The sequence below is a fragment of the Carassius auratus genome, chromosome 21, assembly GCF_003368295.1.
Source record: "Carassius auratus strain Wakin chromosome 21, ASM336829v1, whole genome shotgun sequence".
NCBI classification, from domain to species: Eukaryota; Metazoa; Chordata; class Actinopteri; order Cypriniformes; family Cyprinidae; genus Carassius; species Carassius auratus.
This window is the reverse complement of record NC_039263.1, coordinates 20,046,831-20,191,009: the sequence shown is the minus strand read 5'-3', so window position 1 is coordinate 20,191,009 and position 144,179 is coordinate 20,046,831. Positions and strand designations below refer to the sequence as shown.

Below are 144,179 nucleotides of genomic sequence, written 5' to 3'. Positions count from 1 at the left end.
TGTTATTTTTGTTTCCTTTGAGCAAACAAAAAAAAAAAAAAGTATTCTCATAGCATTGCAAACCGGAAGTTGAGCCACTGATGTCACATGGATTGTTTTACCGATGTATTTACTACGTTTCTGGACCTGGGAACATTTCAGTTGCATTACTGTCTATGGAAGGTCAGAAAGCTCTCTGATTTCATCAAAAATATCTTAAATTGTGTTCTGAAGATGAACAAAGGTCTTACGGGTTTGGAACGACATGACGGTGAGTCATTAATGACATGATTTTCATTGTGGAGTGAACTAACCCATTCATTTTACATTTTATTTTAATCGCGACAGCTGTAAATATATTTTGTTTAATTATGCAGGTGCATTTTCTGCCCCATTATCTTGAATTTGTGGGGCATTTTGTTCATAATTTTTGTCACAAGTCCCTGTTCATTTTAATACATTTTTTAACTTGCCTTTATTTTTAACTTCCCTTTAATTTTTTTAAACATTTGGTTAGTTAGTCACAAAAATATTATATTTCAAATAAATTTAATCAAATAATCTTAAATATTTAAAATATATAGACTCGAGTAGGTTTTTAAAGAATTATAAACCAGCAAAACTCTTTTAACATTGATAATAATAATAATAAGTGTTTATTGAGCAGCATATGTTTGATTTCTTTGTCATATGTGTGTGTGTGTGTGTGTGTGTGTATGTGTATATATGTGTAAATATAAATTGCTGTTTATCGTTTAATTTTTTATTGCAAATTTTTATATAATAAATAATAATATATAATAATAATATAATAAATTCAGCTTTGGTGAGCAAAAGAAACTTCTTTCAAAGAAACATTAGAACATTGGCCATCTCCAAAGTTTGTCTAGTCTTTAGCACACATCTCTATCTTTGCATAATGTGATTTATCACAGTGCTAGCTGGTTTGGTTCACGACTATCATGACCTATGACCTTTCACCTCAACCTCTGACCCCAGAATGGTAATTCAAGATTCACCCACAACCCTCAGCTTTCTCTTGATCAGAGTTTGTTCAAGTTAAATTGCTTTCCGCAGTTCTGTCTTCTGTTGTTGTAGCTGCAGACTGATTGGAAAGGCTTTGAATATTTCTCTCTCAGCATGATGAAATTACCGGGGATGGAGGACGCAGCGCTAACGGTCCCCTCTCTGAGATATTTCTTTTTTTGATGTGTGTTGCGCCAGGTCTCTGCTGCAGATATGCTTCATCCCAAATTGTTTTTCAGTGTCGGCTCTTAAGTGGTGCGAGGTGGATTCCTAGCGCAGCTGTTTCGTGCTTTACTGTAAAGTGGGAGGGTTGAGATTGCTCCTTAATTCCTTCACCGTCGAGTTTCATTTGAATAGCCTATCTGCAATGAAAGCTTTATTGATTTCTTTATTTTCCTCTTGCACATTTTGTCTTTGTTGTTCTGTGTGGTAGTGGCTCCTCCACACATCCCCAGCCATCCGTCTCTCTCTTTCTATCTATCTCTCTGCATATGTACAAGTATATTAGAGGAACTCTGTAGTTCTTGTGTTTTATCAAATCTATCTGCTCAAAAAGTGCTCTGAGTCAGCGTTATACGAGACTGTAAGTGTGCTCTTATTTATACTAGTGTGTGTGGAGGTGTAGACATTGTGTGTGAGAGGGAAAATACATTGATTGAAGGAAAGAACAGTTTGAACTTATTACAGCCCCAGTGTCTGAAACACAAACGCTTTACAGCTCCGAAAGCCCCGAAGCACTGTAGACTATAACTATAAACTATAGAGAAAATACTGAATAGAAAATACATAAATAATGGGTGTTTACATTATGTGTTTGCTGTGTTTATTTACGTGTGTATATACAGTATACGTACACATATAGATATACGTTTATTACATATGTGACCCTGGACCACAAAACCAGTGGTAAGGGTCACATTTCTGAAAATTAGATTTATATAATCTGGAAGCTATTTATACATAAAAATAATAAATAAGCTTTTCATTGATGTATGGTTTGTTAGGATATTACAATATTTGGCTGAGATACAATGACAATCTGGAACATGAGGGTGAAAAAAAAAAGAAATATTGAGAAAATTGCTTTTAATGTCGTCCAAATGAAGTTCTTAGAAATGTATATTACAAAAAAATAAGATTTGATATATTTACCATAGGAAATTTACAAAATTATCTTATTTTTTGATCTTACTATCCTAATGATTTTTGGCATAAAAGAAAAATCTATAATTCTGATCCATACAATGTATCGTTGGCTATTACTACAAATATACCTGTGCTACTTATGACTGGTTTTATATTCCAGGGTTGCATATTTTTTGAATAAAAACATGTCGGTGTGATTAATCGTGATTAATCGATTTGAAAGCACTAATAAAAACGTAATTTTATTATCCATTACAAAAATATGATCATTACCAAAACTAACGTTGTACTTTTATTTATTTTTTTAATGGAAGTGTTTGTGTTTTCAACAGCGCCATATTATGAATCATGCTGCTCCAGTGAGATTGTCTGTGTAAATGGGCTCATAGAGCTGAAAATCTCTTTGGAACAGCAAAGGAATAAACCCAGATCGAACAAGAGAGAAGATGTGAAGATAGAAAACAAATTACGTAAGTGCAGTATAATGAAATAACATGCATATATCAAAAACCCAAAATTAACTGGGATTATTTTCTGTATGCACCAAGCTATACTTATAGTAAAATATAAGTGACACTTTTATTACATTTCATAAGGACATTTCCAGAAATAACCTCTGAATGTGAAGCAGGACAAGCACATCAACCTAGATATGATTCAAAGAAAATAACAAACTGCAAAGCTGACAGAAACACGGGAAGTCACACCTTCCTTTAGCTTTATTTTTACGTGTGCATGGCTTTGTATTATCGCACCCTATGGAGTGATCATATGTTCCCTACCATGGGGTTTCAAGAGAGAGAGCGTGAGAGACAGAAGGAGAGAAACACGCCTAATTTTGGCCGAAGATTAACAGTTTTTCTTTAGAAATAACTTGTTCACAGTTAGACCAGAAATATTAAAGAGATATTCCTGATTCAAGATAAGCTCAGTTAAAGACATGTTGATTAAATTCATTTGTAGAATTTAAACTGTAAAATTGTTTAAAACAATTTTGTTTACAGTCATTTGATGGTTTATGTAAATTACTGTGAACATACTGTTCACGCTTTGTGGCTATGCTTTTAAAACTGTGACTATATTAAGGTTTTCAAACTGACTTCCATTTCTAAGTCTCACTGTAACCCAGATTTTTGCTTAAAAAAAGAAACAAACAAAAAAGAAAAGGAAAGGAAAGCGAGTCAAACGAATTGAAGGTTAGATGTAATTGGTTATGTAAAATAAGGTTCACATTAGTGCTGTTAAACAATTAATCAGATTGTTTAAAAAAACATAATATATGTGTTTGTACTGTTTATTTATTATGTACATACAGCATATATTTAGAAAATATTTACATGTGTATATATTTATATTCATATAAAGTATATCATATATTATTATATATAATATATGAAGTAACAATTTTTTTCTTAAATATAAACATGCACGTGTATGTATTTATGAATACATAAATATACACAGTACACAAACATATATAATGTAAATAAAAAAAAAACTAAAAAAAATTGGATTTGATTAATCGCAATTAATCATTTGACAGCGCTAGTTCACATTTCTCCTTTTAAATTATCCAAAATTTCAATTCATTTTTTTATTAAAAATTATTTTTAGTGGTAACCAACAAACACTCTTAATGTACTGAACATGGAATATTACTTACATTTTAATTTCATGTTCTCAATAAATGCATGTAATTCTCTTATGTGTACTCACACGTGCTTAAAGTTTCCTTGTGAAATTTGAAAATAACACTGATTTAATCAAAGCGGAAGTAATCAAGTGAATCCTTTGATGCTTGGAGGTGGTTGGGAAGAAAGAGGTGAAGATTCGAGCTGGTGGGCTTTCACTCTTTCCTCTCATCCTCAATCCTCTCTCTCTCTCTCTCTTCCTCTGATTACATAATGCTGACGTTTTTGCCAAACTCTGTGTTATCATTTTTTAATGTGTCTCTCTGAGGCTAATCCGTAACGTGGCCCTGCTGAAACTTCACACCACAGTCTGACATGTCTCTAAATTTACCACAGAAAGGCTAGACAGTCCAAAATACATATTACATCTGCAGCTATTATGTGAGAGAGTGTCAGTGTATGAAAAAGACTTAATGTGGTTTGTGAATACCTTCACTCCTGTACTCCAGAGCATTGACTGCTTTATTAAAATGACTTCATGATGAGGCTTGCAGTGTGTGTTCTGCACAACAAGAGACAGCAAACATAATTGAAAAAGCAAGAAGTCTTTATGATATTCTAGTCTCTAGATGTGACTTGGTTCGCTATAGGATTTAAAAACAAAAAAAAAAAAATAAAACCTTTTTTAGTTATTATTTTCCATAATGGGAATGACACTGACATGTATTTGGTTAGTAAAACAGTGACAAGAGGTTATTTGTTCTAGGAAGTCAAGCTGGAAATTGCAACTCACATAAATGAGGTAAGACATCCAATAAAAATAATAACTATCATCATTATTATTATTATTATTATTATTATTATTATTATTATTATTATTATTATTATTATTATTATTATTATTATAAATTAAGTGTCTATTGGTGTGGTTGTTTGGGGTCAAATGATTCAGTCGACTAATTTTTTGATTTCCCAATTTTGCATGAATTCTTTCAATTTAAATTAAATTAAATGTTTATTCTTTCATCATCTCATACAATTTTCTTTACAGTTTTGCTCTAAGAGAGCAGTTAAAAAAAATATAGAGATTTTTTTTTTTAATCTCACCATCTATTATGACTTCTTACAATATAAATCTTTTTTAGAAAATGTGTTTTTATCATCTTGAATGTTCACTGTTCTGCAATTCTGTAAAATTCTTACACTTCTGGAAATTCATATGATTCCTTCCAATCTTTCCATCTTGAATAAATGTATTTTAAAGTTCTTACGCTTTTGCCATTTCTCACAATTGTTTACACTTTCACCATTTCATACAAAGTCTTGCGCTTATTACTTATTTTTATATTTCACATCTCATTAATAATTTTAATTTCAATTCAATTTAAATTATTTCATCATCTCATACAAAATGTTACACTTTGGCCATTTCACACAAATGTTTACACTTTCAGTATTTTGGACAAATTTTTACACTTTCGCCATTTCGTACAAATTCAATAACTTTTACCATTTTCATACAAATTATTACGCTTTCACCATTTTGCACAAATGTTAACACTTTTGACAGAGTTATTTTTGGAACTAGCAGGAGGCTATATATATTTTTTTAATCTATCTATATATATATATTTTTTTTTTTATTTATATATATATATATATATATATATATATATATATATATATATATATATATATATATTTTTTTTTTTTTTTTTTTAAGGTTACATTTTCATTTAAAAGAGACGAATCTGGACAATGAGTCTTTTGCATTCAAATTTGGTTGCTTAGGTTTAAATAATTCAGTCCACTGAACTGGGCTGCAGTAGTAGACTTCAGTATGGTGAGCCAGCTCGCTATATTGGAAATCATTGAGCGGTTTATTGAGGAATTATCTTAAGTTATCTTATAAGAAGGACTCACAGCCATTTGCCAGAGGTTGTGTAAGCATCTAGACAGTGGGAGGGTGGTGATTTACGAACTTAAACAGAAAATCCCATTTGTTATCAGACTTAGATTTGTAACCAACTCAGCAAAGCCGAGAGAATTGCTGAGCAAGTCAAACAGCAGGGCTATAAATACAATAGAAAATGACTCATCCCATCCGTCCCAGAGGGAAAACGTAAACTGGAACACCCAAGTGACAAACCACCAGAGTCAGTGTTGACACGAATCCCCGATTCCCTGTTTCTTTGCTTACAGTTATTATCAGTGCATTGATTTGTTTTGTTATGAAATATGTATTATATATTATATATATTATGTAATATATATTATGTAAGCAAAAACTTTTATTTTGGATGCGATTAATCGTTTGACAACACTACTTAAAAGCTTTTTACAGTAAATTATTGCTTAACTTAGATTAAGTATTATTATTATTATTATTATTATGCACTTAAGTTATTTTTTTGGTTATTATGTTTGATTTAGTTTAAGTTGTGTAAGTAATTGTTTGCTTTAAACTACTGCACAAAAGTTGAACAATGTATGAATTCACTTTTCAGAAAGTATTTTTAAAATTAATTTGTATAATATATTTAATGCTTGTACTTTATATCTAATAAAGAGGATGTTAAATAATGCAATAGTACAAATAAAATCAAAGGGTTCATATGATGCTTTTTTAAAGATCATTATTTTGTGTATTTGGTGTAACAGAATATGTTGACATGCTTTAATGCTCAAAAAACACATAATTTTTCAAATACTGTACAATTAATGTAGGTCCTCTATGCCCCGCCTCTCTCAAACGCATCGTTTTCTACAAAGTCCCTCCTTCCGAGAAGGACAGTCTTCTCTGATTGGCCAACAGACCCCAGTGCATTGAGATTGGCCGAACACCACAAGCACTCGTTGGAAATGTAACGCCCCTTCCATAATTGCGAGCTTCATCTTTCAAAATAAATGTAAAGACAGTTAATAAAGTCCTTATTTTTACCATCAGTTCAAGCTAGAAAGGGGAACAGAATCGGTTGACTGACACATGAAGCTTGTGTGTGTTTACAGTACACAAGCCATGGTTAAGACAGCTGACTCCACTGTGATGTCTCCCTCTCAAGATTCAAGATCATGCATACTCATAATCACACGACGTGCAAAACTAATAACAAAATATACTTACAGTAGCTGATATAGAAGCTCTTCTCCTCTCCTAGGTTCACCAAACGGTTATCCACAAAATGCGTTGCTGTTCTGTTGTAAGTAATCTTAAACATTCCTAAATGCATCTACTTTTGCAAGGCCAAATAAAGTGCTTTTGCTTTCGCCTAAATACACACAGCATCTCCCTGACATGACTGCTTTAACACTAACTGTGTTACTGAAACCACTTCTTCTTTCTTTGCGTGAACATTTAGGATACATAACGCAAATATCTCCACATAGTGATATATGTAGACATGTGGGGGCGTGTTTGAATGAGCCGTTTTAGGGGGGCGTGGCAGAGTCTTAACTTTGATAAAGAATATCTCTTTGGTTTTGAGACTAGTCTTTGCAACTTCACATTGTACAGCTTGTAACACTCCAAAGAGCAAGGGAGATTTGAAATCACATCATATGACCCCTTTAAACCTGCCTGAAATAGATTAAGCTTTTTTGGCTGAAGTTCTTCCATCTCTGTTTTCCAGTTGTTTATGTGTAAAGAGACAAAGCCAAGTGCTGCAATTTTGACTGAAATGTCCCAATCAGCTCTTTCTCTAGCCGTTTATTTGGGGAACCTCAGCTGACTCAGCTGTTTAACAGCTGCTGTATCAAACCACCCAGGACCATGATGACGTTGGTGGTCGCCAGAGGACTTTGAGACATCCAACGAACAGGGGTCAGTCTCTATGAACATTACTTAATTCTGTTCCTTGATAATGTCATGACAGAAAGCAATTGAGATGGTGGGGGGAAAAAAGAAAGCATTGCAGTTCTTTCTGCAACGAGAAGTGATGAATTCATGCATTAGTCAGAAAAGTGTCTGTGTTGTCCTGGACCGAGCTCTCATCTCTAATGGCTTATCTAACCAGGCAGCTGCCTGCTCACAACTATTTGAACAATGAACCTCCTGCAAGGGCTGCATAAATCAGCACAGCATCGCATGAATACATGCATGCGAACAAACCTGCAAACACCTGCAGGTTTACTGTGGAGGGCTGAGCTCGGACTTGATCAGAGGGGTTTTGAACGTGCTTGGACTGAAAATGAACTCTAAGGGCTTTGCTGATCAGAGAAGGACACTCTTCCACACTTTAGAGGTGCTTTGTTAGGTGTTTTAGTAGTGCTGGCTAGTAACGGATTACTTTTGTTGATATAATCTGGATTATGTTATCAGATTCCTTAAATTAAGTACTTTAGATAATTAATAATTAAGTAATTATATTATATTATGTTTAAAAATGCTCATAGTCAGATTGCAGATTCTTCTTCTAAATGTATCTTTCAAAATAACTTGCCACTTACATTAGACTAATAATTATGTTATTGCATACACTGACGATGCATATGAAAAACTATATATATTGGAAGTCTGGACAACAATATTTCAAACCTGGCAGACTTTGGCCATGTATTATCATATTTTCATGTTTATTAAAAATTGCAAAATTCACAAACTCTACAATATTTACTTGAAAGTTTTATGATACAGTTTTTTTTTTTTTTTTTACAGTTTTTTCATGAACCCCAGTTTGTAAAATCCTAATGTAAGGTAACACAATTTAATGAATTGATGTTATTGATAACAAAGACGGAAATATTTTCTTTCTCTGTTAAAAAATAAAATAAAAATTATGGTACACAATAATTCCATTCGAGTGTATGTGATAAATCAGTAATCTAAAAAGTAATCAAAAAGTAGTTTGACTACATTCCTTAAAGGGGGGGTGAAATGCTATTTCATGCATACTGAGTTTTTTACACTGTTAAAGAGTTGGATTTCCATGCTAAACATCGACAAAGTTTCAAAAATTAAGTTGTATGTTTGTAGGAGTATTTCTGTTCCAAAAAATACCGGTTTGTCACAAGTTTCGGAAAGTTTTTTTCGAGTATGGCTCTGTGTGACGTTAGATGGAGCGGAATTTCCTTATATGGGTCCTGAGGCACTTCTGCCAGAAGAGCGCGCGCTCCGTATAGCAGAGCACTGAGAGCACAACAGACTTCACTGATCAGAGCGAGAGCGTCGCGAAATATCACAAAAGATGTGTGTTTTTGGTTGCCAGGGCAAGACAACCCTGCACAGATTACCAAAAAAAAAAACAGCATTAAGGGACCAGTGGATGGAGTTTATTTTTACAGAGCATCAACGGAGTTGTGCAAGTGTTTTTGTTTGTTCCCTGAATTTCGAAGATGCTTGTTTTACAAACAAGGCCCAGTTTGACGACGGATTTTCGTATCGTTTATTTCTTAAGGATGATGCAGTCCCAACGAAAAGGGTCACGATCGTGTGTTGGAACGCAGGCGGTGAGTAAAACTGCTTCAAATATCTCTGCCTTCTTGTTAGTGTGTCCGCTTCCCATCGGAGACCCTGGTTCGAGCCCCGCTCGGAGCAAGTCGTTGCTGCTGCTGCTCTCGTTCAGTTTCAGCCTCGGGATCTGTTTCTGGATCATAAATAAACGGCTGAATCTGACTGTTAGCCATGGTTTGTTTTGGATGATGGTTTTTTCCTCAAGGTAATGTCACAGCTTTCAAACGCTCTCAACACAAAAGCTTACTCGCGCTCGTGATTCTTTAGCTCCGCCCACACGTCACGCCTCCAGTCAGTCGTGTTTTTCCGGGAAAAATCGGTACAGACTATCTTTCTCTTATGAATATAATAAAACTAAAGACTTTTTGGAGTTACGAAGGATGCAGTACTACTCTATAGGTACTCAAGATTAACAGGATATTGAGTGAAAACGAGCATTTCACCCCCCCTTTAACAAGGATTTCATCATGATTTAATACTTCTCTGTGAGAAAAAGCAATTTAATAAACACTTGATGTGAATTTCTCGCATTCCAGCACGAGGTCGGCGGGTAGCACCGGCTACAAAAGACAGTACAGGCTAATTTACTGGCTTAACGCTCGGGTAATCTTTTTAATCTTCATCGAATGCATTTATTCATCCCCCCACCCCAACGTTTTTTTATTATTATTCTAGCCCATGTAAACGTTAGCCTTTAATCCTTGTCTAAACAAGAGCCAGACTCACCGGCTTCCAGCTCAATCCTCTATCGAGCTTAACTGTAATCAAACCACCACAGATCATCACAATGAAAGCACGGTGGGCCGAAGAGTGCCACCATTACGCAATGCTCTTAGGTCACTAAAAACAAACTCCTAAATCTTTAGCTCATGTTGAATAACATAGTGCACATTCAGTCATGACAAAGATAATGGAATATATTGTGGTTATAACTGATATTCTAAAACATTAAAGGTGCTTTAATGGTGCAGGTCATTATGACAGCTGTCTTGGACTGAGCACGAATGTTAACCTATGTTATGGATGGCTTTGAAAAAATAGCACAGTTTGTTCCCTGAGCACAACTATACAATTATTAAAGCTGAAATCATGTGGTCATGTGATCTCAGCTAAGAGAAGTAAAAAGATTAATTTATACACATTTATTTATTTTATAAAATATGCAAGAAATAACTTATTTACTTTATTTGCATATTTATAATATATTCACTTATTTATTTACTTATTTTATTTCTATTTAAATAATTACAGGTTTGTTTATTTATTTAAAATAAAAATGTATTAATTAATTATACTTCCTTTTCAAGTACTTTAAGTAAACATTTACTTTATATATTTGTACTTATTTAAATACATAATACATTTTATTTATGATTTACTTTGTATTTAAATTATTGTTTTTTTACAGTATATATTTTAAAAATCCTCATTTTTCAAATACTTTAAGTAAGCATTATGTATTTATTTATTTGAAAAAGTTTTTGCTTACTTGCTCACTTGATTAATTAGTCAATATGTATTTATTTATTTAAAATAAAAAGTGTAATAAAAATAAGTAAATAAGTACTTATTAACGAATCCTTTCTTCTTATCCTTTTGTTTCAAGTCATTAATTTGAATTAATTTAGTTGAATAAAAAGTTAACATTTATTTTATTATTAATATTAATATTTATTTATTATAATTTTTTAAAAGTCAAATTAAAGTAATAAAATAATGAATTAACCTTTTTTTATTTGTACTTTCAGAGCTGCATGTTGTCTTGGGTGTGTACCATTATTTGGAGGGGGGGGGGGGCAGCAGTGTTGCAGATGTTGGCATGTCATTGAGGTTGACTTGGCACAGACCTGGAAACCCTGAACATGTATTTAATAGTGCAGTTTAGGTCACACTGAACAAGCAGTTCCTTTAGCTTTGTACTGATTCCAGCTAAATCCAGACAGATGCTGCAGCTGAAGTCCTCAACACGCAACACACAACACAACTCATTACTTACTCACCATTTAATTCAAACCTACAGCTCTTTGATTGCTTTAATTATTATGTGCAAGCATCTAATTATTATTTAATTTGCAGTGTTCATCCTTTGTCTTTTTCATTACATTTAAATTTCAAAAGAAGAAACTGAATTTAGCAGAGAAAGACTCGTTCCTGCTGTTCAGTTGAGCTCTTGTACAGTTCTGCTTCACGCTGGCTTCGAAATGATTTTGTTCAGCATGTTGTTACTATACTGTCAGCAAGAATTGTGCAAGAAATGTATTTTCTGGAGGTCACGTTGTAAAATACATTTATATTTTACTTCTTATGTATGTTAAACTAATTTATGCAATTAATATTATTTTTAATACTGGTAAAAATTGGTTTGAGTCTTTCTTTAAATCTCAAAAGGCATCTTGCGACAATAACCCGAAAGACCCTTATGTGAGCATTTAAAGCTTTCAATTTGACTCATGTTTTCCGAGATTAGGTCCCGGGGATTGACTTGCGGTCTTGAGCAGATGTGTAATCCTCTGGAGAGCTCAGACACATGAGGGAAATTAATAATCATCATCATGATATTTCACGAAAAAATAAAACCGCCAGCTGTGGGGAAGCTTTGTTAGGAAGCAACCAAATTATAGGATCACCGATGTGGTCAAAGACACCAAAACAAACCCCATGAAGCCCATGTGCTTATAAAGCTATAATCTCAGGGCACTTAAATCTCTGGATTATTTACTGTCACTCAGATGGGTTTCAATGTCACATGACCTGCTGGAAGTGATCTGCGAAATTGAATGGATGGCAATAGAGCAATAACTATTAACATTTCATTTTTGGATAGGGAAAGCAAAAACTAAATGAAAATACTAGAAAAGAGTTCATAACTGTTGAGAACCACGGTATAGGATTTTTTTTTTTTTGCCATTTGCAAAATATCAAGCTTTTCTGTTTTGTACTTTATGAGCAGTCCTTGTGGTGCATTTATCTCAGGACTATAAAAAGTCCCTTGAGGAAAGTTTATTACAGTGATTTAGTGGCTAAGACTCACTTTTTCTTTGATTTGTTGTACTTTAAGGAGCAAAATAGGCTTGATATTTCACGTAGAGGAAAAAATGAGCCGAAGATCCTGGTGTATATTTTCCCCGTGTGTGAAAAATGCTTATACGAACCTCATTGTTTTCCTGAGCATCCATCACTGCCACAAGCAGGAGCCGTGCTGTTATGCAGCCCTTTTACTAGCATTTGGCTCTGAATGGACTGGAAAATAAATCAATACCAGGCAAAATGGCCCAGCCAGCCCGGAGGGTATTCTGCAGGGTTTGCACTGCACCTCCATGCTGCTCCGCTCAGTCGCTGCTGTTACGACTGTCATGTTTAGCTCTGCAGCCACACATGATGCTGCATACAGCTACAGCTACAGCCCTATATGCTGTAAATTACTGCTATTGCATATCCAGATGGCAGAGTAATTAAGCATGTAAGTGTCAAAAATGGCTAAAAACAAGTTGAATGGTATACAGATTGGGCAGATGCTACACAAAAAGGGAAAAGAAAATGTGTTTTATGCAAAATTAGGAGTTCTCTTCATTTTTAAAGGTATATTGCACCCAAAAAAAAAGATTTAATTCAGTAATTTATGTCAAAAGTAGTCTAAGGAATGCCAATGGTGAATTTTTTAGTGATGAGTCTTTTTTTAATATAATGAAAATGAATACGAACCAGGGGTTGTCAAACAAGAAAAATAAATAAAGTAATTAATTAAATTATATTGAATATATTGATTTATATTTTTTATTTTGAAGGGTATTGTTCACCCAAAAATTCTAATTTAGGGGTTAATGCATTATGTCTGAGGAACGTATAATAACAATGGATGGCAACCGGGGGCTGTCAAGCAATTTGATGGGATGTGAAAACAATGTGAAAAATAGCTCAAATAAAATAAAAAAAATTTCTCCTCACCCGAAAAAGAATAGAAAATAAAAATCAAATTATTCATGTTATTATGTCCAAGAAATTTGAACTTTTAGTAATTAGGCAATTAGTCTTTTAAATATAATGAAAGTGGATGGGAACTGTAATGCGATGCAATGCTGTAATAATAATAATAATAATAATAATAATTAATAAATAAAATTGATTCCTTAAATAAATTAAAGTAACATGAGAAATTAAATGAAATAGCTATAAAATTGAACAAAATAAAATAAATAAATAAATAAATAAATAAATGACATTTACATGAGCTTTCCAAATCTTGCGAAATTCCTATTTTTTCCTAAGCTTTTTGATAGGTTTGTATGGAAAACTGACAGCAGTTTTGGTAATGTTTCACTTAAAATCGTGATGCAGTAACACATTGTGCACTCTCTCAGACGTGAGCGCTTGAGTTTAGACAACATGCTCTGATTGCCACACAGTTTTGATACAAACATGATTACTGAGCAAAGAGAAGATAATAGCTACGGCTGATTAAAATGATAAGTCTCTGAACCCCGTGAATCAGAGAAAGGAGGTGTGTTTTGACTGTAAGATGCTAGTCATAGATTCGTGTGTATTTCAGGCAGCTAGCGTGACGTCTCAGATGGAGACGCTGTGTTCTCCTGCCTCCAGGAGACTGGATATATTTTCACTGATTACTCTCTCTTGAAATTTCTCCCTCCTGCCGGCCTCTCAGGGACATCTCAATCCAACCCTTTTTTTATATTAGCAAGTATGATAGCCTGACAAGATTTTTAATGTTAGAGTCCTTTGTTTTTGGTGCTTGCTATTTTTACACATTAATGTGAGATGAGAAAATAGCTTCAGGATGAACAGGATCAGTTCTTTATGTCAGCTTCAGTATAATGTCGGTTTGTTAAGCTCTAAATTACACTTTTTAGCTCATAATGTTGACATCTGTCTGTCTGTCTGTCTGTCTATCTATCTATCTATCTATCTATCTATCTATCTATCTATCTATCTATCTATCTATCTATCTATCTATCTATCTATCTATCTATCTATCTATCTATCTATCTATCTATCTATCTATCTATCTATCTATCTATCTATCTATCTATCTATCTATCTATCTATCCTGTTACTGAAAGTGCTTGATCTGTTACGGTTAGTTCTTTTAATAAGGTAAACTTTGTCGATTTAGTAAGATTACTTTCTCTAGGTGACACAAACCCTAGAGAAGAGAAATTGATTATCACACTTGTAATATAATCAAAGTCTCTGTTCATCTCTCCAAATCGTTACACCTTTAGTTAACCTTGCACGTTAGCCATTTATCATGTGGATAACTGGAACTTCGTTAGAGCGTTAAAGGGGTGTGTGTGTGTGTGTGTGTGTGTGTAAGTACCTAACAAGGTGAAAGCTTGAAAAACTTTTTTTTTACCATAAACTAAATCAAAATCAAATGTTTGGACATAGTAGACCAAAATTATAATTCGTATGGTCCTAAACCTTTTGATGCAAAGCCTTCTGATTACATGCTTACAAATATCATTTGTTTATTATTTTTATTTATTTATTACATAAACAACAGTGTATTTGTTCTAAAATGTTGAAAATATTGCAAGAAAATAATAGTAAAAATAAAAAATAGTAATAAAAAAGGTATGAGGTGTTTCCAAACTTCAAACACAAGCTCCTTATTACGTTGATAAATGTATGATTAGCTTGTGCATGATGAGTCAGTTAATGAAAAACCCAGAGGGGATCACGTCCAAACCTCTGGTTCCTCCTGTGCTCTTTGGCCTGAGAGCAACTCTTGGCTGGAGGCCAGGTCTCACGGCGCTGGTCTTGATCGACTTATCTCTCTCCACAGACTTCATTATCAGAAGGAGATCAGGGGGCCAGGACTCTCTACATGACCTACGCAGAAGCTCGGAGAGCTGCATTTTACTGCTGAAGTCAGTAAAGCACATCTGCTGAGTGGGAAGCTTGTTAATAGTCTTGGTCCACTCTTGAACACTCAGTTTCCTTCAATCCAGGTTGCAGCATGTGTATCATAGCTACTGTAGAAATATTTAGTCAGGTATAACCAAAATGTGTTTGGTCTAATTCAAAAGTCTTTATTATATAACTTACTCAATTAAAGCCATTATTTTAATGCTTCAACCTGACTGCAACAGAAGTCATTTTATAGGGCAGAGGAGGTAGAAATAGCTCCTTTTGCAACCATTACTCACCCCTAATTGCTCCCAGACTGCTCATCTGAACTTTGTATTGAATGCAGTGGTCATTTTTTCTACTTTTGGCAGACACTTTTTATCAAAGCAGCTTTCACTGCATTCAAAGTATTCTATAATAATGTAAATAATATGATTATAATTCTAGTTCTGTTTAGAATAATAATAATAATAATAATAATAATAATAATATATATATATATATATATATATATATATATATATATATATATATATATATATATATATATATATATATATATAAATATATATATATATATATATATATATATATATATATATATATATATATATAATATGCAAATATGCATTTGATAATAAATTGATATATACACAAATATAATATAAAATAACAATTTACATATAAATAATAATATATATATACACACACACACAAATGTGACCCTGGACCACAAGAATTTCATAAATGAGCTTTGCATCAATGTATGGTTTGTTATGATCAGATAATATTTGGCCGAGATACAACAATTTGAATATCTGTAATCCGAGGGCGATATTTATTTATTTTTTTTAAATGAGAAAATCGCCTTTGGAATTGTCCAAATGAATTCTTAGCATTGCATTTTATTAATCAAAAATGAAGTTTAGATATATTTATTGTAAGAAATTTACTAAATATCTTCATGGAACATTATCTCTACTGAATATCCTAATGATTTTTTGCATAAAAGAATATTTTGACCCATACAGTGTTTTTTTTTTTTTACTATTGCTACAAATATACCCCAGTGACTTAAGCCTGGTTTTGTGGTCCAGGGTCACAAATGTCATGGTTCGGTACCTAATGGTCCACAGTGGTCAGTTTTTTGGAGAACAGGCTATTTGTTTTGCTAGCTCTGTTTGATTTGTTGAGTGGGGTTTCTAATCTTTAAACCTCAGAGGACAGAGCAGATTTCTTGGGCTTTATTGTGCTGCTTTGAAGTGCCTTTGGTCAGAACTTTTAATAACAAAATATGTTTGCTCCAGGTCTCGGGGACTCTACAGTGACTGAACTCGGTGAAGTGAGAAAAGGATGAGATGGATGAGGAGCACAGCACATGCTCTGGGGATAGACATGTTCTTTTGTTTACAGAAAATCTGTTTTTGCGACAATGGAACTACAAATCAAAGAGCTGAAAAATCGTTTAGGACTTTTGAAGATCTGGAAATGGATCCACGTGACCTCTTGATTGTGGAGTAACCTTGTGTCAGAGATGGGAGGAGGTTGAGCTTTTGCTCATCCATTGGAGCAAATTGCAGAAAATGAAGCAAAATCAATCAATACATGTCTATTGGACGAATGGCATTCAGAATTTACCTTGAACAGATGTAGCTTTTAGGAAAATGTCCTAAATTCACATAACGACATGGAAATAATAATAATAAAAAATGAAATTTATTTAATATTTTTTAGTTAATCTTTGTGAGTAAAAATAAATAAATTAATAAAAGTGCTGCAGTGACTCATTCAGAGGTTACAACATCCATTACCATTTTTATTTTGCATCAGCCCAGCTAACATTCTCATTAAGTTCTCATATCTTTTTTTTTTTTTTTTTTTTTTTTGCAATTACACAAATGTTTACTTTACAATGTTAACTTTACAGTTTTTTATTTTATTATTATTATTTTTTTTTCTGTAAACATGTTGGGAATGTTACTTTTGAATGCTCTCTAATTGTTCTGAAACAAGTAGTAAGCTGTAACATAAAAAAAAAAAAAAAAAAAAACATCTCACCATGAATCCATGAATGATGTATAAATAACATTTTTGTCCATTTAACATTATAAGAACATTATTGTAAACCACATAGCTTTGAACCAACATCCTATGATTTTTACTGGATTTTTTATCTTGCCAGAACATTAAAGGTCCCCTTCTTCGTGATCCCATGCTTTAAACTTTAGTTAGTGTGTAATATTGTTGTCAGAGTATAAATAATATCCGTAAAATTCTTAAGCTCAAAGTTCAATGCCAAGCGAGATATTTTATTTAACAGAATTTGCCTACAAAAAACGACCCATTTGGACTACATCCCTCTAGTTCCTGCAGGAATGATATCACTAAACATTTTTTTGACTAACCTCCGCCCACATCAATACACAAACAGGGGGCGTGGCCTTGTTGCGCTCCGAGTCCGATGTTAATGGACCACAACCAGTAGGTGTGTTTTATTAAGTTGGTGCGTTTAACAGTTTCTGTAACTTATTACACAAAGGGCAACGCTGTTTAGCTTTGTTAACTAGATGTTAGGGCTGTGCAAAAAAACGAAAGCGATTTTCATGCACATCTCGTCAGTAAAAAACACTCCTGTGGTTATAAGACATCTCCAGCACATGCTCCTGCTTCTCAAAACTAGTCCATTTCCATGAGGGCCGCATGCTCTAAGCTGCTGTCGAATCACAAAACAGGAACCACTGACCCAATCAGAACTCGTTACGTATTTCTGAAGGAGGGACTTTATAGAACAAGGAAGTCATCAGCCCCTTTTTTATGACAGTGAAAACAGCTGTTTACAGATAGGTGAATTGTGTGAAAAATACTGTGTTTTTACACCCGAAACATGAACACATGTTATAATGCACACTGTAAGCACAATCAAAGCTTCAAAAAAGTGCAAAAAACGGGACCTTTAATTAATGTTCTTTAGAAATCGTTCCCTGTTAACTAGGATTGGAGATGATGGAGATGATGACAAAATTTGTGCCCAACATGGCATTGTGACTATGATATTCCAATTTTTGCCATTAATTAAATCCGCAACTTGGATTAAATCATATTAAGTTATTCTAGTCTTAGAAAGCAATAAAATAAAAACTTGAGTGCCACAGCGAAATAAAAACTGCAATTCAATCCAACAAGCCACTTGGCAATCCTTGCATCATGAATCGTTAGGAACTGAAGGCTGATATCTCTCTGCTAATTTAGTTTCTGGCTCTGTTTCTCAGTAAAATACAGAGATATGAAAAGTGTAGCCACGCATTTCATAAGCAGAACAAATCTCCAGGAAGAAGCTAATGAGTCTGACATATAAAGGCAGTGATCACAGAAACATCTTTCCAGCTAATTAAGAGAGCCTGTATAAGGAGTGAACGCCTCACAGAGAGAAAAGAGAAAGCTCAGTATGGGAGATCAGAACAGCTTTCGCTTTTTGAAGAAGCTTCCAGAGTACGTCTGATGATCTGTTAGAACTGCATCAAGCTTTTCCCTCGATATCCTTTTAACCTCTCACACCTCGTTTAAACTGAGATTGCAACCAATGCAACAAAACTAGATAGCTTCCCATTACAATCAAGGTGCCTATTGATGGCTGCATTCTTGAATTGCATTGTTCACTTGCACCGTAGACATGCTGTTTGATGAGAAAGCACTATAGCGTATCTTTGGAGATACTAAAGCGCAGCCCTGGCATGGCAGAGGTCATGGAAGCTCTATTTTTGTCTTCTTTCAGAGCAGATAAAGCCTGTAATCTTGCTGTGATCACAGTCGGACTGCTGTGTTGCGAGCAGACAGGAGTGCATCATTTTAGATCAGCTCAGATGAGTGAGGATCAGGATGTGAACTTCAGTTGAAAAGCTTGGTTTATGTAACTGGACTTGTTCATATGGGACGTGTTTCTGAATGCTGCTGATGAACAAGGGTTGTTATCCATTTGTAAACATTAGTTAACTACATTAGTTAACTAAATTAGTTAACGTGCTAACCAGTGAAATGACTTCAAAAGAATTTATGCCAATCTCATTTAATAAAAAAAAAATTTTTTAATAAAAACTTGTTTTAGTCAACATTAGATAATGCAATCTCTAACATGAACATGAGCAGTTTTATTGGATAATGATATTATTTTATAGGTTAATAACTACAATATATATATATATATATATATATATGAAACACCTAAATTAATATTTTTTTTATTTAAATTAGTTGCAACATGCACTAAAATAACTAAAACTAACAAAACGTTGACAACTATGTAGACATATACAATATAGATATAGAACTCATAAAAAAGAAGAAAAACACAAAAAAATACTAAATAAAAATGTATTTAAAATAGTATTAAAAACACTATATCTCAGTAAAATAATACTTTCAAGATGAAGGCCTATTCATGCTCCAAAACATCATGATTTTAGATGAGTTTTTTTATTGTTATTGTTTATTTATTTATTTATTTATTCATTGTTCCTTTATTTATTTTTATTTATTTATTTTTGAAGGGGGGGGGGGGGTGCAGTAGAATTTTTATAATATGAGGAAAATACAACTGAAAGGGGATTTCTGTATTATTATTTTCATGTCATGTTACATTCATTTTTTATTTCTTAATTAACTTTCAAAGTCAAATTTTCATTGAATGTTCAGCATTCAAAATCTAATAATATCATTGTAATATTCACACCCTAATTTGCATCTGTTCTTCTTTCTTGCATTTATTTGCATATTGAATTGTGATTTGTTGCTTCCTTCTTCTCTTATTTGCTGGAAAGGATCCCATTGTTGTATTCTGAATTGCATGGAAGCATGTTGTACAGCATTTTATTTAAACAGACGTTTAACATCTAAAACTTGCTTGAAATTGAATACTATTGTTTTGCTGCCATGGACATATACTACTGTTTGCTTATTCAAATGCAGCTTTTCGGCTTAGGTGGTCAACTGAAGAGTTGCCCTCTTCTGTTCTACAAAAGCCCTTCATTCGTTTCAGTATTTCCCTCATATACCCTCTGTGTACACTCATCAGGACCCAGCTGCCCGGACCAGAGCCTCCCAGTGGGGCAGCAGACCAAACAGCCTCGGTCGGTGAGCAAACTGGTGTTCACAGCCAGAATGTCACCTTGAGAGCTGCTTTCATACTGTACTAGTATCCCTGCCTGAACGGAGATATCAGATATCTGAGATCTATTTATCTCGTTGGCCTCGTTTGAAAACCTAATTCATGTGTTCATGGTGGAAAAAAATGAAGAAAAACGAAATCTTTAAAAATAGAAGTACATCTGGAATTCTGTGATAAAGAAGAACATGTGTATTCTTGTTCAACATACATCAAAAAAAAAAGAAAAAGAAAAGAAAGAAGCTTTCTCTGGTATGTATCCAGTGTTACATAGGCCATTCCAATTATAATGTAGTATTTTTTTTGTCCTATAATGCATCAACAATTAGAATCATAAATAATAATAATATATTATTTAAAATAATCTCTAAAGTCTCCTTGAATAAAAAAGCCTACAATGTCTGCAAGGCCTGGGACAATGCCTGCATTCAAATATTCATACTTTCTTGCACTTTTGATTCAAACAAAATTTGTTCATATTTACAAAAACATTTACATTGGTCAGTGAAAATTGGGAAATCTTCTCTTTGTTCCTTTGTCAGTTAAATAAAAGTTAAAGAGAATGAACAAATCTCAGATTCTTGATTTTATTGCATTTTACAAAATGTCCCAACTTCTCTGGAAGTGGGGTAGTACAGTATTATTTCTAACATCTGCTCTATTCCCTCAAATTTATCACAATAAGCTTATAACTTGTCTCTGATTACTGTGAAGGTAAATGGAAATACATTACAAAATTCCAATACATTTTTTTTATTGTTATGAAAGAACAATTGTCTTTTCATAGGCTATAGTATTATGCTTAACATTTTAACCTCAAACAATTGCCTCCATAACCTCTGCGAGTTCAATAAACTTTAATAATGTGATTGGCTGGAGGAAGCAGCATAAATTGATCTCAAGGTCTTGACAGAGCCGTAATGAAATTCCGATATATACACAATCAGATAATAAATCCATACAGCACAAATCCATCTGGAGATAGTTTTTAATTCACTCCCGTTATCAATGCCACCTATCTACGATACACGGCCGTTATGAAATAATGCAATTACAGAAGTCACCTGACGCAGAAGATTACTGAGCGGCGGCATCCTCCATTACTCAAAGGTAACCTTCAGCTGTGCGGGTAACCAATAAATTAAGAGCTTGTGTTTATCTGTGCTGAGGGCTAACACTAATTCACTTTCTGCCAGCGGTTATTTACATTGACACAAATTCTGATGAGATGCTTGGGCATGCCAATAAATATTCATATTCTGAAGATAGTTAATCTATCTGTGTGAAACTTTCACAACACTTTTTACTTTAATAATGTGACACGTTTTGACTTAATTATAGATTTTAAGCTTAAAAGAATACTTTACGCTAAAGTTTTATTTTTGTCATTAATCAGTTACTCCCATGTTGTTCCAAACCTGTAAAAGATTTGTTCGTCTTCGGAGCACAATTCAAGATATTTTCAATGAAAACCGTGAGACTTGTGACTGTCCCATAGACTGCCAAGTAAAACTGTATTCTCGTCACTTCATAATGTTACGGATGAACCTCTGATGGCAGATGGACTATTCTGACAAAGCTTTTCATACTTTTCTGGAGCTTGACGGTGTATTTTACTTGGCAGTCTATGGGACAGACACAAGACTCCTGGTTTTCATCCAAAATTATGTTCTGAAGGCGAACAAAGCTTTTACAGGTTTATAAGTGATTAATGACAACATTTTCATTTTTGGAGTGGAGTATTCCTTTAAGATGAAAAGTAACTTTTGCAAACACAATCACAAATGCAAATGCTGTTGTGCCTTTTTGATCAGTATGGAGGTATCGAGGGTCCAAGGAAGATCATCAGAGAGATGGACACCAAGGAACTTGAAGCTATAATATATGCTATAATAATAATATACTATAGACTTCTGTATGTGTAGGCTGTACTAATATGAAAACATCAGGATTGTTTCATAACCACAGAGTATATACAGTACTTATGAAGAATGTTCTTTTGACCTTTTCCAAACCCACAGCTTGGTTTCTTAAATTACTTTTGGAATATAAAGAAATGCTGAATTGACATTTGCCACTGATTGAAATTCTAGCTGAACTGGTGTCAAGTGAAACCCTGCTGTTTTTGCTGACGTTTAGAAGGTTGGCTTGCCTGAACGGATGAGAATAATGTTTAAAATAAGGATTTACCAACAGCATAAATTCAATTTTAATAATGAATTCAACTGACGTTGTATTATAATATTTGCACTATTTAATTGACTCAGTATTGAATATTCTCTAGTAATTTAATCACCCTCATGTTGTTCCAAACCTGTTAATTCAAACTTAAAAAAAAAAAAAAAATTCCCTATCAAACTGAATTCAACCCATGACTTTCTTTCTTTCTTCATTGCCAGCTTATTGATTTTTTTTTTTTTTTTTTTTTACATTTTATTTACTTTAAAAAACCTGAATGTTAAGGCAAGGCGAGTTTATTTTCTGAACTTTTTCTGCTATTCTCTATGTCACGGACCGGTCCTCTTTATGGATTCATCTGTATTCTGCTTTGCATGGATTCCATTAAGAGCCATTTGGAATTCTGAATGTGCAGATTTGTCTTATGTCAAAGGTCTGTCGCCTCAGCTGGTTTTGTGTCACTGTTTCATCTCCTCTGTGAAGTAATACGTGAATCGGATTTACAGGAAAACTTCTGGCTGCCGTCAGCTGCTGGATTTGGAAGTATATCTTGTTAAATGATACAGTTTGGTACGGTATGTAGAGTTTTGTGGCTTGATGCTTGTGTTTTCATATTTAAAGGTAAAAGAGGGTATTTTGAATTTGTTATCAATGAAACCCTTACATATGAAGAGATTCATTGTAGCTCATACTTATTAGGCATACGGTAGTCTAATAATCCCCATTGTGGAGTGTGAATTATGAATCCAAACTGTGTGTAAGGTGTCCTGTTAATCAGAACCAACCGTGAGAGGGTTCTGTCTCAATTTATGAATACTTCATGACTGATAACTGCATCCGAGGGTAATGAATGGAAATCCTGACTATCCCAAAGAGATCATTTTTTCATTTCGCCACAAGAGTCACTGACATTCCGTCTCTGTTCCTTTCTCCAAATTTATATTTCATACTTTCCCACTGTCACTGTGTCACTCACTTCCTTTTTAATCTCTGTACACAGAAAGAAGAGAGAGGCTGAAGCAAGATGACCTCTAAACTAAGAAACTGTCATCTAGATTTCTGCAACACATTCAAACTGTTTCATTACGACATTTAATTTCAGTTTAATCTCAGTAAATCATTTTTAAAAGAGCATAAAGGCAACTTTATCACTGATTTATAGCTACAGCCTTTTAAAACAATTTTTGTTTTGTAATTTTAAGATTCTGGACAAAACAGGAAGTGTAGGTGACTTCTTTTAACTTGGTTTCTTCCACCTGTATTTCCTCCTTGCAGGTGTTTTTCAGGGCCTGTGGATGCCTACATTATATAGTTACTTTGTTTTCTACAAACAGACAAAATGGTTGTGGCTTTTCTAGTGTGAACTGGAATTTACAGTAATTATATGTGGAATAATCATGTATGGGTTCAGTTTTTGGACACAAAATAGAGGGTTCTACAAGGGAACGAAAACATACTGTAAGATCAGTATGTTCTTTTACTTTTGGCTGTGAAGAGATTTTAGAGGTTTTAGAGTCTGGACTATTTAGTGTTCACTGGGAGAGGATGGATTTCTTCTGTGTTGTTGTTAGTTGTTTGTGTAAAGCAGCAAAAATAGTGATAACAACTAATAACAAAGTATGTATTCAATGTCTCTAAACCACTACATTGTGTTTTGGATGACTTCGTATGTTGACAGTGGGTTGTTTGTAAGACTATTGAAGATCCCACTGTTGAAGTGGACTTGGTTAAAAATGGTTTAAAATAAGTTTTGTTGTTGTTATTGGCATCAATGTTTTCATAAAGAACCTTTCCCATTTATGCAACCCTTCCATTATACAAAAGGTTCTTCAGATTATTAAAATGTTAAAAAACACCCATGAGGTAAACCCAGTAAAACAAGGTAAAGTGTCTTGCTGCAAAACACAATTGCACACCTCTGCAAGGCATACAATTTAAGTCATCATTCATGTCTGTAGATGGTGAACTTAATAATGAATAAAACAAGCAAAAGTCAAAGATAAAAAAAAATAAAAAAAACTCGCTACAAAAAACACTCTGAAGCCTGGTGGTAAATGGCAATAGTTCTTTAATTGTTTTTCTCTCTATATTTTAAAGGTTTATTATTTACAAAGAAACAAAATCAAACAAAACATAATCAAAATCAAAATAATTTTTTGACAAACACAGTTTGTCTGCATATAGGTGTAAGAAAGTATACATTTATCTTTCTTTATTCAGGATCAAGTAACTAATTGTTCATGTATACAGTATTTATTGAATGATTTTTTCCCCCCAGTTTTTATTTTTGATTTTTTTTATTCTTTAAACCAAGCACTGGTGTACATGAACAAGCATAATGGAAAAAAAGAAATTGCTGAGATTAAGAAGAGCTTGAGGCCTGTTCTAGAATCTTCCGTCATTTGCATCACGTCATTGGACATATCAAACAGAATGATTTCACCTGAATCGTGGAGGCTGCAAACCAACTGTTTTAGTTTTCCCCCTTTATTTAAACGTCCCTCCTCCTTTTTCTTTTGCATTGTTCATTTCCCATCACATAAACACATGTATGATAAAAACAAATAAAAAACAAACATATGAAAATATGTGCTGGTTTTCTTAAACGCCTCCTCAGAAAGTGACAGCATTCACTTTTCCTAGTCTATTGTTGTATGAACGCCTCTCCTTCCCAATCCGGAATTCTTACAGTGTTTAAAGCTGAGAGGAAAAAGCACATTAACATGGGAAGCATTCCCCTCCGAAGGCAAGTACAGTATCAAAAAAAGCAGATACCCAGAGTACCGCTGACCATCCTATCTGTACACTAGTTTCTATACACTATAGCATAGCAGAAGTTAAGCGCTTTTTGTTGTATTGAACACACTGCTCCTCCCGTTAACCCCCCCTTTAGTTAACCCACTAAATGTTATGTGTTTCTCTCTCTCTTTAAACAGAAAGTGCAATTCACGATGAACGTTTGTTTGAAATGTTTCACTTTGGCCAGTTTCAGTTTCACACAACATCAGTGGCTATAAAGTTCCACACTCTTTTAACCAACGATCTATCATGCTTCCAGCCGATACTGATTTGTTCGCGAATCGATATACTGTTAATCCCACACGACGAGCAAATCCCGGCCTTTTGCTCCGACACATTTGGCCATTCCCATTGCTTTTTGTTCTCATCAGAAAACATTGAACATATACGTATACACTTGTTTACATACACGTGTGCGCGGATGAGTCGCACTCATAAAATGAACAGGATGAAACATGGCTATAGTTTAGGCACAAATACTTAAGAATGTCCTTTTCGTGAAATTTCAATGTTTCTGATACGCACAGAGAACGTCTAGGCAGACAATGAACAAAAAAACATAATCTCACAATACATTTAAACGTCAACGGTTTTTTAAATAGTTCCTTTTTTTTAAGTATTTGTGATAATGCATGCGTTTATGGTCGCTGTATTTGCACTGGTACAGTACTGACACAAGTGTTTTTTTTTTTTGTGTTTTTTTTTTTTGGTCTTTTTTTGAGTATTGTCATCTTTTAAACATTGTGCAAGGGGGCTTGGAGACTTTGCGCAGGTCAGAAGAGTTTATTGTTTTAACTTTTAATAGCGGTATTGAGAGAATAAATTAAAATAGATGGGATCAGTGTTGCTAGTTACCCATAATACAATCTGTGTTACCACCAATATGGATGACTGACATGCTATTTCAAAGTCTTAAGCCCCAAACTGGATGAATTGACGTACGGGAGAGATAAAAACCTTAATGCAAAGCAGCTTCTGTTTTTCTTTCTTTGAACGTCGATATTTGTTCATCTGTCCTTTATTGGACTCACATAGTTGCTCTTGAAAACATCCAGAATAGTTCTGCTGGCCGTTTTCATAATTGGGTTGTGTCTGCTGTGCCGTCGGTTTATGGATTTTTACGTTTCATATCTCAGACATTAAGGTTTATGTGTTTTGTAAATCTTGCAGAGATAAATGTTACGTTAGAATGTTTTTGACAGTTTTTAAATGCAAAAAATAAATAAAGGGAATGCATAACCAGAACATCTGCATCTATGCAATATTATGAAGTTGGAGTAGTGTGTACATCTATTAATACTGATCCATGTGAGAGAAAAAAAAAAACTAACAAAAACCCCCTATTTAATATGAAACCATTATACAACAAAATATCTATCGATGTATGCAGGCAGCAATATTCTAAAATGATGATGTAACAAAAAGCATTAAGCTTTGCTGCTGCTGCTGCTGCTGCTGCTGATGATGATGATGCATAACCCCCTCCCCCACCCTAGTGGTGTCATGCCACTATAATCACTCATATGCCTTTATCTTTGACCAGCATGATATTTTTGAATGCAGATATTGTCTTTACTACTACCTACAGTGTAATGCTACTATTTGCATTAAGGTTTTCTTATCTCTAATGAATGTTTCTGATGTTTGTTGTCACATATTACCATTTGAATATATATATTTATATATATATGCATATATAGGCATTACCCAGGCAGCTGACAGAGATAAGACATTGCCATGTTTGAGAAATGCACCACACATTACTTTTGTAAATACTAGTTCTACAAAACTATGTACAACACACATATAGGTAATCTTTATATCACAGTCTATTGCATAATGGTGATAATCTTTAGTTTTATAAATATTGTAAATGTACAGTCTTTAAGTGACATCTCATAATGTCCATCTCGTCTTATGACCACACATCCTTTGTAAAAAATAAATAAATAAAAATAAAAAAACAACAACAAAAACAATAGATTGGTTCCCTTTAAAGCACAAATGCTGTCTTGAAATGCAACGCAATTACTGCACAACACAAAGTATTGCAGAGATCGAAACTGCACCTTGATCTGATGCTCCGAGCATTTTCTGATATTTTTTTCTTCTCCAGCCGCTAAAAGTTTTTAGATGTGCTTTTTAAACATTTCAGTATTTCCCAGGTTTGATTTGCGCAAACATTTTCCACAGTGATGCCAAAAGCTGCTGAATGCTGGACTTGTTTTGTCATCTTTTCGTTGAGGACAAAAACGGTAACGAAAACACATTCAAAAGCATTCCAGTAACGAAAACGATAACGAAAATCCGAACCGTAAGGAAAAACATCAACAGAAAAGAACATCTTCTGACACGTTATAGTCAAATATGTTAGAGAGGAAGACTTGCGTTTATACTAAAGTTTTTTTTTTTCTTTTCCACATGGTCAATGCCAAATATTCTAGTTGGATTTGCACATATATGTATTTGTATAATATACATTCTTAAGTTGGAGGGGAAGTGTGTCTAAAATATAGTACAAGGAAATTCTGTACAGGATAGCTATGAGGTTATAATTTTTTCTCAGAGGAAGTTGGAGAAAAAAAAATACAAGTCTTTTCCCCATTTTTTTGTCTCTCTGTAAAAATCAATCAAAATATCTTTTAAAAAAATGAACATGGAAAAAAAGTAAAACGGGATCATAAATTCGATGCGAAACGCATCTTGTCTTGTTCCGTCTCTGTACTACTTAAGACTGCCGACTCTCTCCTGGAGCCTGTGGAATCCCTGTGCTGGGCACTAGAGGGCACCGCGCGAACCGGCGGTAATGCGCCCGATGACATCTGCCGGAAAAGGGCAACCCTCTGTGGAACGTTGGTGCGGATGCCACTTTGCAGAACGGCGCCTGGGGCCTGGACGCCTGCTGCGGATCCCATGGGTGGCTGAATGGAAGCGAGCGAATCGCCCGATGTAGGATGTGCCCGGGCAGCCAATGAGGTCTCATGGGGCAGTGACGGCTGCGAGGCAGAGAGGTGGCGTATGTCCTTGCTCAGACTGCCTGACTGGAGTGCCTGAGTGCTCTTGTGGACATCGCTCCTTTGAGGGGACGCCCCTTGTGATTGCTGTGGTTGTTGCGGTATGGAGGCAGGCGAGGGCTGCTGGGGTAAGGTTTGCTGTACAAGGGACAGTTGAGAGGCCGTCGGCGATCCATACTGGAATGTTCGGCTGGCTATAGGGGTTTGCACTGGGGGACTGCAAATGGATGTTGTGAACGAACAAGGGGACATTATGGCCCCCACCGGCTGCTGCAAGGGCGTAGGAGGATTTTGGGAAGAGGTGCTCAAGTTGCCATGAGAAACGCTTGGCGCCGAAAACGTGACGCCCTGTGAGGGAGGCACGCGGCCTGACGGGGTTATAGTGGCAGAGGTGCTGTAGCTTAGTGGGGCGGCCTGCTGCTGTAATTGGTTGTTCCCAAGAATAGCGATCGCTGTAGTGAACGGTGGCTGGGCGGGAGAGTTAATGATGGAGTTTCCAGACATCGGCGTGGAGTTCATCCCCGTGACCGACTGCTTCCGGTCCACCATCATCACCATCTCTCGGTCCTGTCGGATGATCTGCTTCAGCAGCTCGTTCTCCTGAGTGTTGAAGACGCCAGCGTTCAGATCCTTCTGGAATTTCTGGAGCAGGAGTGAGTTCTTCTTCCCTGTTTGGGGGGTGAAACCAGAACATAGTCAGTTTTTAGTCAGGGCTGAGCGGGTAACATATAGCCCAAATTGGGAAACAAAGGGTGTTGAACAGTGAGAGGAGAAGCACAAAGGTTTCACAAATGTAGAAAGGGGAGGCTAGTCACTCCTAAGTAGAGGGTTTGAAGTCAGACTGATGTTGGATTCAAAAACTGGAGGTGCTTACCTTATGGCTTTGCACTCAGTCTCAATGCACATTTGTTTTTCACTATCGCTAGAGCAAATACACACATTTTGAGTCTAATACATCACATTTTCCAAGCACACCATAGATACGGTACGAGTTTCATTACCCTGCTGAAGAACAAGTATCAAGTTTTTTCTTTTCTAATCTGGTTTGCTTGTCTTTATTGGTCTCCCTAGTCTGGTCGGGTTGGTCTGTTTGCTGGTTTTAGATCATCTTTGAGACCACAACAAGCTAAACTTAGCTGTGGACAAGCTTGGCCAGGCTAGGAGATGAGATATACCAGGTATGTCTAAGCTGTTTGTTTTCCAGCAGGATATCTAGTACTACTGTAGTAGGACAAACACACAGTTTCATTGCACTACACTGAGTAGTAGTAGGCCTTTACTATGAAATATAAAATATATGAATTAATAAGCAGCTAATGATCCTATAAGCCTCTTCTAGGATATTTTTGTGTATAAACTTAGTTGTAGTTGTTGTATTCACTACTGTTATTGTCTCTTCTCTTAAATAGTTAAAGTAGCTTCTTTTCTTTTTTTTTATTTGTCCATCTACCCTGTTAGCTAGGCTAAGCTATGTTTTTGTGTTAGTGTTTTACAATGGAGGACTAGGAGTGTCACTTTAAAAATAATTTTTAAAAAGACAAAAAAATCTAAAAAGAGTTAACAAAAATGTAAGAGTTAAAAAAATAAGTCAAAGTTAAATGTAACATTGAAAATAAATTACATTTAGCAGAAGGACAAAGAAAGGCAATTGGAAAATAAATAAAGCTAAGCAGTTTGCAAGTTTTTCAATTTAAAATATGCAAATATGTAAATGTCAATTTAAATATGTAAATATGAAATATAATTTATAGTTTGTTATATTTTAAACATGAATTTAAAATAACTATTTATTTTTCAATTTGAAAAGTTATTTATATTTTTATTTATACTGATTATGCCTTTTATTTTTTTTTTCTAATTTATTGATTTATTTATTTGTGAAATTCCTATTCCTCCATAGTCTACACAGAAGTAGAATCATTGATCAGTGCAGTTAACAGTCATCTATTTGAGGGTTACTGTGAAATAAATGCCAAAGTTTGAATCAGTGATAAAGAAAATGAACAGATTGATCTCCTAATGTTTGTAGAAAATGCTGTGGGATTATTATCAAATATGAATTCAACTTCACTCCAGTGTGCCAAATGGACTTAGATCTGCTTCTTTTACTCACGTCACAGTTTTGCTTCTATCATAAATGAGGGATGTATCGATTTTTCCATGAACCTCTACTATTACTGCCCTTTCATATACAATAGCTGAGCATAGCTCTATTGTTACATAAGATGACTGAGTAAGGCTCTTGTGAGCTGAAGGCATAAGGCAATAGGCTATCAATCTCTCAGTTGTAGCTGTAAGAGGGAATCAGGCAGGAGGCACAGTTTCATGACCCAGCTGCTGTGGGACATATCAACTTTTACAATCAAACTGTCTGCAGTGTTGAGCACAGAATCGTTATATATTTCATCATTAAGGAAAGACTATTACACAACTTTCTGATTAGAGAAAGAATGCAATTTTAGTCCGATTTTTTGTTGTTTATGGGAGCAAATGCTAATAGTTTTTCAGTGCATCATAACAGGAGGTCATTGAATCATTGTTGCATTATAAACGCTATTCTTCAAACTTTGCAAAAGTTTAATGAACAGTGAGTTAATGCTACTAGCCTTCATTTAATTTCATTTAATTTTTTAAACCATGTGTAAATTGTCACTACTACCTGTCAGGCACCGCTTAAATAGTGGTTCATTTCAGAAATCACTTGTCTTTGTGACAGCACTGCCATTTTGTAAAGTCTTCAATACATGCCAACTGAGCATTTTGCAATATGTTGAATTATTGTTTTTATTTAATTATTATTATTGCAATATTAGTTGCAATGCTTCAGTCATGGGATTCTGTTTATTCACTATTCATTTTTTTATTATTTTACTATGCTTTTTTTTTTTTTTTTTTTTGTAATGCTGTTATTTTTATAAATAATGTCATTTTGGAGTCATTTTTAAGTCTTTCTTGATTTTTATTTTATTATTTATTTTATTAATTTATTTTTTAATCCCTATATAAAAATAAATGGGAAAAATACTTCACAAACCAAAGATGGCTTCAAAGTATACAGGCACAGATGATTTAATGTGATATGAAAATAATGCTTTTCTTGTTAAAGCATATACTAAATAGCCAAAAGTATGCGGACATAAGCCATCAGCACCAGATGGATGATGGTTTAAATTAAAATAAGAACAATATGATCTGCTATTAAAAGCCTAATATAGTAGCGCAGGACAGTAACTGTCATAATGAATGAATTTAAATACTGTCTCCTAATAACTTACTGTAATGCGTATATTTTATTTAAGGCTGTTCTCAATAAGCAATTACGCAGAGTTTCGGCACTATTTCATTTGTTATTAGCTGAGGCAGAAAATGAAAGATATCATATGTCACTGAAGAAAGAAAGGAGGATGAACAAGTCTGGTCTCGACAGGACCGGTTATTCAGGGGGACGGGAATAACATGTACATAATCGCAGTAAGGACAAAGACCTCCCTGGAGACATCTCCGAGGTTTTACAGGCCTGTCGTATCCTTGCATATCCAAATATACACAATTTCCTTGTTTGCGGTGCGTATCGACTAGTCTGGGAGTTGTAAACAAGGCTGGGTGAGTTTTGAAGAGAGGCAGTCAGACCTGACATGCATTTTGGTGGGGGTTAAAATAGTGACTGATTTCCCCCTGATGTTTGCAACCCACCCTGAGAGAAATGGATGTATTCGTTCTCAGAAGGCAAAGGCCACGATGGGTAATCTACTGGCAGTCACAGTGAAATGAATCCAGATGAACACTGAAGAGACTACGGTCTACTTCTAAATGAACACGCATTGTATGTCTATAGACTTACGTGATGTCTGAAAAGAGGTTTGGAGGTATCGTGAATTCTGTGAATGAGGAGTTGACCAAAAACATGTTATTGACAGGACTCTAAAGGGCTGGTGGAGAAGAGGATCTAGACAAGCTCCTTCCAGGTTAAGTGATGAAATGTTCTGCTGGATATGTTTAAAGTGTAGACGTTTTCTGACACCCTTGCAGGAGCTTTGAATTGATACTGTATGTTATGTTTTATTGACCAAGTCTTGCCCTCAACCAAATCTACGGGGAATTTCTGCAGGGAATTACATAATCTTGGGTTGTACTAAACTAAGAATTTGGCTTGCAGTATAAGCCAAAAAATATTCAGACACTTCAGTCACATTTCAAAATGCATGAATATCATTGCATTACATAGCAAAATATGTATGTACAGTATGTAAATATATAATCTAATCAGCTTCTAAAACATAAACATTTGTAGGTCTCTGATGATGTTTAACCCTTTTAGGCTTAGAGAATATTGAATTAATATGTTTATTTCATTGTAGTTAATTAATCACATTAATAATGTTCAGTGCATATTTAATGCATTATATACAAAACCTATAGAAAAGTGTGAAAGGACACAGTGTATTAATATTTTTTCGTCAATTAATAAACAAACTATAAACAGATTAATTAAATATTCTCTATACAAAACAAATGACATAGAAAACAATTAATAACATTTCGAATTTAATAAAAAAAAACTATGTCAAATTAGATGAACGCATTTTTGATGTAATCGCAAAATGTATGCTATTTATTTTTTTTAAATTTTCATTATATTTCTAAAGCTGTGCAAGTTTAAATGTGCAATGCTTTAGATGCCGTCAGTTTCCAAATTGTGTCTCAGTGTTGTATTGTACATTCAGTTCATCTAACGGAATAAAAATGTAAACACTGTGCACAAATAATACATATGAAAATAAAGTTTTTCAGGTATAAGTCTCAGATGTTTTTCCTACAATTCCGCAGAAGTAAAAAAGTACTAATCAAAAGAATTTAATGAGACATTTTATTTCATATTATAACTTTAGCTTAATAGCAGACTTGGGTATTTTGTCTAATCTAACCAAAGTTTGAGATACCGTTGGGACCAGTGCTCAGTTTTAAGTAAAACTCTCAATTTTCTCTTAGTTTCATTGTTTTCTTTTCTTTTTTCGTAGGGAGTTTTGGCAAAAATATATTTCGAGACTGCCACAACATTTGATTGTGAGCAAGAAGACCTATTAAAAAAGACATTCTGAACATTGCTTTAGCATTGATCACACAGTAACCCACAGACTCTTTCAGAACAAAACCTATTACACGGGGCTTGTATGGAAAAACACACATCTCCACCGAAAGCTCTTAGACGTTCAGCAGAACGGAACATTCTATTTCACCTCTAAGCTTGACAGCCTCCGATGAGACACATTAGCCCTCTGCTGCATTCTTCTGGGGGCTGAATGGGGATTCTGGGCTTCATTTCTTTGTATCTGTGTCACTTAAGATGTCTAATAACCTGAAGTCTGCCTCCCATTCTCTAATGAATAAGTGGAACACAGTGAGCCGTGAATGAGGCACACCATTGAGCCCAAACACCTCGCCAGGTGGTCGCAAAGACGTTTGGACCACGGCTATAAATTGGCTGAAAGAAAGCTGCCTACTGTATATTTTAGCTTCTGTTGCTAACATGTAAAAAGTGTGTAAACTAGTTTGAGTTTAGTTTGAGAATCTGTGTATACTTAGTTTGAGAGGTAGGGATGTAACGGGTAAATACACAGTCAACCTGGAATAATCTGAGATTTTTAAAATGGTAATTTCCAGGCCTGCGTTAAGATGTTTAACTGGCCCTTTGCGAATGCAAAAGAGTGATACAAAATATCTAATTTTTATCGCAAATGACAAAGTCATGGAAATTCATTGTCTAATGGTGTGGGATATCTGTCTTTGAGAGATAGGTAGCTAAAATAAAATCAGCGGCAACGTTACAGATTTTATTTCATTTATCAGTAGTGTAACACTAGTTTATCTGTTTTTATCTGTTTTTGTTAAGTCACTTTTTGTGGGCTGCTCTTCTTTTTTTCTTTTGTTTCATAGTAAGCATTTTAGGTTACCATATTTATATAAAAAGTTTGTTTAAATTATATATATATTTTTAAGTTTTTGTCTTATTTTTAACTATCTCTGATTTTAAAGTCTGACATTGCTAATTTAATCTTGTATATTTATTAATGCATTAATATGTTACCCCTCTAGCTATCTTACTGTATCTTTATGTATAGATAAACATTTAAAGTAGCTTGACTGTAATACAGTAGCCAACATTTGAAGTGGATCAAAAAAAGTTAATCAAAGTTGTCCTAAGACACGGAGGTATTTTGGTTCTAGGACAACTTTGATGAAAGGTTTGGATCCACTTCAAATGTTGACTACTGTACTATAAATAGGCTTCCCAAGCTCATTTTAAAGCATCTGTCCCACCATTATTAAAGATACAGACAAATAAGAATTCAAACAGAATGAAACATTTTGTGTGTGTTTAGCAACATTCATCACAACAAGCAGCAGCGTTGTTATCATTATGATTATTTTCTTGCAGTAAAAACCTTAAGTGGAGCACATCTTTTGGAATTTCTAGAACCGATCAAATAGTATGCATGCATTGATTATTTTAAAGACAGTTACATAGGATAAATGCCCAAACAAGACATAAAAATTACTTTTCTTGATTTTAACAATAGCATGCAACCTTGTTTTTACTTACAATGGCGTTTTATTAGTTTGATTTAACCTTCGTTTTGAGGTCCACTGTGTGCACTGAACACATGCTGGCTGCCTTAAGCCTGTGGATCGTTTCAGATGTGAGGGGGGAAAATCTGGATCGTCATGAGGAATTTACCTGCTGCCTACTGGTCGGCCAGGACACTCTTGAAAACGAGATGAGCTCATCTCAAGAGGGGCTCCTGGTCAAATAATTTTTAAATAAAGATAGATACATCAATTGTACAGCATGTCATTCTGGTTAATGCATACTAACTTTAGTTTTCTCTTTTTTTGTCAAATTCTTTTGCTTAGGACAAGACAAGCATTTGCAGTCCAAAAAACAGTACATGGAGCACCAATCATGTCACGGTCCGTATTTTTCCCTTGTATGAGACAAGACCCCTTGTTTTAGTTGGACTTATGACAAAGCCAACGTTTCTGGAAGTGATGACAGCTTGCAGTGTCAATTTAGTCCAAGCCCGTTCTCCACATGAAAGGACAAATGCACGTCTTGGCTTTGTTTACAAACTGTGTGTGTACAGCTTTTGTGACAGGCGTTTAAAGGGTGCTAATGTCAATGCCACAAACAGAGATGGTGGTAGATATAATCCTAGTTTTGAATTTGGACAGCGTAATGCATACTGTCGTCTTACGGTTTCATTTAATTGAACTGAATTGAATTTGATTGGCCTGTTATTGACTGGTTGTGACGTGCATGTCACAATAGTGTGGGCATATTGATCCAAACCAATCCAATCCAACTTTTAGTGCAAGGCAAGTTAATAGCAACATGCCAGAATTGAGCAAATAAACACAAAAATAAAAAGAACCAAGGAAAAAGGTTTAAAAAATAACATTAGAACCTACAGTATATCTAACTTTTTGGATGCAGGCAAGCAGGTGCTAATTTTTTATTGAATCCCAATGACTGTATAATGGAACTTAAAAAGGGATATTGTTTTATATTTCTAGCATGTTTCATGCACTCAAGTGGTGAAATAATGCAGGGCTTCATGCTATATTAGTATACGTCATAACCGATTCATATGCTTAAAGGAGAAACATTTACTTTGCGTTTTCAGGTCACATCTTAAATTATCTTCTGGTTTTATCGTATGAACTGTGAAATCAAACGGTGCACAAAGACACAAGACACAGTTTATATTTTGTATCATATAATCATATCAACCCACCTTTTTAAAAGAAGTCCATATTTTGAAGCTATGTTTGGATGTGACCACTGAATTTAAGATGCATTTGTGCTTCACTTCAAATCTGCTCTGTCACAAACTAGTTTAATATTCCTATTGAATAAAAGATTCATGGAAATGTTGGGTGAAGAGTAACAAGGCTCATGCTCTAGAGTCTAGACCCTATACTGTAAACCGTCAATTGAATAGTACAAAAAAGTGGTGACAAGGTCATAGATCGAACCCATTGAATGGTGCAGAACATCAAACCGATGTTCTCCGAATGTTCAGAATGCATTAGTTCACATTTGAATTCCACACAATTCAAATTCATGATGGACGGTGGTCTGTATCGCAACAACGAGACAAAGACTAAAATATGCAGCATTACAGAACCTGATGTGTCTTAAGACAGCTTGAATAAAATCCCTTTTTTATTTTCCATTGTTCCTTTGAAACTGGTTGAAAGAGAAATCCTTCTTTTCAGTATTTCTATGAAGAGTGGTGTGAGTGATAATGGATTTGTGTTTAGTAGGGAAATAGTACATCAAGCCGACTGGTTTTAAAATAAAATAAGACTTTTTTAAAGCATAGTACAAAAATAATGCTAATTTTAGGACATGTTTTTATGGAAAAAAGAACATTCAGTTAAGGAGTCAATGTGCTGTCGTGAAAAATGAGGAGGATGTTTAAGGTGCTTCTTAGTTTTAAATGTAATATTTCAGATGGTAATGCTGTCATTTAATGAATGTTGAGGCGACTCATGCAAATTATGCACAAATAAACTCTACAAAAATAAACTTTAAATGCTGCTTTGGAACAATATGTTTTGTGAACAGAGTTGTTAAAATAAAGTGCTTAATACTTTACAATAAGGCTCAATTCATTAACATTAGTTAATACATTGGGTATCATGAACTTTAACTAATAAATTAATTCATAAACATCCCACTGCTAACACGTTGGGATTCAAATTACATTTATATAATCTCATATTTAGCAAAATTAGTACCATATTTTTCGGACTATAAGTCGTACCTGAGTATAAGTCGCATCAGTTCAAAAATACGTCATGATGAGGAAAAAAACATATATAAGTCGCACTGGACTATAAGTCGCATTTATTTAGACCCAAGAACCAAGAGAAAACATCACCATCTACAGCCGCGAGAGGGCGCTCTGTGTTTTCAGTGGTAGACTACAGGAGCACTGAGCAGCATAGAGCGCCCTCTCGTGGCTATAGATGGTAATGTTTTTTATTGGTTAATTTCTCTCGGTTCATGTCAAATTAATTTTGATAAATAAATCGCACCTGACTATAAGTCGCAGGACCTGCCAAACTATGAAAAAAAGTGCAACTTACTGTATAGTCCAGAAAATACGGTAAATGCTGTGTTAGATCATGGTACCCAATCTACTAACTAATGTTACAAATCGATCCTTATAAAATTATACGTACGTGTGTGCATTGAATTCATCTGAATTGAAAAGCCTGTTGTAATTAAAAAGAAAAGTAAATAAAAAGTAAATAAATATAATAAAGTAAGCACTTTAAACGAGCAGGGACTATACTAACATGTGAAGAACTGGTTCTAATTGATAGGTAATTATTTCAGCCCTTGCCCTTTAGTGCACCAGCTCAAACCCCCTCTAGGGGGCGCACTGCTGCGTCTAGGGGTCAAGGGAGGACGGGGTGGTGCTCATACCCAGGTGTGCGAGGTGGGGGAGTGGAACGGAGGCTCATGCTGGTGAGGGTTTGCCTCTATCCACCCTCCATGCGTCCATTTGGGGATGACATTAAACCAAAACCAACAGGGCAACCAGCCCCGGGCAGAACCGCTACATGCACTGACGCTTACGGACAGATTACCAATTCCTTAAAGATAGCATTTACAGTTAGTTCTAACGATTTATAATGGCTATAATCCAAACAAAACATTTAGAGAAAGAAAAAAAGAGAGAAAATAAGGTAGCATATACAGACATGTCATGCAACACAATGGTAGATGGTTGAGGTGCGATGAAGGACAGGACAAACCCGCAATAAACACACACAAGGTTCAGGCATTAGACTAGAAGAGAAGGCGAAGGTTGGGTTTCTGGTCTTACCGATGCGGTCCAAGCGGTCGATAGCCACTGTTTCGAAAGCACGGCGCATCATGGGATATTCCTCCAAGACTTCATTGAAATGGTCCACGGACAGTGAGAAAAGTCGGCAGTAGGTGTCAGCGCGGACACTAGCTGTGCGACGACCTTTCGTCAACAGGCAAATCTCTGTGGGGAACAGATAAATTACATGTTTTAGATAATGGAGGTAACTCGTTGGAGAAGGAAGCCGGTTGAGCATCTTCAATGCAAGCCAAAAATTATTAGCATAATTGCCTTGTGTAGCTTGGTCGGCGAGCTTTCCAATAATTTTTTTTTATAATCATGAAAAAAAGTTTGGACTCACCATGCATACTTCAGCACTAAATAGTGGATTATGAAGTATTTGTTTGTATCACCTAGTTAAAATAGTAGCAGTAGTAGTAGTTCATTTGTAAAAAATACTTAATTTGTAAATGCACATTGCTACTATTACTACTACTACTACTACTACTTCTACTAATTAGTGCTGTCAAACGATTGATTGTGATTAATCGCGTCCAAAAGAAAAGTTTTTGTTTACATAATATATGTGTATGTACTGTGTATATTTATTAAGCATTTATAAATACACACACATGCATGTATATATTAAAAAATATATGTTTATACATTTCATTTTTTGTGTATAATATAAATTATATTAATTCAAAATATATACTGTGTTTAATGTGTGTGCATTCATATATACATAATAAACAAAGTATAAACACATATATTATGCAAACAAAAACTTTAATAGTTTGAAAGCACTACTATTAATATCAATACATATATTGATTTATAGTTTAAAAAACAACAACTATTATTATTATTATTATTATTATTGCTATTGATAATAATAATAATAATTATAATAATAATAAGAATAATTTATTTGCTCAATTGATTGTTTCTTTTTTGTTAGTTTTTTATAATATAAATATAATTGCTTTATTTGTATAATAACAATAATATTTTATTAACAATTATATGTATTATTTAAAACAACAACAACCGAAATAATAATAATAATAATAATAATAATAATAATAATAATAATAATAATAATAAATTATTGTGATTGTTTATTATTATTATTATTATTATTATTATTATTATTATTATTATTATTATTAAATACAACATTGTTTATATTATTAAACAAATAATAATAATAATAATAATAATAATAATAATAATTATTATTATTATTATTATTATCATCTTTATTATTATTAATGATGTAAATATTTTGAAAATAAGCATTTTATTTTTACCTAAATACCAGAAACTGTGCCCCATCAATGATTGAGAAGTAAGTGTATCATTGAACAAAGTGCATATTCAAAGTGTCTCACAGAGAGATTTGTAATGAAGCTTGTTGTCAATGAACCTGAGCCGTCAGTGACAGTTTAATCTTGTCCACAGTCTGGTGTAATCTGTATTCGGGAAGAAAAGTCCTTAGTGCTAAGAGAAGTGCAAATGGCCCTGTCTTTCACCTTGAGATGTGTATGAGTACATACTCTATGTATGTCTGTAAACTGGAGTAAATAACATATGACTACTGATTTTGTGAATATATTTGCTGTAAATGTAGGACTGTTCATCCTGTGCTTCAAAATGACATGTTTGTAGCATTATTTTCAGAGTCTAGAGATGATACCCTTGACATTTTGTCCTGGACAGGAAAAATGCTGTGGAAAAAGTCTGTGTAGCCCGTGGGACATGCTAACAACACTCTCCAGCTGGGATTGGGAACAAGGCGTTCAAGTCTTTTAATGGAAAAGTGCCATCTCTCTTGCGTCATGCGGTACACTAAAAAGGTGAGGACGGCAAAAGTACTTTTTTTGCGAGCTGTTCTATTTCTAATTGGTTCATTAAGCTCAAATGTCACCATAATGCACATTTTCACAACCCAATAACAGCGACAGAAAAAGTCAAGAGAGATGGCGAGAGTCTGAAAGCAACAACATGATGAAACGTTGTGAAATATCAGATTCTTGTAGTAATTATCTTACTTTGCACGTCTGTGGCCGGCTGCCAGCGGTGGATGAGTGCCTGAACGAGTTAGCGCCTAAGCTAGCAAATGTGTGAAGGTGTCTCTCTCACCGTGACAAAAGAGTGTCCAATCAACCAGCCCTCCTCTTGGGCCTCTGCAAATGGAAATGACACTTGACCTCATAGCCTCGGAGGCCCGTCGGTTTGGCACGTATCCCAGCTGTGAGCTAACGGACGTGGTTTGCCTGATGTATCGTGATCAGCGCTTCACCTTAACTGGCCCTCACCTCACGACACACTGCCAGAACTTTAGTTTACTTACATGAATGCTTTGGATAATGCATGTTTTAAATAATAACAATAATAATAAAAAAATAATAATAACAATAACTATTTTTATTATTATCATCATTATTATTAAAGTTTTAAGGTGTGTGAATCAGTGCAAAGATTTCAGATCATTCCAAAAGTCATCATTATAATAAAAATTGTTATTTTTGTAGGTATTTATTAGTATTAAACTATAACAACAACAATAAATGCATTAATTGGAATAAAATAGCCTTTTAATTATTATTATTTATTAATTTCAATAATAATAATTATTATGATAAAAAACATAATAACATCATACTAATAGTCATCATTGTCATAATTGACCTACTTAACTATAGTCCTTATTATATTCATTTATATTTATTACAATTAATATCAATTATTTTTATTGTTCATTTGTCTTTATTATTATTATTATTATTATTATTATTATTATTATTATTATTATTATTATTATTAAAACTATTAGAACAGTTCATGGTATTAAAGTACAAGTATCAGTACAAATGTTTTGGATTTATAGATCCAGTTGCTTGGTTTTGTATTTAATTTAATAATAATAATAATAATAATAATAATAATAATAATAATAATACATATATTATTTAATTTATTTCTTATTATTAAAATTATTATATTTATAATGAATTGTTTTATTATAAATATTATAACATACTATTTAACTGAAATAAATAGTATTTAGTATTTAGCTAGAATTTGAATTTGAATTTATTTTGTATTAATTAATTGCTGATAGCTATATATGGCTATTTAGCTATTTTTAATCAGTCAATAAAAAAATAATAGCTTCTTTTTTCTGAATCTTTTAGTGTCAGCTTTAATTTTGGTCACGGAAAATTGCATGGTGGTCAAAAAATTACACTGAACGCAGTCTGACTTAATGCTGCTCTTTAACAAGTGTGTAAATTGGGTTGTCCTGCATGCTTTTGTTTGATCTCCATTTAATTTAGGACCAAGGTCAATGTGTGTTGAGTTTCTATCAGAAGGCAATGAGGAGGAAGAGATTTCCTGACACTGCCAGCAGCTTTGACACACGTTCGCCCCCGTGTACAAACGCACACATGCCAGCAGCATTCCTGCTACGGGCCAAAATACCAGTAGCAGATGGTTTTCTACTGGAGCAGGTGGCTGGCATCACAGTGCACCCATGCTAGAGCAGGCACAACCTTCATGAATCGTGAGAAAATAGATTTAATTTCAATTTTTGTTCCTACAATCTTGCAGCTTAGGTAACACTGAAGAACATGTGACATCAAGGTCATTCGTGACATCATCTCTGAATTATAAAGCACTGTGTGGCTGTTCTCAGAGTTAATAGCTTGTGGTTTGTACTGTTCACGTCAGTTTGATTTTGGTCCATCAGTACGAAATGATGCACTTGCAGGAATTGCATCGCTCTGGTTAGGGTTAATGTTTGTATTTTTTATTTGATTGTGTTGTAATTGTGCTTTAAACCATGAATGAATCTGACAGAAACAGAGGAAACGATCTGAGTTTTGAACTGACCTCCAAAGTAGGATCCGTCGGTGAGTTTCAGCTCTTTGCTGAACTTGGTAATGACGCTGGCCACTCCATGCTGAATGAAGTACATCTTTTTACCCACGGTCCCCTCGCGAATGATGTAATCGTTAGGCTGGAAGACTTCGAACTTTAGCTTACTCAGCATACCCGTCACAAAGTTAGGGTCTGCGTTTGCAAACAGTGGCATGGTGGCCACCAGCTTACGACAGTTAAAGTTCACAATTTCCTGTGGGACAAAACAAGGAAAAACGATGAACAAACATCCAACAGTAAAGAAAGAGAAATGCATTTATGTTTGTGATGTTTCGCGTTTTTGTAGAACAATCTAAAATGTGTAATATAAACATTTTATTTATTTATTTATTTATTTATTTATTTATTTATTTATTTATTTATTTATTTATTTATTTATTTATTATTTTAAAATATTTGCTATGCATGTATTATCTATAATTGAAATTGTGTAATTTTTATTATTGATTTTAATTGATTTTAAGTTTTTTTATAACAAAGAATTTGTCGCTTAATTTTGCCTTCACAATTTCCTGTGAGACAAAAACAGAAAGAATACATAACATTCTCTATACACATAGAATAGGAAATAAATAAATCACATTTAAGATAGCATTTTTATTTTTTTGTATTAATATAAAGATGCAATATTAACAAAAACAAAACATTAATATAATATAATAATAACATAAATATAAATGTACAAATGTGAAACATTTTATATATTTAAAATGAATATATATACTGTAACAATCAAAAAAGGTGTAATATAAATAAAACATGTATTTATTTTTGTATTCATTCAATATATGTATTTTAATGGTTTTTGCTTTCTGATAATATTTTATATGAATCTCAATATTTATATCTGAAATTATATGAAGGGTGTTTTCTTTTCTTTTTTATCACACTGAGGGTTAATTTCATATCCACAATTTTCTATGGAACAAGAGAAAGAGAAAATTTTAAATATGTATGTATGTATTTATTTATTTTTAAAACAGCCAAGAAAGGTATCATATAAACAAATAATTAAAAAGTGTTTTTTCTGACAACATTTTTACGCATGTCTTAAATTATATATAATCACAATGTTGCTTCACTTTTAACTCTCAGCAAAAACAAATATGTTTAATGTGAATGTTTAATATACATATTTTTAGTAGGGCTGGGCGATGTTAAAATGTCTTTCTAAACTACAGATTTAAAAGGTTTTTTTTTTTTTTTTTTACTTTGTGCTTAGCTCTCCTCTGCGCCAGCCTCTATAGTCTTCCACTGCATTGCAGTGAGCTTATTTTATAGTGCACATACAGTCAGTGTCAAGCTCACTTCAGCCATTAACTGAAAGCCTGATGCACACAATCTTCAGTCTTTCTTGTCTCCATGCTCCTGGGGTGAAGGATGTGTTTGTTTGGTGTGGCTTGGGTGTGAAGAATACATTTGCACTGAGCTTTAAATCATGGCATAGTCAGAAAAGCGCCAGGAAGATTCAGACTGCAATCACACAGGAGGAATAATGAGTTTGATGGCCACGTCCAAACCTTTACCTCCACTAGGGAGACAAGCTGGAGACTTTATCTATTTAAAGCTGGTTTGTCACAAGGCGGTGCATGTAAAAATAGCAGCCCTGACCAACCGAGGGAAAGAGAGAGATAGATGGAGGAGGGAGAGATGATGCTGCCGGGAGTTAAAGGTGTTTTGGGGATGAAGCCAGCTGTCAATGTTATCTCTGATTTTTGCTGTGTCATAATAGACACTCACGCTGTCTGCTCATTCACGATGACACGAGTGCTGCATTCTTGCTTGTCTTGATACACTTCCAATGCATATATATATATATGTCTAGTGCATGATAATTTGTACTTGCAGAATATCTAGATGACCTTTAATATTTACCAAAATGTGATGTATACTGTACAATAGAGCACATTATGTTGGGCATTGTATCCCACAATGCAATGTGCTTGACCTTTTCATTTTTATTGTATAGTGGATTTCAACTATGCAGCATTTATTTATTTTATTTTATTTTTTTACTTTTTTAAATTTATATATATATATATATATATATATATATATATATATATATATATATATATATATATATATATATATATATATATATATATATATATATATATATATATATATATATTTACGGTGCCTTTATGTTATATTATGGTGCCTTCTGACAATACTGAAGACGTATCTCAATATTTATTTTAAAAGTGGCCATTTTTATCACAATTTATAAGACAATTAAGGCATTTAAGACAATATTTTTTATTATTGTGCAAAACAACCTAGAACTGTGCATTGTTTTTGTTTGAATATATATCCCAGTACTTATTTATTGAAACATTTATTAATATTATATTCATAATTTTCTGTTGGGCAAAACAGAAAGAAAGCACAATTGACAATTGAACAGTAATACGTAAAAGGTAATGTATTTTCGACAATATGTTTTAATGTTATGCAACACAAGAAAGGTATAATTCATATTTATGCTTAATATTATACAAAGCATTCTGGAAAACACATTTGTAACATTATGCAAAACAAACTAGAATTTATTTATATATTATTTATTAACAGTATTTAATATGTATCTAATTATGTATATATGAATTTTTGACTTTTTTTCACAGCATTGAGCATTGCTTTCGTGTCATACTGATTTCATTTTAATGGCTTATTTTCATATATTCAATTCACCACGCTGGGTGTTTTGTGTTGTATTCATGGGATATAATTCTTAGACTTATATAATTTAATGTTAGTATGGAATTCATTACTTCAATCAGATGTATAGTAGATGTTAATCTTCATTACGGCATCATAAAAACATAAAATACTTAATTTTTCTATAAGAAAATCTGTGTTATGACAGCTGTCAGCTGTGGATGTTGAGGGGCTGATATCAGATTTTTATAACTCAGTCTAATATAACCTACCAATAACCCATCACAGCGTTACTGATGCAGATGAGTAAATCTGCCATAAGCGGTTACTTAAAGAACTGTACGTGGCATTGAAATAATAACAAAGTAGTGAAGATCTAAGATAAGATGTTTCCTTTCATATCCAAATGAAAGCGATTATGTGTCCAGACAGGGAGATTATCCTGGATCAGCACTTCTTTTCCGAGATGCTTAGGTTGAAATGTACCCGTGGCTGGGTCAGCACTAGTATGAGGTAGTTGTGTCTCACCTCTTTGAGCGGGTCGTTGAGCTCGTTAAGGATGCTGTCCTCATCGAAGATCTTCCCCTGGTAGCGATGTTCATAGTAATCGTGGATTTTCTGCCGCATGTCAGCCGGCAGCTTGTGGAAGGACATGTACTGCTCCACTTGCTTGTACTGTAAGAGAAAGAAAAAAAGAAGCTGGAACTGATGCAAGCAAGAAAGAATCTTAGGAAATTACATCACAGTTGGTTCTCCTAGATTGCAATTTAATTAAATGGAGGGCAAATGGAGACTGTTTCTTGTCAGATTGTACATTATGATGAGCCTGGTGCAATTTTGAGCAGAATATGCAACATATTTCACTGGTTACATTTGACAGGACTGGGTGTTTTGACCTCAGTGACACAACATTGCACACCACGGGAGTTAGTCTCCTGCTTCTTAAAAAACAAACAAACAAACAAACACAGTTATTTATTTTTACTAATAAATGCAAACACATTTTCTTTACAAATTATTTGCTGAAAATATTATTTTTATTATTATTGTTAATTATTTTGATCATAATTTTGAATTATTCAACAAGGACATTAATCAAAAATAACAGCGATGAGAATATAATAATGAAATATATTCATGCTAAATATTTCTATTTTAAATAAAATGCTGTTGTTGATCTGAAGGATCAACTGTGGTAATGATGCAGGGGGGGGGGGGGTCAGCTTTGCATCACAGGAATAAAATAACATTTTAAAATATATTCAAATAGAAAGTTATTTTAAATAGTAATAATATTTACTATTTAATATTAGTATTTTCATGCTGTTTGATCAACTAAGTGCAGCCTTTTTACATTTGAAGGGTAGTGCAAGTGTGCTAAATGACTAAATGCAAGTCTTCCATCCAAGACAGAGTTGTTTTGCTATTATTGTTTCATCTGTTTCTATATTTACGTCCCCCAAGGAATTGCTCCTTAAATGAAACACAACTCAGAACTTTTACCTGAGCTATGAAAGAGCAAGCTTGAGCAATGCAATGCCCCTCTGTGTAGGCGTTTGATGAAATGATCTTTTTAATTGTGGCATGATTTGGTGATGAGTCTTCCAGATGAACCCTGTGTAAACACATCCACACGCACACAGGGAATGGTGCTGGGTCATTGTCTGTGGGCAGGTGGTGCGTGCGGATGAACACTTCCTGTCTGCCAACTCAGCGGATGACGTCAGAGCAGGAATGTCTAATCCAGCACCTGCTCCCTGTTACCTATCTCTGGTTACACATAAACTCAATTACGTTTGCTTTCTGTAGCTACACAGACTGCCCGCTCCATACCGTCACAGGAAATTATCCCAAGACAGTCTATATCTGTCCCAGAGCAATCTATTTTTAAACTTATTTATTGATTGACTTACATATCTATATCAGCTCTCTTGTTCATGATTAATCAATGAATGCTGTTAGATATATGAACTCCATGTCTGTACGAGTTGTTTTATCTAATCTCTATAAGTGTACTTTTAAGATTGATTAAAGGTGTCCTATTATGCTTTTTCACTTTTTCAACTTTAGTTAGTCTGTAATGTTGCTGTTTGAGCATTAAAAAGATCTTTTCAAAAACTACAACGAACGACTCTTTATTAGGACCTGGTTAAGCTGCACCAGAGAGGGCAACGAGTGTTATCACTGTGTCGGAGACATGCTAGTTTCCCAAGGCAGACGAGCTTAGAGTAGTTACAATCATCATCAAGTTTAAACATGCTCAAATTTATTTGATTTTGATGCAATATTTAAACTGAAACTGGAAGCAGGCGGCTATGGTAAGGGCTGTGACATTTCCCAATCAGGCGCAGAGTGGAGCTAATTACAACACACGATGGCCCAGCTAACCAATCACAGCACATTTCGTATTTCAGAAGGCGGGCCTTTACTTGATATAGGAACTATTCGAGCTGTTCATGCCAGACTAGGTTGAGAGGTGTTGTAATAATGTCAAATACTTAAAATGAGAACCTGTATGACACCACATGTCATACTCTCTATTTGTAAAAAGAAGCATGTTGAGGTTTTATAAAATTATAGTAAAACTAAAATTTTGAAATATTATTTCAATAATAAAAAAAAACTGTTTACTATTTTTATTTATTATAAAATGCAGAACGAATTCCGCCAGTCTTCGGTGTCACATTCTCCTTCAGAAATCATCCTAATATGCTGATTTGCTGCTCAAGTAGCATTTTTTATTAATGTTGGAGACAGTTGTCCTGCCTAATATTTTTGTGAAACGTGAAAACAAATACTGTACATCACTGATGATGATGTATCTTTCACCTAATATAATATTAAATAAAAAATCTATATTTTATTTAATATTAATATATAAATAAAATGAATAATTATTCATAAGAAAATATAAAAATGTAATGAATATTAATATAACTAAAATTGTATTATTAGTAGTAGTAGTAGTAGTATTTTTATTATTACTACTACTTGATGACTAGAAAGTTTAAAAGAACAGCATTTGAAATATAATTATTCTGTAAAATCTCAAAAAATAATTTTTACTATTAATTTACATCTACTGTTAATTTTTACAGTATTAACAATGTCTTCAATATTTTTTATAAATGTTATGCTGAATAAAAGTGTAAAATTCTTTGAAAATAAATAAATAAAAATAAATACATAAATCTTACAACTTTTGACAGTAGTATATTTTCTCAATAACATGAACCAAAAAAAATAATAATAATAATATTATCTCAATTTGGGTAAAAACATCTCCATGATCAGAAATCATTTATTTCAGTTCATTAATCACATTTGATATGGAAGGTAAGATTGAATGGATTGCAATGCAGGACAGATTAACAGTGCGTGATCTGACAAATGTAGTATCCCTTTCACAGATGGAAAATGTAAGAAAAGCAGTGTTTTTCATTTTAGCCAATGCTAACAATTTATTTTCTTAGAAATCTGAGCAGCACCGTTGCAAAAAGTTGGTGTAAGTTGGTGCCCGTAAGTACTGTAAACATGTAGGATACAGCACTTTTAATGTTTATTTCCATAATCAGATTGTTTTACATGGAAAACAGTTATGTGATGGCAGTGAGTGGGAAATGCAGAAGCACAGAAACAGAATAGAAACAGGACAGAACAGACGACCATGTGATCCTTCATCAGTGTGGGTGAAACTGCTTGGAAGGACAATTCAAGCACCAAGCAATTAGACTAATGTTCCAAAACCTCCCCGTCTCACTCTGGTGCATCTGCGGCGGGGAGATGGCTAGACCCACGGCTACTTACAGTCCCGACAGGAAGTCTTTATCATTGTCTCTTAGACAGAGGCCTTGAGAATTTAAGAGCTGATGTCTTCAGGCTGTGGGACACTAAGATGGTACAGACTGCTTTAGCTTGACCATGCTGATTTTAGAATACGTCCCTGAGGAGACGTTGTGTCTCATATATGAAGACTGGAGTGCTAGAACACAACGGGATGGAATCACTAACAGTGGTATTTTCAGTGCCAAAACATTAATTTCCTTACGATCCTTACCAGACACTTGTAATCCATTTTTACCATGTGCTAAAATAGTTTTGAAGTGTAAGTCTTTAAATAGGGAAGTCACATTTAATTGAATAATGCTTTGGACAATAGAGCTTATATTAAAGGTATTGGAAAATGTAAATGTAAATACAGAAATGCATTGCCATTTTACATATTGCATTGTCATTTTGCATATTACATTCCAAACTGAATATTGCTACCCATATGCTTCCATATAAAGGAGCTTCACAATGTTAAAATTCAAATCCATCCATTATTGAGCTCCAGTCAGTTCAGTGTTGGTGCAGCTCAGTTCAATAACTGTGCGCATGGACTGTTGATAAATGAGGGCCCTGCTAGTTGGCTGGACTAGTTAATGTTGTGCCATAATTTGCATAATTCAGGCAATGGAATTCAATGCTAAAACAATGCAAATAAATTTGCACACAATTTATTCCTAGTGAATCCCCCACATTATGTTTCTAATCTGGACGAGTCAGAGAGAGTGCTGAATATTCATAAAATGAGTAAGAGTGACCTGTGGTCAGTCAGTCGGTGGCGTTGCTAGTGCTATCAACTTCTTGTAGAGATACAGTGAGTCACTGGGCATCAGGGCGAATGCTCTGATATGGGCTTCCTTTCTGAGATACTGTGACTGTGTTTATTTTCACACACATATACTTTAGACTAGTGTGCATGAGAAGTCCTCCATAGTGTACATTTTCAAAACTAGTTGAGATGCTTGGGCAGCAGCTTACCAGGAAGAAGACTCTTACATTTCTCAAAAGGAGGACACTTTGTAGGATACAGTGAAGACGGGATACAAACTTAAATAATCTCAAACCTGTATAAGCAGTGACAGAAATGTTTCCAAAATTACTCCATTATGGGGCTCATATTAAAATCAGTTTCTTGTGGCATTTTAACCTTTCTATAAAGGCAACTCTACTAACCCTTTTAAATGTTTATGTCCCCTTATTATTTTTTTTTAATTATTCAATAAATGCAATTACAGTAGAAAGATGGGACTATTGCAGGGCACCTAGATAAATAATGTTATAATATTAATGTTATGCATAAAAACAAATGCAAAATATTTTGAATATGAAATGAAACTGCCAGTAGGTGGCAACAAGTCACTAGCTGGGTTTCCATTAGAGATTTGCATAAAAATGTTGGATTATTTTATAAATATCAATAAAAAAATGGTTGATATGTGACTGTCGTGATAAGTCATGGCGACAGATATTGGTAGGTCTATGTTTGTTGCAGCCACAGCTCTAGTCATCATTTTTTTATTCGAAAGAGATGTATGTATGTAAGATATGTATGTATCTTTAGTGAAGGACCACGGAGAGTTGCTTCTGGGACGCTTCTAAAACGTGCTGGTGACTAAACCAGCAGTGACTAAAGTGGCTGCAGTCGGTTCTGGGTGCTGAGTTGCTGAGTCAGAGTCGTAATCTGCCGCAGACGTGTGTCGTGTAAATAAGGGGTATGATATAGCCCAAAATAATATATTTTTCGAATTGCCTGAAAAAACACCTCATGCGAGCATAAAAGTGTTTTTTTTTTCGACATATGGGAGTTTTTGCAAAAATATACGCAAACCTACCAACATCAATTGCCGTGTCTTATCGCGAAAGGAATAAATTCTGTTTCATCAACAACCTTGGTTAATGGAAACTGTGTAATTTTGCAATCGTTTTTTTTAAACCAACATTTTCATAAAATATTGCAAAAGCCGCACCATGGCCCATTTCAGAAGTGGCTCTCCGTGCTGCTTCACAAAAGATACCTGCCTACGTATCCTTTCAAGCCTAGTGTGGTGGCTGCAATATACGTAAACCTACCAACATCGGTCGTCATGACTTACCATGAAAGGAAAAATTACATTTTAGTCACATAACATCAGTTAAAGGAAATGCTGTCATTTGGCAACATTTTTTTATATATATATTTAAAAAATACCACTTAATATTAGTTAAATCTGAGCCCATAGTTTAAATCTATTTATTTAGTAATTATATACCATTGGATAAAGTATAAAATAGTTATGATTTTAATAGGAGGAAAAATTAGTAGGCTGTGCAGGTAGTTGGACATAGCATATAAAAAAAGCCTAAAACTGGACAGATGGCCACCCTACACTTACACAAACACATATTGAAACTTTGGAAAAACACGAGCTGGAGGCCAAAAACTCCAGAATCTCATCCATTTTAATCAGAGTCTGCTTACATAGACACACACACACACATATTCAGGAAGTGGAATCAGGGGATCAGCCTGTTTGGTTTAACGGATTTTCACAGCCTGGTGACGACAGCACCTGTGAATAAACATCATCTTACCCACTGCAGGCCAGTGAAGCCGCGGTAAAACGGCGGGTAGCAACGAAAATGAGGGTGAAAACAAAAAACGATGTCACTTCTTGTTCTACATTGATTACAAATGTAGTGTGTCTGTCAGAGGATGATAAGGCCTGTTTTCAAGACTGTGTTTGCAGTGCGTTGATTTGCGCTGAACTCACAAAGTAATAATTTTTAGTTGGTGGGAGGTGCAGAGGCTTTTAAAGGAGCAGTCCTGAGGTGGTGAGATGCCACAGAGAAGTCAAGCTGTTTTGGGCATGTGGCTTAAAGCACAAACATCATTGGTACTGCCAGAGCAGATAAACTCACTTCATCCTGAAGGGATTTCATAAAGCTTGCTTACATGGACTTCATGATTCCCACTGAGGTAATGCTGAAATGTTTCAGCCGTCTGTGTGAATGACAGCTGGCGTCCTTTTAGTGTCAGCAGCATGTTTATATCTCCACTTCAAAAAGGCCATTGATGATTTACCAGCCTATTCCTGCACGTGCCAGTGTTCCTGAATTTGACATTTTTTGCATAATCCTTTTCTTTCTTTTTGCTTTCCTTCCTTCTTTCCTTCCCTGGCTCCACCCCCCTTATTTATTTTCCTGTCCATTTTTCCTGTCCCTTCTTTCTCCTTTTGTGTTTTTTCCCATTTATTTTCATATTCCTTCCTTCCTTCCTTTTCATTCCCTCTTCCTCTCCTCTCCTCTCCTCTCCTCTCCTCTCCTCTCCTCTCCTCTCCTCTCCTCTCCTCTCCTCTCCTCTCCTCTCCTGCCACCTTATTCTTTTTCTTGTCACATTCATTTGTTCATTTTCAAACTGTGATCTTTCAGTTTCACATTTCCATCACTTTCATCTTTCAGTCTTCCTTCCTTCCTTCATTCCATTTCCCCTTCCTGTTGTGCTTTTCCTTTTCCTTGCATTTAGATTCTTTCTTTCTTTCTTTCTTTCTTTCTTTCTTTCTTTCTTTCTTTCTTTCTTTCTTTCTTTCTTTCTTTTTTAATTTTCCATTTCCTATTCTCTTCTATTCCTTTTCCTAAGGTTTTCCTCTCCTTTTCACTACCTTTTATTTTCCATTTACTTTCCTCTTCTTTCCTTCCTATTATTACCTTTCACTATCTGCTGGTTTCTTTTCTTTGTGTTAATACTAGGCTTGTTCAGATTTTTCCTCTCCACTACGTCTTGTGCGAAAACACAGAAAGCTAATCCATGTTCAGGTTTATTATCAGCGTGGGAACAGAAATGCTTTGGCAAGATTAGGTTTGTTTATCACCACTCTCTCTTTTTTCCATTTCTTCTCGCAGAAGCGGTCATCACATTAAAGTTGTGCTGGGCTCTGGCAGGGTTATATTAGATGTCAGAAACAATCCGCCCAGCCTGTCTGCATCTCTCCTGCGTCTCAGCTGCTTGTGGCTGCCCCTCAAAGTGAAGCGATAACACAACTACCCAAAAAGTGCTTTGTTCCACCAAATTGCAAAGTCACCTGGTTGGGGAGGATAGACTCCCCTACAGATCTCCCAATTTTGCCACAAGGGAAGATTAGAATAGGCAAGATGATTTGAGGTCACAATGTTTTTTGTATTAACATTTTATACAGTATATATATATATATATATTAGTGCTGTCAAAATTAGCGCGTTAACGCATTCGATTAATTTGAAATATTTAACGCGTTAAAAAAAAATAACGCAATTAACGCGGTTGCAGTTTTTTTTATTTCCAGTTGTGGCCTATGTGTGTTCAACGTGCAAAGAAATATGGATAAGACCAAGGAAGGACTTTTAGACGGAAAGTTTCAGTATAAAACTCCGGATTACTCTTCAGTCTGCCACAAGAAACATTACTCTTCATTTAGTCTGCCACAAGAAACAGCAACATTAAAATCATGAACTCAAATGTCATTGTTTAAAAAAAAAAAAAACAATGACTGTAACAGTGCGTAAATCAGACCTTTCTATAACGCTAACGTTAATAAGCTTAAACGAAAATAACCAAATAATTGTGTAGCGGAGTATTTTTTGTACACAGTGCCGCGAACTGTCAATCACTCCTGTACGCGTGCATCACTGTCCTCCTCGCAGCTGCAGCAACTTGCGCACTCTCTCTTCATCAAGCTTTAACACAAAAAGGGGACAAAAAGATCATATTGTCTTTGTGCATAGGCTATAGATTAATTAGATAAATGAATATCTAAATTTGTGCCTTGCCGTCTACGGTATTTTTTAGAACTTAGAAAAAAGATGCTGCAGCCAATGAACAGCCAGCGGGGGCTGCAGGACGACTCAACCTCCGCAGACAGTTTTTAATGTTTATCAGACAATAAATACTCAAGATTTTGCTTTAGTATAACTCACAACGAGTTTCACACACCTTCTCCGGCCACGTTGAGTTGTTGTCACTTAACAGTGGGAAAAGCGACACATGCGCTATTCACTTGTGTAACTTAAGGGTGAATGGGTAATGTAGTTTCTGCTCTGGGTGGGATGAATTAGGAAGCTTGCATTGTGAAGGGCGCTCTGAAAATCGGCAGTGCAGGTAAAAGATTAAAACCTCTTTTAAAACAGATGTCCAAATGAGCGTACCGCTTACAAGCACGTTCTGGGCGCATGGAGAGGTGGCGGTAAGCTCAAGAGCTATATTTGGAAGTGGCGGTACAGGTGCATACCAGCCCACTTAAAGCACTGGCAATGACTATACTTTGGAATTTTTTTGCAGTCCACTTAGAATTCAACATGGAAATCATTTTTGTTTTTTATTGGCATTGATTGTTTTGAAATTCAAATGGTACTTACATGCCTGTGTTTTTATTTCTGTAATAAATATGGCTTTCAAGCCAACAGTTAATTTGGAGGATATTGATGGTTTATTGCAGGTATGTTGTTTACATGAGAAAATCTGTGTTACAAGTTAAACAAAAATTCCAATAAACAATCATATTTTGAATTTAAATAGTTTTTTTGTCTTGAGTTTACATTAATTATTTACATTTTACATTTACATATCCAAAAAGTTTCAGTCTTTTAATTGCGATTAATCGCGATTAATCGCGATTAATTGTAAAAAATTGTGCGATTAATTAGTTAAATTTTTTTAATCGATTGACAGCACTAATATATATATATATATATATATATATATATATATATATATATATATATATATATATATATATATATATATATATATATGAAGAGTTCAGATGCAAAAGCCTCTAAGTGCCATCTGAAATTTGCATCTAAAATTAGGATTTTTATTAAGCTCCTATGCATAGGTTGAGTCGTTTTACTTTAATGGCAATGTGCAGGTCCTTTTCCAGACTATTAAAGTCAAATAACTGAACATAAATATAGAAACCTGATAAAAATCCAAATTTTAGATGGAAATTTCAGATGGCACTTAGAGGCTTTTGCATCTGAACTCTTCATATATATATATATATATATATATATATATATATATATATATATATATATATATATATATATATATAATTTAGCAATAATAAAATATTTATTTTGCATAAAAATCCATGTTAAGAGTTATTTATTTAATATAATGTGCAATATAAATGTCCCTATTTAGCATTCTCCTCACGTCATGATCATACAATTAAAACAACCTTTCCTTTTTTGCACAGCAACAACAAATTTCAGATGCTTTTCTATTTTTTCAAGGAAAACACTGACAACATCAATGCCGTGAATTATCACCTACGTCAACACTGTCAGTCATGACCAAAGTCACAAGATATATCTCACACAAACTGACATATAAAAGGCTGTTGATGTGGCAGTCTGTTTTGATTTTCAAGCTCGGGGGCACTGAAGAATCTGACAAGCAGCAATCATAAGGAAGGACAGAAAAACAGGTGTGCACCTGGCTTTAGATGTCTTGTAGCATCCTACAAACAATCCACTTGTTTAACCTTTGCAATCAATCACACAACAACATGTATTCGTAAAGCATTACAAAACAGGACTGCTGATATGACCAGGGATTCTAGCTGTTTATGCCGTTTTGAAGATGATCCTCACTTCATTCTCCTGCTGTGGAATGCTCTGTAAATGCCAGGAAAAATGGCTGTGTTTATACCTAAACTGCTATCAGAAGTGACATCAGGTGAATAAGGTGAACGTTGACCTCACATCAGAGAAACTTCTCCTTGAAGCGCTCTCCTGCCGATCTTCTTTGATCTTGCACTTTGAAGGAACTCTCTGCTCAGCACACAAGCACATGCCGTGGATGCTCTCTGGGTCTGATCTCATCCCTTTGCCGGTTTGATCTGCTGATCATAAGAGATCTGATATTGCAAAGCCACAGATGAGCGGACTGATGAGTGATGAGGACGCTGGTGCATGGTTATCTTCCATTAGTTGGCTTTCTTTTTGCTTGTCTTTGCAAAGGGAACAGCAGATAGGATCGGCGATGAGTCAGACAGTGCAAGAGAGATTCAGAAAATAAATATTTAAGATCTCTCATAAAACCAGTGATTGCAGCAGTTACTACTACTATTATTAGTATTATTAGGGGCCAAGCACCTATTGTATCCATTAGCGTAATTTTTTTCTTCAGCCGCAAGTCTATGACAGCCATTTGCGGAAAAGTTGCATAATTTGGCACACTGATAGAGGACAGTCCCAACATTAACTATAGCAAATTTAAAGTTTCTAACGCCAAAATTTCTATATTTTTATGCTAATAACTTTTGAACTCTAAGCCAGAAAATGACAATTATTTTTTCCTCTGAATCCTTGGCTCATGCCAAGTCGAATTAACCCCAAAATTTAAGGTTTAGTTTTTTCGCCATTTTCAATTTTTCGGAAAACCTACTTTTTATTCAAACTCGTCCAAGACGATTTACGGTTAGTCCGATTTTCATGGAAATTGGCACAGATCATCTTCAGACAAAGCTAGCAAAATTTATTGAATTCAAATTGATCCGTCCACAAATTTGTGAACAAATTTGACAAAAAGACGCAAAAGTGCATGTGAGGTTATATTTCGGCAACGGTGAGGCATATTGATACCAAACTTGGTGTGTTATAATAACCATGACCTGAGACTACCTGCGGTGTTTCGACGCAGCGCCACCTAGTGGTCAGGAGATATAAAAAATGCATATTTTTGCTTATAACTTCTGAATGGTTTGGCCAAAAATCACACAACTTGTTTCTTTATATTCAGTGAGTCATGTTGAGTCAAAACGGTATCCAGATTTCCTGTGTCAGCCATTTTAGGCGTCGGCCATTTTGAATTATGTTTTAAAATGCTGCATTTTTTGAACGTATTATCATATCGCTATGAAAATAATTACAAAAATATTCGGCCCCATGGCCTGAAGGTACTCAAAAAGTTTGGTGGCAGCGCCACCTTGTGGTCAAGAGTTATAATGAAATATTGAAAAAATGCTAATAACTTTTCAATTTATTAGACTATTGAAATGTAAATGGTCTCCCTATATTCTTTGGGTCATGCCGAGAACATCGATACCAATTATGCCAAAATTGGCCATACTTCCTGATCAATCATTGGTCCGATTTTCACCAATATCGAGTGAGATATTCTAGAGACTGTGCTGACAAAATGTTATGGATTTTGTGTTGATAGACAAATCCATTTTCACATACTACAGCAACAAATTTGAGGCATGATGCTAAAATGGCACTTGTAGCTGTAGCTCTGCAATGCTTTGGCATATTGACACCAAACTTAGTGTGTGTCAGTGTCACTCACACAGAACACACCATAGCAATTTGATAACAGCGCCACCTCTTGGCCACACTTGATAAACCAATAAATCATGCTACGAGAGGTTGTATTTATCATTTTTTTTTCGCCATTTTGATTACAATCATCCTAAAATTGCTGTAATTGCTCATTGTTGCATTTGGTGTGATGCTCCATGCCAAGCTTACCTCCTCAATTTGCCGGTGGAGTGCTTGGCCCCGTAATTGCTGCTTGCAGCTATATTTATTATTATTATTACTACTACGATTAACAAAATTTATATTGTTGCTGTTTTCTAATTTCTCAATTTATTTAATATGGTACAGTAATTATTATTATAAAAATATGGCAATTATCATTTCTATTAATGCATTTATTAATAATTTTGTAACATGATAACAATGTATTTTAATAATAATAAAAATTATTATTATTATTATTATTATTATTATTATTATCAAAATTTCAATCTCCCATACAGAGTTAAACTTTTATAAAGTTACAATATTATGTTAGGTTATTATAATTTATAATTTAATATTATTACGGTAATTAATATTAATATTATTAGGCAACAAATACATTAATAATAATAATAATATATATATATATATATATATATATTAATAACATTGTAGTTCAATATAATATTGTATTTTCTGTATTTTAATAATAATATCATCATCAACAACATTTATTATTAATACTATTTTTTTTAAATAAATCTAAGACTTTTAGATTTTTTTTTTAAATTTTACCTGTAGTTCTTTAATTACCATGCAGAGCTTTAGCTTTCAAATAGCTTGCTCTATAAAAGGCTAGTTAAGCTATTAAGCAGCCTGGTTGGGACATCAGCACACCAGTACCCAAATAAGACATACTGCATGCTGGCATTCAGCGATGCTGTTCTTCTTTGGCAGTGTGGGCCAGTGACATTGGCTTTGTCATTTGACCTCCGCTGTTTATATATAGTGACCACTGAAAGGCCCGTTCAATATGAATGCCATTTGCAGATCTCTGGGCAGGGGAGCCGTATCTAATATCCATTTGCAATGGAGCCAGATTTTAATTGGCATTATGGCAGGATGAAACCACAGCGGTGACATTGCGATGCTAAATGGAAGAGGAACGTGTGTCTCGTTTGTGTCGAACGCTACACGGCCACCGCAAGGTCAAAAAATCATATTTAAATTGGAGATAAGAGTCCATGCTGGGACAGGCGGAGAGATGTAAATTCACCAAAGCCCTCTGTCTGTTTCAGACCGCTGTGTCATTGTCACGATGAAGGTGACACCGGCTACGTGCGCAACTCAGATAAGCCTGTGCACGGCGGCCATGACAGGGAAATTGATGGTACGCATGAGCCATGGATGTGTGCAGCACCCTGTTATCCAGAGTCAAGGAATCTCATTAGTTTGGAAATCTCACACTTTGTTCTGCTAAAGGGTTTCAGCTAAATGGGTTTGCCAATCAAGAAGATGTAAGGGCTGGCTGTAATGAGAAAATGCAACTTTATGAATGCAAGTAAAAACTAAATGCAAAAATATCTCTGGATAATGTTTGGATCGTATTTCGGAATGTGTACTGTATATGCTACTACAATCAATTTAGAGGATGCTGACATTTAATTGGTTGTTTATCAAATATTTTATTTCTAAAGGCAGCTTATAGTGCACTTGATAAAGAAATCCAAACTTTATTTATTTATATACATATATATTTTGGAATTCCTAAGTTTATGCGTATGCATTAAATTGATTTTGTCAAAAAAATAGCAATTGTATGTAAAACAAATTTTGCACCGGGGTTGCTCATAACTGTTTCATAACTGTCAGTTGTCAGTGTTTCATTTAAGCTTTGTCTCCGGTCATAGGAGAAATTGAAACTGAAACAAAAGAGAAATTATTTGATATACAGTTAGAGTTAAAATTTGAAAGCCACAATACCAAATATTTGGGGTATTTTTAATGTGTTTGAAAGTCTCTTACCAAGGCTTCATTTATTTAGTGAATACAGTACAGTGAAATACAGTAAACTCAGAAATATTGTGAAATATTATTACAAGTTGAAATAACTGTTTTATATCAAAAAATATTTTTTAATGTAATTTAATTCTGTGAGGTAATGCTAAATTTTCAGCATCATTACTCCAGTCTTCAGTGTCACATGATCCTTCAAAAATAATTCTAATATGCTGATTTGCTTCTAAAAACATTTCTTATTATTGAAGGTGTTCATATTTTAGCATGTAATTGAAATTTATATTTTTTATACTTTTATAATTAATTAACATAACGCATCTTAATTTAATTTAATTTAATTTAATTTAATTTAATTTAATTTAATTTAATTTAATTTAATTTAATTTAATTTAATTTAATTTAATTTAATTTAATTTAATTTAAAAAATAACCCAAACTTTTGAACAATTTGTATGTGGATAGTATAGATAGCTCAAATCTTGGTCCTTGAAGAATTTAATGAAAACTGTGTATATTTTGATTGCTTAGAAACCTCAGCCTTAAGCTATCTTTTACACATTTAGAAGTGGGCTCTTTTTCTAAAGGAACATCTGAGAAACCTAAGAAAAATCTAAATTTTCTCTCTATTGAACATCTTGTTCACCATTTGTGATATATGGTGTGTATTCAAACCTTTTACTGGTGGTACACAATCAGAAAAAAAGCACTTTTAAATATTTTAACTGTGTCAGTACCTTTTAAAATGTACAGATTTATTAATAGACATGGTGCAAATATTTCATATATATTATATATTTTTGAGGATACTGCCCCGTGATAAGCTTACTAAAAGGTACAATCTTTTTCTGACAGTGTTGTGTATGTTTTCTTTTTCATTGAGTCTGTGCCAGCTCCCTGGAGCACAATCCCATTCTCTCTGTTTCAATCGTGTCTTTCCACTTATCCACTGTAATAGCATTAAATGGAGATCCTGATGGCTCATGTTGGCATGACGTTGTGTGTGTGTTGTGACGTTAACCCAGCTCACTGAGGTCAGGTTTGTCATCCAACCGAAGGCCACATGAGATAAACCCCCCCTCTCTAATGGGACAAAGCAGCTCTGCCTCCCCTATGCATGCTTTGGCCCGGAGAGAGACTTTCTGTCGTTCACTTGGAATAAATCCTCTTTGAAAGTACAGGGATATAATGATCCACTAACAGTACAACAAGCCCTCAAAGACAAGACCAATCCGTCCTCTCATGGTTTCTCAGGAAGGAAGTGGCATGCTGTTTAGAGGAAGTGAAATCGATACACAGTGGCATCTCCGAGTTGATGACTTAAGTATCAAAATCCTCGATTGAGCTTAGTAATGAACTACACAACTGAGGTCAGAGAACTGCAGGAATGTGTCAAGCAGAGACAGCATTGGTTCAGAAACCTGTGCAGGTGAGATGTTAGATGTGTCTCTGCTGCTATTGCTACAGGTATATGTTGTTTACAAGTGTGAGTGACAATACAATGTGAGAAAATACAGAGCAGAATGTGTGGGAGAAACTACAAATGTGAAGTTTGTTTACTATTGAACTTATGCTAGACTTTAAAATCTAGACTTGATTAAAAATTATAATAATAATAATAATAATAATAATAATAATAATAATAATAATAATAATAATAATAAAGATGTTATAGTAAAAATAATGCTTAAATTTATTATTAAATAATTTATTATTATTTAGTAACACAATTAAAACAACATGAATCTAATGTTAATAAGTCATTCATATTCTTGGTTACTACTATTATTATTATTGTTATCATTATTATTTATCCCTAGATCTTAATAATAATAATAATAATAATAATAATAATAATAATAATAATAATAATAATAATAATAATAATAATAGTAACAAAGACTGTGAATTACAAATTAACATTTAATAATTATATTATTATTATTATTATTGTTGTTGTTATTGTTGGTGTTGTTGTTGTTGTTGTTGTTACTACAACAATTCCCCCAGTTCTAAAAAATAATAATAATAACTAATTAATACTATTTAATATCCCTTTATTCATATTATTCATATTATTATTGTTATTATTATTGTTGTCGTTGCTGCCGTTGTTGTTGTTAATAATAATAATAATAATAATAAATAATAAAGCACAATATTTTGTAATAATAAAAAAAATATTTATTTCTAATAAGGAATCAATTTTCATGAGTATTCAATAATAATAATAATAGAAATAATAATAATAATACAAAAGAAGATTTTAATAATTTGTCAAATAATGGAATTAATATTTTTATAACAACAACAATTTAATATTAATAGTAAGTCATATTCTTGTTTATTCAAAAAATATGGATGCCTATTAATAATTATCAATAAAATAATTGTGAAATATCATTTTCGATTATTGTTATATCAGTTATTAATTTATGTTTGTAATACACAGTTGCAATCATACTACCGGTAAATAGCTCATTTTGGTCATACCGCTCATCCAAACATATCCAATAACTTTAGCCCTGTAGATGTAGATAAACCTGTACATGTTGTCTGAAGCATGAGACCCATGTAACAGAGGTAGAGCTTCTTTGACGTGAGATCAATATTGATGTCATTCTTGAATGATTGATGAGCAATGAGCTTATAATGTGATACATGATGATGACACACAGATTACTACGCTGTTGAGATATAGTACCATCACATGCACGTCCAGCGAAGGCATGGTGGTGTAAATATCAAAATAACCTGAATACCTGCAAACAAAGCAGCCAGGTGAATGAAACCAATGAGGCTGCGCTTACCTTCTCCTGGTACTGTCGTCGAGATGAGTCCAGAGACTGGATGAGGGCTGTGGCGTGACCCACGAACATGGCGTAACAGGTGGCGCCCACAATCATGCTTAGCATGGTGATCCAAAGGTCCGACATGCTGACGGGCGCTCTGGCTCCGTACCCGATGCACAACATGTGACTCATGGCCTTAAATAGGGCGTAAGAGTACTGCTTTCCCCAGGAGTCGTTCTAAGAGAGCGAAAGAGACAGAGATGAGATGATGACACAGAAAGAAAGAGTCAGCAATAGAAAAGCAGGTGGAGTGAATTTAACATGTACGCTTGCAGGCAAAATATTCAGTGTATCAGTGAGTCTGCATACAGCGTCCTGCCAACTTGACCTTCATGCATGGCAAACTATCTCTCTCCATGCTTCTTCCCTGTATTCTCTGTGTTCTATTGTCTGTATTCCTTCTTCTCTGTATTTCCTCCTTTATTTCTATTGTATTTCCTATTTTCTTTTTTTTTTTGTAATCCAACCGTCTTTTCTTTTCTTTGTCCAGTGAACTTTTACATGGTTAAAGTTATTTGTATCACTATTTTGCCTTACAACTAAACAAAAAACAACCAATATTATATATATATGCTGTATATATATATATATATATATATATATATATATATATATATATATATATATATATATATATATATATATATATATATATATTAGAAATGTATATAGTTTTATGTATTTTAATTGTATTATGAACTTGTAATTTATCTCTCTCTATCTCTCTTTTTCTAATATTTATTCATTTATATTTATTTATATATGTGTTGATGATTTCTAAATGGGTTTGTTGTATTTGTGTTGGAAAAAATATATTAATAGTAACAGTAAATATATATATATATATATATATATATATATATATATATATATATATATATATATATATATATATATATATATATAATTTTTTTTTTTTTTTTTTTTTTTTACTTTTTTGAAGATTTTTTTTATTATACAAATTTTTTTTTCACCTTTTTTGTTTCTTTGAGCAAATACTCCATCTCTACACCATCTTTTTAGTCTCTGTGTCATTTGCAGTAGGGTGCTAAAAGAAGTGATGGCTTTGGTGTCTGCTAATCAACTTGGATTACTTCCATTAGCTGCCTTCAGTTGATGTACGGCTCTGTGGATCCCTCATGCTGAACGAGAAAAGAAGAGGAAGGACACTTTCAGTCCTCTCACAGGCTATTAGCGCAGCTGATTTTAATGGAGAACTGTGCGAATAGAAAGAGACAAACTGTACTGCAGATGTACTGCAGCGTGTCTGACCCTACTCACAATCAATACATCAGCTCATGAAAACAAGGCTGAAATTTTCCCAGCAGTTTTTGTTGATACTGTTATTTGCAGGCTTTTTTATTTTTATTTTATTTATATATTATATTATATTATATTATATTATATTATATTATATTATATTATATTATATTATATTATATTATATTATATTATATTATATTATATTATATTATATTATATTATATTATGTTATGTTATGTCCAAATAATAGTATAATAAAAAATAATCTTAGTTATTTAGAAAAATAGGATTAGTTATTTCTCTGTTGAAAGCACTATCTTTTAAGACTTGAAATAGAATGTGTTGAAATAGAATGTGGTTTAATATGTTTTCCTTTTTTTTAAATAAAAATAAGCTATTTCTCATTTCATTTGCTTGTAAAATCAGATGAATTTTCTTCTCTGACTTATTTTATACCCAGAAGCTATTTTGAGTTTGCTCTGTCACTCCTCAATGTCAGCATTACTCACAGACATTAGTTAACTGAGAACACGGACTAAAACAAGACCCATATGACTTCCGATGGCCTCAGCTCCTCGTGTTTATGTGAAGCTTGCTGGAGGGATGTGAGGATGTGACAGTGTTCATGTTCATGGATGGAGTCTGGAATGGAATTGCTGACTGTTTGAATCTCTTCCTGCTCATTTTGAAGAGGAAAAAGTGCTGAGGAAGCTGACAAATGCTCGTTGAAGCCGTTCTTAAACCTGCGTAGCGCTGCCTGCCAACCCACAGGGCTATTAAACGCTAGCCGGGACGCTAGTATCACACACGCTAGTTGAGTTGGTGCGCCTGTCAGAATAACTTCAGGAAAGTGCTCCTGATGTGCTCGCTTTCTCTCTCTATGATTGTATTAACTGCAATACTGAGTCACCTATTACTGCCAAATCTAATCTCTATGCTGATTGCATGATTGCAAAAGTGCATCAAATTAGATATTCCCTATAGCAATCAATGCTGAAATGACATCAAGAATTATGCTGTCATTGCACATCATTCTATGTTTGCTGGAAAAATAAATGTCAGTGGTTGCCAGGGCGAGTATTTTGTTAACATATTTTGTGTTGTGATATGATGTTATTTAGGTGTTCTAAATGGTAGCTAGGGCATTGCTAGGGCCTTGCAGGGTGATTGGTTTTCTGGATGGTTGCTACATAATTTCTACGGTGTTCTGAGTGGTTGCTTGAGTGTTGCTAAGTGGTTGATATAGTTTTCTGGGTGGTAGCTACAGAACTGCTCAAGAAACTAGGGGTTGCAAAGGGGCAGAAAATTACCAGTTAATTTCCAGAAACATTGCAAATTTGTCAAAAAAAAAAAAAAAGAACAAATGAAGAAAATTTTTTCTGAATTTTACCATATATTTTCTGCAACTTTGCAACCATAGTTCTGAGTGGGTGGCATTTTACAGTGTTGCAATGGGGTTGCTATTGTGTTCTGAGTGGTTGTTAGGCCGTTGCTAGGTCACTGATAGTTATTTATGGGTGGTTGCCACAGCATTGCTATGGTGTTCCCATGTTGTTGGTAGGTTGTTCTGGGTAGAACTTTTAGGGTGCAGTTATGAGGTTGCTAGGGTGTTCTGATGGATTGCTAGGGTGTTTTGGGTGCATAATTGCATGGGTGTTGCAATGTGGTTTCTAAAGTGTTATGAGTGGTAAGGTGTTGATAAGGTTTTCTGGTTGGGTTCTTATTATCTTAAGTCAAAACCAAGTTTTATTCTGATCCGGTCCTTAGATATGGCTCAGGTTTTGAGTCTATGTGAGATTTTCACCTGTTTGGTTGTCCACCAGGGAAAAACAAATTGCATGACAAATCAGGTGTTTACAAGCTGGAAAGTTTGTTTTAGCTATTCATTGTGTAAAATTACCCGTTTTCTGTAAATAGCATGTCATGCTTAGTGTCAACTGCAAATATTTAAATGATTAAACCTTTCCAGAAAAGAATCTGGTTTGTAAATGTGCGTTTATGTGTGTAAAACCCAAAGGATCTTCTTCTGTAGTTTCTGATGACCAGATGTCAAGAGAAGGGATCCATCCCAGTCAGACTCACTCCAGAAACACCTACAATCTCTCATCCTCTGCACTCAGACACTGTTTTAACTAACACTTCATACCAGCGTATTTGATAGCTGTGGGTCCTTAAGTGGTCTGCAGATGATTAGAAGAGCCCACTTGGGAAATGTGTTGATTGGCTGATAATCTGTGTGTATGTTACAGTATGTGTCATACCCAGACAGCACCACGTAGAACATCGTAGAAAGAGACGGTATACAAAAGCAACTACACACCAGGTGTTTACGTGTGCCTATGTATTGCTTGAGTCATACTGTAAAGCTCAACTAATCCGTATAATAGCCTTAGATATCCACGAGCAAGTAATCCAACATAAATCGCTAAAACTTGTAAACATGCACATGGCTTTGTACATATACAGTACACAATGTTCAAATTATTTCAGAATTTAAAGTTGTTGGCAACAGTCTATATATTAGTAACTCATAGTTTAGCTTATAGCAATTTACTGACATAAAGTAGCTAACTGCATTAGCTTTATTAGCTATATTATATTAAGGGGGCACTCAGAACAATAAATAAATAAGGCATGAGAGGCAGTGTGTTATCATGATTTTACCATGGTTAAGTTATTATTAAGGGATATCAAATTATTTCAAAGTAATATAGTTAGCCTAGTAATAGCTAAGCTAATGGTTCTGTTATGTTTAGCTAGTTGCTCCAGCACTGTTGACACATACACTTTTCCTTTCACAAATTTGTGCTATTCTTTGTGTGGAAACTTCTTTCACCTGTACAACAATGAAAATCAAAATGACGTCACAAACCTGTGAAGTTCTTTCTCCAGCGTATCAGAGCCGTAACCCTCGAGTAACTGTGAACGTGTGGCCGCTTTCCTCACCCTGGTGTGACTCTCTCGAGTCAGAAGTGACCAGACATGCAGTAATTGAAATTCAATCCAATTCCACCATTCCAGCTAATCACACGCTACGTTACCAGCCCCAGTGTGTCAGAAAAGGGTAATCAGGAGCTCGAATAAACCACCTCCACCTGAAGAGACATTTGCATCCGAGCAAGCAGTACGCTCTTGCCCTTTTTTATCTTCTGGTATCTGGTTTCTCCCTCTATCTCCTTCTACCTTTTTTAACCAATCTGTTTTTCTTCTTCCTTCACCTTTCCTCTTCTCTCCCAAATGTAATTCTCCAGATGGATGTCAGCTGAGCTATCTAAAGTGACAAGTGAGATAAAACAAAAGGCCAAGCAAACGTCTCAACAGGCCTCTTGAGAATTAAAAGCAATCTTTTACTGGCTCCCAAAAAGATCCCTGTTTTATGCCTTACATCTGGTAATTAATTACTATAACAAGGAGACTTTATTAAATAAAACTGTGAGCTATTGATTCGGCAGAATCTCAGGAGGCAAAGCAAAACTGAAGGAAATCAAAAGGACCAATGCCTGTTACACACAGTTTAAGCTTTTTCAACATTATCTGAGGTGGTCGATAACCACAGAAACGTTTTGACTAGTATCACAATTTCACAATTTACACAATTTCAAAACACAAACCTGTAAATCATAACCAGGTATGCTGTTTGAAATTTTGTAAATTTTGGTCAAAGCATTTTTTTGCTGGTTGACAAAACAGTTTTCTGTGGTAACTGACAAAGATACTATTGATAGAACTTAACGTAAATCAATTTAAAATAATTTTTAATAAATCAAATCATGTTTCCGTTATCTAATGGTGCGTTCAAGTCATCTCGTATAGATCGCATTTATGAGTTGAATGTACATGAACGCCACCACAATATCGTAAATACCAGTGGGGAGCTTGGGATTTTCTTTAAGCCCCGATCTGTACGAGTTGGGGGCGTGTCAATGATTAACATGCTGGAATACACAATACTTAAAGGTATTTGGCTGTGATATTGTCAGGCTTTTCTATTTACAGTGCAGTAAGTTAATCGACGATGCATAATATGATGGTATTATAATATAACAATGCAACTTGTAACAATAAAGTTGGCAGTGACTTCATAAATTAATTTAAAACAATTGAAAAACAAAGTATACCTAATGCACATTTCTTTGTTATTCATTTTCTATAACAAGAGTTTAAGAACATCGCTGTATTTTTGTGTAATTAATTAAGAGAAAGTACCCCGCCATCTTGCTCCGACTAAAGTGACTTGAACGCACATGCCGTCATAAGCACGACTTCCCATCTCTTGCGTATGAACTTCCCAGGAGGACTTGAACGCACCATAAGTCAGGGAGTTGCTAAACTCTTAAAAAGGGTTTAAACATCATGATTAAGATTTCCAAACATCTGGCCATGCATATTCTGGTTCCTTGAGTATATGACAAAAATACAAAACTACTGTACGTTTTCCCATTTGTTTAGGACTATATACTTTTCATAAACCTGAGAGAATTAATGATTTCTTACTCCTCCTAATTTGTTTTTTTGCATTATCTACTCTCATAATCTCTCAGAAAATGACTCCTCGTTATGATCGTCTCTTTATAATTGCCTTTATAAATGCAGTCTTTTGCTCATAATGGAAATACTGTGCAGTATATACTGATTACAGCCTCTTAGTTTTTACCAGCCTGTTATTTAAGTAGTATGTGAAACAAAGTAGTATGCATTGATAAATGATTGACAGTAGTATGTTATACCTGAAATAAAAGCTGGTCTTCTTTGTATTTCCTGGTTTGCGTAAAAACCTCTCAGCAGTCCAATCAAATAATGAGTCAAAATGGTAAACAATGGCTGATATTTCTGTATTGTACGGTATTTTACCAGTTGTAGTTGTAGCTTTACAAGATTCGATAATGCAAAATTGCCATTATCTACTAAAAACTATGAAGAAATCTTTATTTTGAATAAAGTGAAAGGCAACATTTTAATTTACTCAATGTTGTTAAATAACAAAAAAACGGAAACTGAAATAATATTAACGTAACAAAATTAAACTACTAAAAGGATTGAAAATATTATTAAAATTATAACAGTACCTCAATTATGCAAAAATAACGCTGACATACTGTGCCCAGTATGCACTGTAAAAATAGTAATTAGTGTACTATTAAAACAAAGCTTTGCTGTAATATTTACCATAAAATGCAAGTGAAAAACAGCGCCCCCCTCCCAAGCCCACCTGCAGAAAAAAAGTACCACTACTCTAGACATGGGCCATTTATATGCATTTAGGACAAAAACATGACTGAGAATATGGGAGGATACCAACAGGAGCTTATAGTGTACATTATGCCATGCATTGTGGGTGAGAAGTTTAAGCAGGAAGATAATGAGTCAGGTAGTAGTGCTTCTTATTATAAATAAGCTGGAAATCACCTTTGTTCTACTGGGCTTTTCTCCTCTGATGAGCTACTATGCAATAAAAATTCAAATGGGGTACAGTTTTTTCCTAACACACACACACTAACATAAAGGCCCCACACATCCATATCTCTGCTTCTTTCCGTTTTATCTCTTTTCACTAGCCACAAGTTTCAAAGCTTTTCCAGAAAACAGGGGTCATTTAGAGAGTATGGTAAAGATGTTCTTCTTAATTCAGTATTACAAAAGATCAAGAGCCATATGCGGGAGATAAGAGGACTTAAGGAAGTTGTGGGCTGCATGATATTACTGGAATTAATACATATTATAGGCTTTTGCTCTCGTCAGAGGGGTCAGATGGGTTTCTTTTTGTGTGCTTGTGCATATGGAACAGAATAGAAAAATGTGCACTCATATTTCATTGTGAATTTGTATGTTTTTGTGAATCTATTCATAAGTCTTTATACCAGTAACATTTTCCCCATTTATTGTCTCCATAGGCTCCAAGATAAATCAGGACATTGCAGCATTTTGTTGGTATGGAAAAACATTTGAAAACCGAAGAAAAAGACAAAAAGTATGAGCTAGTGTGCATAAATTATTTTATGAGGGAATGAACTAGGCAACGAATGTTTGGACAATGCTATTTTCACTGAATCGTTCTCCGTGTCACTTTGTTATATCAGTAACTGACTTTTTTCTTTTTTTTTTTTTTTTTTTTAGGTAATCACTGAATCATTTGCAGAACTGATTCATTCAATACACTGATTCATTCATGACCAACACAAGGGACTGCCTTAATGAGTGATTCATTGAATTCAGTTACTCAGCTTATTCATTCAAAAACACTAATTCATTCACAACCAAAACTAATGATTGCCTTACAGTGAGTGATTCACTGAATCATTTACTTAACAGATTCTATCAGATGACTGAATCATTCATTTATGACCAAATCAAATGACTCTCTTAAAGCGTGACCACATTTATCATTATTTTGTGAATTTTTGCTGGTAAAATCTCATTTTAATATAAATCCAGTGTGAAATTCATGTGAGGGAGAACGATTTCCCTATGCAGATTTCGCCATTTGTTTTTCGCAATGTCGGTTAGGCGAATTTATTGCTTTGGTCAAAAAATAAATAAAATAAACAACTCTTTGGTTTGAAAATTACTTATTTACTAGCTTGCTTCAAGCAGTGCCTTATTTACTTCTTCTAGCACGTTTTATGGTGGATTGTGTTACTTATTTATGGAACATAATTACTGTTTACGGTCTGCCGCTGGTTCTGTCCCCAAGAAAAGTTTGGGAAAAGAGGAGAGAAAGAGCGAGTATCAATATCGGTGTTGCATTTTCCAGATGGAGAGAGCTTCGCGACAAACTTCAACAAGAAAGAGATTCCGATCTTGCTTGTGTTTACTCGACAGGTGAGTTGTTTTGATTTGTTTCTTTACAGAAAACGTATGCTATAATAACGGTCAACAAGATTAGTATTATGGGGTATACATGGCAAATGCTGGGCATCGTGTCTGATCCATAGTCTGATCGCGTCTTTGCATTGACTTTGTATGTAATCTACTCGCGCAAATCGTTGAACTCGCATTTACTATGTATGCCCAATTATTGTGTTAGAAGACAACAAATCCCATCATTCCAAGATCATTCTTAGCGTCATCAAACCCCGCGATTGTTTTGGTAGTGGACCCTCTAGTGGCAGGTCCTACAACCTGTACCTTTAATTATTCATTCAAACCATTTGTGTATAATAAAATCATTTATTCAGAGTTGATAGTGTCATTTGCAATGCTTCATGGGAGTTAGTAGCAGTTACTGAGCTGCTATTGCCGTTTCCATGGTAACAAGAACTTCTCTGATTGGTGGATCTCCTATAAGGATTGTGGGTGGTTTTATTGTGAACTGGGAATTTGGAAATAAACCATAATTTTTACCAAAAACTTAAAAAGTAACGTTGAAATCACACTTGAGGCTACAGCAGCATATATTTGCTTGGAGCTCATGGCAGGTCTGTCTTTAAAAGGTTTATACATTATTGCTGAAAAATCCATTTCTCTATAGAGAAACTAAATTGGATAAACCTAACTGGTGCGCTACATTCCAGTCTGTGGGGCTTTTACAGGGTTTGTTATCATGTCTGGTGATTACAGTGAAAGACCAGTGGCCTGTTACTCAGCACACATAAACCTGTCCCATATAGCAGCTCTTAGATTGATCGCTCACACCTAGCCTACGTAATTATGTCACCTTTAACACCAAAACAAACCATCCAATCCACAGACACACAGAGAGCCCTCTGGGATGTGTGTGTTGTTATGCATCTGTGGTTATTTATAGCAGAGGCAATAGTCACGATTTTGTGCAACGGTAACAAATGAGATGCCCTTATTGTTTAGATTGGCATTTGGAATAATGGTTCAAATGAGAGAAATACGGCCAGAGCCAATGAAACCGAAGATAAAAAATACAAAACAAGAGCTGATTACAACTGTGCTCTGAGAGGCCAGTGGGCTTTAAGTGTCCCTACTACACCAACCTTATGTCTTAACATGAGGTAAGTGTTCTCTGAAGGTGTGTAGAAAATGTTTTTATATCCCCCTCCCTCTCTTTCCATCTCTCACGCTCTCACACCCACACAACCCCGGTTACTATCCAGCTATTCAAGCGTGAACCAATCAGGTGACAGCAGACAGCGTGTGCTCGGAGAGCGGTATGAGATCATATGTAATCCGTCCCTGAGGTAAAACTACACACACATTATACTACTGTACATCCAGGAGAAAACAACAACAACAACAGCAAAAAAAAAAAAAAAGAAATATACATATTTATACATAAATTATATATTACACAAGATATAATTTTTTATATATTCAGAACAAACAAATAACAGTATATACACGTGCACACACACATACACACACACACACACATGCATACATATATATATATATATATATATATATATATATATATATATATATAATATAATATTAATAATTGTTTTATTTGTTGTCTTTTTTGTCACATTTTTAAACATTTTACAAAATAATATTTCATTTCATTTCATATGTGTTTTTATCATTTTATCATTTATGGATAATCTGGGACCTGAAAGAAGCATTTCGAATAGAGCATTTAGAATAGAGGGTTTAAATATAAAACTATATAAATTTGTGAATAAGTGAATATAGAGTTTAAAAATGAAAGCAATATGCAAGTTTATGAAATTACATTTTTAAATGAGATCTGGTGATTTGAGGCAACAACAACAACAACAAAAAAGTCTTAATGACCCAATATATACATATAAAAATTTATTTTTCATATTAAAAATTTTAGGTAATTTTTACCTTTAAATAAACTTTCATTAAATTCTAAACTTTTTTTAAATATTACACAAAAAGTTTTATTCAGATGATACAACTCTTTTTTATTTGATTTGATTTTGCATATATATTGTGAATATAGAGTTTCAATTTAAAAATGTTTTGATTTGAGGCAACTAAGTAGGGAAGTTGTGGCCTAGTGGTTAGAGAGTTTGACTCCTAACCCTAGGGTTGTGGGTTTGAGTCTCGGACCGGCAATACCTTGACTTAGGTGCCCTTGAGCAAGGCACTGAATGCCCAACTGATCCCTGGGTGCTGCAGCATAAATGGCTGCCCACTGCTCTGGGTGTGTGTTCACAGTGTGTGTGTGTGTTCACTGCTGTGTGTGTGCACTTTGGATGGGTTAAATGCAGAGCATGAATTCTGAGTATGGGTCATATTACTTGGCTGTATGTCACTTTCAACTATCAAGCAGAGTTGTATGGAAATTAGCACAAAAAAAAAAAGTTCCTTGAGACCTAGAAGTGTTTAGGACCTTTTTGGAGGTGCTTTACTGTCCTGATGTTGATAGAACTTGATAGAACTCATGATCTGGATAAAATCTTTAAATGTGAAAAGTATCATTTCTGCACCACTGGTGACATCAAATTAAATTGCAATCCCAACTGGATTTTCCAAACCCTCCGACCATTTTCTAGGGCTTTCATGAGTTGTATTCAGATGATTTATTACAGGCATCCATGGGAATGCTGAGGATTATTTAATGTACAGAAGATCAAATGAAGCATCTCATTAATGTTTGGCAGCAGTAGTGCGGACAGTAATGCAAAATTCATGAACGAGTCACATGTTCAGAGGAACTCTGCGTGCAACACATCATTCAATTAAAAACTCATTTATTATGTATTATGTGGAAAACAATTATAGTTATTGATGTTTCCTCTTTGCACTGTGTTTTTGCAGAGGGCTTGTGTTAGAAATGTGATTTATGGACAATGTTTCCCACAAAACCTTTGTTGGTTTGGCTGCTGCTAGCGCTGGTTCATAATCACTCTTTCACTTCCTTTATGCAAAAAAACTTTTGTGAATAGCTCAAGTGAATAAACTCTTAGCATAATTATCTTTTTTTAATTATAATTATCATAAATTAACTTTGAGTGTGTTCGAAATGAGCATCAATTACATAAAGAGTGGCAACATTGTTTGTTTTGCTCTTAAAGAAAATGTTTTAATGTATTTTTAAGATGTATTAAAACATTAACAGAGGTTTTAATATGATTTAATATGACACTGTCAGTGACATTCAACTGTTAAAGCTGTTCAACTGCCATATTATACTCGCCATATATATTTGGTTATACAGAACATAATGTAACATATTTTATATATAGTTGTGCTGTTTGATGTTTTTGTACCCCCACCCCCCAATTATTTTCCTATGAATTTAATGCATCCTTGATAATCAAAAATACTTTGAATAAATATTAATAAAATCGATCTTACTGATCTCATATGTATATACTGTATACTGTACTTTCAAAAAGTTATTACACTTAATTTATTATGGATTAATATTAATATTTTTTTAATATTACATACTTCAAATAGGTTAAACTTACATTATCAAATATCCTATTCTGATGATAACATTCTCTGTGATTTTAAATGATTTAACTGATTTTATTGATTTTGAATTAGCTACATCTGTCATTTCTTTCAGACTTTTTTATGGACATTTGTGCTCCAGAAGATCCATTTTGACCCAGAAGAGATGGGCATAAATCTCTATAAAAATGCATATAGCCATTTTAGAGTCAGGTAAGTACAAATTACTATAAGGTGTCAAAAAATACCTAATAGTCCCAAAAATATACATTTTATGAAGTTAAATTCACACATATATATTTAAAAAAAAAATATATGCACTTTCGAACCATTGAACTTTGAAAAAAATGATCACTTTTTCATCTGAAAGTGACATTATTATGCAAGTAGAAATTTATTTATTTAGTTTGAAAAACTTTCAGAAGCTGTTTTGTTTTATATATATATATATATATATATATATATATATATATATATATATATATATATATATATATAGATCAAATACAATACGGTTTTATTTTAGTTGAAAAATCTTAAGCTATGGCTGTTTTATAAAATTATTATTCTTCGGGTCCAAACAGACCCGGGATATGTATATAGTATACAGATTCTTAATGCACTTCGACAGTTACATAACATTATAGGTGGACTTATAGGGAAAACAATGATACTATGAGAGTGGAATATAACCCATCTTGTACCATTTCTGTCAAATAATGAGATACTGTGATTTAAAGTTACATTCACTTGGTTTGGATCCTGCTGAGGGAGGCATGTTGAGATCCCCAGACGTTCCTTCAACTCTAACCTCTGTGATGGCTAAATTAACCCGACAGCCTGGCCGGTAACACAGTCAGTGTCGCCTCCTGTCTGCTCCGGCTCAATGTCCCAATTAGCACTCCCCCGCCAGGGCATTATATCCTCTTCTTCACTTCACCTGCCTAAACCCTGAATTACTGAGCAGCAGGGCCACCGCCTCCCTCTGGGACCCCCATCCGTGCTCGGGGAAAAGACAGCACCAGGAATCTTTGCTCATTTTTCATCTGCATTGATTTTGTTGGGAGGAGAAAGTGGTGCAGAGGTAAACAGGGAGGTCATTGATTCAAAGTCACACAAAGACGCCGAGGGAAGGAGGGGGGAGGAAAACGCACCTAGACTAAGAAGGTACATAAAAATGGATGTGTACAGAAAAGTAAAACAAAACACTTTCCCTGGCTTTTGATTTTCTGTTTGCTTCTGTTATGATTTTCTGGTTGTGGCATTTATCTGAACCAGGCCCAGGGGAATGAGACAGATGGAAAATCACGATGCAGTCTTGATATAATTTACAGAATGGAGGAGGTGGTGCATCTCTATCAATTTAGAAACCCCTCGCTGAGGAAATGTGGCATCAAAACACCTGCAGAATTGATGACTCAATAACAAAAGCTCATTTTAAGAGAATGAACCCTGGCACAAATGACTGTTTTACAATATTAAAGTGATCTGCGTTCAGTAGTCGTGCTAGACGTGCATGTTTGTAGGCGACTGACATTTCAAGAGACAAGTTATGATAGAATGAACATATTAACACAAGCTCAAAGTTTGAAAACATGTTTCACTGTCCTTATTTTACATTTGTTGACAATAGTGGCATAGAAATTAGAATGTTTTCATTGTAAATACTGATTACAGAAGTGTGATTATGCAAAGCCAAGTTTGGGATCAGAAAGATGTATTGATTGTTAAATACTTTTATTGCGCAAGGATGCATTACATTGATCAAAAGAGACGCAAAAATGTAGATTTCACATAAATGAAACTTTTCATGAAGATTTTTTTTTTTATTATTATTATTTTTATAATAATAAGGAAAGCTTCTTGGGTAGTAAGTCAGCATATTAAAATGATTTTTGTAGGATGATGTGGCACTGAAGATTGTTCATTACAGGAATAAATTATATTTAAAAATATATTCCATGAGAAAATAGCTATTTTAAATTTGTAATATTATTTCACATTATTACTTATTTTTTATTCATATTGTATATATATATATATATATATATATATATATATATATATATATATATATATATATATATATATAATTTTTTTAACAGTATTTTTGATTAAATAAATACAATTAACATATACATTACATTATATTACATTTCCAAACATCATTTGTGGCTCCACAGCATAAAACATGAAGATAAGTATCAACACACTCAGTGTGCGTCATTTGATTTTCATTTTGTTGCATTAGTCATAAAACATCTAGCGTTTTGCTGAAGTGAAAAATAAATGCCCACATCAACTTTTTCACTTGCAAGCACACTGTAATTATGACTTCTAGGCTTGTAAATAGAACTTCCCAGAAGGATGTGGAGGCGGCATTCAAACTATTTTAACTGATTTGGAACAGCCTTCCTTTTTTTTTTTTTTTATGCTGTCTAGATAGGCAACTCACTAGGTTTTGTAACAGATCTCAAGTGTTTATGTACTGCAATTAGTTCTCAATCTCTGGTTAAAAAAAAAAAAAAAAAAAAAAGAAACCTGAGGCTAGAATGTTAAATCAGAGCCACAAGGGGCAATATCAACCTCTTATCACATCAAACTGCAGTGAAACGCCACAAGCGTTTGACCCCTTCTTTAGCTTTAGAAAGCTTTAGAAAGACAAGACTATGTTTTGAAGTGCATTCTTAAGTTTAGAATTGAAAATACAAAACCATATTTGAGGCACAGTAAGGTCACTTCATGTAAGCATTAAAGCTAAAACAAAGGACTTAGCTTAGCTTTGTTAGCTTAGCTTTGTTTTCTTGGATGTTGCTGTATGCATAATTACCAACTGTTTCTTCTGAGATGAAGAGGGAAAATTACATGAAACGTTTCTGAGGTAAAACAGACGGAGCTAAGGCTTCTCAAGCATCTTTAATTTGTCAGAAATGTCATGTTCAGCGTAGCCAGAGGTTTCGCAACATTTCAAAACACGACTATCAACGTTTCCCGGTAAGGCCCTCCAGAGCCGAGGGGTCTGCAGTATCATATAAAGCACCTCAAAGTTAGATTGAGCTCCCTTGCACCTAGAGGGGATACGGTTGCGTAACTGCCAACAGCCATATCTCCCCACCACCACCAAGACTGTTATCTAATGTGATGCCAAGCTAACAAGCTCAGATGAAAATGCTGAGAAATTTGCACATGCCCATTACAGGCCGTCTGCTAAACTCTGCGCACACTTTCAAAGTGAATGCATAATTTTTGTTAGCGGGAAATCAGAGAAATCTGACTTCCTAAAACAAGTGTGACACAGTTGGCCTTGAACTAAAAAAGCTTAATGCTCTTACCAGCACTGCAATTTGACCTGGAATTTGAGTTGAACTCATTTGAAAAAGCTGGAAGAAGAAAAAAATTATCTTGGCATTTTAACATCCATTTAGCACCAACATGATGTGCGGTGAAAAACTACAGCAAGCCATCTGTCCTGATTAGCTGAACAGCTCTCGTATGATAAAGGTCAAGTGTAAAATGTTCTGCCCAGTGCCTCTTGGATTTTAACAGTAATGGGACGGGCAAGTCCAAAATCTTCATAAGCTAGGGTTGTTTAATTTCCTTTTTGATTTCGTAAAACATTAGACTAAGTGGTGAGATTATTGCTGCAATCATGCTTTGTAAGTAGGTTCAGATGATTATTCATGACTTTGTCAAACATATTAAAGTTTCAGAATAGAAGAACTTTTGATTGTCTAGATGAACTAGGCACTTATTATTTCACATATACAAATCAAAACATAAACCACATTATACTACCATTTAAAGATCTTGGGTCCATATGGTTTAATGCTTGTGTTCACCAAGGCTGTATTTATTTGATCAAAATACAGAAAATAAAAACTGTAATATTGTAAAATGTTATTACAAAATTTAGTTTTCAAAATAGTTTTCTATTTTAATATATTTTAATATGTAATTTTGTATTGTAAATTATTCATTCTAATTTGCTGATTACCTGCTCAATTTAAATTCTCAATGTTTTTCTTTTTCACAAGCTTTTTGATAAATATAAAACTCAAAATTAACATTTGTGATTTTGAGGGATTATTTGATGTTTTTTTTTATTTTTCAAAAAAAAAAAAAAAATAAGTCTCCTTTACTGTCATTTTTGATCAAATCAAAGGCTATTTGCTGAATTTAAAAAACAAAATAATAATAATTAGAAAAACAAAAATCTTATTTACCCCAGATTTTAATGAAAGCATATTTAATTCTGCCTGTGAAATATCTGGTTTATTTGTTACTAATTCCCTCTTCTTTTTTTTTTAAACTGGCAAACTAATTTAATGATTAGATTTTCCTCAAGCACTCAGAACTTCAACACAGGTTAAGACATGATTTTGGTCCCTCTTTAAAAACATCCCTGACCCCTAAAAAGCTATGATGCAAAGGCAATCTGATTGGAGCTTACAATTTTCACAAGTGCTTCCCAGGTTTGTATGCATTATACATTAGACAGTCAGATGAACAGCTAGATAACAACCTTTACACATACTTCAGTTTGATATGCCATTTTATTATTACCAATGTTAGCAGGTGCTCTCTTTGTTCTTCTGTATTTCAAAGAAGGTGAATTTATGTAATGATTAAGAATTTTGCTGTCATAACCAACAAATTCTCTCTTGGATCTGTAATAGTTGCCATAGAAACAAATAATCTCTAAGTCCATATGTGAACGTTTCAGGATCTGAGTTGTCATCTTGTAAGTACGGTAATTCTGCCGCTATGTGAATGTGGCATATATATTTACTGTCATTATTAAGTTTCTTAATGAGGAACAGTTAAACATTTAGAGAATATTTTCACTAAATCATTTTCTTGTCCACCGATCAAATTATCTTTTTGACCTGAACCAATGTGCAGTTCAAAATAAAACCAGAAAATGGTTCTGAAAGAGTAATGAAAAGTTTTGAATACTTACAACCATACCGTTTAGCGACACCCAGCAATCAGGAGGGAAGTCTTGCAGGAGAGGCACCAGAAACTGCAGGCATCCGTCCCAGTGACACAGCAACAACATCATGCCAATCAGGTTAAAGATTCTTACCACTGCACTCGCCAGGTCATACGTCATGTGAAAAATCTGAAGGAGGAACACAAGGAGAGAAAAAGATCAATGGTTTTATTAAAAAACCTTCACAGGATGGCATTTTGTTGAATAACAAATTCATTATCTTCACCCAAAAATGAAAATTCTTTCATTAATTACTCATCCTCAAGTTGTTCCGAACCCGTAAAATGTTTTTGATGAATTCCAAGAGGTTTCTGACCCTGCATAGACAGCAATTACATGCTTCATGGTACTTTTGTGAATGCGTGTCGAATGACACAGAAGAGAAGTTGTTATTTTTGTTTTCTTTTCTTACAAAAAGTATTCTCGTAGCTTCATAAAATTACGGTTGAACCACTGATGTCACATGGACTATTTTAACAGTGTCCTTACTACCTTTCTGGGCCTTGAACGTGGTAGAAAGCTCTGGGATTTCATCAAAAATGTCTTAATTTGTCTTCCGAAGATGAATGAATGTCTTACAGGTTTGGAATGATATGAAGGAGAGTAATCAATTACAAAATTTTGGGGTGAACTATCCCTTGAAGAAAATAGTATGTTATGTGACACTGACGAGTGAAGTAATGGCTGCTGAAAATTCTGCTTTGCCATCACATGATTAAATTACATCTCAAAATATATTAAAATTGTAATAATATCTCACAATATTACCATTTTACCTGCATTTCTGATCATATAAATGCAGCCTTGGGGAGCATTACATACTTATTTCTAACCTTCTAACCTTACCATCTTACCAACTATAAACTAAAGGATATTGTACTGCATATATGTTTATGTATTTGTGTTATTTTATTTCCCATCCCACATGCCCATGCCAATGTATTGAACTGCATTTTGTTTTTTGTTTTTTTGTACGTATAACATGCACTGATGGATCATGCACAATAAAATCAGTGACATTTATGAAGAACGTAAATTGGCCACATTTTGATTTCATTTTGTCTATTACAACTGTCTATAAGACTGAAAAGCTACAAGATATGCCTTGTAGTCTGTTTCCTGCTCTAATGTCCCTTGTTCTTAATAAGCAGTGTTATGTTGTTTCAGAACATGTTCTAAAATTCCCAGTATTTCTCAACTTGCTTTGACGAGGTTCCAGAATTCACATTAGACATTGAGTGGAAACTCACCATGATGTCACATCATATAAAAGTCCCTAAAATTTCTTTACAACCAATCTTTCCTGCTGAGAAGGCAAATCTTTTAAACTAGACCAAACCAAAACCAGTTTAGACCTTTTAAAACAACAACTGCAGTGGCCCAACGACAAGCAAAATAATTACACTACAAAAAAAAAAAACTTTTGTTTTTGCCCCCATTTTTCATGAGCTAAACTAAAAGATCTAAGACTTTTTTTTTTTCAAAAGGCCTATTTAACTCAAATATTGTTGACAAATCTGTCTAAATCTGTGTTCGTAAGCACTTCTCCTTTGCCGAGATAATTCATTCCTCCTCACAGATGTGACATATCAAGATGCTGATTACACAGTATGATTATTGCACAGGTGTGCCTTGGGCTGGCCACAATAAAAGGCCACTCTAAAATTTGCAGTTTTACTGTATTGGGGGTACTGTATCAGCAAACCGCTCACCCACACAATGCCATACACATTGTCTGCCATCTGCCATCTGCCCTGTACAGTGAAAACCGGGATTCATCCATGAAGAGAACACCTCTCCAAAGTGCCAGATGCCATCGAATGTGAGCATTTGTCCATTCAAGTTAGTTATGATGACAAAACTGTGAAAACTGTATATCACTGTGTGATTAAACTCCACATTTTAGAGTGGTATTTTGAAGTGGCCAGCCTAAGGCACACCTGTACAATAATCATGCTGTCTAATCAGCATCTTGCCACACATGTGAGGTGGATGGATTACCTTGGCGAAGGAGAAGTGCTCACTAACACAGATTTAGACAAATTTGTGAGCAATATTTGAGAGAAATAGGCCCTTTGTTTACATAGAAAAAGTCTTAGATCTTTGAGTTCAGCTCATGAAAAATGGAGGCAAAAATAAAAGTGTTGTATCTATAATTTTGTTCAGTGTAACCTGACATAGGCCAAATGGGAAACTTGACAATACATATGATCCAAAGTGTGGTTTACCAGGTTTGAACAAACATTGGGCCAAATATTAAAAATGTACCATATTACCAAGTGACAGATGATTTTGCACCTAAATAAACTTTGGTGTCAGTGGTTCCAAAAAGAACCTTCAACATCCATGGAATCCTTTCATTTGTCCTTTGTTTAAAAAGGTTCTTTTAAGAACTGCTCACTGAAAGGTTGTTAGGGGAACCAGAAAATGGTTGTTCTATGGAATTCACTCTTCAAAATAAAGGTTCTTTATTAGCATTGATGGTTCCACGAATAACTATAAACATACATGCAATCTTACATTATCCAAAAGGTTTTCAATAATGGAAAATGTTTCTTTAGTTTATTCAAATGTATTTTACACTAAGAAAATAATAGTTCTTTTAAGAACTTTTTACTAAAAGGTTCTTTTGAAACCTTTATAACCTTTAACATAAAAAGAGATTCTTCTCCCTTTCAAAAGCAAACTTATTGTGCTATCCTAAGTATGCACAATTTTATGGTAAGTTGTTTTTTTCATAATTTGCATTTAGCATTGTAAGAGCAGAGCTGCTACTTGTTTTGGTCACGACCCACCCATTGAGGACGGTGTTTTAGAGGTTTCATTGAGAATGCCGCCCACAGGCTTTTATGTATAACATTAGGTGCTCTTACACACGATTGCAAGAGTCCTGGTCTGTCTTAGTGAACACTTGGGATATTTGCATGTGTTTTCAGCCAAGGTAGATTTGGTTTATGTTTCACAAGAGCGATACAGCCAAGAGCCAAGAGAAGGAGAGGAAAGGAGAGGTAAGAGGGAGATACAAAAGAGGGGACATGGCCTGAAATTATATGAGATTACATATAAACAGGGCAGATGATTGGTCATATGCAAACTACATTGTGCGCTGGCACAACAGAGACTCGGAAGGCTTTGAATTCCTAAAAAATCAATTCAGGCTTGGCAAGACAGAAGCAGGTGGCAATTTCAAATGGAGTGTAATAATGCAGAGAAATGGATAAGGGGTTAGATGAAGAGTGTGTCTTTCTGCGAAAGATATACACATGAATTCTTGTTTTGTTTTGCTGTTTATTTGGTGTAGTCGACTGAAAGAGACTGTGGTTGTTATATAATTCACAGTGTCTCTTTTTACATTTAGACTTACAACAACTTTTGTGTTTATGTATTAATTAGACGCTTGGTGAATCAGGATTTCTGGCCTGTAAAAGGTGTAAAATGTATGGCAGTACTTGATTTTATCCATCGGGAATTGAATAAATTGTAGAAAGTGGTTCAAAAATAAGAGAAATTTGTCTTTGATAAAGATAAACCTTTTTTTTCCTATTTGTATTAACATGCACAAAAGACCAGAGATGTGTATTAAACAAGTACTAAATAATGATTCTGATTAACCCAGGCTCATTAAAAAAAACGTGCATGTGGCAACATTTTTGCAAAATTATGTGAAATTAAAAAATATGAATCTGGCAACACTATTTATTTGGTTGTTGTACATACGAATTGCAGCAGTGTTAAATGTTTAGGCTCTAGGCTCTATTCTATTTGAAAATAAAACCAACTACCCTAAACCTTACTTAAAGTGTTAATAAAAGCAAACATGAGATTAAAAAAACAATGCATTTGCTTAAGCAACCATGCCATTTTAGCTTGTTTCTAGAAGTCTTTATCAGAACTTGTTTTACGAAGCCAAGTACTTTGCATCATATGTAATGATCAGCTACCAGGTGAGCTACAAAGCATTTTACTACACCAGAAAAGCTATAGATATAGAGCTGGTTATGTGATGCAGACATTAAAATATATTTGTTTGCGAATCATGCATTGTAAATTGTTTTGAAATAAACATAATGTAGATTTGTGCATAGAAAAGTATTTTTTAATCGATAATCTGCCCCAAAATCATAATTTGTGAGAAAAGTTATTGGTGTTTTACTGCCACAAGAGATAATTTCGGCTGGAAAGTACAGTAAATTATATGTATAGGTAAACTGTTGCGAAAATGTAGATAGAGAGCAATTTTCATTTCATACTGACTTTTTACATCATTGCTACTATGACATATTTTGACGTTACAATTATGGAGGAAACTCCAAACACTTTTAACATCAACTCCTATAGCTTGATAACTATAATTGATCAGTTTCATCCAACATGAATAAAGAGACAGATCCTGCTGGTTAATCAGACAAGTTCATGTTATCGCACAGTGTGCTCGTCCATCGTTAGCGAACGACATGGGATAAAAAGTTTCAATGGCACTGGCTCTGAACAAAGCCGATGTTCTCTCCTCAATGCTACCATGGGCACCCTTCTCTAATTCAACCATCCTTCATTTGCATTAAAAGCCCATTAACTCCACACACCACTCAGTTTCTTTTCTATCCGGGCCAGTTATTTCATTATACAGTCCTGGCTGGAGAAACTCAATACATTACCCCCCAAAAAAGATCTCTACTAATGTTTTCCCCAGCTACAGTGGTCACTGGTTTTGCATGATAAACCCTGAATTGCGGTGGATATTTCCCCTGCCAAATTAAGGCAGGATTTGAAGCTGAAGGTAATTGTTATCTATTTTAAAGTCGATGGGTTTGCTCTTGCACTCCACATGCGGCTGGAATTACTAAGGTGTAAATTTGATGGTGTTTTAATGGCTGCTTATGGTATGGGCCTGAAAGCTGCGGTTAAGGGTTAAGTTCATTTTATGCTCCACAAAACCCACAGTGTGATGTGGTGACCTTTTGTAGTCTCACACTATTTTAGAGTTACTGCAAAGAAGCTGAGGCGTCATTGTGAGTTAACAGAACAGACTGCCGAAACTGTCTCTGCAAATTTATCTCTGAGTTTGTCACTTGTAATGTGATCCAAAAGTATTTCTTTATGAAATACAGAGGATGTTGAATTTCTTTTTATCATGCATTTTGCTATGAAGAGAACAGATGTTTTAAATAAAAATGACCGTAGTTAGTTTCTTAAATGTCCCTTATTTGTGAATAGTTTAATCAAAATGTAACTTTCTCCATATCTTGTCTAGTAAGCAAGGTTATGTGGATGGGAAAATCCTGCTCTAACATAATTTCTTGGCTGCATCCAAAAACTGGAGAAAAAAAACTGCCTTCAGAGGACATATTCCAAGGTACAGTAAGAAGGCATCAAGGTGAGTCCGAATCTAAAGTTAGATTCACTTCCTGTCTCATGAGATACCTTCTTCTGACTGATTGTTGAAGGTAACATAGATATATCCTTTGCTGCCTTTAATATCTCACAATCCTACATTAAAATATATATATATATATATATATATATATATATATATATATATATATATATATATATATATATATATATATATATATATATATAAATAAGTAGATTTACTTTAAGTTTTTGCACACATAAATTTTAAGTAAAATTTAAGTATTGAATTAAGTAAAATCTACTTAACTAAGTTAGGTACATTTAGCAAAGGAATTGAGCAAATTTAACATGGCCAGTTAGAGTTTGATGAGTAATATCAATCTAGTTATTTTTATAAATTTGCAATCATCAAGTACATTACCCTAAGTTACAGTTTAGCACTGGAAAACAACCATGCTATCAAAGCATGTGGTTTATTTGCATACATGTAAGTAAGCAAGTAGATAGCTTGTAATCCTTTGAAGATAATATGTCCAGTCAATGTAATTATTACCCAAATGAACAGACCTCGATACTTGGTACACCAGACACAATGACGGTAACAATCAACGGATAGTGTTTGAGTATAAATGGGTCATTTTGAGTAGAAAATTAACTCCAGAAATCACAAAACAGTAAGTTACTAAACCTAACGACAAAATCAACCATAAAACAATGTAAATACAACTCAAAAACATTGCAAATTTAATTTCCACAAGCTTAAATTGATTAGTAATATAGAATTTACTTTATATTTTAAATCCTTGTCTGAACTTATTTAATGCAGAAATTACATTTGTTTTTATGTACATTTTATCAGTGTATGTGTTCCATTCCATGATGATTAATATATATATATATATATATATATATATATATATATATATATATATATATATATGGCATCTGAAAGTTGCATTTGGTGGTCAGTTTTTGTGTAAATGTATATTTCAGAAAAATATTTATGCACTTTTGATGTTATTTCTAGTGAGAGATTAGTATGAAAGTAATTAAATTTTAATTTAGTTATCAACAAAACTAATTTTATTGTTGATCATTTAACTGTTACGCTGTCTCAGAAGCCTGTCCTAAATCAGTTTCATGAAGTGCTTTTGTGTAAAAAAGCTACCTACAGTACAATGTCACATAGCAGCTGATAAGGCAGCAAGACAGCTGCCTACTGTATGTTTTCAGATGCAGCCCTTGTTGTTTTACTCTGTAATACTCATATGGATTACATTATGGAAGTTAAATGTGTTTTGAATGTAGCTCCAAAGTGAAGTGTGTAGTATTTTTTTCCCATCCCATTTGTGGGTTGATTGCTTGCTTTGTGTTACTTTCAAAACATTGCTTTAAGCAGTTCTGACCAGCAACAGTGTCTCAGCCAATGGCATGAGTTTGAGGTGTGGCTATCTCTTAATTTACCAATAGCAGATGGATGTTTTTTTTTTTTTTAATGATTCCGTTTTGACATAGAAATAACATACTTCACCTTTCAGTTTTTGTGAAAAAATGACACAGAATATGGCTTCCGAACAAATCCTGTGGCACCTCCTGATTTTAAGCTGTTACAGTCTCTGAGCTGTGAGGTTTAGAATATTGTCAAAACGCATTAACCTTCAAATTGGCCTGAGGAAATGGCTGTATCTTACATACACATGACTAGCATTTTATCTATATTGGTTTTCCTAGGCTTGCAAATACACCTTATGGGACTCACACGCAATATCAGAAAGTGCTGACATGAAAGACCCTCAATGCCAATTAATCAATCCAATCTGTGATCAGTATCCACAAACAGACCCAGACACAAGGTTTCTTTGGCTAGGATTATGGCTATGGCTATAACTATCATGCCTCACATAAGTATGCAAAACAGACACGAATGTTTAGCCAATGCATTGCAAGTGTCTTGTTAAACAACTCTTGCACTACTCTAGCGGTAACAAAACTCAATACTCAAGGGTGGGATAGAGTTGCAAGATAGAAAAGCAAAAGTGTTGTTATTCAGGTAGCTAGCTATAAACATGTTGACAATGTACTGTAGCTAACTTGCTCCATTATCTTACCTGACATAGAAAATTGGCTGTATAAGTAAGTTGTTCATGATAATGTCTGTAGCAGTGGCAATGCAATCCATACTTGTTTGCTTAAGAATTTTCTGACTCATTTTGGAAAGCAATTTCCAGATTGGGAGATAGATGTGTCTTCGCTCACATACTTGTATACAAAAATGTCATACAAAATGTCCAAGTTTCAGTCATACAGTGGTTGGAGGTGATTCGCCATTGGAGAGTTACTGAGATCTCAAAGCCCATTCTACCCTTGAACAAAGCAATTAACCCAAGGTTGCTGCAATGGGACCATTTCCGCGATTGTTTCCTGTAAGTCACATTGGATAAAAGAGTTAGCTAAATTGTATTAGCAATTTCACCATACAGAATAATCAAATAATAGCTTGAGGACCTTATTTGGGAGTTTACAAATAATACATGTTACATGTTTTCCTTCAGGTCTTTTAACTTTAACATACAACAGCAATGTGTAGAGGTGAAGCACTATGGGAATGCTAACCAACAACACTCAATTGATGTTCAAGGTTACTGGTGGAAGGGCACACAGCACTTAAAAGTTCAGACCACCAGCTTCAGATAACCCCTACCAGGCACTGCAACGGACACAGATCGAACAGATGAGCCAGCCCCAAGGCATTCTGCATTATTGTCCACTAGGGGCAAATCATACTGTACATCTGCAAGGTATTACTTTTGTCTTCTCGACATGCTGCATGTTTTGAGGAATTCATTTGACTGTTCAAACCCCTAAACCTAAGTCTGAGCAACATTAATAGTGATTTTTGCATTACAAAAAGTAAAAGAAAGAATACAGACATATCATGAGCTGTTTTAGACCAAGGGTTGCAACCCCAGTTTGAAAACGCCTTTAGTTTCTTAATTCTAGTTTTTCTAGCTATTTCTTAGCATTTACTCATATAACTGTAAATGTAAGACGTGATCAATGTTTCTTTAAAAAAAAAAAAATAAATAAATAAATAATAATAATAATCTTTGTGAGAAACTGTAGAGCAGCAGATGAACAAGCTAAACTGAGTAGGAGTAATATACATACAAAAAAGAAAATAGTTTACAATGCTAATAAGTAGGCAATAGAAAGATGGGCAGCTGAGTCAAGCAGAGAGTTCGGTGAATGCCAGAGAAAGCCTCAGGCACTCTACGCTCACTTATTATCAATTATTTTCCAACTCGGTCTCCTTCTCAAACTAGTTTGTTTATCTTTCTGTTCTCCTCTCAGTAATGTTTGGAGGCAGATTCCTCTAGTTGGTGATTTGATTTTGAATCAGTAGCATCCCTTTGAGATGGTGTTGTCTCTTCTGGATGTATAACCCCCAGTGGGTTTGTAAGTTGTCTTCCATTGTGCCCCAGTGCCTCATGGGAAGTAAGATCAGGCTTATTAGAGCAGTGCATCCCAAGGCCAAGGTCTCCCAGAGGAATACAAATTGATGCATGTAAACACACACACACACACATATAATATATAATATATATATATATATAATTTGTCTTTTATTTTCTTCCTTTCTTTTGCTTACTTATGTACAATAACAATAAAAAAATTCCATAGGGAACCAAGGACAGATGCACTCATACGTAAAGAAATTATCCCAAAAAATATGGTAAAACACTGATGTTGTGTCACTTATTATAGTAGCTTACAACATAGTTTTGAGAGGCTCGTGCTGTGGATTAAACTAGAACCACAGCAGGAACATCTACATTTGTTCCATGGTAAACTATTGTTAATAATGTAATGTCATTTAATTTACAGTATATAGTGATATATGTGTTGTAGAAGCATTAGGAACATTTGTGTTCACTGATACTGAGGATTTCATTTGTAATTGCTTTCAGATTACGCTTTTTTTCTGATTCAGTAACTGTGATAAGTGTTTGCCTGGATTTTGATTTGCATTTTGTGCAGTTTAATTATGTTACTGTGTAATTTAACAGTTTGTATGAAGGAAAAGCATATAAAATGGCTTTGCAAGGTCACAGTTTATTCTAGTCCATATTAAAAAAAAAATTTAAAAAGAAAAGAAAAATCTAATCAGTTTATGAATGTATTTTCATCACAAGTTGTACAACCTATTACCAGCTCTATATGCATTTTTATCTCACATTTGCTTTTGTTAACATCATCGGTTAGTTTTAGCGTAGGTTCTACAGTATGTTACTTTCAAATATAACATGGCATTAGCTTTTCCGCACTACTAACCAGACATTCAATTTCCAAACCGCCGCGATATGTACAATAACCAAAGTAATAAAACATGGTAAAACTGTTCAGTAACTACGAATGTGTCGCAAAACGTGCAAGAAGCACCATAATATAATGTTTACCCAAAGTGCCTGGGTTGCACATTTTACTGAAAATCTTGCTGACTGCAGCAATCTCTCATTCATTCCCATGCAAACCTAATGAACTGCAATTCTGCAGGAAACGCTGCTCAAACTTCATACTTTCTCTTGTTTTCCTCTCTATTCGTCTTCTCGACCTCTTTCTGTATCTTCAAGCTCTTTCTTTCTCTCCTCCCACTGCTGTCTCTGGGAATGGCTCGGGCAACAGCAGTGATACAGTAGAGGCTTCTGTAACTCTATTAATCTGCCTGTGTGAGAGATACTGTAGCGGTGTACAGTGCGCCAGGGCTAAAATTAGCCCACGGCTGTGAGGCCTGATGTTTCACAGCGCCCTGACCCATCACCATTCCAGCACTATCTCACATGCACGCATGCTTAGTACACTCACACACTGCTAAAACACACATATCATCACAAACTGTACGTGTAGTAACATATATAAAAATAAACACACTCACACAGATGGAAATCCTGAGTACAAAATTAACTTTCTAAACATCAAATGCAAGTAACAATGGACTGTAATGACAATTTAACTAGTCATTTTTAATGTTTTGTAATAGGTGCAGATTTACTGAGATACAGAAACCTTGTCTATGAGGCTGCAATCCCAGAATGCATTGTGACAAGGGCAGTGATCATTTTAATTTAAGCATGCATTGCATTATTAGCATTTACCATAAGGGGCATTATAGTGAAAATATGTTCAGATACGTTCATGGTGGTGCAAAATCTGAAGAAAATCTTGCTGAGAAAACAAGTTAAAGCTAGACATTTTATATACAGAGTTAAAATTAATCAACTTTAAACACAATTTAACTGCCCTGCGGCAAGGTCAGTGATAATTTTCATGTGTCATAATATAGTGCAAGTATGTATTGCATTATTAGCATAAACATTCTTCTTAAATGGTCAGCTACTGTCGTGGTGGAGCAAAATCTTGCTGAAATAACTAGTTAAAGTTAGATAATGTTGACTTGTTTAAAGTTTACAGTATCTACCTGAATAGCATTAAGCTTAATGGCACAGACATATGAATCTAACTCTATCACCGTTTGAGAATTGAGACTGTGTATGTACAGTAGGCTACTACAAGGACATGCGCTTGCAGTATATTAGCTAAGCATTTACATACTTGTGTGTAAAGTATGCACTCTATAGTTACAAACCTACAGTATGTTGCACATAGTTAGAAAAGCACAGTGCTAACCTCATACACTGACACAAAATTCTAATAGACTCGCTTTCTTTCAATACAAACACACATACACAGATGGAAGCTAACAACATCTAAGGGTTTAATAGCTCATTTAGGACCCAGAAAAGACATGAAAAGGGGAAAAAGAAACATGATTTACAGGAAGATACACATTAGCCTATTAGCATTGCTAATGTTTCACAGTTCTGGAGGGATGAGAGACCATGACAACCGCCTGGGTGCTATTCATCAACTAAACATTAGTGAAAAAAGAAACAGTGGTGGAAAGGAGGAGATTATGGGGACAGTTATCATAACTATGATCAAAACAACTTTAGCTTTTCAAACATTCCACTTTAGCGTTGGAGCCTAACCAGGTTCTGGCAGACAAGAGACTATGATTTTAATATAACTCTGATGTAGTAAACGTGCTCAGTAGCTCACCTGGTATAGCATTACATTTTCAATGCGGAGTGCTGAGGTAATAAATGTGCATAAACCACAGGCATGTTTTTCCCCAGTGAGCCTGGGTTGCAATATAAATATCACAAGACAAGGAGAGGTATAAAGAGATTTGTGGGTGATAAAGATAAAGAGACATTCCGATTGTCTCAATCAGATTTGCGTATGTGAATCTCTAATCCTCATTACAGAGTTTATTAATCAGTTCCTGAGTGGGGTTCACAGTATGCTAACAGAATTAGCTTCATCATTATTACAGCTCTGTTAAAGACATTGCATTCATGCATAGTTCACAGTTTAAACATGTCTTATATGTATCTAATCCAGTACTGCATTCTGACATGGCTTCTGTCGTTGTAATTTGACATTGTGTATGTGTATATCCTCTATTAAAAGTTATCAAGGATTAACAGGGTTTAATTTGCTGGGATTAAAATCCACAATTGAACACAAGGTAAGCCACCAAACCCCCAACTGCTCCCCGGGTGCTGTAGCATAAATGGCTGCCCACTGCTCCAGGTGTGTGTTCACTGCTGTGTGTGTGCACTTTGGATGGGTTAAATGCATAGCATGAATTCTGAGTATGGGTCACCATACTTGGCTGTATGTCATGTCACTTTCAAATCATTCTAATATGCAGATCATTTGTATTAATGCTAATCTTTAATTAACAATGGGAATCTCGAAATAATGTACTACACAGTACAATACTGGTGGTATAACATCATGTTGATGTGTTCGGCATTATGCAGCCATGTTTTGCTTACCGATTTCAGGCTAAGATGCATCTTGTTTAAGAATCTTTAAACACCCTAACAAGCTAAATGAAGTGGAAGGGCTTTGCACAGAAGAGGAAATGTGACTCACTGCGTTTGCTTTGAGGGGTTTTCACTGTTCTAGAGGAAGAGGGCTTTTTACAGTGTGCCTGGCAAACAGCCGCATGGAAATGACATCAGCCTCTCTGCACTCAGTGAGGGCCTGTGAACCGGACCCCCGTGGGGTGACAGAGAATGGGCCAGAACTTTGAGCGCAGCCTCACCGGCTGTCATTAAACCTTCTGATTCAACCCATTATGGAGCCATTTAGCACTTTCACATCCTACTCACACTGACCTGACAGTCTAAAACAGAGGAGGGCCGATGGGTAGCCTGCTGTCAGTGAAATATGTGTGAAAATTTATTTTTGAAAAAAAGCACAGATAAGGGGTTTATCAGAGAGAGGGAGAATGGTGATGAAAGTATAGATTCATATATATGTATATATATATATATATATATATATATATATATATATATATATATATATATATATATATATATATATATATATATGTTTTGTAATCTTAAACCAATATTAAAATTAATAGCCATTTGTCATACATTAAAAAGTGTTATTATTGTGCACATTAAAATATTAGGTTATTCTAGTAAACCAAAATTAAATTAAAATTATTGAAAAATGATGTTAATTAAAGTAAATGTTAAATGAAATAAAACATTAAAAAATGTATTTTATTTCAAGGCAACACTTCTCATTTTTACTCAGTTTAACTTTAAGTACTAAAATAACAAAAATTTAAAATAAAAATAAAAACTATATAGACATTTAGACAACAATGTTAAGGTGAGTAAATTATGCAGAATTTCCATTTTTCGCCTGAACTGTCCCTCTTATAGGAATGCAACTCCAAGTTATTAAGCATGAACACGCAGAAAAGAAATAAAAGCAAACTGTACAGTTTACTTAGCTCAGACCTAGTAAATGTCTTCGACCTGTTCAGACTGTGTGACCTAACAGCTTTCTCTGATGAGCCCCTTATTTACCGACTTAAGACATTATTAATTCAAGTCAAGGTTCCGATCAATAAAAACATTCCTTGGGTCGCTGCCGCATGTGTGTGTGCAGAGGATTTGGCAACTCAACCCTGTCGGCTATGTTTTACCTCAGAGTACAAAAACATCTGACACTTCGATTACTGAAGTTCAAAAGCTTTGTGAAGAGAAGGCAGCTGATCCAAAAGTCATCTTGCTACAGCGTCTTTCACCAATTGATAAATGCATTTTCTTTCTTCTGAAACACAGAGAAGGTCTGTAAAAGTTCAGGGGTTGTCAGCGCATCAGGATTCAGTGCGCTGAAATCTGGCACGTCTTGCTGAATTCTAATGTATCAGATGAGTGTGAGGGGAAGAGGCCAGAGAGATTTATTTTCTTTGATAAGATGTGGGATATTTAGAAAGCCTACTTGTAAAAATCACATTCAGCCATAATCTGGCTTCTGCATTCATTTAAGAATGGAGGAAATAAACAACAAACATGTTCACTCACGTGTCTGTCCATCTGTCGAGCATTTCAAGCTTGTTTTCTCACTGATGTGACATTCGGATGCTTGTTACTTGGAATTAGATAAAATGTCTTTATCCTATAAAATCTTTTCAACTCTAATGAGAGTAAATCACATGGACAGACATCATTCTTTAATCTTCTATCCATTAGTGGGTTTTTCTGTAAGCCACAACATGATGTTGGTGATTTATGAAAAAAGATTTACTGTTTTATTCTTTTATATTATATAACTAAAATAAAAACTGGATGTTACAACATATATAGTATCTAACTTGTTTGGAAACAGTCATTAGTGGTTTTAATACTTAGCAACTGCATAGCAATGTAAGGGTTAGGGTTAGGGTTATAACCTGAAAACACTTACAAATCAATGTTGCAATACCTTAGCAACCACCCAGAGCACCCTACCAACTGCATAGCAATGCTCTTTTACCACCTAAAAACACCAACAAAACAATGTAGCAATACCTTAGCAAACACCTGAAAACAACGACAAAACAATGCAATATTGCCTTAGCAATTGCATAGCTATGCTCTAGCAACCACCTAACATTGTAGCCAACCAGAATAACCTTGACACCATATATCAATGCCCAAACAACCATCCTGAATTCCCTAGCAACTGCATATTAATGTGGTTAAACCACCAGAACACACACACACACACACACACACACACAAATTATGTGACGTGGATCCCCTAGTTACCAGAACACCATAGCAACCACTTGGGCCACCCTAGCAACTGCATACCAATACCCTCGCAACAACCTAGAAATGTAACCAACTGGTATAACCTAGCAGTCATATTGCCCTAACAACCATACTCAAATCCTAAGCATCTGCACAGTAATGGTCTTGTAACACCAATAACACATAAGAAACCATGTAGCAATGCCTTAGCAACCACCCAGAATGTCCTAGCAACTGCATAGCAATAATATAGGTAATATAGGATTGTGTGACTGGAGCAATGCTGCAAAAAATCCAAGCTTTGATTGTTTTCATAATAAACTGTCACAAGTGAATATTAAATTATTTTGTGGGATAATTTAATATATTCTAAATAAACTACAAACATAAAATTATATGCATTTATTTTGTCCTTACATTCTTTCTTGTAACTCCTCCCTCTCAGTGACATAGCTGACAGAACGGCTCATTATGCAGCTCATGCAGGCCTTTGTCTTCTCAGGTGTAAATCACAATGATATTCATGGTATTCACGCCTACTCGCATTTGACTTTTACAAACAGAAAGTGTCTTAGAAAATTTCAATCAATATATTGTTTTCTGTAAGCTAGTAAACAAGATGATTTTCACATCATTTAGAAAGAAAAATTCTAGGCAAGAAGCTCCAGTTCTCAAAAACAATGTTCTTTGTGTTTAATGGCCTTATTCAAGTGATTTAACATTTTTAGTTTTTCACTAACCACGCATAAACATTGTTTTCTCAAAAACACAATCATGTACATACATGCTGCTCACATATTATTATAGCCCAGTTTCTGCTGATTACAGTGAGATTAGACTTTAGCCATTTAGATGTTTATAAGCAACTGAAAAAAAACACCCTTAGACCTCAGAGTGTTAACAACCACCCTAAATACATTAGGAACTGCATAGTAATGCCCTAAAATCATGCATAACACTTGAAGAATAATGTGATGTCCTAGTTAGCAGAAGACCATATCAACCATTTGGACAACCCTAGCTACTGCATAACTGTGCTCTAGCAACCACTTAACAATGTAACCAACATGTATAACCTAATAACCATATAGCAATGCCCTCACAACCATTCTGAACTGTCTAGAAACTGTATAGAAATAGTAGCAATGCCCTAGCAACAACCCGGAACTCCCTTGCAACTACATAGCAATGCCTTAGTGAGTTCCCCTAGAAAACCCTAGCACCCATTTTGACCTCCCTAGTAACAGCATATCAATGTCTTAGCAACCATCCTGAACCCCCTAGCAACTGTATTGTAACCATATGTCTATGTAGCAATGCCCTAGCAACCAGAACACTATAACAACCACCCAAAAGCCCTAGGAACCACTTAGAACACATCAGCAGCTGCTAGCAATGTATGAAGCTGTCACACCTTAGCAACCTCAAAGCAATCATCCACAGCACTGTACTGTAGCATCAAGGCCGTGACTTTTGCTTCCTCAAATGTAAAAGTCTAGATTCCTTCTGATATTTCTACGGTTCGTGTCAGTACTATGGAGGAACACAGGCTCTCATGAGAGGCATAAAACACATGCTGAGTGTGGTGCAGTGGTCTGGAATGAGTGTTGCTGTGGATTAGAAATGAGTTAGGATCTTTGCTGGCTGATCTCTCCATCTTCACATGCCCTAAGTGGCACATCCTCCCTGCGTGCCGCAGCTCGGTCTGGGCTGGGCTGGGCCGGTCTGGGCTGCAGTGGGTCTATTTTAGTCTCAGAAGCGTGATAACCTCAACTCCTCTGCTCTTTTAATCTGAGGTCTGAACAAGACGCAGAGCAGCTCTCTTAATTCACTTCTGGCTTCTCCTCACCATCTCGTCTGTTAGTCAAAACGGTGCACAACACTGACAAAAAGTACAAAGATCCTTACGGCAACCATATTGTAAGCATATTGTAAGCATTATATTTTTTATATATGCGTCCCCCCCCCCTTCACATATATATATGTGTGTATATTTATTATGTATTATGTAAATACACACACATACAGTATATATTTTACAAATATTAACATGCATATATATTCATATATTTTATTTTATATATCATATATAAATATATTTAATATATAAACATAACATATTTATTTAAAAGGCACCTATTATGCCCCTATTTACAATAATTAATATTGGTATTGGGTGTCCTCAGAATGTGTCTGTAAAGTTTCAGTCCAAAATACCCAATAGATCATTTATTTTAACAGCTGGACAATGTCATTTTGGGGTAGTGTCTAAAAAAAGAGCTGTTTTTGAGTGTATCACTTTAAATGCAAATGAGCTGCATGTTCCCACCCATTCTCTAGAAGAGGGGCTCGTGTATATGTCCCTCTGCATTGCATATCTACAATAATAAACAGCCGGTAGAAGCAACATAACTGAGAATGAGAGAACCAATGTTCAGCCGTACGTATGGGAAGCCAAATGCACTGAAAGTGAGAAAAAAAACAGCACAATGTTAGTTCTCACACCGTGCTGACCTGTCATCATCATGGACAAATTGACTGAGCTGCAATACAACACAAATATCATGCTAACGGCACAAACTAATCTCACAAGCGCAGAGCTGATCGGTTAAAAATACTTAATGTATGCACACAGATTGGTTAAAACACTAAACACTATAGCGACATGACATTCATGAAGGAGTCTGGAGTGATACAGCTTACAACTGCTGAGGGCGGAAACTATAGCAATGCAGAGCTGTCAATCAACCCCCGTGGCCAGGTCCTATGCAATGTGACGTCACACTGCATGAGAATTGAAATGGCAGCCCTAGTGAGACTGACTTGGTTTAAAGGGGATTAAAAAAATGAGTGTGTGGATTTTTATCACTGTAGAGTGGTTGTGTTCACACACTGCCAACACAAATTTATGCCCAAATGTAAAAGTGGATTTTGCATAATAGGTGCCCTTTAAATATATACATGCATGTGTTTGGATTAATCACATCCAAAATAAAAGTTTAATATATTTGTGTGCAATGTGCACATTTATTATGTAAAATACAGACACATACAGCATATATTTTGAAAATATTTATACTTACATGTATATATTTATATTCATATAAATTATATTATATAAAAAATCGTGTTAATTGAATACAGATTCACAGAATTTTGCTATATAAACAGTTTGTGTATGTATAACAAATCATTTATTATATACCGTATATTTACATTTAGTTTGATTCCATTTACTTAATCTTCATATTCAGTCATTCATTCAGTCATTTTTTATTTTATAAATGTATTTTATTTTATTTTGTGAGCAAAAGGACCATGTTTTAAAAGTATTTAGAGGCAATTTTAATTTTATAATGATTTTCGAAGGAGAAAATTAAAACAGATACTTTACAAGCCTATTAATAATAACATGAGACAAAAGTCATATGTTGCTTTAGTAGCTTGCTTTGTGTGTTATTTTAAAACCATCCTCATGTGGAAGGTTTCTAAAACAAACACTGAAACCTATCATGCCCAAGGCCTCATATTTCAATGTTAAACAGAGCTTATTTATGGTCTGAGGATAGAGGCAATCGATTCTTGGATGTAACACAAGAACATGGAACAAAACAACAACACAATCAAGCTAGCTTCTGTTTAAACAGCATTTCTCATATGTACACTCATTAGCAGCAAACAAACTTTCATTAAAAAAAATGGTTTAAAGAACATAAATTCCATGCATATCTTTCCTTTTTAATATATTATTAATTTATCTGATTTCTCTGAGCTCTACTCAGTTCATTTTTTATAAGTGTAACATTAAACTAGGTAGGTCTTGTTCAAGCTTCCCGCTTTCATTGATGTATCATTCTGTACATCCTCAGTATGAACAATAATATCCATTAAAAATGCAGCTACGGGAAAACCGGATCGATTATATTCTTTCATATACTGCAAGTCCAATGCATTGGCCACAATATAGTGCATGAAATATTTCGTTGCCAATATTTGAAATGATTAGCAGTGTTTCTGAAAGCAAAGAAAAATCTAGCAAAATGCACACTGGGAACAGATGTTAAGAAGTTCTATGAACTAGTAGTCGAACAATATATTTGATAAACACTGAAAATCAGTATTTTTTTTTTTTCAGTCTTCTTTACCAGTAAAATATATTTGAAAATCAGACTTGTTTTCAGATAGCAGATCTTGAAATGAGTTTTCTTCCAAAGTGCCCATATTAAAGAGAGAGACTAAGAAAAAGACACTTATTGCCTGTTATTTCCATCTGGCAACATCACTACGATAGCCACAACCTAAAAAGCCGCCAAGACACCATCCACTATCCCTAATTATAGAGCCTAAATTACCAGAGTTAAATTATTGATCAGTGCCACAGATAATGGTTGTGTCAGATAGTTGATCTCCCATGATTCAAATGCCAAACTCTTGATCCCAGACAACATCGCTCAGCACATCTGTGATCATTCACACAAATGAACATCTCATGTGGGTCTGAATGGGAAATTCATTCCCTTCGGCACTCTGGGATCCTTAGTTCCAAACATAACGGTGTACAATGTTTGATGTAAAATGATGACCTGGCACAGTCATCTTACAGGTTTGACATTTCAGTAAGTACATATATTCAATTATTTATATCATTGGACATTTGAAAACAGGAGACAGATACAAGTTAACCACAGGATGTTATCTTAAAGGAGGAAGCAGAAACTTAGTGTTCCTTATCAAATAAAAACCATACATATTTTCATTATTTATTATCAAATGTACGATGATCTAAACATTGTTTACATATAATTTTTGTATTTAAAATATATTAACTAAATCATTACATTAAATTTGATTTTTTTTTGCACTCTAATATATTTGTAAAAATGTATGTATACATGTATACATATATCTCTATATAATTTTTTCATTCTATAAATATATATATATATATATATATATATATATATATATATTAGAATGTATCATTAAATATGCATAAATAAAAATATGCATAAATACAAAAATTATATTTATAATTACTTTTTTTAAAGTGAAATTAACTATTAATAATTGAAAAACGATATTACCTGTATTAAAAAAAAAATCTGACATTGCAACACTATGCTATATCATAAAAGTACAATATGTTCAATAAAGACATAAAGATTGACAGTAAGATATTGCTGTCAAACAAACTTTTAGAGGCCTAATCACATTAAACTGAATCAGAACCATCATATAGTGAATATTTGGTATAGTGACATATGATTGATAGTCAGAGAATATGGGCTGAATATACTGTATATATAAATCCTTCAGCTGCTGTGAGATCTGAGTGACTGTCTAATGTTTCAGTGATGCTCCATCTCAAACAGATGTCTGTAACAGACTAAAAATGTTGCTCCGCTCTGTTCTTATGTTTTTTTACTGTCCTCATAGCTAAAAAAAGCATCTGAGACTACCAGAGCTGTCTGATCTCTTAGTATAATCAAGTCTATGATCAAGAAACTTTTTTTTTTTTTTGCAGCACAATCGACGCAGAGCATCCAGGCTCAAAGGTTTCTGACACAATCATGTCAAAGCACAGCAACTCTGAGAGCAAGACAATAAAATCCCAGCTGCGACATTCAAAGAAAGAACGAGACTGAAATTTTGATTAGTTAGATGTTGGGCGGTCAGTGTAGTTTTACAACTAACTAATCCATTCTGAGATTTAAAGAAAGAAGCTACTTCATTAACCTCTAACACTGTCACTAATCTAAAGGAACATATTTAGCCATGCTGGCTTACTCATTCCAATGGGACCACTGCGCTGCAGACACACACAGAGAGAGAGAGAGAGAGAGAGAGAAAATGCATGCAGATATCTCACACACATACACACTGTACTGTTCCAATGACAGATTGGTCGCCGTGTAAAACCAGCAGAGAACCTAAAAGAACATTGATTTAAAAACGGCTGACATCTCTCTCTCTCTCTCTCTGGTGTCTCTGGACCAGTACTGTTCCCACTTCCAGATTTAAAAGGATTCCTGATCCCATGTGACGTCTATATCTTCAGAATTTCAAACACACAGACTGTGCAAAACAAGTTACTGGTAATCCTTTATGTGCTCATCTTGTAAATATGTTCTTTCAGAATCCGATGGCCATGTGGATAAGGGAAAATTATATTATCCAATAATATCGCATCCTCAGATATTTTCATCCAATCAAATCAAGCCCCGCCTTACGTGATTTCCCGCTTGAATATCCTATTTAACTTACAAGTAATATTATTTTATGCTTATCAAGGCTGCATTTATTTGATCATTGAAATCTTTTGTAACAGTTTGTAACATTTCTTTACTGTCGCTTTTGTACAATTCAGTGCGCCATTGCTGATTAAAGGTCTTCATATATTTATTAACATAACTGAGTTGTTGTTTTGTTTTGTCTCTCTCTCTTTCACTCTCAATCTGAACTCAACTGTGGATCTATACAGCAATGGAGTGGAGCTTAAACAGATCCTCACTCTACTGGCTGAGCATGATGTGTATTTGCCAAAGGTTGGCTGAGAGAGCAAGGCAACCAGTCAGTGGAGCGATAAAAAGAGAAAGAGAGAGAGAGAGCTGATGAAAAAAGAGTTGCAGCAGTGGCTACAGGGATAGTGTGTCCTGAAGAGAATGTCAGTTCATTAGGAAGTAGTCCTGTGTGCTTCTGTCCACTGTTGAAGGTCATCTGCCAAATGAGTAAATGAAATATAGAGTGATGGGAACAGATAGAGAGAAAAAGGAGGGTGGATAGAGAGACTTGGCAGCAATTTGGCAATGCTCATGTGTACTGAGACTGCAGTCTGGACGGATTAGGACATGATAGAGAGAGAGAACGAGGCAGAAAGATCATGGAAGAGGATCTGCAGTGGTGAGGTTAGAGAAATCTGGGCTGGTTTAGCAAGATTTTGATGAGAAAAAGTTCAGGTTTTATTGGGATCTCTGGTATTTGATTGTAGAATGTATTGTCTTGGCAAACCTGAGAATAGTTTGAGACATTGGGATGGCTTCTGAAACTCTAAATATGCATGTTAGATTCCTAGGGCCTTTACGCACTGTGAGAAAGAGGAGAGACAGAAAAATTCAGTAAAAGTCTTCATTTGCTTTCCATTTCATTGCCGTCTAGACACTATGCACATATCTTAAGAGCTTTTTATAACAAATAAGTCACAGATAATTATTAATGGCTCAGTCTGAACTTGTGTTAAATCACTAAATTAGCAAGAGCACTTACTCGCTGCACCTTCAGTTTTTTTTTTTTTTTAAGTGTTAGTACATTTATATAATACTATGTTTTTTGCTTAGTATAAAGATCCATGTAAGCCCATTTCTGCCACTGATTAATAAGAAAAAAAATAGTAATTGCAACTTTTTTTCACACAATTCTGAGAATATACTGTAAACTCACAATTCTGAGAACTTATCAGTCCTTTTCCCCCCTCATAACTGGATTTTATAACTCGCAATTGTGAGAAAAAAAAGTCAGAATTGTGAAACAAAAACTTGTCCCGTTTAAACTGTCTTGTTTAGTTTTAACATTTTAGAGTAAAAGTGGAACTTAATGAAGGACTAAATGACTCCTAAGAGCTGCTTTTTATAACAAATCAATCATAAAGGATTCATGAATGATTCAGTCTTGAACTCATGATATGTAATTCACTAAATCAGTAGAAGCACCTATACTCGATGAACAGCCAATTCGTAGTTTTTTTTATTGTATTTTATTATTATTTTTATTATTGGCTTTTCTTTTCATAAAAAAATGTAATTGAGGATGTACTCAAATAATAATATTACTGAAATTAAACTTGTTTTTTTTTATCTTTATGGTGTCTGCTTTAGTTAATAGTTTCAAAATGTAAGCGGAACTGAATGAAAGAATCAAAGACTCTTAAGAGCCAGTTCTTTATAACAAATCAATCACAAATGATTCATGAATGTTTTGAAGTTTTCAGTTTTGAACTCATTTTGTTTAACTCACTAATTCAGTATGAGCTCTAATTCACCGAAATGCCTTTTTAATAAATAAATAAATATATTTTCAAAAAAGTATTATATTATTTGTTTAATATATAGTTCAGGCTAGGTAAGTTCTTGAGGATAAACTCAAGTACAAAGAAACTTGTTATTGGAATGAAACATGTTTTTCTTGATTATTTGTGTTTGTGGCATTTTCTTTAGTTAATCTTTTTAGAGTGGAAGCGGAACGTAGCAGCAAATGATTTTTACAATTTCCCAAGATCTGTCAATTCTTGTCTGGACGACACTCGCGCACAGTTGAGCCATGAAAGAGAAATGCACAAACATGAAAGAGGGTGAAGAAAGAGGCTTAATTTCTCCTGAGAGTGTAACACCGCAAAGACTTCTTAAAGGAGGATTGGAATTTTCTACCCTCTTTCTCTGAAGAGCATCTGTTCTGTTTTGAGTGTCACTCTCTCTATCGCATGTCATGCTGCATTACTTAACAGTTCTTGGTCTCGGTGCAAAAATCTAGCAGAGATATTAAACTGGGGGTTTTCATAACCATGCATAAGAATCATTTCCCCTTGGGCTTCCTTTTCTAACGCAACCATCTATGTCATCATCACCAACCCATTACCATCACGATCACAATGAAAGTGTGATCGATTCAGCTTCAGTACTTGAGGTATGAAAATACACTATTGTATAAAACCTCCTTTACTCATTGTGACATCTTCAGGATTTGAGTGGATTTCCACTGACGACGGTGTAATTTTTCACATGTATGGAAGAAACTAGTGCTGTTTTCTTGCACAAGCTCATTTTGTTTTGGCCTGATTCCAACTAATCACACTACTAGAGTGACGAGCCGTTTAATTCTAAAAGGATTGCTCCAATTTTAGTTCAATTATAAAACAACTTGCGTTAGCCTGACAACATGCTTCATGAACTTTAGCACATTAGCACGGTTAGCACATTAATATTAGTATAAATGTATAAATAAAGACCTTTTTTAAAAGATTGTTTTCAGCTACAGTACATATCGGTAATTGGAAGTTCCCCATGGGAGCATAATACAGATGGGCAAAAGATCTGTGACAAATGTAACTCATTCCTTTGCATCAAAAGACACGTCTCAGTACATTAACTCAGTACATTAAGACATTAGCGCACCAATACATTATAATGAATCAACTTTGGTGCCATTATGTAACTCCTCAAGATTCTGAGACCCAGACAAATTTGCATCAGTGCATGTGTTGCCAGATCAAGACTGCTGATCATATCATCCCTTAATATTAGTGCTTGAAAGCAGTTTTAGCTGAAGTTGTCAACATTTATTTAGACAGGAAGCAAAGTGAAAAAGAGAGGGGAAGGGGTCAGGAACGAGCCGTGAGCCGTGTTTTTCTGCATAATTTGTCATTACATATTATTTTAAAGCATACATTTTTTTCTTTTCATCTTTTAATCCTTGTGAAATTATTTTCCTTTTCAGGTGATATCATCAAGGCTGCTTAAGTTTCAACCAATCAGTGTTGTTTGTGTTTCAGGAGGGGAGGAGTCTCCTGTGAATGACTACAAACTCTGGTAATGCTCATTTTTTTTTTATGATCCAATTTCTGAATAATTTTTTTTATTATTAATTGATTGATTGATTCATTGATTGAAAAACATTTCTTATTATTAATTATGAAAACAGTATGGAAACTTTCATACCTTTTTTTCGGGAATATTAAATATAATTCAAGTTTTTCATTGTGCATTCCAATTAATCTCAATCCAACTGCATTTGGGTTGTTTTGATTAGGTAAGAATAACTAAAAATACTAGCTAACTAACACAATAAAACACAATAAAAACATGGTTTAAAAAAAAAGGAGTTATCTGTTTTTTATATATATATACATACATATAGAACAGCATTTATTTGAAACAGAAATTTAGCAAATTGCTTTAAAAATATCGTATTCACTTTTAAATGGTAGTGTACATCACATTATGGAAGTAAAATAGATAGCAAATATTCCTTCAGGTTGACTAAGCCATGATCTCTATTTGTACAACCTCATCATTCAATGACGGTGCCAAAATGTCAAAAACTGTCTTGGAGGAGTAATTTCTAGGTTGTGTCCTCATTTCACACGGTTCCCTGATGTGCAGCAGGACTTGCATGCATGTTCACCCACCGGTCCACCTCTACAGCAGCAGCTAGATAATAAAACAGATTAGGCTAATCTGTGGAATTATCAGTCTTAAATATTCCATGTCCGTCCTTCATTATCCAGAGTGGTCTTGCAGATGGAACGTCAACATGCATTAAAGCGGCTCGGTGTAAATCAACAGCTTGCTGACAGAGTCACAGCTTAAAAGAATCTCAATGTCAGTGTTGAATAACGCTTTATTTTTCATTTTAATTAATGTGATTAAGTTATATTAATCTGCCTTAATGAAGACAAAATTGATCCCATTGGGATTGTAAATCCAAGTCTGCATTAGTCACACTGTGTCCTACACTCGTCATAAACAATGAAGTCACCTCAAGCCAGCAGGGGGCAGAGCTTGGAAAATTGGGCTTTTGGGTGATTCAGCATTTCAATACCATATGCTTCTTACCAAATGGGTAACTGCTTTAAGGTATAGTGAAGTATAACTAAAGACCTAAAGCCCCAGCAGCCTCTTCTTTCGAAGGAAAGAACCCCAATTGGTGCTCTTTAAATGTCACGGAAAACAGACAAATCTCATGTTGTGTTAAAAAGCAGTGGAGTGAGAAATAGTTGAGTTTCCAAAAACGTAAGTGTACAAATCCATCCCCACTGGCACACCAAAGAGCGGAGTGCGGGATGAAGCAGGGGATATTCTCTAATAAATGGATCAAGAATAGGAGCATCTTTACGAGAAAAAAAAAAACAAAAACAAAAATCCTCGGTTGAAAATAACCCAGCAAACTTCTTGCCAAGGAGATAGATAATGAATTATTGAATCAGATCCCACATCGCCAGTTTGTGGGGATTTAACCAATGCCATAGAAAAAAAAAAAAGACTGTTGTGGCTGTTTCTTTGTTTTTATCATTAGTGGTGTATCAAAGCATGCGGTTTGTAGAGTGGTGGTCCTATTACTTTACAAAATCATACAAAAATAGATTTTGCTTGGAAAAAAAGATTAAAAAAAAAAAAAAACTGAAAAAAGGTATCACAGGTACCAAAACCTATTACAGTAAGTAGCGCAACTGTTTCCAACACTGATAAAAAATCAGCAAATTACAATGATTTCTCAAAGGTCATGTGACACTGAAGACTTGATGAAAACTGGAAACTGATAAAAATTCAGCTCTGCCACCACTGGAATAAATTATATTTTAAAGTATATATATAAAAAATATTAAATTGTTATAAAAATAAAGTAAACACAATTTTTTTTTTTTTTTTTTTTTAAATGGTAAAAATGCAGAAAGGTTTCTGTGAGGGGTAGGTAGGGTTCGAAATAAAACACGAAATTCTAAAGCCAAAACACTGAAATGGTATTTTCTTGTAAAACGTGCTCCAGCAAATATTTCTAAAAACTTGTATAAATTTTTCAAAATTGTAAATAAAACAGTATTTCCAGTCATTACATATGTGCATAAAAAGTTAATGCACATCAGGTTCACTGCATATGTAACACTCAATGAACAGATGTTACAGTACATCTAAGCTGTGCATTAACATCTACGCTGAAGTGTGTAAGACCATGATTCATAAGCACATGTGTAATTGCAGTGTGTCAGGCGCTAGATATACATAAGCACACAAACATACATACAACCCAGAACAGACAGGCAAAGAGACCGAAAGAGACAGAGCATGAGACGCCGAACACTGCGGGTGAAACCATATTTGCGAGAAATGTTTTAATCTTCCAGTTGCTCTAAACTCACTGGAGAATGAAGCAGCAATGTAGTCATTTGCTTTGGGTAAGAGATTGATTCAGTATCGTTTTCTGTTTATGGTTTTTCCCAGCATCCCCTGTTCTCCTTTGGGGCGATGGGAGGCTGGTGCTCACGGGCAACGATCGCCCAAATGACTAGTCCTTGTTAATTCTCCTGCGAGCTGCAGTGCCACCGTTTGCCTGCTCTTCCATACGGTGCAGTTTTGGGCAAAGATTAATTGTTAATTGAGAGGAAGAGAAGAGAAATTGTGTTAGCATGCCTGGACAAAGGGAGCCTCTTGAGAAATCGAATTAAGCAAAGACACACGAGTTTAAAGAGCAAGGAAAAAGTGAATGGGACAAAAAACAACCTGGCCCTTGGACTTGATCTTTTCAAAGTATGACTACAGATCTGCACATGCAATGGAGGTCAGCAGAATTTGACAAGAAAATATTTACAAGCAAGGAATTTTTGCTAAAATGACTGCTAAAGTTTATTTACAAGATAATCTGTGTATGTATATGTAATTTTTTTTTTAATATAAATAAAGTATATATAATTGATATAATAATACATATATAATACAATATAATTATGTACTTTATCATTTTTTCTATATATATATATATATATATATATATATATATATATATATATATATTTTATTATTATTATTATTTTATTTATTTATTTATTTAAAGAAATTATAATCAAAACTGTCAAGAGATGTCTGTGAAAATCGAGAAAATAAAAGAAATTGTAAATGCATTCCAATAATCTCTGATTTAAGGATCAAATAAGATCTGTACATATCCTTCCGGGATTCACTAGATTTAGTGGATACTGACGTTAATATGGTCTGTTAAACATGAATAAATATTAAGTCTTATTATACTTAAAATCCAATCATACCTTACCTAATATCAAGTTACTATAATTGTACATTGTTGTTTGAGAATGAATCTCATTTACAGACATGAATTAGATTCTCAGGCCTGCATTGGACTTCCAAGCCATTAAAACAAACTTCCTGCTAAAGAGACCTGCCGTGTCCAAGCAGCCAGTCACATACACTCGCCACGTGATGAGAGCTTTTAGCCTGCTGAGGAAGACAGACAGCTTACACACACACACACACACACAGAGAGAGTGATGAGGATATTCAGTGGCTCAAGAGGCTTGTGTGAGCGAGCATGTACAGAAACAATACTTTAGCCAATTATGAGCGACACTTTAACCTGCTTTTTGCATATCAGCATATTTCCAGAATATAATAACGATGCTGAAAATTCAGCTTCTACATCACAGGAAAAAATAACATTTTAAAATATATAAAAACGGAAAAACTTTATTTTAAACTTTAATAATATATTTTTTTATTGTATTTTTAGCAAATAAATGTAGCTTTGGTGAGCATAAGAGACATAAAAGTTGATATAGAAAATATGAAAGCAGTTTTTAGACTGTTTTATTTGCCCTCATGTTAGCACACAATAAATAAGTAAATAAGTTTCTTCCAAATCTGAGAAAACTGACTGCACGTACAGTAAATCACTGGATTCGTGCTGTCAAGATAACCAGCTCAAGCTGACTCAGCCCAATTCTGCTTTCAGGGAGCGGATGCTGATACAAGACGTCCTGCTTTCGTATCTTAAATGTGTGACTGAACTGTTTGTGCTACGGTTTCTAATACTTGGCACAGATGCAAGATCTCACTGATTAGACAAACAGGCAATATCCTCAGCTGCCCTCACCTAGCATTAACTCCCTCACCTAGCATTACCTCCTGACTCCTGTGCCGCACGCAGGGGCGGGACGTTTGTGGAGAAGGGATGAGCCACCAGAAACAGACACAGGTGCTTTGAAAAACACACAGGTGGACGACAAAACACAGTGACTAACAACACAGGAAACCAACCAGAATGATGTAGTCGCTTCTCAGGAGCAGCATTTACTCTGGGATTTGGTGACCTTTTGTTGTAGAAAGGACAGTATTGACCTGTCGATTGTGACATTTGAATGCACCGTGTATTTCTGAGGTGCTGAGCGCCTAGACAGGCGACAAACAAGCATGCTATAAAATGAATCAAGTTACAATGATAGGAATATTCGGTACGCACATTTGAATAAACAGCCTAAATATTTTCTGAGATCTTCAAGGCTTCTCAGTTTGTACAAAAAAATAATAGACATGTCGACAGTTACGCACTTTGCTAACATTCATTTCAATCAAATATGTATTTATTTATTTAGATTATGTTTTATATTTATTTCTTATTCATTAATTTTAATTATTATTTATCTTATTAGTAAATAATACTATAATGTCATTATTATGAATTAATGTAAATAATTATTATATATTTTTGTTATTGAATTATTTTTTATTGGTATTATTTATTTTATTTAGATAAGAATTAAAATATTAATTAGTATTTAGAATTATCAAGTTAATATTATTAATATTTAAATTTATTTGCAGTAATTATTTTAATCAAATAATAATGGCATTATTTATTAAGTTATTAATGTATTATTTTAATGTTTTGATTATTTAATATTTTAATGTAATATTTGAAACATGAATTAAATAAACTTAAATGTATCTGTTTATTTGTTAATATAAACAGTTATTTGTTTGTAATTGATTGATTGATTGATTGAACTACGCATTTAACCTATTTAAATGTCGATTTGAAAATATTTATTTATTTCCATTTTTATTTTAAATTAATAAACTGATAATTGATTCTTTAGTTTGAGATTTTTGAGGCTTTCTGCAAGGACACAGTCCATTTGGAAACCTGTACAATAACCCTAAGGATCCTCACTGTCCTAAAAAAAAAAACAACCTGCATGTAAAAACTGGGTCTTGTCAGATGACTCGTCTTCACACCAGTTTACTAACACAGGCATCATTAAGTACCTCTCTCCTCTCTCTTTCTTTCCTATTTGAGCTCAGATCGTGGGTCTGACTTGCCCCTTTTAGATAAATTTGCCAGCTCACTGATGAATCATTCTGCTTAATTTTCTCCCTGGTTGAGACATACTTAAAGAGACTGCATCATCTTGACTTGTTCATGATCTTCTGTGATCTTCTGATTGATTCGGATGCATGATGTGGTTTAAATGCAACGCCCATTTAAAGAAATAAAGGTTTGTTAAATTTTCACCCTCTCTCCACAGACAGTTTTTTCTACTGTATCTTTAAGACGTCTACAGTATATGTCAATAGCTCTGTTATGCTCGGCAAACCTCTGTTTACTGGCATACTTAACACCGTTGTTTATCAGAATATGCATTGATATGCAAATATTGCAAGGCGCATGTAAATGTGCATATGGATGTGATATCATAACTTAGTTTGGAATTGATGAAGTATGGATGTATGGATGTTAATAATTGCGTATTAACAATATTCCTTCTAGTTTTTGTTCCTTCTGCCAATAGTTAAGAAATTTTTATATGAATTTGGACTGAAAATGCCAATATATATATATATATATATATATATATATATATATATATATATATATATATATATATATATATATATATATATTATAAAAAAGTGTTTTAACTATAATAGGGCTGGGTAAGTTAATGCATTATTATCACATTAACGCATTAATTGATAAACGTTGATAAACACAGATTTTTATTATTATGAAAGTCTGTTGCTCATTGGCTCTGAATACACACAAGACAAATCATGAGTCACAGGAGGGGATGCTCCTGATCAAATTATTAAGGCTAAGCATCAGCATTCAAGAACCACTGTCCACTCTTTTAACAGAAGAAGAATGGAACAAACTCGTAATCACGACTTCATAAATGGGAAAAAGGAAGTTTCCCAATTTCTAAAATCTCCCGCATCCCGCACACACGAGTCTCTACCCACACATCAAGTGTTGTCCCGTGCCACACTCTGCTGCGATGGGTCCCGCGATCGTACAGGTCTCTACTCGGAAGATGCCCGTTATAATGTTGCGATCGAGGCTCTGGACTCGGAGCAAAACTTTTTTTTTCTATAACTATTAATTTTTCTATAAAAACGTTAATGTCCTGGCAGTGACAAATAACTTGTTTTATATTTAATTACATTAATGTTATAAGTTAAGATTTACAAGAAACTGCTACTATGTTAAAGGAATACTGCAGTAAAAAAAGCACCTTATTTGTTTGAAGTGTTTGCAAACCAAATGTTATTGCAAAAAATTGCAAAATACACTACTTTTGATTGCATTATTAGTTTTGTGCATAACAATGCAATTAATCACGATTTAAAAAATGTATCATTGCCCAGCACTAATATATATATATATGTTTGTGTGTGTGTGTGTGTGTGTGGATGGCTGGATTAGATGGTAAAGTTACCTGTGCTAGGCAATGAGAGCGAACAGCTGTGTTTTGTTGTGGGTTCTACAATGATACACACATACACACACACACAAACACCATCAGGCCTCCAGAGTTGACAAAACGCTGGTGTGAGAGCAAATGGACAGATGTGACCCTCATTGACTTGGGGATTCGAGCACTCACTTGTCCCCCCACCCTCGTCTGTTTATTTTTCCAAAATCACACTGAATGTCCAATCCATCCAGTTTTTTCTCCATTACCTCTTTTCTTTTCTTTCCATTCTTTTCTTTTAATGTACTGTACCGCCCATGCATGTTGTTCTCTCTGTCCCAATCCAAATAGCATAAGATAAGCTTTTAAGAGCATTTCAGAGACAGAATATAAAGCATGAATGATGATCCCCTTGGAGAGAAAAGAGAAGCTTCTATAACATGTCATTTTGTCTCAGTTACCCATGTCAGCCATGATAGCCTTTGAGGAGAATCCTAATGGTTGTGAATTAGTTTCAGCTGCTACTTCTTGTTTATGTAACTGTTGTATTAAAACAAGGCCACTATAATACACTACCATTCAACAGTTTGAGGCCAGTAAAATTGAGAAATGAAAGCTTGTGTTTAGCAAGGGCAGATTAAAGTGATTATAAATCACAGTATAGACATGAACATTTTTACAATAGATTTACTGTATACTTTAAATACATGCTGTTCTTTTACTCTTTATGTTTCTTTAAATAATGTATTTACAAAAATATTAAGTGTTTTCAACAAAGGTGATAATAAGAAAAGTTTATTGAGCTGCAAATCGGCAGATTAGAATGATTTCTGAAAGATCGTGTGACATTAAAGACTGGAGTAATGATGCTAAAAAAAATCAGCTTTGCATCACAGAAATAAATACTTTTTATAATGTATTCAAATAGACAACAGGTATTTTGAATTGTAATAATATAACACTGTTTTACTGATCAAATAAATGCCTCGGTGAGCACAAGAGACAAAATATAAATAAAAAATCTTACCAACTCCAAACCTTTCAACGGTAATGTTGTTACAAAAAAATTTAAAGATCTGATGTGGCATATTAGTCAATCTATCACTATTATAAATCAAAAAAGAAAGATTCCTGTGAACACAGTTCTACAGTGTTGAAACCCTGAAAAGTTATAGCAAGGAATGTAAGGAATTCTGGTCAATAGACCTTATTCAGGAAACACGAGCAGAATGAATTGTATGTGAAACCATTGTCATGCAAATGAGTGCATTCAGTTCAAAGGATTTACAAACCATTTACACAAAAATAATATAGAAAACCATATTCGTATACATATGTGCCCACTATTCCACCTCCCCTACCCCTATTGAGGCGTCTTATCAGGAGAAACAGAGAGAAAGAGAGAAACAGACATAGAGGAAGTGAGAGACAGGAATTAAAAAAGTAATAAAATAGGGTGTAAATTAAGAGTAAATTAAAATAAGCAATTCTAGATAATGCAAAGAAGAAAGAGTAGGTAAGGAAATTAGTCCGAGATATGAAGAAAGGAAAGAGATATGCATGTGCATACAGTATATGTATAAGAAACCGATGTTAGCTTGCATGTGCATAAGCATACCAATAAAACCACATTTTCTGTAAACCTTTCAAGCTTTACCGAACATCATGTCTGCTCTGCGTCAACCTCTTGATTCACACTCCAGGTTTGATTAAAGCCCGTTTAGACTCTGCACCATGTCACACTGCGGCATCGTGATCCGTGCGCTAACTCACGCCAGATCAGGGTACCGTGACTTCATTCAACATGGCGGTAAATCCACAGAGGCGTATACACTGTGGAATATAGCACACAGACCTGCTCTCGGCAGGATTTGGACAGAGATAATGAACCCTGGAATCACAGCATGTGCCAGGAGCACAACCCGATGTTTGTTCCTGACAATCAAAACATCTCTCTGAGAAGAGGGTGGGGAGGTTAACAGCTAACAGCTAGTGTGGAAATATGCAGTAATGCATTTAACATGTATAGATATAAATATGCAAACAGCACTCATATGACAATGAGAGGTCAGAAAGGAAGACAGGGAGAGATAGGTCTGATAGTCATTTCCCAGAATGCATCAGTGCAGCATGAGAGAGGGGAAATGTTGTGTATAATGCGGATTCTTCCGGGGATGCCGTAAATAAGTGCTTAGTAAAGCCTCTGGCCCGTTTTAGCCTGTGGTTCTGGATTACTACTTTAAAATGTACATTTTACTGCATTAGTTGGTCACAGCTAGGTCATATTTATGGTTAATGGTTCAAACACACACTTAAACTTAACATTTTCACGTTTCTCGCCCCAAAATATTAGCATTTAGATGTGAATGACACCTCGTGGCTTTTTGAGAAGAGATGTGCTATTAATATTCTAAGCCATCTGACTTATCATTTTGCATGGTGGATATTAAAACAACCTGGGCTACTAAGAAAAGCATGCCTCTAATTTTCCAGCTGTAAAACACCAATGACATATATTCCTTTAACTAATTGATTAATAAAGACTTATTTTTGCAGGGTTTCTTGCATAACACTAAAGATGCTATCACCTCAAAACTGTTATCACGGTGCATGATTTGTAAACAGACACATTTGGACAATGGCGTCACATCACTACCTCCATATGTAAGGCTTTTCCAATGTGGTAAACTTGCTTGTTAGTCCAGCTAGTAACAGTGTTGCATTTGCAATGTAAAACTCCCGAGTATGAGTCCTATGTCGCGAAACTTGATGAATAAGCTAAAATGCTATTGTTGCTTCAACAAATGTGTTTTAGCTCAAGTTTGTTTTTCTTAATATTATTACTAGATTAATATTACAACTAGATTTACATTGACTTCAGTGGGCTATTTTAACCCTTTCGAGTCGATTAACGCATATATGCGTTTTGAGTCATTTTCACCTGATAACCCCGAAAAGAACTTAAATTACACTCTCAGTTTTAATCGTACAGATAAGAGCAATACATCAATCGAATCTGTAAAGGGTCTAGATTTTTTTGGATACAGACATAATAACAAAAAACCTTTGTGCACTTATAAAATAAAGATAACAAACAAGGTGCGCTGTCTACAGTCTTTGTCTCCGCTGATCGTCATGTACAAACATTTCATTAAAATGAACTGTAACTCCGTGAATACTCAACGAAGAGACATGAGAGAGATATCTATAGAAAGCCTGAAATGTCTACTTTTAAACTAAACAAGTGCTGCCGAAAACAAATATTCTGAGATAAAGTAATCCATATGAAAACAACGCGATGTCTATTTTTCATATCTCCGCTCATTATATTTAATGTGACCACGCCCCCGCGCTGAACGCGCTATTCAGATTCAAACTGAAGCGCGCGGCTTGAATACGCCCACACAGAAGAAAAAGCAGCCAGACTATTCTTCAAGTTTTTATTTTATTTTACTGTTTGCTTCGCGATGAGAGGAATAAGACTTAATTCAACCCAAAAAGATGTGATATGGTTGAGGATTTGAGAAATGGATTTCCTCAGAAAAAAGAATGAAGCACTTTATTCAGCAGAGATCATAAACATGAGTAAGTCTCTTTTTATTTATTTGTACTAGTTTTCACATAACGTGTAAACATTTTACTAGTTAGACTTTTTCCAAATACTTATTCCAAACTATAATTCCTGACTAAATGTATAATCAAGTGAAACATTATGAAGTTTCAATAACAATATACAATACTATACCATTCAAAAGCTTGATGTAAATAATATAAATGTGACAAATAGAGATAACTCTAACAAATGTAAAAACAATGCAGTTCTTTCGATTTGTTCCCCCTAAAAAAACCTGAAAAATATTATCAGCTCTTTTCAACATTAAAAATAATAATAATAATAATGATGATAATAAATGGGGTTTATTTGGTAGAAAATAAGATTGTTAAAAGGATTTCTGAAGGATTGTGTGACTAGAGAAAGGATGCCAAAAAATTTGAAAGTCAGCTTTGATTGTTCTAATAAACTGTTTAACTGTTCCCTCAAGTGGATATTAAATTATGTTGTGGGATAATTAAATATATTCTTAATAAACTACAAACATAAAATTATATACTTTTATTTTGTTCTCTTTCTTGTAAGTCCTCCCTCACAGTGGCACAGTTGAATGAGAGGCTCATTATGCAGCTCATTATGCAGGCCTTTGTCTTCTCAGGTGTAAATCACAATGATATTCATGATAGTTGACGCCTACTCGCATATGACTTTTACCAACAAAAAGTGTTTTAGAAAATTTAAATCAATATATTGTTTTCTGTGAGTGAGTAAACAAGATGATTTTCACATCATTCAGAAAGAAAAATTCTAGGCTACAAGCTCCAGTTCTCAACTTTTCCGGCAACCAATTTTATGTATGTGTTTTATTCCCTTATTCAAGTGATTTAACATTTTTAGTTTTTCACTAACCATGCATAACATTTTTTTTCTCAAAAATACAATCATGTACATGCATGCCTTTCACATATTATTATAGCCCAGTTTGTGCTGATTACAGTGATATTAGACTTTACCCATTTAGATATTTATAAGAAACTGAAAAAAGCACAAATGTCAGGGCATAACAAAACTTCTCAAGGCCCCAAAAATACCCTTAGACTCCAGAGGGTTAAATTGGACAATTAAGTAACAACCCAAATCATACTAGAAACCATATAGCAATACCTTATAAACAACATAGCAACACCTTGGCATCATGATGGTCAGTTCATGGCTGTGTTGTTAGCATTAGGTGTTTTTGATAATGTTTTTGTTTTCTCTCTGCATACAAGCATGCTAATGGAGACCCTCTCTTAACTAATCCAATGGTAGATTGCAGCAGAAAACAATAGTAATAAATCAGCCGTGATTACTGTCAGCCACATTAGCTTGTTTTACTCTTCCTAAGAGGTACATCTGTATTTCAATTAGGTAAGATCCGAGAGCGTAGACTCTGCTTTCTACCAGTCCAGACTTGGGTGTCTGCCAGCTGAAGAGGAAGACGAACTGGCTTTAAGAGTTTAATAACCCTCAGGGCACCAAAACAAAGAGAGATCTCTTCCCTCTCCAGCTTTCAAACCTCCTCGACACCCCTGATGTTGCATTTGTACCTTGGAATTTGTTTTGTTTATTTTTTTTATCAAGCAACAGTGAGAAAAGGTTGTTTGAGTTGGGTTAACTTTTTAAAACATAAGCTGTAATTTATACTGTACAACTGGCTAGGGATAATAGCAGGTGGGAAGCAGAAACATGCAGTATTTTTCTGACGAAAGTGACCTTAAAGTGCAACAACACTCTTGTGAAACCTGCCAGTTGGGGAGGGCTTGCAAACCATATGCATCATGTGAAGATTAATGCTTTGTATTTTAACTTAGTGTGTCTCAGACAGAGGTGGGAATTAAGTGCTCTAGCACGAATGCAGAGGCATTTAATAGTTTTGCTCAACTGCTCTGTGTTAAAGATGTCTGTTCCTCTTCCAGCTCTCGATCTTGAGGTGTTGCCGAGGGCTTAGTGGCAGATATGCTTACCTTAACCCCCAAATAAGTATCTCCACCTCTAAAGAGTGTGCCCCAGAGGTCTTGGAGAGGGGTACGTGCTGCAAAACAACACCTGAGCTCAAAGAACCTTGGGTTGATTGTGTCAAACACATGCACACACAACTAAACATGCACAGCATCAACTAGCATCTCTTTTTGTTCATACTAGAAGCTAGCAAATCCAAGATGTGTTACTAAAGGCCATCTGCGTCATAGCTCGTTCACTCACACACTCATACACACACTGTCCCCTCACCTCCTCCCACTGGTGGATGTATCTGATGAGGCGTGAAAGCCTGAGAAGACGGAGCAAGCTGAGGATTTTGGTGAAGCGTACGATACGCAGAGCTCGGGCCGTCTTGTAGACCTCCGAATCGAAGCCTTTCTCCACTATTAGAAAGATATAATCCACCGGGATGGAGGACAGGAAGTCTACCACGAACCAGCTCTTCAGGTAGTTCATCTTAATGACCTTTGGGTCCAGGATGATCTCTGAGCTCTCCTCGTTCACAATTCCCGTTCGGAAGTTCATGACCAGATCCACCAGGAAGATGGTGTCCGAGGCCACGTTGAAGATGAGCCAGCTGGTGGTGGTTTGCTCAGAAAAGAAGGTTATTCCCACAGGAATGATAATTAGATTCCCCATCATCATGATGAGCATTATCAAGTCCCAGTAGAACCTGCAGGGGAGACAGAAAGTGACGTGTTAAACCATTTTTCTCCCAGCAAAAATAACAAATGAAAAATTGGTTGCCTTTCGATTCATGAGTGTAGATTTGAATTGATTCGGCCACACCTTACAGGAAATTGAATTGGAGCATGAATTAGAATGACTGGAAGAGGAGTCTTCTGAACTGCAGTTCAACACAGTAAAATGCATTATGGGAAAATATCTAAACACCTTCACATAATAAGGCATCGTAATCTTTTCACAAAACATTTTGACTTCATAAACTTAAAAATACAGTTGCACATGTATGATTTTCATTGAATTTCAATTTTAATTCTGTGTACTTTCATCTAAATTTGAAATGCAATTTTTTACTTTCTGTTTGCTACCTCAATTCAAACTGGAATTTCTAAAGAATTCTCTTTTCTCTTCTGAATGGCACATGACGCTCCAGCTCATACCAGCATGAATTCCCTGGTTTGGATACATCGGCATCCCATTCTGAAGAGCAGCATCCACAACATAGCATTTGGTCTTCTCGGTGTGTTTCTGGTCAAACTTATATGGCTTAACCATTTCGACTGCCTTATCTATCAAAAATTTACCCATAAATTGACTTTACAAACACTTCAAAAGCACTTTCACATTTCCTCCTATCCTGATTCTATTCCCGATAGCAGAAAAATGCTATCCCTGTTCAGGATGAAGATGATGTTGCAGGACTGGAAAGATTAAATTCCTGCTCTTTTCTGCTGGAATGCCCTCATTGCGACGGCCTTTAGATATTTGTGATGTTTCTCTGGGTCCTGTCTAACAGACTTCCTTCAGCGATCAGTACAGCTCGCGCCTGCAGTCCGCACATGATGCACTACATCTCATTTCCCTGTCGCTTTTGATATCACCGCCAACACTTCCTGCTGGATCGCCGCCCTGTTACAGCACAGCACGGCTCGCGCTTTGCTCTCTAGATGAGGAGGCAAAGAGCCACAGGACCGAATTGTAACATGAGAAGGTGTCCCTCTATTATGTGAGAGTTGTATGTTTACAAGTGTCTGTGTGCGACATTCTTCTTTGCTTTGCTTGTACATACGCAGAAAGCTAATTAAAGGTACAGGCTGTAATTGCTGAGGCAGCAGCCCTTGAACCCTCAGGAATTAGCTTGTGTTTTGAAAACATGCGAATGGAGCCACCATAGGGGTGAATGGATTCGTGGCAGCCATTTGAAAGTGTTTGTTGATGCAGTACCACTAGCGGCCTGCTGATCCCAGCAATTACACAGTTTGCACTTTATTAGTGTGTACTGCTAACAATCTAACAAGGTAATAGAACGTCTTAAAAACAGCCCATTGGTTGATGGATAAAACACAAATGATGTCAGTTGGTAAATAGTAAACCTCACAAATAAACATTTCCATTTCAAATCAATGAACTATCATTGAACTATCCATTGAGCAAAGTATAAGAAAAACTATTAATCACAGTGTCCATGAAAATATTAAGCAGCACTATTTTGAATATTGATTATGATAAGAAATGTTTCTCGAGCAACAAATCGGAACATTAGAATGATTTCTGAAGGATCATGTGACACTGAAAATGCTGATAATTCAGCTTTGCATCACAGGAATATATTGCATTTTAAATGACATAGAAAATGGTTCTACAGTATAACAATATTACTTGTTTTCAAATAAAGGCAGATAAATGCTTCTTTTAAAAACATTTGAAACGTCTCATCAACCCCAAACTTTTGAATGGTAGTGTATCAGCATTATTAATTATGAGCATTTATCACTGCATTGGTAGACCAGCATTTTGTTTGTCAGCCTACGGTAAACCATTACACCATATATAATTCCTTTCTGATGTTAAATAATCATAATGTAAAATGTTATTTACATTTTAAAAAGCTCACAAAATGATTATCAGTTGTAGTTTGTGATACTCGGCAGTCTCAGCATGTCCTTCATTCTCTTCACTCTTCACCAGAGCACTGAACTCGTCAGAGACTTTCAGTTGCTTGGCAGAAGATGCAGCGCACAGCTCGTACAGCGAGAAGAATCACATTATGATTTCAAACCTTCAGTGTTGCGTAACAAGACACCCAGTGTTGAACAGACATGCGAAGAATCGAAGGACAAAACGGCAGTATTTGGACTGACTGCTTATTTAATTCATTCCAGATCTGAGGGGGGGAGGAAAATGACTTTGTATGCTTAAACCTCAAGATATCACAGTTTTTGTCATTTAATTTCAAATGTAATTGATCATCATCTTTGATGCTAATTTATCTGTTTTGATGTCTACTGGTCTAGAGCCCACATAGCAAACAGACTTGGCCCAAATGTGGCCTCCTCGTGGCACTGCTGGCGTGTTGCCGGCACTGGCATGCATCATGTCAGCCAACTGTGGGCCAAGTGTGGCAATGATGGCACTGCATGCATGACGACAGACAACATTTGGGCCGATTGTGGATGGGAGGTGTGTGGCCCAGATCATGTCAGCCCACTGTGGGCCAAGTGTGGCAATGATGGCACTGCATGACGGCAGACAACATTTGGGCCGATTGTGCATGAGAGGTGTCTGGCCCAAATTAGTGTAGCGATTATGGGCCATAATTTGTGTACTGGACAATTATAAGCCTGCTACTAGCCTATATTTTCAAGGCAAGATTATTCTCCCCTCCCCGTTCTGAAAAAGATGTAAATATTTTAATAATTAATAATAATTATATTAATTGAATTATAAATGAGACAGTGAAAAAAATGTATGTCCAATTGTTTAAAAAAAAGATTAATAATGAATAGATATAGCATTTAGTTTTCAGCAATATTCACAAAATTTAATAATCATTAAACCCATTTTCCTAACATAATTTAGTTTTTTTTTTATTATATTATTTATTTTAATTTGTTTTTATAAATGTGTAAATAATAAAAAAAAACAACAACACTAATCCACAAATAAGTCTACGTTTTCCATACTTTTAAATTTTAAGGACGACCAAATCATGTTAAAAACTTAATATCTATATTTTTTTTCTAAATAACAGTTTATTTAAAACAACTGCAGTCAACTATTGTTTTTTTTTTGGCGCGATCTCCACGGTAACAGCAGCTTTTCTGGTTGGTGAATGAGGTTCACGTGATGCGTCGGTTAATTTCTCCCGCTGAAGTTGAAGAAGACGTCTCAGACAACCGCTGTTCAGGTAAGTGAAGTTCACTCTCTTTTTTTGGCGCCTTTTTTAATACCTGATTTCAAACTCGGATGCCACTTTTTTCTTTATTGAAGTGAACTTTTGCCTATATGGTAGCTGATTCAGCTGCCCCTGAAAATGAGACGCGAACGGGGTGCGATAGACCGGCCTGCGGAATGTCCGAGGCGCGGTGCTTCATGTGTGCGGAACAATGTAACGTTAATGCTGTTAAAATGAAAAGCAAATTCAGCAACCGCAATTGACTTATAATGTGATTCAATGGTTGAAAAATCAGATTGTATGATATCTAAATCTAATCTTTGACTTAACTAACGTTATATATCTGATACTTTTGTTTTAGCCAGTCATGTGGAATCAAATCTGGATTAATCATTGTTTAACATGAAAAGGACATGCTCCAAGTTTTTTATTTGTGATCACAGAGGCCTGCTTAGTTCTTTTTGCTAGTCATGTATTGCTAGTCATCTCATTCCCATGTGTGCCATATTTGTAGGCGATTGAGAGAAAAATAATTATACTGTACTATTAAAATATCTACATTGAAGGAATGAAATTGATCACATAACTTTTTTGTTGTTGTCTAAAACAATAGTTCTCAACCTGGGTAATGTTTAGAGGTCACATCTAGGAATGCAATGAACAATTGGCCATTTATGGCAAAACTGAACCAGGAGAACAACTATACAAGTGGCTAGTATTGTCCTATGAAATTAAAGGGAATGTAATAATTATGGTTAAAATAATTAAATATAAAATATTTAGATGTGGATATAAATTGATTGACAATTAAATTAAAGTTATTTAAAAAGATGGCAAACTGGCCTAAAAGCACTCACTTTCCATGATCTAACAAAATTATTAATACAAATGAGTTTTAGAGCTACATTAGTATCCTATATTGGTAAATCTGGAATAGTTGAGGCATATTCAATGTTAATTTTGTTTTAATTTTTATTTTTTTACAGGACTGTGCATGGGCAAGAAAACTTGACAGACTGTTGGTATGGATGGTAATTGGAGTTATAATGAGAGGAGCAATGTGAGAAGACGGGCATTAAAAAAAGTTGATGAACTAATACAGACAATAGATAGTGAGTGTAGCAGGCAAGAGTTTGAAATAAATTATGCAGACAGCTTCAATGATGAAACTTCTATATGGTTTGAGGAGGAGTTTCAGAGCAGCAGAGATAGTGGGAATGAACAGATTCCAAAGGATAGGTTTCTGTCTGATGAGGAGGAAATGGATCATAGTGATGCATGCAGTGACACTATTTATGACTTGAAGGATTCTCTTGCTGACTGGGCCACTGAGTTTAGCATTCCCCTGATTGCGTTATCAGCCCTGCTCTGCATTTTACAAGTTCACCATCCTTCTCTGCCAAAAGATGGGCGAACATTACTTAAAACAAAAACAGCATACAAAATAGAAACTCTATCAGGTGGAATGTTTCACTACTTTGGAATACTAAGCTCGTTTTATGGACTGTTGAATAAGGTGTGGTCTATTGTCCCAGATAGACACTTATTTAAATTACAGCTGAATTTTGACGGCCTACCCCTGTTCAAAAGCAGTAGTACTCAGTTTTGGCCCATTCTTGGTATGTTGCAGGGGTACAGTGAGAAACCAGTGTTGATTGGTCTTTTTTGTGGCAACACTAAACCAAAGTCTTTGTCAGAGTATTTGCAACATCTGGTGTGTGAATTAAAGTCACTGAGCAGTGGGTTTGTTTTTCAGGGAAAGAGGTTCTTTTTGAACATCTGCTCTGTTGTATGTGACACTCCAGCCCGAGCCTTTGTGAAAGGAGTGAAATCACACTGTGCATACCATGGATGTGACAAGTGTCACCAAATTGGTGTCCGTATAGGACATCGAATGACATTTCCTGATTTAAGTGCAAGACGTAGAACGGACGAATGCTTTAGAAAAAATACAGATGTAGAACACCACCATGAACACTCACCTTTAGCTGACCTTAATATTGACATGGTTGCCAGCTTCCCTTATGATTACATGCACTTAGTATGCTTAGGGGTTATGAGGCGTCTGCTTGATTTGTGGATGGGTCCTCCTGGACCCCTGCGTTGTCGTATGTCAAGCAGTCAAGCTTCCTTGATTTCAGAGAGACTACTTTCTTTGAGGGATTACATTCCTTCTGAGTTCACTAGAAGACCACGTACACTGGCTGAAAAAAGTAGGTGGAAGGCCTCAGAATTTCGTCAGTTCCTGCTGTACACTGGACCTGTTGTACTGAAGGGTGTATTAAAGTCTCAAATTTATGACAATTTCATGCTTTTGTCAATTGGCGTACACATATTACTGAGTTCAGAATATTGTTTGAAGATGAACAATCTGGCCAGTTCCCTTTTGGTGTCTTTTGTTGAACATTTTGGTCAGCTTTATGGACAAGAATTTTTAGTTTACAATTTTCATGGTTTGGTCCATCTTTGTGAAGATGTAAAAATCCATGGTAATTTGGATTTATTTTCATCTTTTCCATATGAGAATTTCTTGGGTCATCTTAAAAAACTGGTTAGAGGCCCACGAAATCCTTTGACACAAGTGATCCGCAGGTTGTCTGAAATTGATGAAGCCAGCTCCAACTGTAATCTTAATGCAAAGACATCCAAAGATTATAAATCGGAACATACTGAAGGGCCAGTACCACAATTTTTCACAGGACAAGTAAAACAGTTTAAAGTGTTGTCCATGGATGGTGCCGTTATCAAAACTACAAATAGAGATTCCTGCATCAAAATAAAGAACAAGTTTGTTTTGGTTGAAAATATTATTGTTGATAGGGGAGTGGAATATTTTGTCGGTAGGGACTACAGATGCAAGGAATCATTCTTTGAATACCCTTTTGACTCTACAGAGTTGGACATCTTTGTGGTTTCTAACTTGTCTTTGACACTGAAACATTTTCAGAGAGTGGAGAGTGTGCAAAAATATGTCAGACTGCCATTTCATGACAAGTTTGTTGTGATACCTTTGCTGCATTTAAACAAACCACACGGCAGCTATTGATTTACATTATACTTAAACATTTTTTTGGTAGCATGCAGTTGTTTATGGGTCCAGTAAATCTGCAGTTTATATTTTGTTGCTTTCTTTGTATCTGCGGTACATGTTGTGTGCAATTACAGTTCCCAAAAATAGTCTCTCTTCTCACATTATCCACTCAAAAGTGTTCCTACAGATTATTTTGAAAAGGCATATAAATGACTAAATTACAATTTTATTTTGTTTAGACAATGTATCACATTGTGATTTTTGAAAAAACTAATGAAGTAGAAGTGGTGCCTTCCAATTGGGTCAAAGAAAATGAATGTATGTGGCCACCAAATAAAGTGGATGTTGTAAAAGCCACAAAAAATAAGGAGCAACCTGGGGAAGGATGGACTCCACACAGGGTCAGAATAATATTTACATCGAGTAAGTATTACTTTATAGATTGTGTGTTGAAATGTTTCAGATACGTTGGCCATATATATATATACATATATATATGTGTGTATGTATGTATGTATGTATATAATTATTGTAATCTTTTGTAGACAGTTACAGTGAGGCAAGATTAAAACTACCTGAAGCTGTCGAACACACAGACCTTGCAACAGATAGGGAGGATTCCCCAATTAAACCCAAACGAAGAAGAATGTGAGTTGTCTTTATTTGTAATCTATGATTATATTTAGTCAATGTATTGTAAAATGTGGCAGATATGCATGTATATGATATGTAAGTAACAAAGTGATTCTTTAGGCCAAAGAACCTATTTTTTCCTGGAGAAGATGAGGATGAAAAAATCAGTGTTGATCAGTCAAAAGATAATGCAAAGAAAAGGTAAGTTTCCATTAATTTTCTTTTTTTTGTCTACTTATTTCTTACATGACATATAGCTTCTTTCTCTTTCTCTGAACAGAAAAGAAGAACTGCCTAGAGCTCCGAAGATCTTTCACTCATTTGCTTCTGACTCCCAAAGGATGCAGAAGACTGGATCTACTCAGAAGTCTGTGTTGGCCAAATCTAAGCCAACAAAATTGTAAGCAGTATAAGTTGTTATTTTGAGTAAGGTAATTGATTAATTTAACTTGTGAAAATGCCTAAAATGATCTGTTCTAACTTTCTTCAAATCCCGACATAGTTTACCAAATATCCCTCCTAATTCCCAAAGTCATCATACTTCTAATGTACCTAAGAGGACCCACACACATTCTGACCAGTCTCGAAGAAACCATGCAACTGCTGATCCACTTGAGAGGAGCCGCATTAACCCTGACCCGCTTCAGAGAAGCCGCACTTCTAACCAGCTTCAGAGATTCCACACAAGCTGTACTTCTCCCAACTTGTCTGACAATGATTGCACTCCACCTGACCTGCTTCAGAGATGCCATGCTTCCCCGGATTCACGACCGAGAAAAAGTGCAACTACTGAGCCATTTCAGAAGGTCCAGACTTCCTCTGATCCACTTCGAAGTGGCCACAAAACTTCAGACTCCGTTCAGAGAGGCCGCAATTCCCCTGATCCGCTTCAGAGAAGCCACACAACTGCTGAGCCGTTTCAGAAAGTCCACACTTCCCCTGACCCGCTTCAAAGAAACCATGCAAATTCTGACCCGTTACAAAGACGCAACACTTCCCCTGACCTGCTTCAGAGAAGCTGTATTTCTCCTGACTTGTTTGAGATAGATTATACTCTCCCTGACCCTTTTCAAAGAAGTCACTCTCCCCCTGACCCACTGCAAAGAAGCTGCATTTCCCCTGATCGGTGTCAGAGAGGGATTGTTTATCACCAGCCACAAGGACTATTAAGACATCAAGCTGTTCTTGATACTTGTAAGTATTTGTTTATTGGGAAATGTGATACTATCGTGTACTACTTTTACATATTGTGTACCATATGGGTTTATTTCAGTTTCTTGCTTTTGTTTCAGCCCTCCTGCGTAACATTCTCACAAATCAAGAGATCATGATGGACCAAATGAAGATAATCTATAGGACAGTTCAGGGTCTAAAATCTGTCAGTGAAGAAGACATAGGCCTTGAAGCAAACCTACTGCCAGTAGCTGATCTTCAGTCTCTGCAAAACTTGGAGGAGCGATTGAGAAAATTTCCTGACTTTCAAAAGCAATTGGTAAGTCAGTTATATTCAAGACATATGTTTTGTTTAGGCTTACTAAAAAATTTTTTTTTTGTATGTTGTGAAAATGTAAAACTTAAGCTTGGATGAGTTGGTTTCTTTTGATGAACACAAAGAAGACATTTTGAGGAATTTTGGTAACCAGACAAAGGTAACATTGGTATTAAAAAATAAAAAATATGGAAGCCAGTGGTTACCATCTACTGTCTGGTTAACATTTAAAACAAATTCTGCTGTGTTCAACAGAATAAAGAAACTCATACAAGTGGAGGTGAGGAAATGATGGCAGAATTTACATTTTTGGTTGAACTATCCCTTTAGTGGATAATTGGCATTTTATTTGAACAATTAATAAAATAAATGGGTAACACTTTATTTTGATAGTCCACTTTAGACATTCTACTAGCAGTAAGTAACTTTGCAACTACATGTCAACTAGCAGTTAGTAGAGTATTAGTAGACTGTCTGCTTAATATCTTCTAACACTATCTTTGTCAACTTATTGTAAACTTATACTAAGCCTGAACCTACCCTAACAGTCTACTCTGAGAGTAAGTAGACATGTAGTTGCAAATTTCTGAGATTTAGTTGATATGTAGTTGACATGTAGTTACAAAGTTACTTACAGTCAGTAGAATGTCTAAAGTGGACTATCGAAATAAAGTGTAACCAATAAATGTTAATTCACAGATAAGCATGTTGGCAATGAAAGGTGGGACAGACACCAGAGATGGAGTTTGGAGAATAATGACAGCAACAATCACAAACTCCCTGGCCAAGAATATAAATATGCGTGGTGTTAATGGGAAGATCAGCTTTAAAAGCTTGCAGTTACGAAACATTGTTCTTGGTAAGTCTGTTGTGAGCATGACCACTTTTTAAAAAAAAAAATCTAATTAATTTAAAATTGTACAGTCTAAAACATTTATTTTTTTTTTTTATGCCCAGTACTTCAATTTCTACAACTGTTATTTTAAAACTGTATCATAATTTAAAGTTTAAATTGACCAATGCAATAAGTAAACAACTGTTTAAGATTATTAAATGCATTTTTTGGGGGTGAAAATAAGATGTTATGCTTTGAATGCGTTACATTATCAGTACTTCAACGGTTCATTGGTTACTGTTTACACCACAGTTTCCATATATAAATATTTTTAAGGTTTTTGTTTGCTAAAATGGTCTTGTTTGTTATAATACTGTTGTCAAAGTCTGACAAGCCAGTTAGTCAATCAATTATGCCACATAAGCAATCATTTTCTGTATAAAATGTAACCAAAGCAACCTTATTTTAATTTGTTACCTAAATTTATGTACAGTAGGTGGATGAATGTTTCTATATGTATGTTAATTTTGTATTATTCATTTAGTATTTTGTCTTTTAGCTGCTGTCAGAAAAAATCGCCTCACACAACATGCCACCGATCAGGAGATTGAATCAACCATTCAAAGATGGCTTCAGCTTGCTCCTGATCGAGATGGAGGAAGGAGAGAGCGCTTAAGGAAAAAAGAGGCCCAAATAGGATCACTTTCTCCCACACACACACATTCTGATGTGTAAATTTTTTTAATTTGCTCTATGTTTGTTTAGAGTAAATTAGATTATAATGTTCAAATTTCAGATTTCTTTTAGATTCATTTAGTTAGGTAGCTCATATAGCGTTCACACAGTTGCACAACTCTAGCTGTCCTTTCTTTTCTTTTTTTGGCTTGTGCATTACTAAAGTATCTAAGCTTGAACATTTTGAAATTATATGCTCTTTTACGGGCTGTAATAAGATGTTACACTTCGAATGTACAAAATGTACAAAATAAAATAGCATTCACACTGTTACACAATTCTAGGTGTAATATATATATATTCTTGGCTGGTATTACTGTTAAATAAAATTTAAATTGAATAAAATATATAATTTTTCTGTGACTTATTTGTTCACATGGTTTGGGTAAGATTAGTCTGGGTTATGGCTCAGTTTTGGGGTTTCTGGTTAAAGGGTTGTGTTGATATGGTTAACTTATGACTGAGAATTGGTACCAATAATAAAACCTGTTTTGGCCCAGTTCAGGGCCAGTTAAGGGTGACTTACTGGCTGAGATTTGGGCCAGTTATGGCCCATGTGTGACCCTTGTATTTAATCCAGTTCTGGGCCACTTCAGGGCCGTCATTCTTTGCGGTACTTGGACCGAGGGTTATTGGTTTGTGTCTGAACTATTTTTGAGAATTGAATTTTCTTGTGCCTTTTTTTGTTCACATGGTTTGGGTAAGATTAGTCTGGGTTATGGCTCAGTTTTGGGGTTTCTGGTTAAAGGGTGGTGTTGATATGGTTAACTTATGGCTGAGAATTGGTACCAATAATAAAACCTGTTTTGGCCCAGTTCATGGCCAGTTAAGGGTGACTTACTGGCTGAGATTCGGGCCAGTTATGGCCCATGTGTGACCCTTGTATTTAATCCAGTTCTGGGCCACTTCAGGGCCGTCATTCTTTGCGGTACTTGGGCCGAGGGAAAAGTGATTGTGTGGCCCGGAGCTGGGCCAGAAAAAAATTGCTATGTGGGAGGATGCTTCTGATAAATAAGGAAATGTCAGTCCGCCTCCATTTTCATGTTCTGCAGTGTTTGTTCTGCATGTCCCTGAAATGTTTACAGACTCTGCAACACATATAAAAACGTCCAGTCATAAATGAATGTTTTGCTTGTTTAGCACAGGTTAAAGACTTCCATTGTCGTTTCGCCAGCGCGAATCTAATGTTTGACAACAAGCCAAACCAAACACAAGTGAAGTAATTAGCGAACACTGCTACGTTGGTGGTATTACTCATGCCACCTAATGTGAAGAAATCTTCCTCAGCACAAAGTGAAAAATAGCCGGTTTTTAAGTCTGCCGTGAGCAGACATGAGTCACCTCTCTGAACGCTCTCTGATAGGAGTCAAGCAGACTATAGAAGAGATTTTTTTGCGATGCTGAAATGTTCAGAGGTCAGTGTACTGTATATACACACACGCACATACTGTAATAGCATTAATGTAGCCTCTGTGTCTTGTAAAAACCAAAGCCAGACATATTTTGACGGGCGCCGGACTGGCCTAGAGAAGCATACAAAATGTCCTGGCCGCTGATAACGACATACATCCATGAACTAAAATAGATGCTTTCAAGAATCCTATCTCAAGCTAAAAACCCCTGGCTGGTGCCTCTGATGAGGCCGATGCACTTGGCTGTAATGGATCTGAGCGAATGAGAAAAGCTCTTGGCCTTGCTTTATAAATATCCACTGGTCTGGTATCAAATAATTGTCTGTGCTTTGGTCCAAACAGGGATCTTTGGTTAATAATTTCCACCATGATTTTTTTTTTGGGGGGGGGGGGGGGGGGCTCTAAAAAGATGAACGAATTCATTATTTGATATTGCATCTGCTGTTGGTTGCAGTATAGCTTAGATCGTGATTCATGAATGAATCGAGTACTCGTATTGAGAGAGGTTTGACAAGCCATTTTGCTTTTGTAACTGTAGCCTTGACTACCAAATGACAGACAGGCTTTATTGTCAGAGGTGGGACAGTTGCCATGTGACCATCTGTCCTACTGGTGAATGCTAAAGACAAGTACAGAGGACGTGACCCTGACACCATGGTTGTATGTGCTCGAATGCGCTTTTCTGTCTCTCTTCGGTAGCTAAAACTTCATTTCAGTGTGGAATTGGGTTCTTTAATGGAATAATGTACATAGAAATGAAAATGACCAACTCAAATAATAAAAGTGAATCAGGCTGCCAAATTAAAAAGAATCATGAGTTTTGAAGTCCCACAATAGCTCTGTGAGAAAATTAAATGTAAAGTTGTTTTTCATTGATCATCTTCAAAATGTGGGCTGTTAACTCAAAAACCGAATTAGTGAGTTGAACTTAAGAACTCAATCAGACTGGATTGTGAGCTAATCATTCAAACTGATTTTATGAACTCAATTAACTGAGTGACTGAAAAGATCCAACTCAAATGAATTTGGAATACTGCTACTCCTGTCATATATATATATATATCAGCTTTGATGAGTTTAAAGGGATAGTTGAACGAAAAATTTAAAATCTTTTATCATTTACCCTTTGAACGAAACATTTGATATTTAAAAATGTTTCAAGTTTTTAAAGATTTCTTAAAGGGATAGTTCACCCAAAATTTTCAGTTCTGTTATAATTTCCACAAGTTTTGCCAAACCTGTATGAGTTTCTTTCTTTTTGAACACAAAAGAAGATATTTTGAAGAATGTTGGTAATCAAACAGCTGATGGTAGCCATTGACTTCCATAATCTTTTTTTCCATAAGATGGAAGTCAATGGCTGCCATCAACTGTTAATAAAAATAAATAAATAAATCAATAAATAAAACTCATGGAGGTTTGGAACAATTGAATGTACAATTTTGGGTGAACTATCCCTTTAAGAAACTTTGCAAAATGTTAAATGTTTTTATTTATTCCAATTATTGGTTATATATTATATCAAAAATAAAAGATGATAAAATAATAATGTTTTATATATAAAAGAAATATTCAGCATTATATCTGACAAGAAAAAAAAACAGACTTAGCCTATTTAAAGGGTACCAAGGGGCATCAATTTGGAAAGAGTGAGACACGCGCTCACAAAGACCTTCATTAGACTTTGGGACATGTCTTTGAGACAAGCCTCCAAAAAGCAACAGCAAAAAGCATTAATAATGCAAGACAAACTTGCATGCCCCTAAAAATAGAGGTTAATCTGGGTTTAGAAATCAGAGATAGGGAGAAGGAATCTGCTCACATACAAATCCTGCTTTTCCACAACCTGTGTGATTAATTTATAAGCCAGAGATTTGACCCAAGCTCATCCGTTACCTGACAAATCCTGCCACCAGAAAAGAAAAAGAAAAAACATGCACAAAGTCACTCTAAACGGTGAAGGAATTCTGGGAAGGTGACGTCAGTCACGTCTGAAGACCTTCAATAGATTTTCCTTTCCCTGATGAAGAATTGTGACCACAGCAATAGGCCGGACAAACAGGGAACGCAAGAGACAGATGACATGCAATATGGAGGACCGATAAAAGAAATATACGACTGAGTCACGCGTGACAAAAGCCGATGACAAAAGAGCTCAGGCCACATCAAGTCAACCATGAGCCCTTTCTGAAAACAATGAATAATGAATCTTACTAACCTCCCATTAATCTTTAAAGAACCACACTGAGATATTGAGTTTCCTAATGCTTCAGAACCAAAACAGCACAGGTGAATGCTGTTGTCACTCATGTGCTGTTGCTGGTTCCAACATTTGTTGGTTCACAGCTGGGACGTTATTGGAAGAAAATGAGCAAATTTCAGAAAATTAACTGGAAAAAGCTTAGAAACAAAAGAGCAATTCCCTGTGTGGGTGAGAAAGAAAAGCCATTGTAAATGAGCAGATGATACCGAAGCCTGCCAAGTGTAGCCAGTATCACACGGTTCAGGCTTTCAGCCATTAGAAACAATAATGACTGTCATCCTCCTATTCACTCTATTTTTCTTTCTGTCCACTGTCTCCCTCTTTATATCTTCTGTTTTCTCTTTTTCACCTGTTTTCTCCTTTTCTGTTTCTCTCTTTGATGTAAAGCCTATTTGACAAGTGAGATCAAAGTGCACTCAATATCGTGTTTACCACCTGCAGAATTGAAGCATGGCCTTCTAAGAATGCTATGAAGCAGCTAGCACCGAATTAATTTATTAAAATAAAGACGATGCCTTTAGGCTGTTCATAAAGAATGTTTTTTAGTAGCAATATTGTATACATTTTTTTTTTTAATTATTACTGTTTTGCTTAATTTGTATGTCTATTTTAGTTTAATTTTAGTACTTAAGCTTATTTGATTTGAGTAAGTTTTCATGTACATTTTAGTTTTAGTCATATCCATGCTTTTGTGATTTTTAATAGTTTTTATTTGCTTTATTTTTTATTTATGTTTAAGTAATTTTAGTACTTCAACATTTCAGGGTTTTTTTTTTTTTTTTTGTATTGTTACATGCTTTGAGATATTTATTAGTTTTTGTTTAAATTATTTGTTTTGCTTTGTTTTTAAAGTAATTTCAGTACTTCAACTTTAACTTTATATTTCTGTTTCCTAGGAGACATTTCTATTTTTTTGTTTTGTTTTGTTTTAAATTGAAATTTTCATGTAAATTTTAGTTTTAGTCATTTTATGTAATTTTTCAATGTTATTTGCTTTTAATTATTTATGTTTGATTATTTGCTTTATTTTATATATATATATATATATATATATATATATATATATATATATATATATATATATATATATATATATATATATATATATATACAGAAATGTAAATTGATTAAAAAGTCTTTATACCTGAAGTCTGTCATTTTCCAAAACACTCCCCCTGTCTGCCACTGGTTAGTCAAACACATAGTGCGGCCCCCAAATCACTCCATTGGTTGAAATAGTGTTGCTGAATTGAGATGCTTTATTATTTTAATGTTTCTGAAGTGCCATAGATCCCATTTTTTCAAGACTTTTTTAAACAAAAAGAAAATTTCAATGTTTTAATATAATTTATAAAAACAGATCATTTTCCTCTGCATACTGACATCTGTATTCTGGTATCAGAAAATGTACACACTTCAGCTTTAATGACTAAATTCTCAAAATTACCTCCTTAATAAGCTGTATATCGTATAGTATGTTGTGACTGTTAAGCAGTCACGTCCTTTGTGCATTATGGCATAAAGGTCAATCATGTTACATCACAGGGTTCAAAGTGATGTTAATCTCGTTCAGTGTGTGTTGGACATCTAATCCGATCTCACCTTCTCTCCTCCCTGTTTTGATGTTGGAGGGCTTTATACAAACTGTTCTGATCTGTTTCAGGGGTGGCGTAGCCTTAGTGGTTAAAGACCTGAAAGGTTGTATGATTTAATCCGTGAACTATCCCCATTGTGCTCTTTAGCAGGTGGGTGGGGGGATGGTGGCTATGGGTAATAAGTGCACTGAGAGTCACATCCCATAAAAACATCAGCTAAATGTCAAGTAGTAGTTGCAAGTAAAAATGGATTTCCAGCAGACCTAATGGGTAATTCATATGGTGCAGTATTGGCTGACATCTGTAACTACAAAAATACTGGATATGTTTGCGTTGTGATTACATACTTCAAAGGTACACCAGCCTTTTACTTGAGAAATTAACTTTTGAACCCGCTCAGGCACTTAATGGTAATTAATTAATGCTTGTTTATTTGTACAAAGTTACATTATGGATCCCAATTTCACTACTGAACAGATGTCGCCATTTTTGCCAAGTCTCCTGAGAAACTGGCAATTTGTTGAGAAATATAAAGGTGTTTCTTTATTTATTTACATGGTGTTAAACATCTTTTAAAAAAAGAATGTTTTATTAAACCGAATACATTTTTTTTTATAATTAGATGAACCAACTGTGTCACTTCCTGGAGGATGATGTCATTAATTTTGTAAGTTAAAGGGATTTTACAAGACTAACAAGAAAGTGACATTTGGGACACAGGAAAAACTGATAGGCTGATTATGAATTTGAATAATATTTCCAAAAAAATGTGATTGGTGAATATATATATATATATATATATATATACATTAGGAATGACCCTGCTTTGTAGTTAGGTAGTGACTTGGGAATGCAACATCTGAGTTGTTTTGCTATAAAATGATAATAACACACGATATGCCAAAGCAAAGTACATCAAGTACATGGGATAAATTAAACAGTGAGACAGGTGGGAGTCAACCTAATGACCCTGTATGGGATAGTGTTCTCCACATTCATAGACAGTGTGGGGCTGTTTTCAGCACCATGGAGAGCGTTATGGGCTGAAACTCATGATCAGACACACCATTCTTTCTGCCTTCTATCTATCTATCTGTCTGTCTATCTATCTAATGTTTATCTATTGTTTATCTATACAATTATGGTTAAAAAAAAAAACAGAATTTTACTGTGAAAAAATGTTTGCTTAAATTTTCATGATATTTATTTCATGATATTTATTTCAGTAAAAGTACAGAAAATGTTGAATCTACAGAAAATAAAATTAAAATTTATAAAAATTTACCTCTCCAACAACTATGACAAATAATAATTTGAAAGAAATGTGGTGGTTTATACACAAAAAGATTTCGGGGAAAGTTCTGTTTTCCATAAATAAGACAGTTGATATGTTTATTTATAAAATATTTTTTACAGTAAATATTTATACTGTAAAAAAATGTTTTATATAGTAATGTTTTACCATGAATGGTAAGGTAAAGCATATATTTTTAAGACATTTGTGCAGTATATATATTAATTTATCTATCCTCATGTCTGCATCTCTCTATCTTGTCTATACTGGTGCAAGGGGACGAGAAACTAACTGAAGACTTCAAACGTACAAGTGGACCAACAAACTCCAAATTATGCACAACAATATGAAATTACGCTGTTGATTATGCAATAATTTCCTTCCTAACAAGCGATCTGCCAATAATCTAGTGCCAAATGGCCAAATCTTTGCCCATAGTAGTCTAATTAAAAGTAGAAGTTGTGCATGAAACGTTCTCGTGGGGGGCATTGGGTTTGAAAATCTCCTCCATTCACCTGACTGACGCGATTAGCGCTAAACTGCTTTAGATCAACTGTCCCAGCGCTAAAATTGGCATGGGCTGTTACTGGTGAGAGCCACATGGGATCATACAGAGCAACGAGATAGAAACAATAGAATAATCCGCGTGCTTCTGCCTCAAAACAAGACGTGATCTCGCAGCCACCCTCCATCCTTCTCATCTCACGGCAGACACTAACAGCTATGTGTTTACAATGCCAAAGAGTGGTGCATCATTCCCTGCGCGCACAAGCATACGTGTCTTACACAACAGCAGAATAGAATGCCTAGAGATGGCAGGTTGGAGACGTCCTATGATGACTGATTATTCACCGAGATGACATTCACCCCTACTCGTGCCAAGGGCATTGCGTGAGTTCAGGTTCTGGTTCCCCAAAACGTCACGCAAAGCAACCGCAAACGCGGCGCGCGGCTCACGCAGAGCCCATTTTACCGTGACCTGAGTGTGCGTGGGAAGGTGACTTTCCACACTCCTTACCTAAAATCACTATAGGGGTGAATGATCCAATATCCAGCCGTCTGCACTCTCTCCTGCTCTTTCTCCACGGCTTTCTGACTCCCGAACATCCGCAAGGAGAACTTATTCACCCCGGGCTGCATCATGGCTCCAAATTGCCGCTGCATAAACCCGGACTGCCTGGATGCTGCGTCCATATCGTCAAACCCGACCATGGCTTCTTCCCGGTCCCCCTTTGCACCCACTGAGTTGCCGTGGTCTTTCATGTTCTGGCTCCCCATGCTGTTCTTCAAGATCGAGTCTTGCCTCTGGAACACATTATTCCCATCCGCTTTCTCTTCTTTGTTGCTCGAGAACGAATTGGATTTGTCTTCCATGGCGGATTCAGAACGTGCTGTCTCCGGGTGTGGAGGACAGGCTACGCGTAAAAGTCGAAAGGAGCAGCTGGCGGCTCTTCTGTTTCATTGGACGTCCCTCAAACCACCGCTGCCTCCAGTGCGAGTGCTGCTGCACAACTGAGAGGCAGAGTAGTGGTGAACCCGACGGGATCAGCTTTCTTGGGCTGCTGCCATCTACTGTCTGGATTGAGCGCGTCCCGCGTCCCGTGGCTCTCCAAGCGTGTCGTGGACGCACTTCCATAATGCGCTGCCTCCGATATGCGTCCAGACTGAAAGGGTGCCAAAGCAATACGATTTGAACATGATGTTATAGATGCAAATCAGGGTTATGTAAAGCATTTGGAAAGGGTTATGTTTTATGAGGTGAACTGAAATGGTATGATGGACAGTACAATATAAATATATCTGTAAAATATACACACACACACAGACACACACACACACATATATATATATATAGGTATTTAATCTCATTGAACTCTTTTCTCTTTTTACTTGATATCTGCAGACCAACAGATTATTATTTGAACAAAAATTTGGCATCTGTTCAAAACCAACTTCACAATATGTAACAGATTTGAAAAGAAAAGTCTCTAAACAATATAACTAATATTATAAAACACTTCCGACTGGATTGACAGTCGTAATTATATCATGAAAGACATACTTCCATGTGGTTGAAATCTCATGATAAAAAGGGGGTTGTGATACAACACAATTATTTTTAATGATTCTGTACAGTATTTGAAAGCCAATTGTTTTCCTGCAAATTCAGTAAAAATAATTAACTGTAGTACATTTCTTTTTTTAATCATACCAGAGCCTTTTGTATCATACCAGAGCCAGCCATATTTATATTACCTCTATTCCAAGTGCGTAAGTAAGATATAGATGGGAAAGAAGCAAGCAAGCAGTGATTTAACTGTGATGTAGATGGTGACAAAAGATTGAAAGTAAGTGACCATGGTATAAACCCTACAGCCAAATCTCTCCCAGTTGACGAATTTTTTACCATCACACGATAGCTTACATTATACTGTCAGCCAAATGGCAAGACTCACATAGCTATTTTTAATTCAAGACTGTCAACCTGTAAATCTGGTTGCAGGCTCTAAATTCACTGCCAATATAGGGACATTTTGAATCTGAAGTAAGAAATATTGATAAAAGAACTTGAGATATGGCCAACTAATCTTTTCAGGTATTTAAAACCCACTTTCATCTGGTTATTTCAACCATGAGAGAACTGCTCCCTATTAACACTGGAAGCACTGGCCCTGACCTGATCGTTTTCCCAAAATAAAGCTTTTCTTGTGAGTGCTCTGATATTATCTGTGAAAAATGTAAAAAAGGTCTACTTTATGGACTCTGACTAAACCTTTATGGTTTAAGTGACGTCACTTAAAGTCATAAAACACCAAATTTAAACAAGTAGTATTCGGATATTGTCTTTCTATATTGGCTCACTTCATTTTTTAACAGTCCTTTCAGGATGTTCCCAGCAGATTTAGAGAGGAAAATAGAGTTGATTATGATGGTGATGAAGATTTTTGCATGCTGGACAGTTGTGGATGATATGCACATCCGGCACAAAAACGGTGAATTGATGAAATCCAGACCAAGTCCACCTGCTACCCTTCCGTCCTGCTGTGATTGTGTTTGTGAGGCTTAAAACCCTACATTTGCCCATTTTGGACATGATGATTTTGAACCTGGTCTCACTAAAGGTAAAATCGATAGCTATGGTAGATTTGGTAAAACTGAGGCAATTTCAGCATATTAACTGCTTGTTTGCCATTAGTATCCAACACACAGAATTCCACTAACAGCATTCAATTAGTAGGTCTACTTACACCATTCCCTTACAATATACCATGGCAACCGTAATAATTTTCCCTTATTATGTACCCTTATTGTTATAATAAAACAGTGATGGATTGCTAGCACTGTCATTAACATGTTTTGAAAGCTATAATTTAACATCCAAAAGTTTATGGTCAGTAAGATTTTTTACTGTTAAACAATATACTAAAATTTTGAAATACTATGAATATTGTTACAATTTTAAAAAACTGTTTTTGGTTTAAATATATTTTAATATATAATTGATTCCTTGCTTGCATCCATTACTACAGTCTTCAGTGTCAGATAATCCTTCATAAATCATTCTAATATGCTGATTTGCTGCATGCTCAAGAAACATTTCTTATTATCAATGTTGGAAACAGTTGTGCTGCTTAATATTTTTGTGGAAACTGTGATGCATTGTTCAAGGATTATTTGATGAATAGACAGTTCAAAACAGCATTAGTTTTTATTTTTGTAATGTTATAAATGTCTTGACTGTCCGTTTTGATTATTGTAATGCATCCTTGCTAATTAAAAGCATAATTTCTTTAAATATTGTATACTTATTAGTGCATACTTTTTTTTATTTTTTTATTTAATACAGTAGTTACAGTTATTGGAAAGTTTTGGAATTCTTTTAGTCCAAGAAAAGATAAAGGGAAAGAAAATCATAAAGAAAAAAGTTTACAAAGTCAGTTTATGTTTTATGATGTTAGCGATTTAAATGTAAGCCTTGTTTCCTGGGCACAGATGGTTGTGGACTATATAACAACAAAACTGATGATTCACTACTGGAAAATCTGTGTTCAGGGAACTTCCTGCTAATGGGCAACATTCATATGAAGACTATCCAGCGCAGCACATTTGGCAGTGAGGTCATTATATAAGTTAACCAAATTAAAGCTGACGTTCCTCTTATTTCCTCCGTTTTGCTTTCAGCCAGAGTTTTGCCTGGATAAGTTGGCACACCAACTGTTCCCTTGCAGGGCAGTCCAGAATGCTTGTGTAACTTTAGTTTTGGGGGCGAAGCATTGCGTAATTAATGAACACAAGGTAATAACTCACAGAGACTGACCACGGACCTTAAGCGCTGCTGGGTCACGTGTGCGGGGGGCCAAAAGAAACTCTGGCATATGTGAAGGTCTCGCTGGACGCCCATTGCAACAGATGAGACAAGTGAAGGGCATTTCAAATCACTGCTGTATGTTTTTATATCAGAAAATGTGATTTGATGCCCTCCAGCTAATTAATAAACCTCAACTTGGCCCAGATGTGGGGAAGCTGAATTGCTTAGCATCCTGCGAGGATTATACACGTTTAGAAAACCCAAGCAACAAACCAATGCATTAAATGCAACGAATGGTTCCTTTTTTTTTCTTTTTTTAGGTGGTTGCTACTCTTGCTAAGTGGTTGCTAGGTTGTTCTGGGATGTTGAAGGTAGCTTTTTGCTGCTGGTTAGGCGTATTCACAAAACATTTTATCTTACCACTAAGACTGCTCCTAAATAGCAGTCCACCTTTACTAAGGAAAGACAAACCTTTACTAAAGAATACAGAGAAGTCTTAAGCTAAGAGTAAGGACAGGCACGTCCTGATTTTGCCAAGTTCGATGTGTTCCTAGGTCAACATATTTTGTTGACCCTGGAACAACATTTTACTCCAAAAATATATTCTTAACCATATCCCTACACCTAAACCTAACCTTAACCATGAGTAATCCCTAAAATCAGAGGATATGATAGATGAATGACACTGATGTACAAGCACCAAACTGATTTTAAGCGTAAACTTCACAAAATCTATAAACTTCTTCTTCAAATCTGATTGGTTAATCACAATGTTGTTCCAGGGTCAAAAACGATGTTGTCCCAGGAACATGTCTCACTTGGTAAAATCAGTTTCTGCGTAAGGACAGGGTTGACCTCGTTGCTGTGGATGATGTCAGCATGCTTACTAACTACTCACACCGTGATTGGCTGATAGGGGTCTCTCTGTCAGAGATTTATTCATAGAAATGTTGTATTGGAGTGCAATATTCAAATAAAGTTGAAAAGTAAAGATTTTAAAATAAAGGCTTAATGTCACTAATAAAACAATTATATGTTCAGCCCCTTCTTTAATGTAAGCTTATATGATTTTTTGCCACCTTTATTTGCAAGACAGATGAGGAAAATCTTCTAATGTTGCCACGCACTAGTAGGTGAGATTGTGATTACTTTGCACACGTATAGAGCTATTTGTGTTGTTCTGAATAGCAGCAACATTTTCTCGCTCACTTTCTTTAACTGTAATCCTATTTCAGATCTGTCTTGTATCATGGGCCGTTGTGTCTGCATTATGGCCTCTGGGGAAATAAAGTACTATTACTCTGATTCTGTCTTGCCATGTCAGAGCAGCAAAAAACGAACAGCAAACGGAGGACGATCCTGTTTTAGTTTCCATTCGACCTTGTGCTAGTTCACGTTCGGTGTTTTGGGGGCTCATCAGGGTGCTTTCACCTTAACTGAGCTGAATATGAATCTGTTATCTGGATTAGGGGAATTATAGCTGAGCTCCCAGGAAGTTTATAACATCTCTCTCTCACTATTGTCCTCTGATTAGTTATTAGACTGAAAAGCTCCTTGAGAAAAGACACAACACTGATTTATATTATAACGCTTCTACCAATTATAAGTTTGCATTTCAATTATTTAAATATGTAGCACTGTGGCCCTGTGACCATTTCATTCCACTACATTCCACATCCATATAGCAGAATGACAAAAAAGCTCACTTGACTTGACTTGACAGTCATCTCTTTTTGATATTTGAAACATCGAAGAAATGAGGACCACCTTTAGGACCCCTGACTTACCTTTGCAAGAGCTCAGCTAGCACAATTACATTGTGAAACATTTTTTTCAAAATGTATGAAAATGTTATAATGATGTAAATAGGCTACTGAAATGGGAAAGTTCACCCAAAAATTAAAGCTTCGTCATTATTTATTCATGCTGTAAATGTATTATGTATAAATGCTGTCTTCTCACAGAAAAGAAAAAAAAAAGAAAAAAAAACCTGTGGTTATTTTCCGAATTTTTCTGACTATAAGTCGCATCAGTCCAAAAATACATCATGATGAGGAAAAAAACATATATAAGTCGCACTTGACTATAAGTCGCATTTATTTAGAACCAAGAACCAAGAGAAAACATCACCGTCTCCAGCCGCGAGAGGGCGCTCTATGTCTTCAGTGTAGACTACAGGAGCACTGAGCAGCATAGAGCGCCCTCTGGCGACCGGAGATGGTAATGTTTTCTCTTGGTTCATGTCAAATTAATTTTGATAAATAAGTCGCACCTGACTATAAGTCGCAGGACCAGCCAAACTATGAAAAAAAGTGTAACTTATAGTCCGGAAAATATGGTTATTTTATTTTGTTTTGTTTTGCAAGAATATGCTGACCAATCCAAATATATTTGTGGACTTGTGGAAATCATGATAAAATATTCATTTTCTATTTAATCTGCAGGTAATTGAAATGCAGTGTAACATCACTGCAACCAAAATGCAATGTTATTAAATATTTTTTTTCTTGCTTGGATTTTACTATATAAGCAAGGAAACAGGCAAATAACACAGAAAGATTTATCCGAATAAACCTGCTGTTTAGTTCCTCACATTACATCACTGTAATATGAATTCAGATTGGTCTGTGATCTTGTTTGTTCACCCTTGTCCTCCGCTAGTTCTGGTTTGCTAATGATTGATGACTTTACTTAAGACGAAACTGAAGGTCAGTTCAGGGCCAGTTCTCCCCTTGTGAAGTCAAACTCTTCCACAAGCAAGTGTCTAATACACAAAAATACTGTAAGTGGTGTGGACTAAAGCAATCAAGTGGGCTCATTGCGGTATGGATTTATCCACCTTGACAGAAGGGGGCAAACGAAAAGCATCAGGGCATCGAAAATGAAATTGTCCTTCCATCGGCCATGAGGCATTACCTCTAATGGAAGGACATTAGAGAGAGAGATGCAAGTGAAACTCACAGTAGGTGGTTGCCCAGGTGTTAAGATAGGTGTGGGGTTCCGAGGCTGTTTACAAGAAGATTGCTTAGAGAAAGGTAAACGAAGAGAGACATGATGCACACATCAGAAGAACCTGTCCTCAAACAAAAAACAACCATATAGGTCGTTTGTGCAAGCATTTATTACGACCTATATTTACGTTTTAAAGCCTGTAGCGGGCGTAAAAATAATGACTGTATGGCGTTGCGTCTGTCGTCATGAATTGACGTCAAAACGCATGTTTATTTAAATGCAATGTGTGGGCGTTTTACACTGATCTCACATTAGTTTCTACATATTTTACTAGATGGCTTTTTTGTTTGAATGACCACACCTAACCCCTCCCCTAAACCTAACACTCATAGAAATCATGCTAAATTATGATTTATTGAGCATATACATTTTCGTGCATGTCCGTTTTCCTGGGATCGAATAACGCAATAATCTACTAACTGAGCTACACGAAACGCAAACCAGAGGGCAAATAAAAGAGTACAAAACATTAATATGAAAACGACCTTTTGCCGATAGGGGCGCAATTGTAGTATACGCTCTGATGGGTCGTATTTCAGGGATTTGGACAAACGACCTATACGAGCGTATTGGTTGGAGGACAGGTTGCATCAGAAACTGAAAACGAAAGAAAGAATGATAAGGAGGGGTAAAATCAAAGGAAGAAAGACAGGAGACAGCCTAGGTCAATTCTTCATGGTCACTTTAACTCTGAGAGTAAGAGCTCGTCTGTCTTTGAAGGGATCTGTGACTCTGCTCAGCTTCACTTAAGAGTTAGTAAACACTAATTAAACTGCCTTGGCCATTGTGTTGTCTCTCTTCACCTGCACTATCAGTGTTCAGAGGTTCGCCACCGTCCATCCGCTGGGACAAAGAAAGAAAATCCCTAATCAGGAGTCTAGTCCTGCCTGTCGCTTTGCTTTACAATTCATTTCAAAATGAGCTTCTGCAATTACTTCTAAATCTGACTGACAGATATTCAATGCTGAAAACTCACAGTATTGCTCTTCTTTAAAAGACTCGCTGTCCTTTTTTTTTACTGTACCTGATCAAATGCATCTTAGTTATATTGTATGATGCAAATCTTAATTATGATTATATACTGGTCTAATATTTTTTCCACTCTCTAAAACTCACATGAGAAAAACAAAAGCTATAAACAAGAACATGTTTGTTTATAACAAGAGTCTGTATGTACAGTAATAAGGACTTGCACTTGTTACCACAACATTTCCTTTACATCTTCTCACCTCTTTGTTTTTCTCTACTACTTTTCCTCTCGTCCTCATTTCCTTTCACCTTTCTCATGCTCTCTCTCTCTCTCTTTCTCTCTCGGAACCCCCGGGGCCAGGCCTTGCTGTCTCAGCAGAGATGGGAGGATGAGTATGTGAGAAAATCCGGATGTTTCCTGTCGCGTCTCTCATTAGCACATACAGTGGCAGCTTTAGATATAAAGTCTTCTGCACACAAGCCCGAGCGCACGTACACAAGCCAGAGGATCAGGCTTGATTATACATTTAATGTAAAAATAGAAAAAACCGCTGAGGGGCAGAACAACTTAGATTTCTTTGGAGCTTATGATATGACAAAACTTACTGAATTTGTATTGTGTAAATTTGAATCTTTTTGTGTGTTAATTAAATGTCACTTGTCAATAAAACAAAATTAAATTTGTTTTGTCATATTATAAGATCAATAGTATAGTCCTTGTAGAGCAGAATGAATATTAATAAAAACCAACAGACTCATCATATGAATCGGAGATGCTTGGTTTTTGTTCTGCTAAATATTGTTATTCGTGTGAATAGAACAACTCAGACACAACAGATATTCCCCTCAAAATGAACGCAAAGGTCATTAAGATCTTATAATATTCGCTGTGGTTAATATTTGTTATTTTCCATCTGCTCCAACTGTTTAATAAGGGTCTGAAGAAAATAATTTCTAATCAAAACTGATTTTAATATTTTACCATTGTCAGAGCTGGAGGCGCTCATTTAAATTGACTTTGAAAAACAATAAAGTAGACCAGTTTTGTTCAGTGAAAATATTGAGAATGGAAAAGCACAGAACTGAAGAATATATAGAATAGAATATCTACACTAAGTATCTTAATATTGAAGAAAAATGAGATCCGTCATTACCTTTTGAGTAATTGTTCATAACAGAGTTCTGTTTTACCTCTCATGTGTGTCAGACCGGAATATCATAAGGTTTATTTTCTCTGTTGCTTGCGATGCAATTTCAATGATTGTTATGTTTATTGAAATCTCCAGAATTAAATATATTGGCAATGCAATGCTTAACAACTCTTCAAATGCAAAAGTCTCAGTCTAACCATCCACTTCAATCTGTGCGCCTATTCAGACGGAGAGGCTGGTAAATTAGAGCATTGTGGGGGAGAATTATTATTTATTGCAGAAACCTGTGGGGACATGTATGATGAATGTTTGAATAATAAAAAGAAACCCTCTGAACTTATAAAACTTAAAAAGTTTGGTTTGTGTTAGTGCAACAGAAGTGGAAATTTCTGGCTCAGAGAAGTGCATCAATTAAGAAAAAGGTTTTATTATTTGATCACTATTGCTCATCTGTTGTTTTGTGTCAGATCATGTGTGTGCGGTTTTAACCTAAAACACAACAACTTCCATCTGAAGGATTTGGACTGCCAAATATATACATGTCTGACAGTACACACACACACAACTTTTATTTTGGATTTATTTTGCATTCTTCTGATCGAATTCTGAAGGCAGCGTAGATGTTTCCTTCGCTGTCTTTGATATCCCACAATCCTGTGCCATGATGGTTGAGCTAAAAATCAGTCTATTTATGTAACAGTAATTCATATTTTTAGGCTAAGTTAGTCATTAGTCATTATTCTTAAGCGTAAAATTGTAATTGTTTTTCTGGTACATGGGTACATTTCTCCCAACCTGCTTTGATCAGCTCTCAGCACTTCCAGTGGGGTTATAACACTGAGATCATCTTTCAGCAAAAAATCTTTTTCCGAACAATGTCCTGTGAGAGTGACTCATGGAGATTTCTGAAAAGGCAGATGAAAGGGAATGGCTGATGGGAAGGGGGACACAGCCGGGCAGGAGGGAGGAGAGGAGAGCAGGGTTATCCAGGTGTGGAGGCTGATCCATCATCTCCACACAGCATTAGGAGCGAGGATGGAAAGATAGCCGGACCAACTGGACCGGAAAAGGACAGTGTTTTTTTCTTCTTCTTCTTTTCCTTTATTCTTTCAGTGTCCTATCATGTGAGTTTTCGTGCAATACTATGAACAGTGTGTCTAAAATACATCATTCACACACAACATAAATGTGTTTTGTTACTATAATGGACAGACGACCTTAAAGGTACAATTTGTAAGATATTTGCAGGAAAATATCCAAAAACCACTAGGCTAGTGTTATATATTATTTCCAGCTGAATACTAATAGTATCTCTAATGTTTTCAACTACTTGTAAATCATGAGAAAATTCCCATTCTATACAGTGACACGGGGCAGTGCAGTCGCCTGTCAATGACGTTAGTTCCCCTTTGTAACCGCCTTTGCTGACGTAGAAACCACATGACAACAGTGTCGTGGACAAAGACGGAAGTAGCTTCTTGAAAAACTTCAACTAGAAAGAGACGCCGATCTCACTTGTGTTTTACTCGACAGGTGAGTTGTTTCGATTCGTATCTTTACAGAAAACGTATGCTATTATAACGATCAATAAGATTAGTATTATGGGGCATACACGGCAAACGCGGGGCATCGCGTCTCTAGACCCGCGCAAGGACACGTCTGATCCATAATCTGTTCATCTTTGCATTGACTTTGTATGTAATCTACTTGCGCAAATCATTGAACTCGCGTTAAATCCATGATTTATCTTTCCGTCTGTTAGATCCCGTGAGCGGTTGGTTAGAAGACAACAAATCCCATCATTCCACACTCTTTCTTAGCGCCATCAAACCACGCGATTGTTATTGTTTTGATAGTGCTCCCTCTTGTGGCAGGTCCTGCCTTTAGTTTTCTCTTCATTTGGAAAAATTTCATTTGAAATTCATGTTCAATCGCATTTAAATCTGGAGACTGATTTGGGCAATCTTAGACTGAATGGATGTGTGGCGTGAGAGCATAAGAAAAGTGTCAGTTGCATGAGTTGACATTTCCCATCAGGGTCAGAAGAGAGATGATGTCAAATTTGCTGTCATTCCCTCAGCCGTTTTGTAAGAAACACGTAGCATTAACTAGTTTCCTAAAAGTTTATTTCAAGGTAATACAATAATAATACAAAATACAGGGTTATACATTTACATAATTTGTATTATTATTTAAATGACTATCTAAAGAACTGCTAGATTTATGATGTTAATAACAGGAAATGATTCAGTCCATTTAAACATAATGGGCGTAATATAATATTAATATTTACCATACTGTTTTTTGTTTTTGTTGTTTTGTTTTTTTTTTGTTTTTAAACAGGTTTTTTTACCTGCATTTAAAATTTTTCACTACTTTATATTATATTTTAGGTTTAACATAAATGTCCATAAAATTGGCATAATGTTGTGGCAGAAAATTACCAGTATGTTTGTTTGATTATTTATTACAGTCTATATATTTTAATAAACAGCCAGCTGGAAGATTTGTCATTGTACATGGATACCATTTTTTTCACACTGTGTCTAAAGAAAACGAAACTCTTAAAACATAATGATTATTGGATAAAAGGTCTCTCTGGGGAGAAACATCCCCCTCTTTGTATTGATTGCTATGTCCCCAGACTGTTTTCTAATAGCAGTTGAAGCGGTAGGTTGTGAATATAATCATGACTGTAGGGCTTTCAGGCAAAACAGTCCATCTGTTGCTTAAATAAATGTGTAATTCTGCTTGATTTGGTTCAAGGAGAGGTTTTCAGTACTCTCAGATGTCTCAGATATGCTTTGGTATATCAGCACTTGAGCTTTCAGTGGAAAGCTGAGAAACATTGAGACGACACAACAGAAGGTGTAACGCTCAACAACCACTCACTGTTACCTTTATGTCATTCCTTGGTTGCCCATTCACTCTGTGCCAAATGAAATATTAA

General features: G+C 35.0%; 2 protein-coding genes and 1 long non-coding RNA gene across 5 annotated transcripts; 2 read left to right on the top strand and 1 right to left on the bottom strand.

The window, feature by feature from the left end:
- The first annotated feature begins 7,426 nt into the window (after positions 1-7,426).
- Positions 7,427-16,728, top strand: LOC113039217 (uncharacterized). The gene is made up of 3 exons (XR_003274901.1): positions 7,427-7,602; positions 15,032-15,116; positions 16,404-16,728. It is a non-coding gene; the product is annotated as an uncharacterized LOC113039217 (long non-coding RNA).
- Positions 16,729-24,487: 7,759 nt separating this feature from the next.
- On the bottom strand, positions 24,488-133,497 carry hcn1 (hyperpolarization activated cyclic nucleotide-gated potassium channel 1). The gene is made up of 8 exons (XM_026196635.1): positions 132,807-133,497; positions 114,892-115,315; positions 78,261-78,422; positions 61,655-61,873; positions 45,264-45,410; positions 42,024-42,264; positions 38,145-38,309; positions 24,488-28,913 (listed from the first exon to the last, which is right to left on the bottom strand). The coding sequence occupies exons 1-8, from the start codon at positions 133,160-133,162 to the stop codon at positions 27,910-27,912; spliced, it is 2,718 nt and encodes a 905-aa protein (XP_026052420.1). The 5' UTR covers positions 133,163-133,497; the 3' UTR covers positions 24,488-27,909.
- On the top strand, positions 118,426-125,506 carry LOC113038876 (serine/arginine repetitive matrix protein 1-like). Of its 3 annotated transcripts, none has more exons than XM_026196636.1 (10): positions 118,427-118,513; positions 119,488-119,532; positions 121,772-121,955; positions 122,078-122,180; positions 122,286-122,366; positions 122,446-122,565; positions 122,668-123,359; positions 123,458-123,657; positions 124,354-124,513; positions 125,049-125,506. In XM_026196636.1, the coding sequence occupies exons 2-10, from the start codon at positions 119,530-119,532 to the stop codon at positions 125,222-125,224; spliced, it is 1,719 nt and encodes a 572-aa protein (XP_026052421.1). In that variant the 5' UTR covers positions 118,427-118,513; positions 119,488-119,529; the 3' UTR covers positions 125,225-125,506. The 3 variants fall into 3 exon arrangements, with proteins under 3 accessions (XP_026052423.1, XP_026052421.1, XP_026052422.1); XM_026196637.1 differs by having other exon boundaries at positions 118,438-118,513; positions 119,488-119,523; XM_026196638.1 differs by lacking the exon at positions 124,354-124,513 and having other exon boundaries at positions 118,426-118,513.
- Positions 133,498-144,179: the final 10,682 nt, after the last annotated feature.

Coding starts and splice junctions, on each gene's coding strand:
- hcn1 (XM_026196635.1), bottom strand. CDS start 133,162: ATGGAAGACAAATCCAATTCGTTCTCGAGCAACAAAGAAGAGAAAGCG. Junction 115,316..132,806: donor CACCCCTATAGTGATTTTAG/GTAAGGAGTGTG, acceptor TCTCCCCTGCAG/GTTCTACTGGGACTTGATAA. Junction 28,914..38,144: donor CGACCGCTTGGACCGCATCG/GTAAGACCAGAA, acceptor CCCCCCAAACAG/GGAAGAAGAACTCACTCCTG.
- LOC113038876 (XM_026196636.1), top strand. Junction 122,181..122,285: donor AAACCCAAACGAAGAAGAAT/GTGAGTTGTCTT, acceptor GTGATTCTTTAG/GCCAAAGAACCTATTTTTTC. Junction 122,566..122,667: donor AAATCTAAGCCAACAAAATT/GTAAGCAGTATA, acceptor ATCCCGACATAG/TTTACCAAATATCCCTCCTA.